General features: G+C 42.1%; 2 protein-coding genes across 4 annotated transcripts; one reads left to right on the plus strand and one right to left on the minus strand.

Annotated features, from left to right (window-relative positions):
* Positions 1-1,214: 1,214 nt before the first annotated feature.
* Positions 1,215-101,027, minus strand: LOC139464852 (integrin alpha-4-like). 3 transcript variants are annotated; one of them, XM_071246404.1, is made up of 22 exons: positions 100,428-101,027; positions 24,044-24,165; positions 22,608-22,723; positions 20,969-21,175; positions 20,139-20,187; positions 19,130-19,216; positions 18,168-18,250; positions 17,425-17,478; positions 16,520-16,657; positions 15,121-15,226; positions 12,370-12,555; positions 11,028-11,234; positions 10,191-10,363; positions 9,261-9,395; positions 8,300-8,517; positions 7,680-7,958; positions 6,680-6,854; positions 5,738-5,863; positions 4,359-4,478; positions 3,652-3,744; positions 3,115-3,234; positions 1,215-2,630 (listed from the first exon to the last, which is right to left on the minus strand). In XM_071246404.1, the coding sequence occupies exons 1-22, from the start codon at positions 100,607-100,609 to the stop codon at positions 2,370-2,372; spliced, it is 3,237 nt and encodes a 1,078-aa protein (XP_071102505.1). In that variant the 5' UTR covers positions 100,610-101,027; the 3' UTR covers positions 1,215-2,369. The 3 variants fall into 3 exon arrangements, with proteins under 3 accessions (XP_071102505.1, XP_071102507.1, XP_071102506.1); XM_071246406.1 differs by lacking the exon at positions 100,428-101,027 and adding an exon at positions 72,397-72,464; XM_071246405.1 differs by lacking the exon at positions 100,428-101,027 and adding an exon at positions 52,766-52,811.
* LOC139464272 (mitochondrial GTPase 1-like) lies at positions 24,959-26,101 on the plus strand. The gene has a single exon (XM_071245795.1). It carries the CDS (start codon positions 25,000-25,002, stop codon positions 26,014-26,016), a length of 1,017 nt encoding a protein of 338 aa, XP_071101896.1. The 5' UTR covers positions 24,959-24,999; the 3' UTR covers positions 26,017-26,101.
* Positions 101,028-134,871: the final 33,844 nt, after the last annotated feature.

Genomic DNA, 134,871 nt, shown 5'->3' on the forward strand with positions numbered 1-134,871 from the left:
TATTCAAGAATCTATTTCGACTTATCAATACTTTGGTGTTCATTTTGGCCGACTTAATCATTTCCCTGAATCAGTCCGTTATACATCCGGTTACGTTCCACAAAGAGAGTGAGTGAGTTTGGTTTAACACCTCTTTTAGCAATATTCCAGCAAATTAACGGCAGGGGACACCAGAAATGGGCTTCACACATTGTATCCATGTCGGGCCTCGAACCCGGGTCGTCGGCGTGACGAGCGAAACCTTTAACCAGGTGGTTATCCGTCTGCCCCTTGCACAAAGTGTCGGACGTCAATGTTAAGGTATGGGAGTTAAGATCGTCTTATGGTTAAGATAGTTTTGTAGAACGGACCTTAGGTTAATAATTTCAAAGTTAACTGTTTGAAATTGTTAATTTTATTCTAAAATCAGCATGCTTTTCTGCTTAATTTTGCGTAACAATTTCAATTAAGTCGAAAGCATTTGAATTACAAGATGGTCGGGGTTGTTTATCCTTAAAATCAATTCAACTCCAAAATCTAAATAGATCCGAAGGTTGTATTTTACGATAATGTTGTGACTATGTACCTGAAATAAATAATAACCTGTATATGTCTAGATAACAAACTAACCAATTAAAACAGTAGCTAAATACAATATTGACAAATAAAACAATACAATTAGATGACTGTCACAACTTTCGCACACAAAAATGTTTGAAAATAATTATTTCCGCAGTTATTCATTGTTTTCGAACTCAATACGGTGATATTTACAAGTGGTTCCGTTTTACCATGAAACCAGCTTCAGATGGACAAGTAATGGAATCCTTCATCTCTGTATGTGGTAATGTTATATATTAAGGATCCCACGTAACAACGATGGGCAGATGATTAATGGGTGGTGACGCTGGGAATTGTCGCACTGTCAGGATACCAATATTATTGAAGTACAAACATGTTTTCTGCATAAAAATGGATAATATATTCCTACGTATACACTAAATATATGTGTGAAATCTCCAAACACAAACTCTCGATATAATGAGTTTGTGAGTGAGGATTTTACGCCGCTTTTCGCAGTATCACGACGGAGACACCAGATGTCTTTCGCATATTGTACACATGAGGGGACTCGAACCCGGATACATGGCGTGACAGGCGAATGCTTTAACTGTCAGACTACTTGACTCGAATTCACAAGAATTATAAATGTTAAAAAAAATGCGATTTCACATTGCCAAAAATACACCAAAAAACGAAAACACCCTGTCAGTGCTACACGTCCCTGGGGCCGATTGATAGAAAAATAAGTCTAAAAGTGTGAGCGATAATGTTTAAGGAATACCTCCAAATGCCCTATATTCTAATGACAAGACATGGTAATTCTGCATGGCATCATCTTCCCGAGGCAAGGGAGTTGTAAAAAGTCCAGTTTCCACCCATGCCGAGCTAGGCTGGATTTCTGGGCTTGATCGTGGCTATTACAAGTTATGTCCCTTCTATGTCCCTCCTTACTGCGCGAAGTGCATCAAATCATGTGAACACCTTGATTAAAAACATGAAAAGATTTGGAAAATAACTGTTGACGCTAAGTTAACGGTACACATGCTTTGCAAATCCTGCAATTTGACCGAAATATGCAGGTAAGTTCACGAACCGGCTGTCGATTTCGTAACGCTATTTTGATCGGACTATGTATAGATCGTTAGTCCAGCCAAAAATAACTTGTTAAGATGTAATGTTTTCTTACTGTTTTGTATATAGTGAAACCGCTTTAGTCCAGACGCTACCAACGTAGAACTGTCCGGATTAAGGATGTATAAGGACACACTAACGTTCCAACAATTTTTGTCATTTCTAACAGTACTCGCCTGGGCAGGAATTTTCGGACAACTCCAAAGGACTATTCTGTTCATTTGTACATTTGTTCGAAGTGAATTAATTAATGGTCACCTCGATCTGGATAATAGTTTGTTGAATCTAAGTGAACAGGCAACAATTTCATATAGGCTCAATCTCATAAATAATTGCACTGGTGTCGCATTTTCACTTGGAACAAATACATCTGAATCAACGCGTAACCTGGTTTACTTATTTTGTGAAAGAAATCCTTCTAAAGCCACTCCAGCATTACGATTGTCAAGTCAATGGCAGAATAGTCACGTGGTTGTGACGTCATGACAAAAAAACGGACGCCATCAGGGACTCCTGCACTTTACACTTTACTCGTTCTTGTAGTCTAATTCGTTCCCGCTCTCGTCCCTTTGTGTGGAAGCGTTCAAAAGCACCATAAAGTCCTCCCCAACCGACGAACTCTTCCAAGATTGGACGGTCTCCGTTTTGCACCAGTGAGCATTTCAAGATGACGTGATGCAATCTGTTCTGGTCCCCTATGACTTCATGTTGATGGGTTCTAAGTATGTGTCATTGCTGAACGCTGGGTGTGGCGGCGGCCAATGGTTATTCAGATTATTGTTGAAATTTACATCTTCGTGCGCAGGGGTGAAATGGTTATTCGCCGGAAGTACCATGACGTCATTGACGGGGTCATGACCCGGTAGGTTAACCGTGTTCAATGCCTCTTTTTCCGATTCCGACGTCTGGATAAGTTTTTGCAACTCTTCTCGTTTCCTTCTTCGGAAAAATCCGCACTGCAAAAAAAATAGAAAAAAATCCCTAATTTCAATCATATCAACATATATTTCAAATGTGAAGTATGAAAATCAACGTGTGCCTCAACGTCACATTGCCTGTCCATGCTTGATGCGACGTAATAAGTTCACCTTCACCCGCCTCGAACGTCTGACCTGGGTGATGGGGTGGTGGTGGTGGTGGTGGTGGTGGTGTGTGTGTGTGTGTGGAGGGTGTGTGGGGTGTGTGTGTGGGGGTGTGGGGTGTGGAGGGGCATACGGCCGCAAATATTACCGTATTGCAAGGTACGTTTTCTTCAGGCTCATAGTTTTAAATAACATATGATCTGGTTTTATAACTGTAGCTGATTAAAATATCTCGATAAAATGCATGGATTCATGCAAAGTTGGAAACTGCGTTACTATTTGGATTCCCATATTGGAAAGTGACAGTCGCTAACACGTTAAATCACTCATCACTCACTCACACAAGCCCGCTACTAACCTTCCAGAGAATGATCCCCAGTAGATACAACAGAAGAAGACCGCTGACAATGCTGACGGCTAAAATCCAGATTTTGAATCCTTTTTTACCGACCCTCTCAGCGTTAATATATGTCGTTGCCTGAAAAGAAGTAATGACATAGATGGTGTCAAGGCTGATATATGAATATTTTCAGTGATAAAATATAAATTGATATAAAATCTTTCACAGGAATCAAATAACAATTATTATCGGAACACAAGACTACGCAGACGGTCCTGTTGGTAAGTTTTGTTAGTTTGTTGTTTATCGACGCACTCGGGTATATTCCAGCTATATGATGGCGGTCTGTAAATAATCGACATAATCTGGACCAGACAATCCTGTAATTGACATCATGAGCATCGATCCACGCAATTGGGGTAGGATGACATTCATCAAATAAGTCCTGACCATCCGATTCCGTTAGTCGCCTCTTAGGACATGGGTTGCCGAAGACCTATTCCAACCGGGATCTTCACAGGTTTGTAGGTAAGTAATCGTCCATGTTTTACTTACCGTAGCGTTCTTGTCCTTGCTGAGAGATATAAACTTGTCGGAATAGGGCTCGAACAGTTCAGCACTTGAGATGATGCGCAACTCCCTCTTCACCTGGAACACACATGTTATGAAGGTTTTTTTTAAAAAAAATAACTGGATTGGGATGAATGATTTCATGTTGTTTATTTGTGTTTGTAGGTTACACATATGTAAAAGTAAACTTGAATTTAATTTACCACATCACCCGTTTTGACCATGTCCCCTTGTAAGAAGAGACGACACAAGGCCATGGTATAGTTCTTGGGGCCCCTATGTACAATCTGGCACAGGCTTAATGGCATGGTGTGAGCCAAAACGTGGAACGTGGAACCGGGTGCAAAATATTTGCAAAATTTTACATTTATTTCGGTCTCTGATTACGTGATAATACATTATATTTTTCTTTAAGTCAATAAAAAACTACTTTTCATTGACATCCATCACCCATGTCATCGAGCCTGTCCACCGATGCATGAATTCAAGTCTTATGACCACCATAGGTTTGTGGAGACAGATGGCACCCGGATTCCCCAGGGGCCTCTCGACACTTTTATATAATATGGAGAGAGAGAGAGAGAGAGAGAGAGAGAGAGAGAGAGAGAGACAGAGAGAGAGAGAGAGAGAGAGAGAGAGAGAGAGAGAGAGAGAGAGAGAGATAAATGACAAAGTGCAACGTGTATATTCACCTCAAGGTCTTTCAGTATGGATACTTTGACCTTGTAGTTGATGGTGATAAAAAACTGTTCATCCACACCCAGAGACTTTATAGGGCAGGTGATGTTGATGCAACCGCTCTCTGTACACACCTGCCAAGATAAAGATTACACTAATATCATACAAGAGTGAGTATTCCAGTTATCATGGCGTGCCTGCTAAATGTGGGAGGAAAACCCGAAGTGATGCAGGTCTCCGACATTTACCACTATGGCGAAATCCGCGCACTGAAATATATTCGGAGCAAACCGGGATTCGAACCGGCAATCATAGGTTTCAGGGGTGCCTTAGGGACGTTACTCTGCACAGCGAATTGCAGCGCCTTAGACGACTGGGCCACCCGTACCCCGTATTAATACAAGAAGTAATGAATGTTGTTCAACGCAGTAAGCAACACTTCCGGGCCATGTTCTACAAAACAATCTTAACACTAAGATGATCTTAAGTCCAATACTTTAACATAAGCTCAGGACAGTCGTGGCGCTAAGATCGCATTGTGGAACGGAACACTTTTTAGTAAATAATCGAATCTGGGCCCAGTTCCACAAAGCGATCATAACCCCCATACTTCAACATTGGTCTACGGCAATGTGGCTCCAACCTGCAACTTGCTTTGTACAATGAGACCCTGTCATATTCTTGCCTCGTTTATTCAGAGGAGATTTTACATCTGGATTAGATTTTTTCAGCTACAGCTACAAAAAAAGATATCTATTCATTCAAAATAAAGCCGGAATTGTTTTTAAAGGAACACAGGTAATTTTTGTGGTAGGCAATTTCTTTTTCCCCCCAACAGTCTAACGCGTACTTATTTTTTTCAAGAAAGCTCAGGGACAATCTATTTTCTCTGGGTTTATAAGACTTGAACATAACTTGTTAGGACTGCCAAATGACCCACTATGATTGTTAAATGAGTATGGTTTTACGCCGCTTGACCAGATAATCCAGTGATTGACTTCATAAGCCTCTATCCATGCAATACGGATGGGAATGGATGTCAAGTCACCGAGCCTGACTGTCTTACGACCAGCATAAGTCGCTCTGGACCTCTGACCAGGAATCCTCACAGGGTTTGGAATAAGGCGACGTTACACCCAGCCAAACCGACTGATCAAGTATTCACAACTTTAATAATATTTGAATGTTTGACTAGTCCTAGGTATTTCAAGTATTGTTCGTTGACTAGCATTGTCTAAAGTCTGTATGTATTCAAATTGTTGGCCCTTCCAAACGTTTCCTTAAAATATCGATTTCAATCACTTGTCCCGATTTTCATTCCTAAAAACGGCTTTAATGTACTGAATGCCATCCTCGCGGCGTCCAGCTCTTGATGTCCAGTCTGTAAACTCACCAGCTCGACCGCACGGTAGCTTTCCCTCTCATTGGCTGCGAACAGCGTGGGTCCAGCTGTTGTCCTGAACCCACCGGAAGAGATGGAGGTGTAGGTCCATCTGCATCTGCTCATAGGGGGGTCCACCTGGGAAATAGGGTATGATCTGTTGAAAGGTCTGCTGATTGTATTGTGAAATCGGTGATATAAAATCCCAATCTCTCATCGCTAAAAAAGTAACGTCACTTGACAATACAATAACGTCACTATGCAATACAATGAGTTCATTTGACAATACAATAACGTCACTTTGCAATACAATGTGTCACTTGACAATAGAATAACGTCGCTTTAAATACAATAACGTCACTTGACAATACAATAACGTCATTTTGCAATACAATGAGGTCGCTTGACAATACAATAACGTCGCTTTAAATACAATAACGTCACTTGACAATACAATAAAGTCACTTGACGAATACAATGACATTTTAGAAAGCATACCTCTACGACAGCCGTCAAATAGAAAGTATGCGTTACGACAGTCGTAGCGCTCGGATCGTGGGCCACACTGTTTCTGTTTCTTTCACTCGATTATGATGGACATCCTCATCCTACCGAGGCAAGCGTGTCCACTAGCCTATATCAAAGCCCAGTTTCTACCCTAGACACATCAACATCATAATTGGCACAGGAAAGTGGGCGTGGTGCGGCAAGGGTTTAAATAAGACTTTCACAAAAAGGCTGGTGGACGCTCTTGCCTCGGGAAGGACTATCCTCCACATATTGAACAGTTCCTCCAGGATTATTAATGTGAGACGACCAATTAAAGGACCAGAAGAAAGTCACAGTGATAAGATGACTTACTCAGCGTGTACCTGACGTGCATTATCCTAATGACTATCCCTCACTCATTGTAAGAATTAGGTACACTTGTTAACGACCCCCTGCCCCACTCACCGTATGATTGACGTACGCGATGTAGGCGGACATGGGGAAGAGGATGACGATCTGTCCCCGGGGGTAGAGGCTGGGTCCGAAGTTCTTGACGCCGTACACATGCTTGACGTACTGCCATTCAGGCTCCGTGATCTTGGGGTCAAGAGAGAACAGCATCTGGGCTGGCAGGGAAGCGCTAGGAGACAGGGAGAGGGCAGGTATTGGAAGGGGCTATATCATGGCACATACCTTGAGGCGTTCACGAACACACATTTACACACATTTATCTGATATCTTACTCTTCCGCATCACGCAACCATGGCGTTCACGAACACACAATTACACACATTTATCTGATATCTTACTCTTCCGCATCACGCAACCATGGCTTTCACGAACACACAATTACACACATTTATCTGATATCTTACTCTTCCGCATCACGCAACCATGGCGTTCACGAACACACATTTACACACATTTATCTGATATCTTACTCTTCTGCATCACGCAACCATGGCGTTCACGAACACACATTTACACACATTTATCTGATATCTTACTCTTCTGCATCACGGCAACCATGGCGTTCACGAACACACATTTACACACATTTATCTGATATCTTACTCTTCTGCATCACGCAACCATGGCGTTCACGAACACACATTTATCTGATATCTTACTCTTCCTCATCACGGCAACCATGGCGTTCACGAACACACATTTACACACATTTATCTGATATCTTGACTTGCTCTCTCCCATGACGGGCACCATGAACTTCACACAATACAAACATTCACACAAACAGGTCCCCAGTATATCTAGTACGCTGATCGGAAGATCCTATGGTCGGGTTCTAACATGGCTGATTGTTCGTCATCGTATCCCAGTTGTGTGGATCGATGCTGGAGTTGCTAATCAATGGATCGTCTGGTCCAGACTCGATTATTTACAGACAGCTTTCACATAGATGGAATATAGCTGAGTGCGGTGTTAAATAAACTAACATACTCACTCTGATATCTTGACCTTGCTCTCCATCCTGACGGGGACCATGACATTGACCCGGTTGTTCTCCAAGTCCTCGTCCTCGCTGGCTGTCGTCGCAACGACGGTGAAGTTGTAGTTCTCAAGGTCGTCGTGATGGAACATAGGCGAATAGAACCTGATACTAAAGATCACCTCTTCGTTCTTCTCCAGAGGGCTCTCAATATCACACTCTATTCTAGCGGTGTCATTCACGGTATCAGCCTCGTTCTGAGAGAGGCACGTGACGCCATTCTTTCCCATTACCCTATAGCAATGACAAACCAGATGAAAACGTCCGTCATTACAATTGAACACATGCTTTGGACTTTAACGAACACTTAATACATTGTTTTTGGGCTGAGAATTTTGGAAATATTATTTTAGGTTTCGTTTTGACATAAAATAGGAATCAAACATGTCTAGTGTCTTGTGATTTCGGAAAGGAAGAAAAACCTCGATGTCAAATTACTTTGTCCTCATCACTTTTGGGAAGAGATTATGAAAAAGAAAAGAAGGCCCAATTCTCTTCCCCTCCCCTGCCCACCACACCTCACCGGATATCAAAAGGACGGCCTACTGGTTCGTGTTAACTAGACCACACCTCACCTCCTGACTCGGCTGAAGCTGATACTGTCGGGGAAGGTCAAGGTCACGACTGTGAGATACGCTGTCTCGCCGGTGTTATAGAGGTCAACCTCGATCTCAAACACGGGCGAGTCGTCCATCACCAGGTAGCGGTCGTTCTGCGAGTACCTGGCCACAGCCATCAGGTTAATGTCGGAGTTGCACACATTATTAGATCCACAGCTTCTGTCATACATCGCCTGAAACAAAAATTGGTAGGATAAATTGCAACAAGTGCCTGTTTATAATAAATAGGTGGACAGGCGCTTTTTCCAAATACCAATTGATAATGTATGTTTTGATGGAACTCCCTTCTGTTTCTGTCAACATAGAAAACTAGCCTCCTTGGTCTAGAGGTAGAGCGTCTATCGGAGAGGAAGACAAAACACGTAGAAAAATGGTACTTGTTGGTACCCTGCCTGGGGCTAAAACAGGACTGGTCGACATGGAGTCAGTGTACTGTGTCTGAGGGACCCATACTGTCCTTGTTCTGGTGAGGTGAGGTGCAATGGAGTTTAACGTCGCGTCCAAGATTATTGCACTAATATAGCGACGTGCATGCACGTGTGTGTGTGTGTGTGTGTGTGTGTGTGTGTGTGTGTGTGTGTGTGTGTGTGGCTGCTTGTACTAGTCCGGACTGATGCCGATTTATAGTGCTAGCTCACTGAGATACCATGCTGCAGTTTTAACATGAATACCTCACTCAGACACAGTAAACTGACTCCGAGCCGACCAGTCCTTGTTTTAGCCCTTTAATGCCGAGCGCCAGACATGGTAACAACAAGTACTATCTTTTAACGTCTTTTGGTATGACGCGGCTGGGGATCGAGCCCCGGACGTTCCGCTCTCCGGGCGGAGCTCTACCACTAGACCACGGAGGCGGTCTTCCTTGTTCTGGAAGCCTGTCCTTCTTGAACCTGCAACAACAACTTGTTTTGCCTACCTGTGTTTTAAATGTTTGGGGGTGATATATGTTGAGCACAGCACAAATATCACAGTGCCTGTCCACACCAGTTGTACCCGGTTTGATCACGTGATCTAGTTCCATCTGCAATGGGGTGATGACGTCACGACTTTTCTGTGAACCAACAAAATAGAAACTATTTACATCATATTTTGTCTCATACGAACTCAGATAGTCAGAGGGCAGTATTGTATGCGGGGAAACACGTCTGCTGGTGTGTCTATTTACAGCCGCAATAGCAACACGAGGGTGGCAGACCCAACCGTCCCCTGATTACCGAATACCATCTAATTTTACTCTCTGGGTCTCATTGCTCACACATGAATCCCAAAATACAACTCAACACTCTAAAGCGTTGAGAAAAGGGTGCCATTTCCAGTTCAAATGATGACTAAAATGTCATAGTCCAATCAAAATCGCGTAACGAAATCGACATCCGGTTCATAAATAATCGACATCACGGAGACTGCGTGCAGATTGTGGTCGACTGCAGGATTTGCAAAATATGTGTACCATCTGATCATCTGATCATCGACAGATATTTTTCAAATCTAGTCCTGTTTCTTTTCAAGGTGCTTAAATGATTTGATGCACTTCGCGATATAAGACCCGTTTTATTACAATATACATCTTGAGTATCGACGAGCCCGTCTGACTGGGCGCCGCCATTTTGTTTCATGCTAATGCAAGTGATATGAGAGGTGGAAAGTGGACTCCCTTACCTTGGGAAAATGATGACATGATTAATGGAAATGTTTAGGTATATTATTTGTTCAAACTGTCGAATCTGCGTACCAAACACGATCGGTTTGAGGATCGGCGCCCTGGCAAACGTGTTATGGATATTCTAGATTTACCCCTTGAAACACAAGGACCATTGTCAACAGGGTTCGGGTCTGCGAATCTTACCCGTGTGAAGATGGCAATCTCTGGCATGCAGTCCATATCGCGTCCGGCTGACAGTCTCATGGGGATCTTCATTGACACCAGTTCCTGGCTACTTCCGGGGTCCTGCAGGAACAGCCTCCTTCTGACATTGCGGTGCCTCTCCAGCGTGTCCACCTTCAGGATGACGTCGATCTCTGCAGCAGGGAGTAATGGTACAGATACAATATTTTCTCGGCCAGTGGTTCCAGACATTTGTGTTATTCTGAAAGGATGACCTGTACAATTATACGTAATTATATATATACGCTTTCAACATTTGTTCTCAGGACGATCAATAAATCAGGCAAATAATTAAACAATACTTCTTGAGGAAAATGTTTTTTTCCGGCTCACACGCACCCCTGGCCGCCACCTCTTCACTCCCCTCCCCCCCACCCCACCCCCCACCCCCCCACCCCTCTCTCTCTCTCTCTCTCCAACAACCCCACACAAACACATCTCGAGCCATCAGTGTCATCAAATGAAGTTTCGCACGAGCTGACATTTCCTAAAGTTCTGCATCACCCCCCGCAATATAAATTCTTGCGAATCTGTTCTCCGAGGATGTCTTTCACAGTGAAGATAAGATTCCTGAGGAATTCATTATTATTTCATGTTTTATCCAACTTTGTACATTGAAACTGACCCTCTAACTTGAATCAACATCATCAGTGGGTATGAGTGAGGGAGAGTGAGTGAGTGAGGCATTCCAGTTACATCACGGCATGTCAGCTTAGTGTGGGAGGAAAGCCCGAAGTGATGCAGGTCGCAGACGTTTACCAAGCATCACCAGTGTGGCAGCCTCCAGGCCATACATACCGAGTGTCTCCGGGACGTTGATGCCGTCGTACTGCGCACAGATCCGCGCCGTGATGCAGATAGCAGGTGCCCCCCTGTACAGACAGTTCGCTTGTCCATCCGGGCGGATGACACGTGGTCTGATCTCCATGGTAACCTGAAGGTTTATGACAGGCTGTGTGCGAAGAAGAACAGCACTGTCTGATGAGAAGGCTCCGATGAGAACGTCTGGAACAAAGTTATAAAATAAATAATTTAAAGATCAAACATATCTTCCATTCATAGTTAACAACAACAACAACAACAACAACAACAACAATAATAATAAAGCGCCAAATTCCACTCAAATGAATGTTAATGGCGCCACATTATTATCCGGGCCAATGGATCAGTGTGCACTCGATTTTAATTCTCAGCTCCATGTAGGGTATACAACCTGCCTGTGATATATAATCGTCAGAGCAAGGATGGTCCAGTCGTTTAAGGCGCCGCAATTCGCCGAACAGAGTTGTGTTCCGCGGCTGTATGTCTGTTACAAATAACCCTCTGATCCTGGGTTTGAATCCCAGATTCGCTCCGATATCAGTGTTCGGTTTTACAGCACCATATCCGTGATCGTGGATTTCAGCACAATCATTACTGGCTCATATCAAGCTGACACACCGTGACATAACTGTAACCTTGTTCAAAGCGGCGTGAAACTAATCTAAAACAATCTGAATAACTCCCGTGAAGATCCGGGGTAGAATAGGTCTTCATCAACACATGCTTGCCGTAAAAGGCGACTAAAGGGATCGGGTGGTCAGGCTCGCTGACTTTGTTGATACATGTCGTCGATCCCAATTGCTCGTGGATCGATGCTCATGATATTAATCACTACATTGTCTGGTCCAGACTCGATTATTTACAGACCTCCGTGACATAGCTGGAATATTGCTGAATGCGTCGTTAAACAACAAACAAACAAACAAACAAACACTCTGAATAAATACACATGGATCCGAGAATGTTCTTGGTTTCACTGACCAAGATGCTGTGACCAACATGTGTGGCGTGTTTCAAGGGAGAATTCAGTTATCAGCATACTGGTCGCGACATATATTTCCGGCGAGTGTATCAAGACATGACACAGAATTCACTGACCAAAATGTTGGTTACGACATAAATCGTTCGTTCATGAGTGAGCGTGTCTGGATTTGTGGATAGTTGGGAGCGTACGTCGGTGATTGAGTGATTGGGTGATTGAGTGAGTGAGTGAGTTAGTGTGTCTGAATGTCTGGATAGTTAGGAGCGTGCGTAGGTGGTTGGGCGTTTTGAGTGAGTGAGTGAGCGAGTGAGTGAGGGAAGAGAGAGAGAGACTGACCGACATATTGGTTCTTGTCGACGTCGACGGGTCGGGAGATGCTCCAGCCAAAGCTTGACAGTCGGGACGAGAGGTCCCTTGCGGCGACACGCTGGGAGAATTTCTTGTGTAGTCCACTCTTTGCTCCGTTGTAGATGTACACCACGCCCCTGCCGCCGTCCTCGAACGGCGCTCCCACCGCGATATCTGACACACACACACACACACACACACAAATAATAACGCTACAGTCATGATACTTGTAGAAACATGTTAATATACTTTCAAAACAAAAACATGAGTATTTAGCAAAGGAAAATATTCTCATAGTTTAAATTTTGAGTTTTAGAAACAATTCTTTTCCATTTGCTGTTCATTAGTATTTACTCATGAAAACAACATGTTGAATTTAGTAAATACCTTTGACCGAGACTGGCCACAGCATTGAGAGTTTGTGGACAAATGGTTTTCCAGAATTAAAATGGGACCTGTTTACTATAACACACCCGGAATGAACAGTCGCGGTATACAGAAAAGAAACGAAGAAAGGAACTTAGGGAAATAAATAATGTTTTGCCAAATAATATTTGACTTAACTCTGATGTGTTTGTTGGACCAAACTGATACATAAAATATATCACCGTGTAATATCTTCATTGTCAAATATGATATGCTAGTTTTAACACTACATCTGTGATAATCTAGTGGTTTTACTGTCCTTTGCCGACAGATTTTACTGTCTATATGTATTAATATATAACTTGATTTAGTCACTATATGGCTGAAATATTGCCGATGTGACTTTAAATATTAACTCACTCACTCACTCATTGTCAAATAATGCATAAGCTTTCGGGTATACATGCATGTTCGAATTCTCATGCCCCAAACATGAGTCCCGTTATTGTTGTTCCCTTATTTCCAGCCACCAGTATACTTTTCCCAGTTGCATATATACTGAGGATCAAAACAAACTGTACTCCTCGGTTGATATTATCATATGATTGAGTTTCAAATGAACATATAAATATGCGATATACACTATTAAAACACGAAGTGAACTAGCGCTTAGTCAGCACTCAAAGAATACTTCCATGGCTATACTTTTAAAAAAAAATTTGATTAAAACTAGTAAAAATAAAAAAGGTTCGCATAATATACAACAGCTGATGGGGATATTATCTTTGAAGATCAATTCGTTTACTTTTTTCGGCAAAAATGTATATTTGAAACATGGTTGGGGTGCTTTGGTGGCATAATTCATTTCTTATCACAATCTTCACTGAACCAATTTATTTGTACACAGAATTACCAAACCACTGAAAAGTGACGTGTGAAGACACTTTATGACAAGAGGGATGACTTCAACTTGCTAATAGTAAACTTCCCTTAAATATTCCAGCACATCCAGCCTTTGTCTACATGTCACAACTTTTGAGGTACAATCAAGCATGCTGTTTCGATTCATGATTTCAAAGAGCGTCATACGGCGTTTGCTTAAAAGTTGTTTGATTAAAGTGACAACAGTCCTTAGTAATTTAAGAGTTTTTTTTAAATGTGGAGAACATTTCCAAATTTGACGCATCTGTGACAAAAATAATGCCCAATGCATTTCCCTATTTTAACTTGAACCTTTTGTTCCTGTTCAGGTAGACACTTGACTTGCCTTTGCATGTGTTTGTGATGGGTGCCACCGCTCACCTTTTCGCGAACACCTATTATCATCACTTATGATATGGTCAGCATCGTACAATGGTCTGCGCTTATCGTATGGATTATTATAGAAAGGGTTTTGTGGCTTCAAAAGTTTTCAAATTTTGTTAATTTGAAGTTGTAAGGACCATGGAAAGTCGCTCGAGTCGTCCGTAGTTCAAGACAAGCGTAACAATGATATAACACAATATTGTCCTTGGAGTTACGACATAACGAATTGATGGGATTCGAGTTTGCGAGATTTCCGTTTTGATTTGTCTTCTCATTATCCTGTTCTCTTAACATTCATCGTCAATTCTTCACGGGTATATATGTATACACTATACGTCATGCCCTCACCCGTGAATACATACGGCCGCTATTAATAATCAACGAATCACACGACAGCCTGGTTCCAACGACAGGGAAATCAGCGAGCACTCGACCAATCAGCGCTCGTTTTACAAACGGTTCAGACGGGAATGGTTTTTCGATTGACATCATACTCCACACATTGCTTCAATGGTAGGGTTCGCTCAAAGTTCATGCATGGAGAAAGGTTCATTCATCTTCCTGAGGCAAGGGCGTTAACTTACTTTAAAAATCCATTTTCCACCCTTGCGGAACAAGGCTGGTATTCCGGAGTTACATTTTGGCTGGACTAACGAGTCTTTACACAGTCCTATCAAACTCGCGTGACGAACTAGACATCCGGTTCGTAAACAACATGGATTTCAACGTGCCGATTTCAGTCGACTGCAGGGTTTGCAAAACATGTTTACCGCCAACTGGGCCAACAGATATTCTGCTAACCTTTTCATATTTTTTATCAAGGTGCTCAAGTGATTTGATGCACATAGAAGGGACAGAACTCGAAATAGCCAATGGTGGCGCTACGACCGAGGATGGAAATTCCAGTCAAGTTCGGAAAGGATGGAGACTGGACTTTTACAGCCCGTTAACTCCCTTGCCTCGGGAAGATGGGCTCATTTGACTTCGACGAGTTATACATGGTTTCATTCATCAACTGCCTTAAACAGACACACGTTTCTACACTATGTTGGCAGCAGTTTGTCTCACCCTGATATCCGTCTCTGTTGACGTCTCCGATGTTACCTACAGTCGTCCCAAACCGGGAGGCGGGGGTGTTCGACCCCGACAGCTCGGCTTCCAGTTCCAGATTGAACTGTAAGACATCAAAGATGGGTTTGAATCAAAGAAGGTGGAGTGAAATGGGGTTTAACGTCGTGTTTAAGATAACTGCACTTATATAGTGACGTGCATGCACGTGTGTGTGTGTGTGTGTGTGTGTGTGTGTGTGTGTGTGGCTGCTTGTACTAGTCGAACTAATGTCGACTTTATTGTGCTAGCCCACTGAGACACCATACCGTAGTTTTAACATGAATACCCAACTCAATACTGACTCCGAGCCGACCAGTCCTTGCTTTAGCCCCTTTATACCGAGAGCCAGGTAGGGTAACAACAAGTACCATCTTTTAACGTCTTTTGGTATGCCGCGACCGGGGATCGAATCCCCGACCTTCCGCTCTCCGGCCGTTTTGAACAACATTTCAGTTGAATCAGGACACGTCAGCTTTAAGTAGGACAAAAACCAAATATATGATGAACCAGTTTTGGTGAACTTCAAATGCAGGGACATGGTGATGAGAGAATAAGGATGATTATGTGGTCATCAGTGCGAATCTGGGATTCGAACGATAAATCTAAGGGACGCAGGAAATCACGAATTGAGACGATTGCGAAAACTTGTCCACCATGTCCCAAAAAGCATTGATGAAAAAACACCACAACAATGTTTGTGTACTTGGGCTAATTTAATTTGTTTACGAACTTCCCTAGATTGTCGTCAGCCTCGGAAATGACGAAAAGAAGAGGCAGCGATCCACTGATATAATGTACCGTTATGTACTCCGTCCTGACTGCCTTACCATGCATTATAATATAAAATTCACATATTTTTCCTGGCAAAAGGGCGGTGAGGTAGCCTAGTGGGTACAGCGTTCGCTCGTCATGCCGAAGACCCTGGTTCGATTCCCGACATGGGTACAATGTGTTTCTGGTGTCCCCCCCCCCCCCCGTGATAATGCTGGAATATTGCTAAAAGCGGCGTAAATCAAAGAGACATCAAAGTCAAGATATTCTTAAGTGAGCATTTTATATACTGGATATTGATACTGTTCACAAGAAACTATGGTGTACGTACCAAAAAAAATAACAATGGAAGACTTTCAGAACAAATAATTTTCTACAATTATTTTATGATATATCATGATGACAATTCGACAAATTTTTGGTCGTGAAAGGCTTCGTGTCAACATCGCCGATAGCATCCAATAGAGAAGGGTAAGGTAGGATCATGTGATGAGTTCTTTTTCTGCATACAAATGGACTATACCTATCCTAGAACTACTTTGGATTTGAGATAACCAATCAAGATGTATTTGATGAGAACACTTACAAACTCCTTATTGATGTAGACGTAAACTTGACCTTCGTCCGTGACCTCTGAGAATAAAGGCGCGCCAACGATAAGGTCATCAAGGCCGTCGCCATTTAAATCGGCTGCGCATAAAGATGCGCCGAAGTAACTGCCAAACTGAAATAAAATAAATAATGCAAGTGTCACATTTTTGTTCCCAAACCACAATATTTATAATTCAAAATAATATGTCTGTAGGAATGCATGCTTGTCGTAAGGAGCGTCTGACGGTGTCAGGTGGCCAGGCATGATATGCTGACTTGCCATCGTCTTAATTGCACAAATCAGTGCTCATGATGTCAATCATTCGATTGTCTAGTCCAGGTTCGTTTTTATACACAGCCGTGATATAGATGGATGATTGCTGAGTGCGGCGTTAAACAACAAACAAACCAACTTGCTAGATATTTCATGATATCCGAGTTTTCGGACAAAACCAACAAAGTGGATTTTATCAAACTTAGAAATACCAACTGGCCAAAGCCCATTGCCCCATCAGTAGTCATATTTTTTATTACTTTGTTTAAGATGCTTTCAGTAGGACGGGTTGTTTAAATTAAAATACACATCCATTTTAAAAAAAAAACACGCTTTTTATAGTGATATGTCAATCGATTTTCTTAAGTAGTTGTTTTGAAATTAACAAGTCAAAGGGTAAGCTTTCCCACAAAAACCTATTTTGAATTTATTACTTTTCATTTATGAAAGCAATAAACAGACTTTCCAGAAATGTATATCTGCATCTTATTTGTTGGTCGGCGGATGCGTTAACCAAATAATTAATAAGACTCCTGATAATGGCTCCTGTTTACTCCTTTGGCTTACGTCTGACGCGGACGGCACAATTTTGTGGAGGTAAGGAAGCTTTCTGCAGCGCCACCTACCTGATGTCCCTCCAGCACCAACATCACGTCGAAGTTGTAGTCGTAGATAAACACCTGCAACACAGTGAGATATGTGTCATGTGTCTCAGAAACTCAGCCATGTATAGGAATACACAATATACAAATCCCTAGGACAACGACAGAATAAAAATATTTGTATTTGACGGCTAATTGTGTATTATTGGTACGTGACGCAAGCTTAGCGATTTTATCCAACAGGCGGCAGCCAAAAAGTGGTCCAAATCAAAACCACATCCGGATAATATGGCGGACTCTGTGGTACTTCGTTTTTCTGATCATTTGATTGACAGGAGGAAAGAGTGTTTGATTGACAATAGGTTCATTCTATGCCATCGACGTTATCTTACGTCTAATACCATCTTCTCGAGGCAAGGGAGTTCACTGACTATAAAAGTCCAGTTTCCAGGTTGCCGAACTTCACACACACACAAACACACACACACAAACACACACACACGCACGCACGAACGCACGCACGCACGTGATGGTCAATCAATATTGGTTCAGTCCATTTACATAAATAGGGATGAAACTGAATGTACACTGTAAATGTACCAACAGTAACTTCTGTAGGCAAATTGGACTGAACCCTATAACGTTATGACCGTTATCACTCATGCATATACATCGGGATCAACAGTCAGGCCAATCTATATTGAAGGTGGTTTCTTGTTCACCAGAAGCAGTTTTACAGTATAGTAGCGTAATATAACACACCTAACCTTGCCTTTGTTCTCGGCACGTGGACCCCCTGCGATGATGAAAACTGCGTCAGAGGACAAATGGGCCGTCGTTATTGCGTAACCTGAAAATACCAGTTTAAACCTGAATTAAGCAGATTTTGATGTGCAACAAGAACGACTTGGTTTGTTTCTGACTACAGATCCCGACGGTACGACACATGCGGTACATCTTAATATATTATATACCATAAACACATATCATTGGCCAAAACAAACTGTGGATATACTTGGGTCTTGGATTTCTCAAATCCTACATACCTTTAAGGACTATCCGATTTTTTCATATTGCCACAGTTAATCGGTCATGCCATTTGTCCAACACTTGCCATTTTAGTCGCCTTGTGCGAAAAACATACTTTGCTAGGGACCTATCCTAACCCGTTACCGGAGCGGTGGAGTAGCCTAGTTGTCAAAGCGTTCGCTCATCACGCCGAAGACGAAGAAGTTCGATTCCCTACATGCGTACACCTGGTTATCCCACGGGGCGCTGTCGATGTTAACTGTTCTGACGGGTAGTGACAACAACATCGGATTATGTCATATAATCAAGATTCCTGCGTCAGAAGCAGAAACCATAAAAAAATATAATGAGTCAGCTAAACTAAACTGGTTTGTTTGTTTGTTTGCTGTTTAACGCCACACTCAGCAATATTCCAGCTTTATTAAGTCGGTCTGGAAATAATCGAGTCTGGACCAGGCAATCCTGTGATTGACATCATGAGCATCGAGCAATGCAATTAGGATACGTTGACATGCATCAATCAAGTCAGCGAGCCTGACCACCCGATCCTGTTAGTCGCCTCTTACGACAAGCAAAGTCGCCTCTTACGGCAAGCATGGGTTGCCTATTCTAACCCGGATCTTCACGGGTCGCTAAACTATGGTGATGTCATTTCAACTATTACTGGACTGTGACCAAGATGCATGTAATTTATACTTACCGATGTAAGAATTATTAAATATCCTCCGAGATGGTTCGAATATCTTTGGCCTGGATTGGTGGCCACCGCTCACACGAATCACTCCACCTTAAGTAATAAAATGAGGAACACGAAAGTTACCACTTGTCTGACATAATGTGTGTGTCCTGGGCTGTATTCGTTGACCTGACCTGGTGCTCAGGACGCTCAGGAGACACATTTGGCTGGTTGGCTTGGTGTTTAACACCGCACTCAGCAATATATATTCCAGTTATATGACAGAGGCCTGTTAACAATCGACAACGAACCAGGGGTCGATAATATGAGCAACGCCCCTAGAAATCAGGTGAGGTGAAATGGGGTTTAACGTCGCGTCCAAGATTATTGCACTTATATAGCGACGTGCATGCGCATATGTGTGTGGCTGCTTGAACAAGACCGGACTGATGCCGATTTATAGTGCTAGCACACTGAGATACCATGCCGCAGTTTAACATGAATACCCCACTCAGACACAGCATAGTGACTCCGAGCCGACCAGTCCTTGTTTTAGCCCCTTAACGCCGAGCGCCAAACAGAGTGACAACAAGTACCATCTTTTAACGTCTTTTGGTATGACGCGGCCGGGGACCGAACCACGGACCTTCCGCTCTCCGGGCGGACGCTCTACCACTAGACCTCGGAGGCGGTGGTCCCCTTGCAGTCAGAGTACGATGAAACACAATTAACAAGGTCACCGACTCTGACCACACGACCAAGCATCCCGCCAAGCACGGGTTGCTGTGGACCTGTTCTAACCCGGAATCCACATTGTATTAGTGCTCAGTGGATTACTGGCTAACCTACATTGGAATCTCGTTAATCGAGACGGTTTCAGTTCACACAAAAACCAGTCCAGACTAACGATCCGTTTGCAATATGGAAGAAGCACTTGGCCAAATGATACTTATGGAATAATTTTCTTCTGAAAAATGAAGAATCTAACGAGTGTCCGGATAAAGAATGTTCCGGTGTTTAAGGGTGTAGGTACCTGTCCAGTCGTTAAGTCCTGGGGATCCCATCACTAGAAACTCCCCGTCCTGCAACATTGGAATCACTGACATGCTACAATGAATCGTCATCAAGTAGGAATAAATAAGAATGATTAAGATGCAATTGGTATGGTATACAGTTAAACCCCGTTAATCCGGACGGTACCAATCCCAATGAAATCGGCCGCATTAACAAATGTCAGGATGAACGAATCGTGAGTATTGTCCTTAGTGTCACGGTAGACGTTTCTGACAGCGATCGTCCTGACAACAGGGCTTCCGGAATAACGAGGTCCAGACTAACGGAGTTTCACTGTATGCGAGTTACGATATCTTTATATATTTTAAATAATTTTGACATGTGGAGAGTGAGTGGAGAGCCACGGATGTACTCGGAGTCAGTATCTACAATCAGTCCCCAGGGCAATACGGTGACAGACAGACAAACAGACAGACTATGGGAGCGTATTCGTGCGACAGTCTAAAAAAGTATCATCTACATAGATGATTAAACATAAATCAGACACGAATTGTGGCACGAATACGCTTCCATAACAGACAGAGTGAATCTCATTGAAATCAGATGTTTTTATGTGCTGTGTGAAGTTATGAAGAAAAAGAATTTGATCAAGAAAAAAAAGATCATTTGTTGCCAGGTTTTACCACCAAAGATTGTTAGTTGGTCATGTCGAGTGTTCTGAAAAAAGATTGATGTGAATAAAATGTTCGACTCTTCCCATCACGGACAAAGCGGCGTTGAACCAAACTTACAATACACACACTGTTTAATTCGACCAATGGTTTGAATGAATAATCAAACCGTGCTTACCTTGGAGTACTCCGCAGAAAACCCCATTGCTCCCATGCCGTACATATAATGTCCTTGCGTATGAATCTGCTTCCTGAATGACTCCAGCACAGGCCAGGAACTACTTTCGTTAAACAACAGTTGACCGGTGCCTTCGTAACACAGTCCATTCATGAACTCATGACCTTGGACAAAAAACTCCCTGTCCCTCCATCTCGGGGCGCAAACCTGCGAAAAACATAATAACAATCATGAAATAACAGTCCCACAGGTAAAGCTTCGTGACGAAATAGTGAACGTTTTTTACACGTGAGGTTCCACAAATGGTCTTTAAAGCTTAGTCACAATTATTACTGCGCTGAGCAACACTAAAATATTACCTTTTTAGCAAAAAACAGCACTTGCACTAAATAAAGTATTGAATGATGGTTAAGTCCGTTAACACTATATCGTCAGATGAGGACTCTCACCTGTCTACGAAAGTACAAACCATAAGAAATTCTTTATCTTCCTAAACAGAATAGTCATTTTTAAATAATAGTCCTTTCATTTCTTTTTCGGTAACGAACCCATCCATCAGTCAAAGTCAAAACTATATCCGTTCATTGCAAGAAATCTTTCAATCATTGGTTCCATGAGTGTAGACCACCTCCACAGGACTTTCAAACGACAGAAAGGAGCTATAGAGAAGATGTAATTTAATGAAGCTGGTGCAATGGAATAAAGGACAAAAAATGTCCACCATCACTGTCGACCATGATGCCTTAACAACCTCGAATCTTCTTGCAGATATCATCATCGAAACATTTTTTGCGTATTAAGGCTCTTGAGAATATAAATTTAAAACATTTCTGTAAAAATACAAATTAAAAAGAGCAATGATTTGAAGAGATAAGACGTCTTCGAAAGGGGGAACACGCATGTCAACTGTCAGCTTCACCAGTCAAGCAGCATCCGTAGAGAACATGCTTAAAAGCATGGTGAAAGTGCAACGACCTTTTCCAGTTTTGCACCAACTACGATTTTTATTGCCCATGACATCATTTTCACTTTGATGACATCAACTATTACGCTGTTAAGTGTAAAGGTTTGACCAGTGTCAAAATTCATAATATCGCAAAACAAAACTTCGGAACATATATTTTAGGCCTCACTACAATGTACAGAATTGTCAATTTTAATAAATGTTGGAAAAGGTATAATGTCGTGGTTGGATAATAAAATATGTCAAGAAACGTGTTGCATGAAATTCTGCGAACCACATAATTAATGAATATCATGTTTCAAAATGCTACATGTGGAAACTGGACAAGCATTACATTTTCAACATGGCAATTGAACATGGCCATGTTTAAAATCAGATCGGAATTCTTTGCGATCATTACAGAGACACCATGGGGGTCGTTCCTGAAAGTTTCAGCTTCATACGCCTTGTAGTTTCGATAATGAACAGGTCAGCGAAGGAAGGACGAACGACAGACAACGCACCCAGACATAGCTCTCTTGACTTTCTGTGAGCTAAAATAGCGATACACGGGGAAACGGAGAAACTAGTGAAATTAGTGAAATAAGTGAATCGAATGTGGTTTCTCCCAATGCTGACAGCGAGAATATATGTGACTCAGGTGGGTCGAGTGATAAAACAGTGTGAGCAGCTCACCACGACACCGTTGTCGCCGTCCATGTTGATGTCTAACGTCGCCCCAAGCCACTGCTTGTTCTTACTGTGGTGTAGCGTGACGTTCTTCCACTTGGGCACAATCTGGCGAATATTTCCTGCATAGATAGAAATGATACGAAATTTCACCCAGTTTCACTGTCAGTGATTTCATCAGGGCCTATGGAATTGTCATATGTGAAATAGATAATTTCAACCCCTTAAGTCAGGATTATCGTATATATTTCAACTTCTTTTATTTTTGCAATGCCACGTTTCGGTACAGGTACTTGTACACAGTGACTCTCTCTGTTGAATGATCCACATTGACTCTCACCTGAATCCTCACAGTGACTCTCTCTGTTGAATGATCCACAATGACTCTCACCTGAATCATCCACAGTGACTCTCTCACCAGAACCATCCACAGTGACTCTCACCTGAATCATCCACAGTGACTCTCTCAACTGAATCATACACAGTGAGACTCTCATCTGAATGATCCACATTGACTCTCATCTGAATCATCCATATTGACTCTCTCACCTGAATCATCCACAGTGACTCTCTAAACTGAATCATTCACAGTGACTCTCTCACCTGAATCTCTCTCACCTGAATCATCCACAGTGACTCTCTCACCTGAATCATCCACATTGACTCTCTCACCTGAATCATCCACATTGACTCTCTCACCTGAATCATCCACATTGACTCTCTCACCTGAATCATCCACAGTGACTCTCTCACCTGAATCATCCACATTGACTCTCTCACCTGAATCATCCACATTGACTCTCTCACCTGAATCATCCACATTGACTCTCTCACCTGAATCATCCACAGTGATTCTCTCACCTGAATCATCCACAGTGACTCTCTCACCTGAATCATCCACATTGACTCTCTCACCTGAATCATCCACATTGACTCTCTCACCTGAATCATCCACAGTGATTCTCTCACCTGAATCATCCACAGTGATTCTCTCACCTGAATCATCCACAGTGACTCTCTCACCTGAATCATCCACATTGACTCTCTCACCTGAATCATCCACAGTGACTTTCTCACCTGAATCATCCAGTGATTCTCTCACCTGAATCATCCACATTGACTCTCTCACCTGAATCATCCACATTGACTCTCTCACCTGAATCATCCACAGTGATTCTCTCACCTGAATCATCCACATTGACTCTCTCACCTGAATCATCCACAGTGACTCTCTCACCTGAATCATCCACATTGACTCTCTCACCTGAATCATCCACATTGACTTTCTCATCTGAATCATCCAGTGATTCTCTCACCTGAATCATCCACATTGACTCTCTCACCTGAATCATCCACAGTGACTCCCATCTGAATCCAGTGATTCTCTCACCTGAATCATCCACATTGACTCTCTCACCTGAATCATCCAGTGACTCTCTCACCTGAATCATCCACATTGACTCTCTCACACGAGTTGTATGCCCAGGAACACTTGTACAACACTCCCGGGCGGTCAAGTTCAGGAAGGTCTGCGTCGTCGGCTAAAGGAGCCCCAATCAACATCCTGCAACACAAACAGGACTCTGTACCCCGCTGTACTAGACACACCATGTTACACAGCCCCTTTAACTTTAGTGTTACATGTCTTCATGTAGGCCGACACAAAGCTATAACATTGTTCCGAGTGGTGTTAAACAATGTCCCCCTACAGAAGCTAATGCCAAACAAAATGTATCGTTGAAAGCTGCTTCAGTCAAGGGAAGTCTTTATTCAGTACATCGTTGAGAGCTGCATCAGTGAAGGCAAGTCTTTATTCAGTATATCGTTGAGAGTCGCTGGGGGAGTGTCGTAAAAAAATAATACACATATTTGGGGAGGGTCTTGAAAAGAATTGACATTTTCTAATAAATATAAAGTGCTTTTCTATTTTGCCTTTTTATGGAGGGTCATGAAAAAATCTACAAGGACATTGGGAGGGTCATCTAAAAGTAAGACAACCAAAGGGGAGGGTAATGTATTTGAGTACATTAATGCACCATAAATGGCGGATGCTGAGTATGGTAGATTATTTGTGTGCTGTTTGTACAGTATGATAGTAGAATGCGTTTAACGTCCTGTGTAATTCCAAGTTATGTGTTCAACATCGTAACCTGCACAATATAATTGTTAGATTATTAGTTTTGAAACTGTACATCTATCTATCTATCTATCTATCTATCTATCCTCATAAGTGTCGGCTGACATCGGTTCTTTCTTTATTTTACGTGTGCTTCAAACACTTTAGTACAAGGTACGCAACTCTTGTTATGCTATAACGAGAAGATAGAGTAAGTTCCCTTTGTTGCCACTTCCGCTTTCAGACATCAACACAAAACATGTGTTCTCATAGTATGCGTGGATGCAGACGAACCAGCTGAATCTAACGAGACGGGGCGAGAGGCAGAAAATGGCACAAGTCGCAGGGATGTTCCGGCAAGCCTTCACGTTGCCCAGTAAGGATGTGTTACGCTGGTTCCCAGGCCACATGTACAAAGGCATGGAGAGAATACAAGCCACATTGAAAGACGTGGACTGTGTTATCGAGGTGCACGACTCTCGCATACCGTTTTCAGGTCGTAACCCTCGTTTTAGAGACGTTTTAAGACTCAGACCACACGTGCTTTTATTAAACAAATTAGATCTCGCCGACCTCGACACATCTCGTCAATCTCTCGTGAAAACCCGTTTGCGTTCGGAAGGCATCGACCATGTTTATTTCACAGATCTCCGACAGTTTCAGCAGAGCAAATTTCTCAAGAGCGAAATCCTTCCCGCTATCATCAGCCTGACAGAATCCAGACCCCGTTTCAGTCGACAGGGATTGAATGAATACAGCATCATGGTGATAGGAGTGCCTAATGTTGGAAAGTCGACCTTTATAAACACTGTACGATGGGCGAACATCAAGCGGAAGGGGCGGGCCGCTGCCGTGGGCTCTGAGGCAGGAATTACCAAAAGTGTAGCCTCTAAGATCAAAGTGAATGCCGACCCTCCGGTCTACATCATAGACACGCCAGGAATATTTACACCTCAAATCCCGGATGTCGAAACTGGCATGAGACTTGCCCTTTGCGCATGTCTACCAGATTGTTTGGTTGAAGAGGAAACAATAGCTGACTACCTCTTATACAGGATGAACAAGATGCGGAATTTTGCATATACCGATGTGTTCGGGATCCCCAAAGCTACAGACAATATCCTAGATGTGCTAGCTCATATCGCCATCAAAAATAAGAAGGTTTTAAAAGTTCGTGATTTTTCTAACAATTCCTACAAATTAAGACCCGACTTCAAAGAGGCAGGCAAACTAATGATTCGTGCGTACAGAGACGGAACATTTGGCAGGACATTCCTTGATGACGATAGATTGAAATAAAGTATCCCTGAGCTAATAGTTTGTTTGGTTGTGTCTTGATCTTCTTTGGCTTACATTTGCGCATAAACAATTTCTTTCCAACAGAACAGGCGGATTCATTCACAGACGGCAAATGTCAAGCTCAAGTCTTTTTTTAATGACACCACATTGATCTGGATGTTTTGATACAGCTTGTGTAAGGAGGTGTGTTTGCTGTAGCCTGTTTCCTTCACGTTGAAGGTTTGGCATTCAACTGAAACACCTTTTCACAAATTCCTACAATGAATTTGTATACAACCTTTTTTCCCCCCAGATAGACAACACACTGGTTCGGAGAGAACTCTGTAAGAATGCGAGCTACGATTTCTGCAACTTTCTGAAGATCTTTAACATATTTAAGGTGTGGGTCTTAATTTTGCTATCTGGTCTATCTTGACTTAGTCTGAGCAGACCAGTATACTAGACAGTGGAGACTTTGTAGATGTAGACGGTGGTGAATAGAAGACAGTTGGTGAGTACTTAGTACTTACTTGAGTAGACTTAGAGATAAGTAGACATATGTTGTGGAATAGTAGATGATGGGGTTCAGTAGAATTAGACTGGAAGATCGTAGATAGATGATGGGACCAGTAGACTAGACGGTGGAGTATAGTAGGCAAGATGGGGCCTCGAAGATTTAGACTGGCGGATAGTAGATGATGGGACTAGGAGACTAGACAGTGGAGGATAGTAGACAAGATGGGGCCTCGAAGATTTATACTGGCGGATAGTAGATGATGGGACTAGGAGACTAGACAGTGGAGGATAGTAGACAAGATGGGGCCTCGAAGATTTAGACTGGCGGATGGTAGATGGTGGGACTAGGAGACTAGACAGTAGAGGATAGTAGGCAAGATGGGGCCTCGACGATTTAGACTGGCGGATAGTAGATAGATGATGGGCCTAGTAGACTAGACGGAGTCCATTTGTATAGCGCCAAACTCCACACCAGATGGTGTGCCCATGGCGCTTACATTATTACCCCAGTCAACAAATCAGTGAGCATTCTCAGCTCCCTGGGGAGTATACAACCCAAGCTGCCTGTGAGGCGCTAGAAGGCTAACAGCCACATTACCATCTCATAGTTTAAACTAATACTAGTAGACTAGGTTAGACGGATAGACGTGTTTGAGCAACCTTGTTGAAAAAAGGGACTGGTCATGTCCCTCCATGTGTGTAATACTGTGAATTAGAGAAATAATAATCCGGCTTCTAGGCTGGGGTATCTTTCGGCATCTCACAGCTGTATTGTAACATAAGCCCAAATCCTTGAACAGTTGACAGCCCTTAATGAGCGAGCAAAGCTAATACTGTACATCTGTCGGAAGTTGGGAAGTCAAATTGGTGATGATACCAAGCTCTGTGTTACGGTCAGTGGATCAAATTCATACATACGGGGGCATAAATAGCGCGTCTGACCTTTGCAAAGGTCACAACATTTACTAACAGGGTGTGGAACGGCTTTGTGGCGCGCTGTTCATGAACAGCACTCTCCACGTGGACGCTCGTTGAACGGGCACTGTATGCCACATATGCATACAGCGGCCAGGGGCAGGCTATTTATTTCTTCTAGGTCATATATTAATGTCAGCAGATTTAGACAGTAGAGCTAGGTCAGGGTCATGCAACCGATTTACATGATTAATAACGTGTGTAGCATGGCAGTCGATATCCAGAGACGTATGTGCATAGTGAATAAGATTAATGCAGTGCAAGTGTACATGTGGTTTGTTAAGCAAGCTTGGTAAAATAAGTATTGTTCTAACTTGTCCGTTCATAAACTGACCCAGCCCCTCATAAGTTTCATATTTCTTTACGAATTTTCTTTTCAACTAAAATCCCGTTTTTGCGGCTCAAGCTGATGGGCAAGTTGCCTTAAGTGTGTGAGTGAGTGACGCCGCTTTTAGCAATATTCCAGCAATATCACGGCGGAGGACACCAGAAATGCGCTTCACACATTGTACCCATGTCTGGAATCGAACCCGGGTCTTCGGCGGGACGAGCGAACGCTTTAACCATGAGGCTACCCAACCGCCCCAGTTGCCTTAAGAGGTCACATAGTTATTGGAATAAAGTTTACTTTTATAGATTTTTTTCCATACTAATTATAGTATATTAAAGTACAAATTAACCTCCCCTCTTCAATTTGAAAAAAAAGTCATGAGGCGACTAGATGGATCGGGTGGGTGGTAATCGAAACCCGGCGGCATGAACGTTGCTTTTTGTAACAGTCACTGGTTTGTCATCTTATACTTTGCCGTCTTATGTTTGACCGTTTGACGCAATGGGACGTTGTTCACAATATGAACCGACCCTTGAAGATCCGGGTCTTTAGCAACCCATGCTTGCGGTAAAAGGCAACTGTTCTTGTGGTAAGAGGCGACTTACGGTGTCGGGTGGTCAGGCTCGCTGACTTGCTTGATGCATGTCATCGTATACCAATTGTGTGGATCTATGCTCATGATGTCAATCACTGGATTGTCTGGTCCAGACACGATTATTTACAGACCGCCATCATATAGCTTATTGCTGAGTGTGGCGTTAAACAACAGACAAACACAATATGAACCTCCAGCGCCTTTGCTCCAAACTCGAATATCTACAGACCACCGTCATATCACGCTAGTTTTGAGTCGTCAAACTACAAACGCCAACAAATAAAAGCCAAGTTAGATCAAGCACATGGACACATAGGGTGGAGGAAACATCTTATTGGGGCTTTCGTTGTAAAACGCCTAATGGAAGGCGGAGTGCATTTCGGCTGCAGCATGGTCTCACACTTCATCCGCAGAGCATCACACAAATACTCATGATGAATCGTCGTATTTGCTGCAGACGTTTCAGACATACAGTCGAGCGATTGAAGGAAAGTTCGACGTTTTTCTTGTTTGCTTTTTTGTTTCACCTTCAAACGGTGATAATGGAATACACTGCGAAAGTCAGTTACATTTTAAACGTTCCGCACACAAGGGACGTGAAGCTAGAGATTACATTCCTTGATTGAAATAAGATCTTTTTTACAAGACTGTATTCAGTGAGACTGATCAGTACAGCTGAATCTTCACAGAACAGAGACTGTCAGCTGACTTGGCATGAGTCAAGTAGAACATTTCTCAGCACTCCGTACAGCAGTGTAGTTTGTGACATTTGCAACGCAAACGAGATCAGTTTTAAAGTGTCACTGTCGGATTTTTCATGTTCTGTATGTTTTGTTTGATGTTTAACGCCGCACTCAGCAATATTCCAGCTATATGACGACGGTCTGTAAATAATCGAGTCTGGACCAGACAATTCTGTGATTGACATCATGAGCATCCATCCACGCAATTGGAATACGATGACATGCATCAAGCAAGTCAGCGAGCCTGACCACCCGATCCCGTTAGTGGTCCGTATGTAATTATCATTAGCCGAAATCGGTAGGAGGCGCGGTGGTTAAAGGTTTGGCTCGTCAATTTAGATACTTGGTTCCATTCCTCACATGTGCAAAGCCCGTTTCTGTTGTGCCTAATATTGATATGGTTGGAATATTTCTCAAAGCGGCGTAATGTGCCCTATATTAATATGGTTGGAATATTTCTCAAAGCGGCGTAATGTGCCTTATATTGATATGGTTGGAATATTTCTCAAAGCGGCGTAATGTGCCCCATATTGATATGGTTGGAATATTTCTCAAAGCGGCGTAATGTGCCCTATATTGATATGGTTGGAATATTTCTCAAAGCGGCGTAATGTGCTCCATATTAATATGGTTGGAATATTTCTCAAAGCGGCGTAATGTGCTCTATATTGATATGGTTGGAATATTTCTCAAAGCGGCGTAATGTGCCCTATATTGATATGGTTGGAATATTTCTCAAAGCGGCGTAATGTGCCCTATATTGATATGGTTAGAATATTTCTCAAAGCGGCGTAATGTGCCCTATATTGATATGGTTGGAATATTTCTCAAAGCGGCGTAATGTGCCCTATATTGATATGGTTGGAATATTGCTCAAAGCGGCGTGATATGGTTGGAATATTTCGCCAAGCGACGTAATGTGCTCCATATTGATATGGTTGGAATATTTCTCAAAGCGGCGTAATGTGCCCCATATTGATATGGTTGGAATATTGCTCAAAGCGGCGTGATATGGTTGGAATATTTCGCCAAGCGACGTAATGTGCTCCATATTGATATAGTTGGAATATTTCGCAAAGCGGCGTAATGTGCTCCATATTGATATGGTTGGAATATTGCCCAAATATTGATACTTGGTTCCATTCCTCACATGTGCAAAGCCCGTTTCTGTTGTGCCTAATATTGATATGGTTGGAATATTTCTCAAAGTGGCGTAATGTGCTCCATATTAATATGGTTGGAATATATCTCAAAGCCGCGTAATGTGCCCCATATTGATATGGTTAGAATATTTCTCAAAGCGGCTTAATGTGCCCCATATTGATATGGTTGGAATATTTCTCAAAGCGGCGTAATGTGCCCCATATTAATATGGTTGGAATATTTCTCAAAGCGGCGTAATGTGCCCTATATTGATATGGTTGGAATATTTCTCAAAGCGGCGTAATGTGCTCCATATTAATATGGTTGGAATATTTCTCAAAGCGGCGTAATGTGCTCTATATTGATATGGTTGGAATATTTCTCAAAGCGGCGTAATGTGCCCTATATTGATATGGTTGGAATATTGCTCAAAGCGGCGTAATGTGCTCCATATTGATATGGTTGGAATATTTCTCAAAGCGGCGTAATGTGCCCCATTTTAATATGGTTGGAATATTTCTCAAAGCGGCGTAATGTGCTCCATATTGATATGGTTGGAATATTTCTCAAAGCGGCGTAATGTGCCCCATATTGATATGGTTGGAATATTTCTCAAAGTGGCGTTATGTGCCCTATATTAATATGGTTGGAATATTTCTCAAAGCGGCGTAATGTGCCCCATTTTAATATGGTTGGAATATTTCTCAAAGCGGCGTAATGTGCCCCATATTGATATGGTTGGAATATTTCTCAAAGCGGCGTAATGTGCCCGATATTGATATTGTTGGAATATTTCTCAAAGCGGCGTAATGTGACACATATCGATAGGGTTAAGAAGGGGTGGGGGTGTTAAGTGGGAGGGATCTAGTGGTTACAGCGTCCCTTCACCACCCCTTTAAACAAGCTTTGATCACTAAAGTATATAAGACCTTTTGTGTCCCCCTTTTTGATTGCATCGCATATTGCCCAGGGAGGCGCAAAAGGACATTTACTCTCTCAGTCGACCAAGCACTTCAATCAGGTTTATTACAATATTAACAAACATTATGAGAAATGTTTCGAATCGATTCAAACCCGTGGGGATTCCGGGTTTGAATTGGATCATCCCCTATGCGTAACCAACCAAACTACCTCCCTAAGAGTTTACCCAGGGGGATTTCTGGTAAGAATATAGGTCCCCAGCAACCTCCGCTTGTCGTAAGAGGTGAGGTGAAATGGGGTTTAACGTCGCGTCCAAGATTATTGCACATATGGCGACGTGCATGTCCGTGTGTCTGTGGCTGCTTGTACTAGTCCGGAGTGATGCCGATTTATAGTGCTAGCTCACTGAGATACCATGCCGCAGTTTAACATGAATACCCCACTCAGACACAGTATACTGACTCCGAGCCGACCAGTCCTTGTTTTAGCCCCTTAATGCCGAGCGCCAGACAGGATAACAACAAGTACCATCTTTTAACGTCTTTTGGTATGACGCGGTCGGGGATCGAACCCCCGACCTTCCGCTCTCCGGGCGGACGCTCTACCACTAGACCACGGAGGCGGTCTTGTCGTAAGAGATTAAATGGGTCGTGTGGTCAGGTTAAGTGACTTTGTTGACATCATATCCCTATGACGTGAAGCGATGATAAGGCTATCGATCACTGGATTGTCAAACACGATTATTCAGACTGCCGTATATTGCAAACAACAAAACCTTAAGATTTGCTTATCTTTGTAAGCCCTTTATAACACATATTTGGGGGATTTCCACTTTCGTATCTATAGCTTTAAATCTATGATGTACATTTTCGAATTTGTAGTTTGATAGATAAAAGAGTAAGTCTGAAGAGACTTGCGTGTCAAGTGATGTTCCGTGGTCCAAATTGATCAGACCACACCGAACAAAGCAGACAAAAAAACACCAATCCCTCTTCACGAAACAACTGTCATTAATTCGACGGTGATATTCCACACACAACGTACCATTACACAGTGAGATAGATGCGTGTTTGAAATCAAGAAACAAACCTTAGTTTTTTCCCCCAAAGCACTAAATAGTGTTTAAGCGTTCATATAATTGTGTTAAAGTACGCCATAAACGCCAGTTAGAAGGGCATAACGTGGTCGCTTTAGACAGCGTTACACTTATGCGTCGGTAGGATAAAAGACTAAACTAAGAGTTTTTTACCGCATGCGCACGAACAAGGGGATTTCATGCTTTGCAGGGATGGTTGGTTCTTTGCAGTCAGCAGTATTCCAGCTATATGACGGCCCGCCTGTAAAAAATCGAATCTAGACAAGACAATCCAGTGATTGATATTGTGAGCATTCTTCCATGTCGTCAGGGCATGATGACACGCAATCAAAAACGTCAACGAACCAGGCCACCTGATCCACTTGGTCGCCTCTTACGACCCGCATAGCTTGCTGGGGACCTAGCCCACTTCAACTCAATAACAGACAATCTACCCGAGCCTAACGCCCACTTCAACTCAATAACAGGGACTGTACGAGACTTTAAACCCACTTTAACTCAATAACAGAGAATGTACGAGACTCTGAACCCACTTTAACCCAATAACAGAAATCTACCCGAGCCTAACGCCCACTTCAACTCAATAACAGACAATCTACCCGAGCCTAACGCCCACTTTAACTCAATAACAGGGACTGTACGAGACTTTAAACCCACTTTAACTCAATAACAGAGAATGTACGAGACTCTGAACCCACTTCAACTCAATAACAGACAATCTACCCGAGCCTCACGCCCACTTTAACTCAATAACAGGGAATGTACGAGACTTTAAACCCATTTTAACTCAATAACAGACAATCTATCTGAGTCTAACGACCACTTCAACTCAATAAGAGTGTACGAGTAAAAAAAAACCTTTACTCAATAACAGAGAATGTACGAGACTCTAAACCCACTTTAACTCAATAACAGACAATCTACCCGAGCCTAACGCCCACTTAACTCAATAACAGTGTACGAGTAAAAAACCCACATTAACTCAACAGAGAATGTACCTGAGCCTAACACCCACTTTAACTCATTAACAGAGAATGTACCTGAGCCTAACGCCCACTTTAACTCATTAACAGAGAATGTACCTGAGCCTAACACCCACTTTAACTCAATAACAGAGAATGTACCTGAGCCTAACGCCCACTTTAACTCATTAACAGAGAATGTACCTGAGCCTAACACCCACTTTAACTCAATAACAGAGAATGTGCAGGACGCAATAGAATTATGCATTAAAACAGAAAATGGACATATCCTACAACCTCACGCAATATGAAATACACTTCTTGCTTTTGTTTTAACGTGATTTGTTTGTTGTTTAACGCCCCAGTCATCAATATTACAACTATATGACATCACATCATCGAGTCAGACCAGACAATCCAGTGATTGACGCCATGAGCATCGATCCATGCAATTGGGATACGATGACATCCATGAAAGTCAGCGAGCCTGACCACCGGGTCCCGTTAGTCGCTTCTTACGACAAGCAAGGGTTGTTGAAGACTATTCTAACCTAGTGTGCATATACGTGGTCACACCGAAGACCCGGGTTTGATTCCCGACATGTGTTCAATGTGTGAAACCAATTTCTGGTGTCCCCGGCCGTGATATTGCTGGAATATCGCTAAAAGCGGCGTTAAACCAAACTCACTGACTCGCATATACGTGAATCAAACAGACACAGCCACTTTAAATATCCAGGAGAGCCAAGGCCTTCAGCCGTTACACAAACAGAGCCCTTCAGTGACAGGAAGCACATACATCTGAGACGTAAACACGTCTGACGTGAGAGCACCATAATTACTTTAATCTGTCAAATTATTGCATCTGGAAAGACGTGCAGCTCTGTCAGAAAGCGTGTGTAGTTGGAAAGTTTGGGGAAATACCTCCAAAGTCACATCGTGAATCATTTCCGACTTCTTTTAATTTCAAGTTTGAATCATTTTCACCGGATAAATACCACATTGTGTCTTAGCTCTATTCAGCATTCAATAAGAGCATACATTTCTTTGAAAATATCCCCCACGTGCGGGTTTTCAGTCGTTGTCATTTCAGTGCTGGGTGACGGTTTTTCGCCCACATAATGAATGCACACTGTACCGGATAACGAGTCTCGGGGTGTCTCGTTTACAGTGTGACCAACAGACAGTCTAAAACATCGTTTTACTTTCTGGAAAGTTGCGTGACACGAATTAAACTTTGAAGCACCACTCATACTGATGGTTACAAAAAGTTTTATTACTCGGGGTGGGGGATTTGTGGGGGTTAATGGACCTGCAAGTTTTCCATCCGACAAATCAACTGAACTGATTTCTTGTATATAGTTACCCTAAACCGATCATAGTTTTATTCATATGCTTCTAGGAGTTGTCATTTAATACGTCCAGTATTGTCACAAAGTAGGATTACATCATCGCCGGCAATAATGGTAAGTAAGTCTATCTGGTGTAGTGCGTTATATAGAATGGCAGATTTGATCGATAGAAACCCTGCAAATGATTTTCAACACCAAGTCAATAAACTTCAGTCGAGAAACGTTCTAAAACAGCAGGGCAAAACACATGAAAGCGGGATAAATGGCCACTAAACTTAACATTTTCAGCATTAAGTTTTTAGGGGTTCGGAGTATGCCTCCAAACTTAACGAATTAAGCTTTTTATCCGACATCGAACTCTTAAACTGGTCCCTTAGAGAGTATATTTGGTTAGGATCTCTCAGTGTATAAGTTTCTAAAGTCTATGCGGTTTTGAAATATCTCATTTTTGTATTATTCCTAATATGTGATATTTTATATCGGGAAACACATGATCGTCATACTACCTTTATCATTTGGTGTCATTCTCAATTGATATTTAAGACGGAATTTAGGCAATATTCCATCAATATGACGGCGGTCTGTAAATAATGGAGTCTGGGCAAGACAATCTAGACTTACACAAGTCTTTTAGGCAAAAGAAATTAGTTTAAATCATAATTTCTAGATTATGTAAAGAATAAGAACACGTTGTGCCTATAATAGACTGCAGTCCTTAGATCTAGACTTGCCTGTTAGGAGGCTAGAATTACTATAAATCCATGGACGTGTCTTTCAGTACAGCCTTGAAGCAAGGCTAAAGACAATCCCGTGATCGATAATGTGAGCGCACGATCCATGACGTCAGACACAATCAACCAAGTCCCCGAGCATGACCGCCCGATCCTTTTGGCCGCCTCTAACGACAACCTCAGGCTGCCGGAGGACTATTCTAGCCCGTTTTACCCATGTCATCAGTGTGCTGTTACAAGACTACAAGTATACTGGGCGTCTGATTCTAAAACATCTATACGTGTATACGGTAACTAATAGCGCCATCATGTCAAAGATACCAGTCAAACGCGAAGACGGCGCCTCAATCATGTGGTTCCTAGCAACACTCACTGTGTCATATTTTTATATTATCTGACTGAGGCAATACAAGATAACAACATGACTGTTTATTTTTGTGAGAGAAACATTCATTTCTTAATTAAAGGTGGGACAGATTCATTGCACTAAAACTATAATAACATGTGCCAATCACTCCGCAGAGAGGAGTCTGAAAAACAAACAAAAGCAGCGATTGTATCATGGTTCGAGTCGAGATGAAAGAAACGCCCATTAAACAACACACACCGCTGTCCCGCGTAAAGTGCAGGATGGTTTATAAATATATAAAGAAACAACATCACAAATCATACAAAATGGATATTTAACTTTTCAAATAATAATTGATCAAACGCAGTATATCTAATTTTGTTAACCGGCTAACCTGTTCTAAGATTCAAAGCCTCCACAGGGGTACGTTACTGTAGAAAACAACACATCCTGGACTTTAAATATAATTAATATTTATATTATCCAACAAAACAAAAAACCTAAACTTCCTGAACTTTATATTTCGATCGACCGGAGCTGTTTTTTTGGTTAAAATTACAAACCCTAAATTCGAAAGGGTGTCGCATGACTGACTCCCCAACATCCCCGATATAAAGCGGTCAACCAATCACAGATGTGAATGTGTTTATTCGTCAGACATCCAGACAACGAAACACGTGAAATTCTTAACTACCGTTATAATCAAATATATTCTAACGCTGTAATCCGATATTTTACAGCCAAAAACCAAGACATCCTTCCTATTTCCCCCAGGGCACGTAACTGATGCAATTGCTTTAAACTTCTCGAAACAAGACTACTTTTTGACATTAATTATTCCGATAAAGTAGACAATTTGCACAGTTCGAGCTCAGTAGAAGGACATTACAGTCAAACAACAATAGTTACTGCGAGTGTTGTGGCGTGGGTGGCAGCGGGCTTGTCGATGTAAGTCATTACAAAGCTGATAAGTGATGCATGGAGGCATTACAGAGGGGGCAGTTTTCAAACCTTCTATGGTAGGAATCAAGTCTGGAATTAGGGAAAGACGCAACTTAACGGGAATTTACGTTGTAGTGTAAGTGTGTCATGACGTATGAACACTAAGAGTTAGTGAGTGAGTGAGTGAGTGAGGGACGCAACTTAACGGGAATTTACGTTGCTGTGAGTGTCATGACGTTAAAAAAATAAGAGTTAGTGAGTGAGAGTGATTGACGCAACTTAACGGGAATTTACGTTGCTGTACGTCATGACGTATGAATAATAAGAGTTAGTGAGTGAGTGAGTGACGCAACTTAACGGGAATTTCTGTTGCTGTGAGTGTCATGACGTATGGACAATAAGAGGTAGTGAGTGAGTGACGCAACTTAACGGGAATTTACGTTTCTGTACGTCATGACGTATGAATAATAAGAGTTAGTGAGTGAGTGAGTGACGCAACTTAACGGGAATTTACATTGAGGTAAGTGTCATGACGTATGGACAATAAGAGTTAGTGAGTGAGTGAGTGACGCAACTTAACGGGTATTTACGTTGCTGTACGTCATGACGTATGAATAATAAGAGTTAGTGAGTGAGTGAGTGAGTGACGCAAATTAACGGGAATTTACGTTGTTGTGTGTGTGTCATCACTTATATACAGTTAGAGTGAGTGTGTTGGATTTAACGCCGCTCTAACACAGCGTGTCAGCTTGATGTGGGAGGAAAGTCCGATGTGACGCAGGGCCCCGTTCTTCAAAGCTATCGTAGCGCAACGACAGTCGTAAGTCTTCGTTAAAGTATGGGAGTTACGATTACCTTAGAGTTATGATAGCTTTGTGGAACGAACTCCAGGTCTAACACGCTTACCACTTTGGGGAAACTCAAGAGAACGGCTATGGTGCTGACAAACCTAGGAAAACAATTAAGACGAAGCTGGATTCGAACCACAACCTTAGTCTTCCGGGGCGAATATAAGCGCCGAATATAAGCCAGCCGTTCTTCCTCATTGAGAAATTGGGGAGGTGGGGTAGCCTAGTGGTGAAAGTGTTCGCTCGTCACTCCGAAGACCGGGTTCGATTCCCACATGGGTACAATGTGTGAAGTCCGTTTCTAGTGTTCCCCGCCGTGATATTGCTGGAATATAGCTAAAACTAATACTCACTCCCTCAATTAGAAATAAGTGGTTGTCACGTTTTAGTTATAAATATGAACAGGCTTCTGATTTCATACCCGGTTGAATAACCTCCTTGTATATACATTACATAGTACAACACTGCCCAGTCAGTTGTTTGAACGCCCCTTTCAACGCTGTATCAGTACTACCAAGGCATGCACGCTTAATGTGAGTGAAAAGTCTAAATTGATTCAGATCCTTTCTTTGAACCCACGACCACTGACATGCTGACGATTCTGGCAATAGAACCCACTATCATCGGATCCTGATACGATTAAGGGACGCAACTCTGAAGTCAATTGGTAATGCGCCATTCCACTCAAGCTGATACTCATAGAGCTTCACTTCACTATTACCCCGGTCGGTCAATGGATCAGTGTCTCCGTTACAATAAGCGGGGGGTGGCACGGGTGGCCCAGTCGTCTAAGGCGCCGCGATTCGCTGTACAGAGTTGCGTCCCTTGGCCACGCCAGAAACCTATGATTGTGGCTTTCCTCCCACATTAAGCTGACACGCCGTGATATAACTGGAATACTGTTAAAAGCGACGTTAAACCCATCTCACTCACTCACTTAAGCCCCGGGTCGCTGGAATAACGCACTGTCAAGATAGGTCATCTCAAATGAGATTGCAAAAGGTCTCTGAACGTTCACGAAGTTTATTGGATCCAGTTTTAAGAAGAAGCGTGACTCAAGACGACTGACATCGTCCAACTAACCTATTTCAAGTAATTCGCTAACAAGCCTTTGTTCTCGATATACCTGAAAAAATACACCACGAAATAAAAACAACAATGTATAAAAAATTACAAACTCTAGCTTACACAAATGCCAAAGCACTACGAGAGCTTGAAAACAAAAGGTTCAAGTCTAATAGACGCTTCAAGCATGTTTTAAATGCATGTTATTATCACGTTAGGTTTTCCGACGTGAAGAAGTGCTTGTTTCGAATTCTGACATTTATCCCAAACTTAAATAAAACGCTAGTTCGAAATGTCTTGTTTTAGAATGCCAGTGGTATGGTTAAAATCGTAATGCCAAATACACAGTTTAATAACTTCCTGGTACCTCCAGGGTATACAGATACGGTATTTATTGAATATCTTGTTCTGACTATTATTACAGGAAGCCATTGCTTGATGGAGCTAACCGGAAAGTTCAAACACAAGGACATGGATATTTGAACGCGCTTAACGCACAGTATGATCCATAAAGTAAACTATGGATGACAAAATTGAATGTTTATTATCAATGTCAATAAACAGGATGTGGCAACGTTTCTAAATAACCGCACGGTCAAGGTGAAATTCCATTCACCGAGGGTACCAATAGGCTCCAGCTCGTGGGTCAAGGCCAAGGCCTATAATTTTATTATGACTATCCATGGGAATTATACTTTTTGATTGAATCGAAAATCCACGTAAAAAGAGAGGATGCACTTTGATGAAACCAACATGAAACATGAAACATGTCTGACAAACCATGAAACATAAGGGTGGGCCGGGACTACACACAAAAACCCAACCAATCACAGCTTTCGAAATTCAGTAACCGGACCGAGACTACAAATTTGTACTGGGGACAAGTAAAAGTCCAATGACAATGGTTCTCTTTGACAAGTAACATTGGAAAGCTACACTCGTCAACCAGTTCTTTTGCTACAAATTCGAGGTGAGGTGAGGTGAAATTGGGTATAACGTCACGTCCAAGATTATCGCACTTATATAGCGACGGGCATGTATGTGTGTGTGTGTTTGTGTGGCTGCTTTTACTAGTCCGGACTGATGCCGATTTATAGTGCTAGCCCACTGAGATACCATGCCGTAGTTTAACATGAATACCCCACTAAAGACACAGTATACTGACTCTGAGCCGACCAGTCCTTGTTTTAGCCCCTTAATGCCGAGCGCCAGACAGGGTAACAACAAGTACCATCTTTTCACGTCTTTTGGTATGACGCGGCCGGGGTTCGAACCCCGACCTTCCGCTGTCCGGGAGGACGCTCTACCACTAGACCACGGAGGACCACTGAATATAACCATAGTAAAGATTGTCTCTCGTTCAAGCAGGACCAGCTAGAAACTGCGAGGAGTAGTGAAATAAAGTTTCCACAGGTCCTCTTGGCTAGTTTTAAGAAAAACGACTCTCTGAGGCTCAACCAACACTTCGTCCTTTTCTGATAAGGCACATAAGGCTCCCCCACTGCCATATTATCACAAGTGAGTGAGTGAGTTGGATTTAACACCACTTTTAACAGTTTTACAGTTATATGGCGGCGTGTCAGATTAATGTAGGAGGAAAGCCGAAAGTGATGCAGGTCTCAGATGTTTACCACTTCGGTGAAACCCACGAGCACGGGCATGGTGCTGACAAACCTAGAAACATAATCGGAGCGAACCGCGATTCGAACCCACAATCATAGGTTTCTGGCGTGCCCAAGGGACGCAACTCTGCACAGCGAATCGCGGCGCCTTAGACGACTGGGTCACCCGTGCCCGCTTAACGCACGTTATCTTTGAAAAAACAGAAGAGTTCCTAAATATTCCGAATATAAGTAAAAAGACGATCAGCTACTTCCTCCTTTGGAATATTTTACTTTCTGGCACGTGAACGTATACTTATTTGTTTTTCGAGATGGTCAGTTTGCTGCACACCGTTTTGCCCAAGCAGTATTTGGAAAGCAATAATCATTATAATGGGAGAACATCCTTCAGCAGTAACGATCGAGAATAGTAACAATCTATTTGACGATGGTCTGTAAAAAGTCGAGTCTGGACCAGAAATTCCAGTGATTGATATCATGATTATGCATGAACTCTGACACGCATCAACCAAGTCAGCGAGCCTGACCACCCGATCCCGTTAGTCGCCTCTAACACGCATAATCACCACTTATGACAAGCATAGGTTGCATTATATTCTAACCCGAGTCACGGATCCAAACATAACATGCCCTTTTCTTGCATACAAGTGTACAATTCATTAGTTTTGTTTATTTAAAAACAAAATTGGGAATGTTGGAAAAATAATTAAGGTCCTAAACAATCAAATAAATTCTCATCTTCAACCAAAACCCCTCTCTTAAAATCCAATGGCTGGTCCCAAAGGAGATGCACGTATGTCATATATATGACATCATTGCGACTATTTCGTAAACAACCTTGTATGTGTGAGCCTGTTCAGGGTGGACATATTTACTCGCATGTACAGAGATGTGAAACGGAAAAGCAATCTGACAAATGCCAAATGCATACTTTCAATATTATCCACATTCAGATATATATAGAATCTCACCAGAGTGTCTTTTGATATCAAATATATCAACACGAGTTGATAAAAGTGCGAAAGCTCCGAGGCTTGACGACGATTTTTTCCACTTTTATCAACGAGTGTTGATATGTTTGATATCAAAAGACACGAGGGTGAGATGTTATTTATCATCCAACATCATTCTTCCGATATTTTCAGTTTGTAGACAGTAATAAGCAGTGTCTTATGTGTAAAAAGCACTGCTAACAGCTTCAGTAGCAGAGCCATTAGTGGTAACCAATGACGTCACAATGGTCTGCAAAGCCTTGTGATGCAATTTCATTGCAGCGATATCTACAGTGTAGATATCGCTTGATCTCAACCAAGCGATATCTCCTGTGGGAGCCAGGTTTGGATGATAAATTGCAATTCATCAGTGTCTCCCCTCCCCAAGCGAACAATGATAAACATTAACTGCACGTGCAAACCGTGCGGGTCAATTTTCACGTATAAATTGTCTGAACTGTCGCAGATAAACAATATTAGCACTGCACGTGCAAACCATGCGGGTCAATTTCCATGTGTTAATCATGTGATCTGGTCCATTGCGGGGGAGAGAGCGTGCTGACCTTGCAATGCATGTTTCCACGTATTTCCTATTTTCTCACGAGGAACATTGTACAGTTTGGTGGCGTTTCAGCTCCAGCGGAGGAAGTCTTGTATGATTCAAGTCCTGACTGGAAATATACATATCCGCCTGCTCTCGTACCGGAGATGGCAGAGAGAGGACACTTATCTCAGGAATGTTAACCATTGATACTCGTTCTATTGCTGGAACGAATGTCATATGTGTGAGAATAGAATTTAGACGAAACTATTTCTGTATATCTATGAATATATACAAGACAACTGTTGTATGAGGCAGTGCCTATCTGACCCCGAATCATTAAACATCTAAAGTGGGGTTAGTGTTAATTTGCTATTGGAGTTATATAATACCGTACTAAGATATTTTCATGATCCCGGGGCGAGGACGATATTAATAATCATCCTTGATTACCCCTCTGGGAATTCTGCACAGAACACGTCCCGAGAGTATCTCTTACAGACTCATTAGCCTCCATGGTGCAGCGGATAGACCGTCTGCCCGGAGAGCGGAAGGTCGGTGGTTCGATACCCCGACGCGTCAAACCAAAGCCGTTAAAAGATGGTACATCGTTAACACTTGTTACCCTCCCTGGTGCTTGGCATTGGGGGGCTGAAAGAAGGACTGGTCAGCTCGGGGTCAGTTTTCTGTGTCTGAGTGGGGCATGGTATCTCACTTGTGACCATCACTAAACCGGCATTAGTCCGGACTACAAGCAGCCACACACGCTGTGTAGGATCTCGAAAGCTTATTCAGGACCTATTCATAAACCCATTTCAGGATACGTTGGGGGTTAATTCGATATCTCCTGCAGTGGTATCACAGTCATATGTCTAGAAGAAAAGTTAACTACACTGGCAATAGAATTTGTTTCCGGTTTAGTTTAATGTTGATCTGCAGATAGACAATTTATCTCGTGGGAACTGTATACCTACATGACAGTCGGATCGGACTTAATTGAACCTAACTACCATTCGTGTACATCACCGTTAATACAGTATTATTCACATTAATGTGCTAAGTAGGAATATCCACTCCGATGGAACACATCTGTTGGGAAAAAGCACCCATTGTCTTTAATATATCCGCGTTTGGGGAACATTATTTACAACCTTCCGAAATGAAACCTATTATTCCATGTCGTTCGCTGTGCGAGTTTCCTTGCTAATAGTTTTGTCGGTACTAAAGCTGCCATGCTGATCTGTTTATCAAGGTACACAGGCAATGAACAAATATAGCTTGCTGCGTTAGCCTGTGACCTCATTCATCTCTCGTATCTTCTCGAATTGTATAACGAGGATCTCGTGAATGTGTGTAACCTCGGATCGGCCTGGGTTTGTTTATATGGCATTGAGAGCCGGGCTAAACACACCGAACACCGAGTTAATATATCCCAGAAGCAAATGCGCACTCAAGACTTGCCAGACTTCCCACAATGGCCACGTTGTCCCGTGAATGTATCCCCCGGGTGCTACAATCTGATCCAGAAAATAATGGCGGGTTTTCAGTACTTCAAATCACCGCAACCACCTTGCAGACCTTCAACGTCTGGGTTTTATGCCACGGAAAGGAGCGAATGAAAACGAGTATTTCTGAATGTCGTTGGTCGTTGTGTCTCGTTTTGGAGTAGAGGTAAAAAGACCTACGAACACAAATACATCTCATGACAATCTGATCATAGTCCTATGCATAGATGTGAGGAGGACATCCCATTACAGGTCACGTCAGAACGACGTTTCATCCAACAAATCAGAGCGTCGCTTTCGAGATCGCGAAAATGAAAGTCCGAATGTGGTTTACTAATCGTGCAACCTCGAAAAACACGGGGCATTCCGAAGTAAAAAAACGAACAATAGTAAAACAAACATTTGAAAGAGATGAGACTTTCCTTCACCCTCGGGGAGTACTGTTGTGCTTCCTCGGCGATCTATTTAGACATCCCTGAATCCCTGTTGTTCAACTTTATCAAAACATGTTTGAACTACTCTTGGATAGATCGATACAGCTGCTTTCTGATTCTGATGTGATGGCGGTCTGTAAACAATCGAGTCTGAACCAGACAATCCAGTGATTGCATCGTGAGCATCGATCCACGCAATTGACATGCGATGACATGTTGAACGGTGGCGCTGACGACACTGTTGAACGGTGGCGTTGGTGGTGCGTTTTTTATGGACGATTTCGGCATTTCTGGTCGTAGTAAGAATATGAATACAATAGAAAGACAGCTACAGTTCTGTCTTAACAAAATTTAAAAAAATGAGCGAAGGAAAACGGCTTCAAATCTTCTAAATCCAAAACAAGCTCTATTCACTTTTGTCGTACACATGAAACCTCACAAGGATCCATATTTATTTTTAGACGGTACCCCTATCAAAATTGTGGAGGAGGCCAAATTTCTGGGCCTCAGATTTGACCGCCATCTGACATTCTTACCACATATCAAATATCTAAAGGCAAAGTGCCCGAAGGCTCTCAACTTGTTAAAAGTCGTTTCAAATTCCGAATGGGGAAGGGATCAGACAACCCTCCTTCACTTGTACAGATCGCTAATACGCTCCACACTAGACTATGATTCCATTGCCTATGGTGGAGCCTGCAAAAGCAATTTAGAAAAATGGGACAATGTTCACAATCAAGGCCTAAGGCTGTTTTGGAACTTTTAGGACCTCTCCCGTCGACAGTATGTATGTGGAGGCTGAAGGGCCTTCACTCGAACAGCGCCGCATTAAAGTTTCTCTGCAATACATTTAATTTACTAGATTGCATTCAAGTATATCAAATCCAGCTTATGGTTGCGTGTTCCGCCTTCAGTGTGGGAACCTGTTTCGGAGTCTGTCCAACTTGATTCCTCCACTTGGTGTCAGAATTCAACCACTCATCAGCGCAGCTAAAGTTGATCTAAATATAATATCACCTTCCCTCCGATTTCTTTCTTCTCCTCCCTGGCAGATGGTAAAGCCAGAGGTGGAACTCACTCTAACCCAACTCAAAGAATCCGAAACAAATCCTTTGGTTTATCAACAAGCTTACAACCAAATTTATATGAATGGCGAACAAAATATAATTCTCACAGGTCCAATTTTACAGACGGTTTCAAGGAAGGTGGCAAAGTTGCAAGTGCCACCATCATTGTCTCCTCAAGGATCCCAGATTCTAGTTCTATCTTTACTGCTGAGGCCAAAGCTATCCTAACAGCTTTGACCTATATTCAACAAGGATACATGTAAATACCAATCTAAAAATTTCGGCGTCTTCCCCGATTCATTGTCATGCCTTCGGGCACTTAAAAGTGTCTCCTCAAATCATCCTATAATCCTAGACATTTTAGAACTTTTCAATGATCTTTCTACTGGTCAATGTGACATCGTCTTTTGCTGGTTGCCAAGTCATGTAGGCATAACAGGTAACTCAAAACCCGATGCTGCAGCTAAAGCAGCTCTTGACGAACCGTTCGTCACTACTTATCCCGCAGAGTGATCTCAAACCAACTATACTAGCCACATAAAGAAACTGTGCACTGAGAAAATATAGATATAAGGGCACACTGTCCACATATGAAATATAGGTTTGAACACAGCAATTATTGGAGACATTCAAACGCTCATGCACGTGCCATGCGATATGACGTCATTGGTGGGGGCCTATGGTCGGTCAATGTGTTACTGCACGTGCATCCTGTGCAGCTGTACACAGCATGTGCAACTCAAAATTTGCTGTCAATTTGGAAAGCATGATCTGTGGTCATTCAAAAATTCAAAACTTCTCAGGCGCAGACACAAGCATATCACAAGCAAATCATTCCAAGATTGACAGCTGCACAGCGTCATGAAGCCATTGGAATGATCCGAGCGGGAATGAGGCAACAACAGGTGGCAACAAATTTCCAATGCCATCGTAACACGATATCGGCATTGGTGAGGCGTTATCAGAACACAAATGACATTGCCGACCACCCACGTTCAGGACGTCCCCGAGTAACGACGCCAAGACAGGACAGATGGATTCGAGTTACACATCTCCGACACAGGTTCCAAACGGCAGTAACGACGTCCCAGACAATTCCTGGACTGCGCCGTATCCATCCCAACACTGTCAGGAATCGTTTACGTCAGTACGGGATTCGACCACGACGCCCTGCCATACGTCCCATCCTGACACACCGTCATCGCGTCAACCGTCTAAGATGGTGTCGAAATCATGTTCGCCAACCTCGAATATGGTGGAGAAATGTTGTCTTTACAGATGAATCGAGGTTCAACATTTCCCACAGTGACAGGCGCCAACGTGTCTACCGGCGTTTGGGAGAACGTTATGCACGCAACTGTATTGTGGAGAGGAATCGTTTTGGAGGTGGCTCTGTGATGATTTGGGGTGGGATAACAGCACGGCACCGAACCCCTTTGGTGGTTGATCAGGGCAATCTCACCGGTGTTGGCTACAGAGATCAGATTCTGAGGCCTGTGGTCATTCCTTTCCTGCAACGTCATGGCCCGGGATTGACATTTCAACAGGACAACGCTCGTCCTCACACGGCTAGGGTCGCACCATATCAATGTCATGTTACTGCCATGGCCTGCAAATTCTCCAGATCTCTCCCCAAAAGAGCATGTGTGGGATGAAATGGAGCGCCGTCTGCGTCGTCTTCCACATCCTCCAGATAACGTCCGTGACTTGGCACAGGATTTGAGGAGGATATGGCAGGCCATTCCCCAGGCCTTCCATGCCCACTTGGTGGACTCCATGCGTCGCCGATGCACTGCTGTGATTCACGCACAGGGTGGTCATAGCCGTTATTGACTTTGTGACTTTGTCGTTTGACCCCTTACTCCATTTTGATCTTCTGACGTCATCGTAACAGATGTTGTTCAGGTCCCGTTGATATTTTCTTATGGTCCGATCATTCAGCTGCTACAGCGTCTGCATCATTTTGTTCTTGCTGTGTTGTATTTCAATCCAGAATATATTTTCTCTGTGCACAGTTTCTTTATGTGGCTAGTATATTAAAAGTTATACCCGGGATCACATGCATAAGAGTTGGGACACCCAGGTAGGAAGCAGTAAACTTCACGAATTAAAACCAACAATCGGTCATACCTACTAGGGTTGTCAGTCAAGACATGACGAGGTCGTTTAACGACGATGTCGTATTGGCCACAGTCGATATTCCCATGAATATCTGCTGAAGACAGATGAGGACGAACCCCATAAGTGTATCCCTTGTGATGAAAGGTTCACCGTCAAGCATATATTGCTTGACTGTGTTGACTTTGCAATCGCAAGGGATTCACATAATCAAAGCGTAAATCTGAAAGATATCTTTTCCCGTGTCAGCGGACATCTTATTATCAGCTATTTGAAAGAAATTGGTCTGTATAATAAATTCTAAGTATGTATGTGAATAATTTAATGCTTGTTGATGATACTATTATCTCTGGCTCTGTCCAGGAGTTTAGCTTAGCGTAAAATTATTGTACCCCTGTGACGCACGTAATCCTATCATAATCGATGTATCATCAACCAGTGTTTTTAAGTCAACTCATTGCTTAGTATTTTTAATATTGGCTAGCATTGTGCACAGCCACCATTGGCTAAAGTGATGACGTAAATCCTGCTGGGGTATCATGCAGGAAGCCGAGGTACTGTAAGTTCCCATGATCCCCAGCGAGATGGCCTAGCTTTGGTGTTTTATAACTGTATACATGAGGTGAGGTGAAATGGGGTTTAACGTCGCGTCCAAGATTACTGCACTTAACTAGCGACGTACATGTACGTGTGTGTGTTTGTGTGGCTGCTTGTACTAGTCCGGACTGATGCCGATTTATAGTGCTAGCCCACTGAGATACCATGCTGCAGTTTAACATGAATACCCCACTCAGACACAGTATACTGACTCCGAGCCGACCAGTCCTTGTTTTAGCACCTTAATGCCGAGCGCCAGACAGGGTAACAACAAGTACCATCTTTTAACGTCTTTTGGTATGACGCGGTCGGGGATCTGTATACATGATATTGTTACGCTCGGGTATGTTTCATGAATTGCTTTTAAATAAAACTTTGCATAAATAACTAAATTGTGAATATATTAACTTGGTCTGGTCGCTGTATGGCAGAAATAATGCCGATGCGACGTTAAATGTTGACTCACTCACTCACTCAAGCAAGTCAGCGAGCGTGACCACCTGTGATAAAGGCGGATTGTTGCTGAGTGTGGCGAAAAACAACATTCATTCGCCCACTCTCTCATTCCTCACGCCCTTTTCTCCAACCGTCCCTCGCTCACTCATACACCTCACTTACGCCCACCTTCCCTCACTCGCTCCTTTACTCACTCCCACCCTCTCTCTTTCTCTCTCACTCCCACCCTCTCTCTTTCTCTCTCACTCCCACCCTCTCTCTTTCTCTCTCACTCCCACCCTATCTCTTTCTCCCTCACTCCCACCCTCTCTCACTGCCACTCTCTCTGAACTCCCACGCATATCCAAAAGTTCATTTAATAAATTCGACCACCTCCGTGGTCTAGTGGTAGAGCGTCTGCCCGGAGAGCGGAAGGTCCGGGTTCGATCCCTGGCCGCGTCATACCAAAATACGTCACAAGATGGTACTTGTTGATACCCTGTCTGACGATCGCCATTAAGAGGCTAAAACAAGAACTGGTCGGCTCGGAGTCAGTATACTGTGTCTGAGTGGGGTATTCATGTTAAACTGCGGCATAGCATCTCAGTGGGCTAGCACAATATAATCGCAGTAAGTCCTGACTAGTACAAGCAGCCACACACAAACACACACATGCATGTCATCGTATCCCAGTTGCGTGGATCGATGCCCATGATGTCAATCACTGGATTGTCTGGTCCAGACTCAATTATTTTCCGACAGACGTCATATAGCTGGAATATTGCTGAGCGCAAGAAACAAACAAACAAACGTCACACAGGGACAGGCAACATATTCTTCCACGAATTCCCAGGGGGGTCTACAAAGAAACCCCCTTGACACAGGACGTGGTTGCACTTCCGGTTCGACTACACGCTGTAATAAATTATTATAATGAAATAGAAGATCTTGGAAATGCGGTTCGCTAGTGGCCGAAAATCGGCCGACTTAATGGAAATAACAGATTTTGAGTGGATAACTTTCTATTTCATTTGTGTCATGCATTTGGAGGGTGGTGATTAATTCCAGGAACAGTTCCTGCGCATATTCTGTGAATTACGTCCCAAAAAAATCTCAGACAGCAATGTGTGATTTATCACGAGTCCATGTTTGGTTGCATTTTGACAACACGTTATTTGCGTTGTCTGATGTGCAAAATAATGTGATTAATGTTAAGTGTAAAACACTTTATATGTCTCAATTGAGTACACTACATATCATGAGTGCGCTATACCCGTGAAGATCCGGGTAGAATAGGTTTTCCACAACCCATGCTTGCCGTAAAAGGCGACTATGCTTGTCGTAAAAGGCGACTAACGGGATCAGGTGGTCAGGCTCGCTGATTTGGTTGATGCATGTCATCGTATCCCAAATGCGCTGGTCGATGCTCATGATATCAATCACTGGATTGTCTCGTCAAGACTCGACTATTTACACATCTCCGTCAGTGAGTTGGAATATTGTTGAGTGCGGCGTTACACAACAAACAGACAAACAATTCAAATTACGCGAGTGGAATACCTTCTATAAACCTTATCGTCAACAATACACCTCTTCACCAGTTAATGACATCACAATAGGAAAATATTCCTACATATAAAGCCAGGCATCTTGTGTGTTCATCTGCATGAACAGGACCACAAAACCTCCTGAAATAAACACGCACGTGCAGTGTTATTCCGATGCACGAGTTCTGTGTGCAAAACATGCTTAAGCCACCATTGGGAATCTCCCCAAAAGTATTTTTTGAGAATTCCTATTCTGTGAGTCTGCTAATTTCATCAAGTCCAGATTAATAGAGTCCCCTGAAAGAAAACTGGTTGCTCTTTCTGCCAATATTTGAAGAGACTGCAGATTAATTCATTTACTTACGAATGGAACCCCACTTGCCAAGGAGCTCAATCCTGAAATTAACACATGGCCATAGAGTGCCTGACTGTTGTGCTGAAATAACACTGAGTCAACGTGAAGCCCGTGTGAAATGACCTTGGTTTAATATGTCGACTTAGTTTCAGAGGCGTGTTCAGTTTGTGAATAGACAACATCAACGGCTTATTTGTTTATGTTTTAATCAATGATGTATCAAAAAGCAATCAAGTGCATAAAGGCTTCTTGGTTCGTAAAAATATTCAAGGCGTGCAAAATTTAGATAATTCTTATCAGATACATTCATCACGTGAGCTTTCAATGGAATGAAGAAATCTTTAACTTTTGATATTAAGATATTATTGACATCAAAGACATTTTATGTTACATTTTTATAAGTTCAATGAGTTTTCGTTAGATGATCATAAGACGTTACACTTGATCATGAGATCGACGGGAGCCGTGTTCGAAAGTATCATTAATGCAGTTCATGATTCAACTTCCAAACACTTATCTTCTTCAGTCTATTTAAATGACGTTGATGTTTTGATTCGAATTAAATACACCTACGGTGTTTTTGAATTTTTTTGCTGAAAGAGTTCAGTCGACTCAAAATTTCACAAATGTAAATGTAGGTCATTTGGGAATTGGCAGAAACCTTTAGACCCTCATTTTAGAAGAACTTTCTCTTTCATGTCACGTTTTCTCGATTTGAGGCTACTGATAAAATTAACTTTTTAAAAGATTTTTTATTTCGACCATGGAAAGGCATCTGCTGCAAAGTATTAACAAAAGAATATTGAGTACCTGTAAATAGTCTAACACAAATAACCGCCTCCGTGGTCTAGTGGTCCGGGGAGCGGAAGATCCGGGGTTCAATCCCTGGCCGCGTCACACCAAAAGACTTTAAAAGATGGTACTTGTTGTTACCCTGTCTGGCGCTCAGCATTAAGGGGCTAAAACAAGGACTGGTCGACTCGGAGTCAGTATTCTGTGTCGGAGTCGGGTATTCATGTTAAACTGCGGCATGGCATCTCAGTGGGCTAGCACTATAAATCGGCATCAGTCCGGACTAGTTCAAGCAACCACACACACACGTACATCCACGTCGCTATATAAGTGCAATAATCTTGGACGCAACGTTAAACCCCATTTCACCTCACCTCACCTAACACAAATTGATGTAATTTTGAGGCAAGAGTAGGTTGTACGAGTAGAGTGTCGGAGTCGATACTTGACTAAATTTATTATAATCGTTAGGTAAGTTATGTCCATAACTGTAATCGGGCCGGTGGGGTAGCTTAGTGGTTAAAGGCGGGCAGGGGTGGCCCAGTCGTCGGAGGCGCCGCGATTCGCTGTGCAGAGTTGTGTCCCGTGGGTACGCCAGAAACCTATGATTATGGGTTAAGCTGACACGCCGTGATATAACTGGAATACTGTTAAAAGCGGCGTTAAACCCACGCCGACGACCAGTGTTTGATTCCCCATGGGTACAATATGAGAAGTCCATCTCTGGTGTCCCGAGCCGCGATAGTGCTGGAATATAGATAAAAGCGGTACAAACCCTCATCACTTACTCACTAATAATTATAACCCAACATGTTTCATATTTTAAACTATTCGAATTTGCAGCTTAGTCTGAAAAGAACATGTATGGAAATGTATGGGTTTAATACACGAAGCCTCGTTAATACAGACAGTTGTGATCCCAGTGAAACCGTCCAAATTAACAAGTGTCCGGAATAACGAACCATTGCTACCGAGCGATATCTTTGAAGGAATGTAGACGCAACTAACGATAATCGTCCAGATTGCAGGGTTTCCGGACTTATTGGGGTTCAAGGTACTGCCGCCTGCAGTCTTTCACATACATTGTTTTTAATATATAGCCAAACTGCATTGGCCCGTACAACCGATAAACAAAGGTCTTGTCTTTCAGCAAACATTTGAACGTTGACAGCAAGCAACAGAAACTTGGCTTATGCACAGATTGTAAAACCATTTAATGTCTTTACAATATCCTTTTTTCTAAAAAAAACCACGTGGACACACGCATGCGAATAGATCCAGAATACATTGACATTTCTTACATTTAAAACCATAAAGATTTAAAAAAATACCCTCTTTTCGGCGGTCCGAAAATAACTCGCCTCTATCCTAAAAAACATTCTAATTGATTTCACATTGGGCGTGCGTTCTGTCTTCATTCCTAAAGACATAGGCATTGATTCCAGTGCAAGTAAGTGCCAGACTTGTTAAGCAATTTATAATAAACCGACACCTGCTGAGACACAAGCATGTGGAAATCTCGCACCGACATCTGGTCACGTGACACGTTAACAAACCGCACGCACTGAAAGCTTATCAAAAGCTACTCAGGGGAATTACAACACAAATTAAGAAACAAATACTGTAAGTATTTTTTTTATAAACTGACGAAAATAGCTGGCGTTGTAATGCTTGCATTTTCGTGGCTTACATCGTTACTCAATCAGCGAGGTTTGAATATTGGCTAACTTGGCTGATACGTCAGGTCGTATTACCTTCTGTTCGACTTTTGTATGGTATATATGGTATGGAATATAAGTTTATTTTCTTCGGTCTGAAAGGATGAGAAATGGGATCTTAACCATGAGTGAGTAGCTTTTACTTCGGTTTTAGGAATTCTGCAATCTTGTTATCGACAACGTCATGGACAGTGTACACACATAACACATGATGGAAATTGAAAACGACATCCTGCACGTCAACATCTTTCTTTGGGACATCAGTGAGAGTGAGGAAAGGAATGAGTGAGTGAGTGAGTGTGAGTGAGTGAGTGAGACAGTAAGGGTGTGAGGGAGGTGTGTGTGAGTCGGGAGGTAATGGGGGATAGTGTAGGTGATGGATGGAGTGAAGAGTGAGAGAGTATGGTTTTACGCCGCTTTTAGCAATATTCCAGCAATATCACGGCGGGGACAGCAGTAATGGGCATCATACATGTACCTATATGTGGAATCGAACCCGGGTCTTCGGCGTGACGAGCGAACGCTTTAACCACTAGGCTACCCGACCGCCCCTGTGAAGGAAAGAGGGTGTGAGAGGTGAGTGTGAGTGGAGGAAGGAATGAGAAATAACGCTACCTTCTGTAAACAGAGAATTTGAAAAAATATACCTATTCACCACTTACTGAAATTACAATAGGAAAATAGTCCAAAATATACAGATTCATTAAGCCTGGTGAAATATCCACACACGTGCAGTGTTATTCCGATGCACGAGCTCTGCGTGTAAAACATGCTACAGCCACCATTGGGAAGTTCCCAAATGAGCATTTGGGAGAATTCCCACTCTCGAGAGCCTGCTAATTTCATTAAGTCCAGGTTAATAGAGTCCCCTGGAAGAGAACTGTACACTCTCTCTGCCAATATCAGAACGACAAGAGACTGCAGTTTAATTCATTTACTTACGAATGGAACCCCACTTGCCAAGGAGCCCAATCCTGAAATTAACACATGGCCATAGAGTGCCTCTTGTGCTGAAATAACACTGAGTCAACGTGAAGCCCGTGTGAAATGACCTTGGTTTAATATGTCGACTTAGTTTCAGAAGCGTGTTCAGTTTGTGAAAAGACAATATAAACGAGTTTTAGTTTATGTTTTAATCACATTAATGATTTATGAAAAAGCAGTCAAGCGTATAAATATTTCTTGGTTCGTAAAAATTATCAAGTACTGGAAAATGTAGATAATTCTTATCAGATACATTCGCCACGTGAGGTTTCCATGCCAATTAGAAGTCTACTCTTTGGGCATTTAAACATTCTAGATATCAAGAACATTTTATGTCGGGAGCTAGTTACATTTTTTAAAGTTCAACATGTTTTCGTTAGATGAATATAAGACGCTACACCTGATCATGATAAGGTCGACGCGGTGCCATTCACGGAAGTATCATTTATGCAGTTCCTGACTCATGCTTCAACTTTTAAACACTTATCTACTTCAGATTATGTAAATGACGTTGATGTTTTAATTTGAATTAAATATGCCTTCGGTGGTTTTTAAATTATACGGTGAACGAGTTCAGTCGATACAATATTTCAAAAATTTAGGTCATTAGGGAATGGAAAGGACCTTTTTGGCACTCATTCAAACACTTCTCTTTCATGTCACGTTTTCCCTATTTCAGGCCGCTGACAAAACAACTTTTTAATCATTGGTTTTTTTTCGACCATCGACCTCAGGGTTTTGGAAAGGAATCTGCTCCAAAGTTATTGCAAAAACAGATTCAGTACCTGTAAATAGTTCAATGCAAAAAAATGAAATTCGGAGGCAAGGGTTAGCTTTATGTGAAAGGTCGTAAAAGTAAGAGTAAAAAACATACTTATAACGGGTGCTTTATGTGTAGCCGAAATGTGAAAGAGTTCGCTTGTCACGCCGACGACCCGGGTTCGATTCCGCTATTGGTAAAATACCCTGAAATCCATTTCTTGTGTCCCCGTGATAATTGTTGGAATATTGCTATAAGCGGGATAAAACCATTCCCACTCACTCATAATTGTAAAAGAAATCTGTTTCTTGTTTTTAGACTGTACGAGTTTGCAGCTTAGTCTGAAAAGAACATGTCTGGAAATGCATGGGTTGAATACACGAATACACGATTCCAGTAAAAGCCTCCGGATTAACAAGTTTCCGGAATAACGAACCATTGCTATCTTTGAATGGATGTAGCCATTACTGACGATGATCGTCCGGATTGCAGGGTTTCGGCACTAAGGAGGTTTTACTGTACTTTCTTCTGAACTGTCATTTCACATACATTGTTTTTAACATAAAGCCAAACTGCATTGGTCAGTACAGCCGATATACAAGAGTCTTCAACAGAAACTTGGCTTATGCACAGATTGTAAAACCATTTAATGTCTTTACAATATCCTTTCTAGCTTTTTCTAAAAAACAACCACGTGGACACACGCATGCGAATAGATCCAAAATACATTGACATTTCTTACATTTTAAACCATAAAGATAAAAAAAAATACCCTCTTTTCGGCGGTCCGAAAATAACTCGCCTCTACCCTAAAAAAACCAGTCTAATTGATTTCACATTGGGCGTGCGCTCTGTCTTCATTCCTAAAGACATAGGCATTGATTCCAGTGCAAGTAAGTGCCAGACTTGTTAAGCAATTTATAATAAACCGACACCTGCTGAGACACAAGCATGTGAAAATCTCGCACCGACATCTGGTCACGTGACACGTTAACAAGCCGCACGCACTGAAAGCTTATCAAAAGCTACTCAGGGGAATTACAACACAAATTAAGAAACAAATACTGTAAGTATTTTTTTTATGAACTGACGAAAATAGCTGGCGTTGAAATGCTGGCTTTCTCGTGGCATACATCGTTACTCAATCAGCGAGGTTTGAATAATGGCAAACTTACGTCAGGTCGTATTACCTAAGATACTGTTCGACTTTTGTATGGTATCGGGAATATAAGTTTATTTTCGAGGGTCTGAAAGGATGAGAAATGAGGTTTTCACTATGAGTTAGTCGCTTTTAGGAATTCTGCAATCATGTTATCGACAACGTCATGGACAGTGTACATACTTCACACATGTTGAACACGACATCCTGCACGTCAAACACCATTCTTTATCCCCGGGCGACCCATTCAGTAGACAAGAAACCTATACGGAAAGTTATGAATTTCATAATTTAACGAGTTTTCAGTGTAATGGGTCATATTCCGCCCGGGGGTATTCTGAAAACAGTGATATGTCCTGTTATACACATGTGCACGTTTAACTCCTCGTTTGAATATCACAATAAATAGGACCTTAAAAATTGGATTTGTCCCAAAATTTACAAACGTTATCAAAATGTCACCAGGCTCAACACTGTCGCCGAAACACCACAAAGCCCCAAACACAACTATTTGATACCCTTAAAAAAACCATCACCATCGAATAACCTTTTGTATCATTTTATACCTCCATCAAACGTGTGTTTGTGAGTGAGTGAGTGAGTGAGTTTGGTTTTACGCCGCTTTTAGCAATATTCCAGCAATCTCACGGCGGGGGACACCAGAAATGGGCTTCACACATTGTACCCATGTCGGGAATCGAACCCGGGTCTTCGGCGTGACGAGCGAACGCTTTAACCACTAGGCTACCCGACCGCCCCGGTATACTAGAGGTAGATCCAGGTTAGAATAGGTCTTCAGCGACCCCGGCGTGCCGTAAAAGGCGACTATATGCTTGTCGTACGGGGCGCCTGGTCAGGCTTGCTGACTTGGTTCTTTGTATCCCTATTGCGTAGAACGATGCTCATGACATCAATCATGACATCAATCATTGGATCGTCTGGTCCGGAATTGATTATTTACAGATCGCATTCACATAGCTGGAATATTGCTGAGTATGGCCTTTATCAACAAACAATTTAAGTAATCCCCATTTTTGTGTTTAGTAACGATAGTAATATGAATACCTCATAGTCCCATATCGAGTTTCTCAAGACCACTTCAGCATTAAACTTATGCAGTTTAACAGATGCGTATTCCACTCATGCTGTTTAATGCTTCAAGTACGCGTCATGAAACACATATGTCTGTGCACATGTGCATGTTCAAAGTAGTGAAGAAGCCTTGTGTTTAAAACGTCGTGAAAGGGATCGATTCCGCACGTGGTACAAGCTCATAGGAAGCAGTCTCTGTTCCTATAACAAAATATACCCGTGAAGATCCGGGGGAGAACAGGTCTTCAGCAACCCATGCTTGTCGTAAAAGGCAACCATGCTTGTCGTAAGAGCCGACTAACGGGATCGGGTAGTCAGGCTCGCTGACTTGGTAGATGCATGTCATCGTATCCCAATTGCGTGGATCGATGATCATGATGTCAACACTAGATTGTCTGTTCCAGACTCGATTATGTACAGACCGCCGTCATATAGCTGGAGTGTGGCGTTAAACAACAAACAAACAAACTAAAAAGGAAATATAAAATAACCGTGATATTTCTTACCTTGTCCCTGGTGGCCCGAATGCATACAAAAAGCCGGTGAAACAATTTCTTGGTGTTTGATTTTGTTTGCTTGGATAACGTAATTTAAAACATTATTGACACGAATAATAACAATGGAGACACAATGCCCCTGTGTAAGGTACAATACGTGTCCCTGACTGGAATCGTGGTAACAGTGGTGACATAACTCACCCCCTCGCTCTTTGTCTCTCCCTCCCTCTCTCTCTTTGTCTCTTTTAACAGTTATAAATAATATTTTTATTATAAAATATGTTTGACAAATTTGTTTTTGAATGCAATTTTATGTGCTAGGCTCAATTGTATATATACAACTTGTTCTCTTCGATATATGGCTGAAATACTGCCGATTTTAACTCTCTCTCTCTCTCTCTTTCTCTCTGTGACTCTCTCTCTATGTGACTCTCTCTCTCTCTCTCCTGACTTTTCTCTCTATTTCTCTTTCTACCCTCTCTTGCCCCCACATTCTGCCCCCCCTCCTCTCCCCCAACCTCTCTCTCTATCCCCCTCATTCACAAACAAGGTAATGTCTAAAAGGGGGATATGATCGGCGTTCTGGACCCAAGGCCCAGTCCAGATTGTAATAGTTAAAGCACTTGATTAAAGGTTGCTTGGTCTGGCAATGTGCGTGTGTCTAGTGACACACAGGTGCGGAAGAGCGGAAGATGAAACATGACGAGTCCCTCATATAACTCCGGCTGTATCCACTGTGCGCTCCTATCTTACTACCCCTTTAACGTATATGTTAACATGATTTATAGCTGGTATCTTCCATACTCATTTAATCTAATAAATTTGAGGCTGCTATGGGACGTTGAGAATATTTATTGTCAGGAATTACGATAAAGACACCCCCGCGTGCAATAAATACTGGCAGTTATCACGGATATGAGATTAAGTACATCATATGCATATTGGTTGGAATAATGATTTCTTGAAAATGTAGTTTGCATGACCAAACGGTAAAAACATAAAACGGAGTTGTAGTCATGATTTTCATGAACAGGATAGTCAGCACATACTCCTCAAATAGTGCGCCCAGAACTGAAGAGCTAAAACATGGCGAAGGGAAATGGTGAAATCAGTCAATGACGCACGTATCGACCGAAATAAAATAAATATTGTTTTTGCTTATAAAAACATGAAATTTGCCGAGACGGATCCATTTAGGGCAACTCCTCTGTAGGGATACGAACACGGTAGCTTCGTTTAATATATACATCACTCAAAAGAAGTTAAAGAGCACCGAGTTTTTCATAAGACTATCGTTAATCTGTCATGACATGTGGGTATTGCAACACACAGTCTTCCAATTGTGGGTATTTTTTATCCCCCGCCCAACAAAGTCCGTCCGTCACGTTTCGTTTCCCGAGCATAACTCAGAAACCGTTCAACATTTTTTTCATGAAACTTTGCAGGTCTGTCAAGTACATGCTGAACTGGTGCCTTGTGCTATTTAGAAATTTTTGAAATTTTTGAAATTTTAATTCTTACGTTTGCATGGCAACAAGATGGACTTGGGTTCTGTGAGGGTAGGGTTCGTTTCCGGAGCATAACTCATAAACCGTTCAATATTTTTTCATGAAACTTTGCAGGTTTGTCAGGTACATGCCGAACTGGTGCCTTTTGCTATTTAGAAATTTTAGAAAGTTTTACGTTTCCATGGCAACAAGATGGACTTAGGTTCCAAAATCTTCTTTTTTTTCAATTTCCATGACAAGTTCCGCCTCGGTTGAAAAAGGTTAGGGATTGTTTAGATTTAATTATGTCATAAATTCTGCAACAGGGGCGGGGGATATAGCCAAGTTAGTTAAGTAAATTAAACTGTTATCGTGCATCAGCAAATCACGCAACCATGCAGTCACTGACAGAACTTCGTGAACAAAACTGTTTAATGGACAATGGTGAGTCATATGAGGTTTTTGTGTCCTTAGCCTCAATGCTTAAAGGTTACAGCGTGTTACGCCTTAAAAACTAAGGTAAGTTAGTTTGAGAGGTAGGCTGGTTGAAAGCTCATTCTGTTTACCGACTTACATTCGAGAAGGTATTCTTCAGGTCACAAGAGTAAACATGATACAGTATATTTGACATTTGAGGTGTAACATTTTACAAAACAACCAATTGTTATACTGTAATAATTCAGACTGTTGCGACTTACATGTTTTTAAAGTCTCCAGAATTTAGTTTGAAAAAGGGGAGCGTGGTGAAAATAGCAACTAAATTAACTCAGTTTCCGCAGCTCCATCGAACGTTTGACAAGGCCCTTAGCCGTGAGTAGATTCATTTCTTTCGGTGGTGTTATCCTATCTCGGTTCTTGGTCTAATAGACGAATTGAGATTCAATTATCCCTGCTGCCTTTGTAATTCCGATTCCACACTTTCTAAAAACAGCGAGATGTACGAGCTGTATTTTCCACGGAGTGTGAACCCCGACCTTCCTTCAAAGACTAACACACGCATTTGTGAAATATGCGTGTGGCATCGCGTATCATTAACCTGCACGAATGCGTATTAAACCTACAAATATACCAGCTTTCTTCAGCCTTGAAAAACACGACAAATAATGTCTAACGGAACTTTAAAGCGAAACCACGCACTTCCAGACTCAGCCGCAGAGATGATACTTCAACCGCTCACATCTACATCAGCAACACAAGCCGTGCAAGTAGTGGAGGTTTTCACATAGTTGTCTGAGGACTACTCCTGCAAGGTTTGGATTTTTTTATCGAAAGAGTGAGTGAGTGGCCGAGTTTCGTTTTGCGCCGCTTTTAGCAATTTTTTCGCAATACCGCGGCGGGTAACACCAGCAATGGGCTTCACACGTTGTTCCCGGGATTCGAACCCAGGCCATCGGCGTAGAAAGCGAACGCTTTAACCACTATGCTACCCATCGCCCCCTTTTAGGGTAAGACGTACGGCGTATACTTATTGACCGACGATACTCAATGACGTCATGATATATGTCGTTTGACGAGTGAGCGAGTGAATGTTGTTCCGGTCCAGCAGCAGTATGAGGCATTATGTCGCCTGTTATCCTGTGAAGGATGGAACTAGTGATTGATATCATTCGCTCAGATCCACGTTGTACGATGGAACACGAAAACAAGTCACACATTTTTTGTAAAATCGCATTCAAATTTCTGTCGGCTTGAACAAGGATCCGCTTACCGTGGGTTCGAACCCCACATTGACCCTGATCGTTGGATTGTCTTCAAGTTTATATACCTGAAGAAATATTCAAACCAAACTCACTCACTATAACGACTATTACGCATTGGGTACTATGTGTGTTTATGACATAAATGTGTGCATTTGATCAGTGTGTGTGTCCGAGTGAGTAAGTGAGTGAGTGAGTGAGTATGGTTTTACGCGGCTTTTATCAATATTCCAGCAATATCACAGCAGGGTTGCCAGAAATGGGCTTCACACGTTGCACCCATGTGGGGAATCGAACCCGGGATTTCGGCATGACGACCGAACGCTTTAACCACTAGGCTACCCCACCGCCTCGTGTGTGTTTTTAAGCGTGCGTGTGTGTGGTTGTGATTGTGGGTGCGCGCGCGCCTCAGTGTGCGTCAATGTGTGTGTGTGTGTGTGTGTGTGTGTGTGTGTGTGTGTGTGTGTGTGTGTGTGTGTGTGTGTGTCAGTGTGTGTTTGTGCGTCAGTGTGTGTGTGTGTGTGTGTGTGTGTGTGTGTGTGTGTGTGTGTGTGTGTGTCTGGAATAGTGCGACGGTGAACAAGCAAACAAACCAAATGACACAAAAATACAATTATTGTTATGTTTCCAGAGGTTTTCACGCATTCGGAACACACAAAGGTAAACGAACAAAATATTCCTAGGATTTTTAAAACATTATTGTTTAAATTCACATAGGAAAGAGACACTGCTTCCAGTCCATCTTGACCCCTGACCTACCACTTCCGGTGAAAGACTATACTAGTCGATCTTCAGACCCCCTGACAGGTTGATTATTGCCCCTATTACCCACCTACTTCTCTGAAGGCCTGCAGAAGATAACATTTCCCAGTTGGCCTTATCTTTCTACAGGCTAAGTTCGTAAGTCATGGAGCGCGCGTGCTGGAGCGATGCGTGGCCTCTGCGTGGAGCTTTCCTCAACTCCTCACACCGCGTTATTGTATTAACTTAGAAATATTGGATTGATAAAAAGAAATTATGTTCACCGGTTTTTATTTTGTAATAGTACTCATCTTATCATTTCTCCTGTGGCTTTAAATGGTTGATAGCATCGGGAGATATTATTTTATGCGGACGTGCTAATACGCCGAGTGAGATCAGCATTGACGGCGCGTCTCCAAGGCCGTACATGTGTTGAGTGGCAACTGTAGTGGTTACAGCGCCGTCAGAGCACAAGAAAATATTGTTTGTGCATTTTCAATAAGTTAAAAGAAGTTTAATATTTCAAATATATTCTTTTGAATATATATAAAAAGAAATATGATTGCAAATGATCGATTATTACTTTTTTTATGAATATTGTTACAAAACATGCTTTAACTTTGCTTCTGGAGAGGATAAAATCTCAGGCATTGTAACACAGTTCACAGAAAGTGCAATTATTCACTGAAGACTCCAGTTAGGGTCTATCACACAGCAATGTATAGAGTTCTGAACGTCGGAGAAATGGATGATCATATATAACATATATATGTAATTATATATCCTCGTGCTGGGAATTTCAGAACACTCTACAACTATTTCGGTGGCCTTCCATTTTGATACACTGTCCCAGAAGATGTTTCCGCCATTTTATGTACACGTTCCAAGCCATTAAGCTTGGCACACATTTTGTAAATGTAAAAGCAGCTTCACAAGGTTTTATGACCTCCACGGAATATTTTCAACACGCATCTACCGTTTTGACTCGGCACCTCCAAACGGCGAACTTGAACTTTGAACTATGTGGATATAACTAGCGTTGGTAATGACAATTCAATAACCCCCCCCCCCCCCCCCCCCCCCCCCACACACACACACACACACACACAAACACACACACACACACACCCATAAAAATAAAATAAAAATGATATACATAAGCTGGGCAGCTGGACAGAGCGTCGATAGTTCGATTCCCTGGCCGCGACTTGCCAAGATCAGCTAAGTTAGTGAGTTTGATTTTACGCCGCTTTTAGCAATATTCGAGCAATATCACTGCGGGGGACACCAGAAATGGGCTTCACACACTGTACCCATGTCGGGAATCGAACCCGGGTCTTCGGCGTGACGAGCGAACACTTTAACCACTAGGCTACCCGACCGCCCCAGACCAGTTAAGAGATGGTACTTGTTGTTACCTGGTGCTCGGCATTTAGGGCATACAACAACTGGTCGGCGTGGGGAGTACCCACGGAATGTCAGAGAGCCGGCACTGTAAAACTTGCACAAGTCAAGCACAAACAGCGACACAAACGTAAACGTGACCCTGAACCCCATTTCACTTCACTTCAGATAGTTGACCTGTATGTGTTCTCCAGTCGTGTTAGCGTTTCGCACACAAAAAAATGTGGAAACGTATAGCTTAACTACGCGATTACTTCCTGGCTGCAACTTATGGTATTACAAGTATAAATATAATGCGAAAAAACAAATAACGCCATTATGCTACAACAGCTGTTGATGTTGAAGGAAATATTGGGTCAGTGAGTTCAGAAGTATGGTAGCAGTAATACTATTACGTAATATAGTTTTAAGATAGATGAGTTATTTATTGCATAATTTAGTTACTTTTATCAGTATCCTTGAATGTTGGACAAGTCAGCACATTATGTAGGTATAATGTAGAAACGTTTATGGATGAGCTACTTCGGTTATTTGACACAAGGCGGATAAACACACATTCAGTAGCACGCTTTCATCATTTTCCTGCGATTACTGGTGTATCTTTCCATCTCCATGTCATAACAGACAGATTATGTTCAATCGATTACTGGCTTATTAATAACAGCCAATGATAATTGGGGCTTGTAAGCAAATTAACTACAGATCCACTTTTACGTGTATCCTCCATCCCCCGTGATGTAGATTTCTCTTGATTTTCCGGGTTCCCGGGGTCATCGGCCAGGATCGACGACACAGAGTACCCGGATGACTTTTGATTCACTCGACTTCACTTCCTTTTCCGTCATCCGCCATTCGCAACCCCCCGCCACCCCCACCCCACCCCCCTCCTCCCCCTCACACACCTTAACTAAACATTTATACATTCGGGTATTCTAAAAGTTTCTTTTGTTTGTTTGTTGTTTGACTGATATCGTCACATCATTATACGCACTGGGGCATGAATATGATAGTTTTATTATTATAGTTTTACGCCGATTTTAGCAATAACAAGGCAGGGGACACCAGAAATGGGCTTCATGTACCCATAAGGGAAATCGAACCCGGTCCTTCAGCGTGACGAGTGAACGCTTTAACCACAAGTCTACCCCACCACCCTGCGATTAGGATACGAAGACGTGCATCAACCAAGTTACATCACCTGTTTGTCGCCTCTTACGGCAAGCATGGGATGCTGAAGTCAAATTCTAACCAGGATCCTCACGAGGCTGTACTTCATGTAATCATATACCAACACTATTTCTTCTCGTTTGGTGGTGTATTTCCAACACGGTTACTTACAGTCAGCGGAATAATTCCACTACTGTATTACACGGAGCTGCTGATGAAAGCGGTATTGTCAACACTATCAATCACGTTTGAAGGGAAGATGTAAATGTGCTGTAACGGTTAATCTTTCTTACATAGCTCAACGAAAAAACACAAGTCGGATACAGTTATAATGTATCGAAATAGTCACAAACGTCCCGCAATGGATGTGGCATCTTTTGCAATGTGTCCGGAGTGTTGTTCATGGAAGGGGAAAAGAGACGCGAATGAATCAAAGATGGCCGTCTCGGATAGCCTGTTCGTATTAAGTTGAAATGAAATGTGACTTGGATCAGAAACTCGTTGCTATTTCGGATTATATGTGTTGAAAGGACAGGGTATGATAAGGGAACATTTTGGCCAACAGCATCTGCATAATTGAACAAATAAGCAAAACTTTAAAAAAACTTCATTAAGGTTATCAGCTGTGTTCGTATTAATTAGAATTAGAGTTTGGAAATTTCAACACCTGCATGTTTTGGACCAAAATATACAGGTATGATAAAAAGGCTGATATTTTGGGTCGCAACTTGCTCCAAGTTTGATTTATCCTTATCCTACCCGCCCATACCTTTACTGCCTAAAATCCACAGATACACTGCCGGACAAAAGAATGTATTACCCCTGTGTTTAATGGTGACTAATAAAAAAACGAACAAGAAATGGTTATTCGATGGTGATGTATATGATAGCGTATCATAGTTTCGTTGACCGTTTTTTAACGTTTGTAAGTTTGGGGTCACTTCCAATTTTCGAGTGTATACTTCTTTTGCCCGGAAGTGTAGTTTTATCCAAGTTGTGATGTCAATATGACGCTGGGAAGGAATTCACATGTGTAAAGTTGAGAAACGGAGTTGAGGCAATTCTGACCCTAAAAAACAACCGCAATTTCTGACGTGGAAAAACGACCACGGTGTACGAGTGTACCGTTAACAGTGATATGCTGACATTCTCACGTTCTTATGTTTTGTAAAAAAACACCAATTTGTCATTGTAATGTCTTTTTCATTTCAGCGCATACCATAATGTTGAAGCCCATAAAGTATTTCAATGTCGCATATTCCACTTGTCGTTGCTTTTCAATTCAATGATAAGTGTCAAATATTCAAGAAAAATCGCGTTCGGAAACAATGGTCTATAAACATCATTCAACGTGTATGCCCTGTGCATACTCAAGTGGCCCTGAGGTCATTAATGCGAAGAAACCCTAACTTTGTGGGTGACTCGAGCTCGTTTACTCGTCACGACCAAGGTTCTGGGTCGATTCCTACAAGGGCTGGTGTGTGAAGGTCTGGTGTTAATTGGACGTTGCCAATACGGCGTAACACACCACTCACTCACTCATTACAAGGTCTGTTACAATAGCCCAATTCATCGGAGAATCGGTGCATTGCGATACAGTGGGCCACGGTACGATTATCGTAGTCCTGCACCATGACCGTGGAATATATTTATTTTATGAAAAAATAATAATCTAGATATGCATACAAAAGCAAGTCTAGCCAGCTCAAGCTAGCTCTATTCTGAAATCAGCATGCAGAGGGATTTTTTTTTATTTTTAGAGTCAAGAAGGATATTGTGTAATATAAGATTTCAGAGACTAAATGTTAGTCTACGATTATCGATACAAAACGGTATGCATGTAATTCGAAGACGTGTAACGTATCGTAGAAATATTACCTTCCGACACTGTGAAACCTCGTTATTCCGCACCTGTAAAACCGGATACTCTACCATCCGGGCGCTAAACGTTAGGATTATCTCTTTATGATTAATGGGACTTTCTCCATTGCAAAGATTCGTAAATCCGGATTTTTTTTAAATGGGGCAATTTGATCAGCAATACACTAGCTAAATGACGGCGGTCTGTAAATAAACGAGTCTGGACAAGACAATTCAGTGATTGACATCATGAGCATCGATTCACGCAATTGGGATACGATGACATGCATCAACCAAGTTAGCGAGACTGACCACCCGATCCAATTAGTCGCCTCTCACGACAAGCATACATGTAGTTGCCCTTTACGTCAAGCATGGGCTGCTGAAGACCTATTCTACCCCGGATCTTTACGGGTAGTTTGTTTACAAAATTTACTTCTGTCAGTTTCTTCTCAATGAGATAGTAGCGTACATAGCAAGTGTCCAACTTTTATGAATCGTATCGCAACGTTATGAACGCGTAAAATATTGCCTCGCCTCAACGTGTATCGCCACAATCTTTTTATTAATGAATTTTCGACCTGGTATTCTTACTGCAGCGGCAGGTTCTAGTTAGGAGCTCACATATACCAGTCACAAGACAACTTGCCCTTTATACAACTGAGAGTGAGTGAGTATGGTTTTACGCCGCAATATCACAGCGGGGGACACCAGAAATGGGCTTCACACATTGTACCCATGTCGGGAATCGAACCCGGGTCTTCGGAGTGACGAGCGAACGCTTTAACCACTAGGCTACCCGACCGCCCCTTATACAACTGAGAAGACTGAGTCGCTGTAGACTATGTACTCCAAAATATGCAACGCGAGAGCAACTAAAACCAAATTCGAATCCAGATCCTCAGAGAAAACAGCGTTTCTACGTTTCGCGCTTCACTGTTAAGACCTTCCCATGGAGACATTCACTGTCCTGGGAAACATAAACCTATCGACATACCAGTAGTTCGACACAAGCAGGTGCTGATACTGAACCGTAAGGCAAAGACAATAGCGTTTCATCGTCGTGATTTTCTTTGCAGTTGCTGATGTCTATCATATGCTTAAAAAGTGTGGTGATCTTTGATAGGATTCTGATATATGACTGGATCTTGTGGACCAACTCGAGGTCAGTGTCGACACCAACACCCTAATATGAACCTATCGGGTTACCAGTAGTTGGACACAAGCTGGTGAGGTGAGGTGAGGTGAGGTGAGGTGAGGTGAAGTGAGGTGAAAATGGGGCTTAACGTCGCGTCCAAGATTATTGCACTTATATAGCGACGTGCATGTACGTGTGTGTGTGTTTGTTGCTGCTTGTACTAGTCTGAAATGATGCCGATTTATAGTGCTAGCTCACTGAGATACCATGCCGCAGTTCAACATGAATACCCCACTCAGACACAGTATACTGACTCCGAGCCGACCAGTCCTTGTTTTAGCCCCTTAATGTCGAGCGCCAGACAGGGTAACAACAAGTACCATCTTTTAACGTCTTTTGGTATGACGCGGCCGGGGATCAAACCCCGGACCTTCCGCTCTCCGGGCGGACGCTCTACCAGTAGACCACGGAGGCGGTCTCGATACAAGCAGGGTATCGATACAGAAGACCATAGCATTTCATCGTCTAGAACAAAATATGGAGTTAATTGACAACGGATTAAAGAGGCTCAACTCTCTCAGATTTAATGAACGCTGTCAGTGCGTTAATGGCGTGCAAGACCTGCTCAAAACTAATGATATAAACCCACGTTATGGCCAGACCCGATGAGATGTTAGGGCAGAATAGGTCCCGTGTGTGTGCCTCGTCTCAGAGCCAACTGTTGGTTAAGTGAAATGGGGTTTAACGTCGTATTAAGGATTATTGCACTAATAAAGCGACGTACGTGCACGGTGTGTGTGTGGGTGCTCGGATAAATGCCAGTTTTATAGTGCTAGCCCGCTGATGTACCATACCGCAGTTTAACATGGGTACCCACTCAGACACAGTATACACACTCTGAGCCTGCAAGTCCTTACTTTAATGTAACAACATGTATAATATTTTAACGTCTTTAGGTATGACGCTGCCGGGAATCGAACCTCCGACCTAACGCTCTCTTGGCAGATGCTCTATCCAGAACACCACGAAGGCGGTCTAGGGGCAATTAATGCGAGGATCGGTTAGCGGCATAGAGTGACATGGCTGCTGACGTCTAATAGTGCCCCGACTACCGAATCGTTTCTTATATATCCACATTTGTCAGGCCGCCCTGATATTGTTGTATCATTGCTCACTACGGATTAAATCGATATTCTCGCAACCGACATCCATAAAAATAGTTTTCTGAAAAAGAACAAAAAAAACCTATTGCCCAATCATAGACTCAACGCCCGCGAACGCATAAAAATGTGAAAAAAATGAGAAAATGTCAGAGACAATGTCACGTAATGTCGAAAACAGTAAAATGCACCACGTTGCAGTATAACCAGACACAAGGCTGCTTATTTTAATTTACGAGATAACTTTTGACGACATGGTAAAGTAAAAAAAAGACTGCACATATATTAAGTGTTTTTTCAACAACAGTGTAAATCGGATGACATATCTAACATCTGTTCTAAGTCGTGTGTGCTGTGTTCAATACATCAAGGAACACGGATGTAAACGATTCCTGTATTCAAATCTGTTGTTTCTGCTTTGCGACACGTTGTATCTTCTCGTCAAAACATGAACAAAACTCTCAGTTGTATTTGGCAGATAGCTGGATATCTGTTTACCTGCCCAGACATTCTGTATAACGTCATGCAAATATTATCAATACAATCTACGAATATTCTTGCGGGGAAATAAATAAACAGCTTGGCAAAAAAAAGTATACACCCATGTTTGATGGTGGCTCAAAATTATACAAACAAGACACGGTTATTTGATGATTATGTGTTTTGTTTCGGTGACTGTTTTATCAAATGAAATTTTCAAATGTCTACTTCCTGTTGCGGGGCAGTTTAGCTTGAACGTCAAATTATAGCATATAAAATTAGCATGAACTTCCTGCTTCGAAAGAGTAGATTATTATATATCTATGTGTATACTTATGTCATATGTTTCGCATATTGCAAACTTAATAATACCCCACTCAACGGAATAATTTAACGTTCACATCATGCTTAGGAACTAGCATTAATATTTTTGCAAATACATTGTATTTCATAAATAAAAATTTATAAAAACATCTATGGATCGTAAACACTTTCTTATTCTCGGTATGATAGGCTTTTATTGAAGTATGCTACATCTGCGGTTAAGTTCTATCAACTTGAAATTAAAAGTTCGTCTCCAAGGTATAAATATTATATATTGGATTTTTCCCCCGACACAAGTCTAAGTTGATTTAAAACCATAACAGCAACACGCCAGTACTCGCCTCTGGACGATGGATGCCCGTAACGGGGTTATTTTCCAGGAGAAATAATAGTAAGAATGAAAGGGCACCACCTCACGCTACGAAAACACGTTAACTGATGAAAAAACGTCTTGGTGAATTTATAGTGTGTCAGTTCATCGGGAATTAGAAGTCATCGTGTTCTCGTGGGGTTATGTATGTCACGTCGAAGGATATCTAGGAGTCCATATATGGGCACAGGTGGCAAGTCGTTGATGGTAGTGGACTTCGCAGTGCAGAGTTGTGTCCCTTAAGCGTGCAAGGATACCATTAGGTCAGCCTGGTAGCCCATACATCATCGCTAACGATGGTCACTTGGCTGGTAGTTGGAGCGGGACCAAGTGAGCTCGTTTGAATTGCCATGGTTGTTTATGGTTACGAACGCCCAGCTCGACAAAGACTTGGAAGAAAGAGAGTAAACCTACTAATAATCAAAATAAAAACAAAAAATTAACACTCACCAACCTTCAAATGAGTATCCAGTAAAGCATGTGTTTAAAATGTAAACACAGAAAGATGTTCAGATCTGAACATGTTTACCAATGTGCTTAAATCCTAAACGGAATACACATTTGGCTTGTTCTATCTAAACACGTGTAGGGTCTAAACACATGGCATGAGATATCGTCTCACAGCCTAAGCACCGCCTAAACAACCCCTTAATCTAAACATGTTTAGAATTCAGTCCGTTGTACGATTTCGACAACATCATGGGCAACTCATATTTAGAGTTACGAGAGGAGCCAGATGTGTTAGTGGGGGTCTGCTTTTTCAGGAACTTCAGGGTGCGGCTGCAGTTTGTCACATGACCACGTGTCCTTCCTGGTACCCATTATACAACCGAGAACACTTAACCGCTGTAGATCTAATTGTACAACGCAAGAGCAACTTGAATATGTACGTTATTCAAACCAAGATCCCCGGAGGACGCAACGTCCCTATGTTTCGCGTGCACCACAGTCAGAATCTACCCTTGAAGACGCTGTCCAACGTCCTCGGTAATATAAACCCATCGAGATACCAGTAGTTCGACACAAGCAGGATAGCTATACTGAACCGAAGGGCCAATACCAGAGTGTTTCATCTTTCCATCGTTTAAAAGTCGTTGTTAGCGCCTTCTTTTCAGATACCAATGTCTATCATATGCATCAAAGTATGGTGATAGCGAAACGTTTAATACAAGTCTGGGTCTTCGAGACTAACTCGAGGTCAGGATCGACAGCAACAACTTAAGCTGACGTGTAGGCTCTTAAAACATACAAATTTGATTAAACAAACAACTCCATTTAACTTGAAAGGAGCCCAAGTGAGATGGGAGATTCAGAACCTGAACCAGTGGAATATCTAGACTTGCTTCGTTTCGTAATGCACTACATTAAAGGCTGGGTGGAAGGGGACATAATATGTGAGACCGACTAACCTAACCGGACTTTGTCGAGTTTGCAGGCCCGATCAATTTTAATTTTACAGGACGAGTCATCCCATGAACTACTTTATACGGTAATGTGCAATTTGTGTCACGTGACGCGGTCCTGAAGTAATCTCACTTTCATCTACATTCGCGTGCGTGGGGTAGACCTATAACGGGAGACACCAGGAGACGTCGTATTTTTCAGACAGACATAACTTTTGCTTTAGGTCCTTTTAATCTGCAGTTCGAATCGACAAACAAAATATGCTGTAATTTAGCTGTATTTTAAATTATGATTAAATATCCCTTACTTACAACATCAACATTGGCACACGAAGAGATAAGCATTAAATTAATGTTTATGTTACGACAAACTTTGCAGTTAAAGTCGTTATCAGATCCAGCAGACACACACCGTGTTATCGTGTACTCGCATGTCTGATCGCCCACGATATATATCACGTGATGTTTTATAATGTCACGTGATACATAGCGTATAGTTCCACAACGTCTGTCTCGGTCCTTATCACAGACCAACACGGAATCTGTTTGTACAGGAAATGGTTGTAACAAAGAAGCGTCTATTCTGATGAAATGCGGCATGTCTTTGAGACACAGCTGTGACACCACGATACCAAATTCTTGGAGGGAGTTATCAGGAAGTACGTCGGATGCAAAAAAACACGCCTCGCGATCGTTGTTGAAGAAACATTTCGCGTTCCAGATTCAGACCTGGTGCCAACTCTTTGAAAGTTAAAAAAACATAATCATTCCCTTTTCCCGTTCTCTCTCGAAGCAATTACAATTCCACGCGACAGTTAATCGTCCCGATATTCGTACACGCCAAGGGCAGGTAATGCAATGTCATCACACCACTATTGTTTTTGGTTGATGTTAAACGCCGCAATTAGCAATATTTCAGCTATATGAAGGCGGTGTGTATATAGTCTTGACCAGGCAATCCAGTGATTGACATCATGCATCAACCAAGTCAGTGAGCCTGACCACCCGATCCCGTTAGTCGCCTCTTACGACAAGCACAGTCGCCTTTATGGCAAGCATGTGTTGCTGAAGACCAATTCCAACCCGGATCTACACAGTGTTTCTCTATACAAGGCGGGTTACATATTAAGTCGTGCTTCAGAGCCTGGGGCACATTGCCAGATGAGGTTCCAGCCATCATAAAATGATTTGGTGTGTTAAAAATGCGGATTGCACTTGCCTTGAAAGGTGTTTTCTAGTTTACATGTTTTCACACAAATAATCCCCGCCCCCCATTTTAAGCTATGTATTAGCGGAATTATAGGACGTGTGTGATTATTTATAACACATTGTGATTTTTAGAGGAACATACCTTAAACTTCATCTGGTGTTCAGTTGGGTTAAACATGAACGTCGTCCCCATTTTTTACACTTAACAAAAATATTTCATTTGAAACAAATTCACACGTTAAAAGTCTTACACTGTTTGGAAAAATAATGGACAAATTCACTTTCGCGATGTCGATGCACAGCAAATTCAAGCATTTGTGAAGTTTTGGAATCTCTTTATCCTCAGCATTTAATCGAGGAAATGCGGTAATTACAATGATTATTTATCAATATTAAATCACTTCATATGGTCACATTTGCTTTCATTGTCTGGAAAATCCCTTTTCGACGGCATCCTAGGCTGTCATACAAATATATGAAACAAATATATCCAGTACCGCCCATCAACTCTACAATCTTTTGCATGTCTAGGTTACATTCGTCACCACTCGCCCCTTCCCGTAACCTGCAAGACGGCTTGTCCAGGAATAACACGAGTTGGTCACGAATGGTCTAGATGAAGAGAGTCTCTGGGGTGCTTTTAATTATATTTCAGAACTATAATTTAATAACTGTTTTTATCTGTAAAATATGTTCATTTCAGAGATCCGCTTGACACAATTCAGGGCAGTTTCTTGTCCAAAAGCCTCTCTAATAAAACACGCTAATGGCCACACGTTCGCCACTCTTATAGCAGAGCCTTGTCGAAGGACGAGTGGTATCAACAGAAATTGCTTTGTGGTTAAAAACATAACACAAGAGTGTTCTTTCTGACCATAGTGCGATAGGTACTATGTAAAGAAAGAAAAAAGATTGATTATTTTTAAAAGAAATAGGTAATTATAACTCTCTTTAATCTACCCCGAGCGAATTCTGTGTACATAATGGCACGACGCCAGGTGTGAAAGACAAAGTACTGATTTAACCGAGTTTCAATTACAGAGAGAAGAATGTAGTTGATGCAAAAACGGCGGTTCCATTGTTGGATCTATCTCTCTCGAGATCTCTACGACTATTTCACCCGCCACCTTGCTGTTAATTGCCAAAAGAGTTTTTCTAACGGTAAATATTCCCGAACTTAAGGGTTATCGGGAGGTTGAAGTTTGGCCTCGGCGGTAGTAATTGTTTGATGGAGGTTTCAGAGAAGCTTCCCTCGTTGTGTGTCATTTGGGGTCATGTTGCGGACCAGTTCTGTCGGAAGCAATGAATAGAATTATTCATGTGGTCCCATGTGGTGATTTTAACTTTGGTGGTATGAATAGCGAGTGACCATGCTCTGCATTGGTCCAATCACCTATCCCCGAAAAAAGCTCCCAACAGACACGTATATTGATACCATCTTAGCTTCAGAGGCCCCTGGGTGCATCGGAAATTGAAGAGTTGGAGAAACAAGTGATGAACAAACTGATGATGTATTATCATAATTAACAAGCTGATCTTTTACAAACTAAATATATATGCCTAAAGTTTTGATCTACATTGACGAAACTATACATTTGAAAACAAGTTGGGGAACAAAGACATTTCCGAAAAGTGTGCACTGTTGTTTTAAAGAAACATGATTCAGATACAAATGTGACTAAGTTCATATTAATATCAGGGGTGTAAATCAATAGTCGGATATTCTTTTTAAGTATCACATAAAACGTCTCTGCTATACACCTGCATCCGTGCATGGATGTAGCCGTTACTTCTGCCAGTCAGTATACACTGGGTCCACAGCCACCAGGCCACGGGACAAGACACCCAATGGATGCCTTCAAATTCAAATATGAACACCGGATGTAGTTGTCAGTTTCAGTAAGTAGCAACATTTCAGTTGAATAAAGTCAACATGAATAGATAATCGGGTCTTGAACAAGCTACACAACTGTCATATGAGACAAAATAATTCCCTTTTATGATGCATTTCCTAACCGATAAGTATTTACAAATTAATCCACGATTAATCACTTTATTCAAAGCGCCAGATACAGGTACGTAATGACAATGTTGCGATATGAAATTGCAGAAGACGGTTGGACTATATCCTGGACCCTAGCGAAAAAATAAAAAAGGAGTCCAACTCAAGTCTAGAATGATTTGGCAAGTCTACATTACCTCAGCTCTAGGTAAGCATTGTCCTGGGCTCCATTTGGATTTCACTTTATATTTTGTAGATAGATATTAGTAAATAAGAAAACTTATTTCTGATACTAAATGTTAGTCAACAAGACGGTATCTAGTTTATAATCAAAATACAGTTTAACTTGTCAAGAAAATTCGACCATCAAATAGTCTGTTATGTTTACACACTTAATAATTATTCACAAAAACAAACCACGATAAATATATTTGGTTCAAGAGATATATAATTGATGTATTTTGTGACACGATGGAATATTTGTCGATAATTAAATAACCGTTACCCTATCTAGAAACTTACCTCAGAATCTGATGAATCAAATAGTTAACTAATGTTTCATACCATATTAGTTGTGGAATATCACGCGAGCGTCACCGTTTCGCTCTTGGCCCCGGAAATTCAATTTTAGGTACACCTGTCAAAAACATCGTTCGCAAACCGAATCAGCGTCACGAGCATGTTAACATCGCAGACGCCTGGCTGCCTTGGGGAGGTAAAGACACGGAGTTCACATAGCTAATGTAATTAGATGAATTAATATACCTAGACGGAATTCATCAGGTTCATCGACTATTCTTGAGATCTTTAGATGTTATGTCGGTACTCTGGTCTCTCAATCCACAACATGAGAGTGCGTAACCGTTGGCGAAAGACACCACGTCGTCATTACAGGACACCGTCAAATTAGTTTGTTTGTTTGTTTTTTAACGTCGCACTCAGCAATAGTTTAGTTACAAGATTGATGTCTGTACATAATCGAGTCTGAATCAGACAATCCAGTAATTGACATCATGAGCACCGATCCACGCGAACCTGACCAACCCTCCGGGCGGACGCTCTACCAGTAGACCACGGAGGCAAGAGTGGGTTGCGGAAGATCATTCTTCACGTATGGTAAAACTAGTATTTAAACATTAAATATGGTTACAAGAAGGTTTTGTTGAAGCTGGTGATAGCTGGAAGATTGCTGAGTGCAGTTTTAAACAACAAACAAATAAAGCTGATGAGTGGGCTTACGCTGTGTTTGTTTGTTTGTTTATTTGTTGTTAAACGACACACTCACCAGTATTCCAGCTGAATGACGGCGGTCATAGACCAGACAGTCCAATGATTGACATCTTGGGCATCAACCAACGCAATTGGGATACGGTGACATTATCAACCATGTCAGCGAGCCTGACCACCCGATCAAGTTAAACACCTGTTACGTCAAGCACCGTCGGATTAACGCTATGGACTAAACAAAAGCTTAGTCTCTGAAAATATATAAATTTGCTGGAAACAAACAACTTCCTTCAACTGAAAAAGGAGCCTCAGTGAGATGGGAAAAGGCGGGGGGAACCCTAGACTTGCTTCATTTAGGACTACAGTGAGGGCTGGGCGGAAGAGGAACAAATATCGCTCAGGGACTGGAAGATAGACTAGGTGTGAACAATATTTAAATTTTAAAACGGATTGGGATCAGTTGGAAGGAAAACCCGAAGAAATTCAGGTTAACAATCAGTAATTGTAGGCAAAGGGCAATAAATGAAACACAATTTAGGTGCAAACATTACAGAATACAACATATGTTAAAGAAATAGCGGTTTTAATATAATTGCATGTCATAAAAACTCTGGCAGCATTGGCATAAAACAATAACTTGGCTGTATTGATATCTTGACAAGTTGTGTGTTAAACTTCAAAATATTTGGAAAGATGTTATATTTAGATTTCATGTAACTTTGCCTCACATGGCAAAAGCTGGACCACGTTCAATTTCTAATTACAGTAAAACCATGATACGTAGCAATTGAAGGGACCTGGACAATATCTCCAGTTGACAGGTTTTCTAGTTACCCAGAGACGACTCGAGGGCCATTATTGAATCATCAACCTCACGTTCTTTATGCATTGCTATACGCACGTACAGATATGAGACACGATAACTGAAATTATAGTCATAAGGTTTACAATCTCTACTTCAATCTAATCCTTAACAGACATTATATAAATGTATCTAGATAACAGGTTGTTCTACTGCGAGGGTTTTCGTATAAGGTATGTAATAATGATACTTATATAGTGATCTATCTGGGACCAAACAAGTATATACACATATGATGTATTCCATGTAAATGGTTTCTACCTAGCGAGATTTGACGTTACCAGACACAACCAAATCCAAACCTTAAAAATCTGTTTTGAGTTTTGTTACCCAATTCACATGGCCGTATTCATCGTACGAACGTCACATGTTATAACATTATTGCGGTCAACGAGATTCCTGCATATTGATAAGAAGCTAGACTAACATCTAGTCTCTGAAATGAACACATCTTACATAAAAAAACCGTTGTTCAGTTATCTTAATAAAAATATAATAAAAAGGAGCCCAGTGACTCTCTTCATTTTCAGATACTGCAGTGATCTAGACTTGCCAAACATTATAGACTTGCATGGGCTGTATTTGATATATATTTGTATCAGGGTCTGTAAGACAGACTAATAAGAAGCAGCCAATATTTGACACTTTTTAAAAAAAGAATATATATCACACCCGCCTTGCACCCACATATTTGTAGTGCATAACTTTACATTTAAAAAACGCTTACAGGCGAACAATTGTATTGTTTCCTAATGGTTCTATGTCACGGAGCCACCAAATTTATGCCCGTTTAAAAGTATTGGTTTTATAATAAATGACAAGAACATGAAAATGTTTCCTGAATTACAATATTATTTAAAGCTTTCGACCAAGATACAAGACAAGGTATCTGTATAGAGTAACTACTTTAACTGCAATTCCGGCATAATACCATTTATTCAAAACGGGAGAAACCTTCCCATTTATGAAACTACTATTTTTGTTTTCGATAGATTCACTGACATTTTCCATTTGCAACAGTAATCATTCAATATGTTATCTCCAGTTGTAACGGGGCGGTCGGGTAGCCTAGTGGTTAAAGCGTTGGCTCGTCACGCCGAAGACCCGGGTTCGATTCCCGACATGGGTACAATGTGTGAAGCCCATTTCTGGTGTCCCCCGCCGTGATATTGCTGGAATATTTCTAAAAGCGGCGTAAAACCTTACTCACTCACTCACTCACTCCAGTTGTAACCTGTTTACATTAGTGCCAGATAAAATAAAGTCATCAGCGTGGAAAAATATTATAACATCTGGATGTAACTGAACCCCAAAGTGACAGTTTGTTTCATTTTCACAAACTAAATCGTTAATGAAAAACTGAAATAGAAAGAGACTAAGCATACACCCTTGCCCCACTCCCATGAAACAATCAAATGTACCCAATAACCCTGCTGTGTGAGCAAACAAGCCTTTACATTCGTTACTACCCATTTTAGTACTCAAACCAGAATATCTCCCATAGAAGATGATGCTGAATTGAGTCGAGAAAAATCAATACATAAAGTTTACCAACTTTACGCGGAATGTAAAACAAAATAATTCTCAACAGTTGAATAACCTTTTCAAAACCCCGATTGACATCCAGATATTTTGTCAAGTGTTGAAGCCCAATACACTAGTCTTTTGTTTAAAATTGATGTAAAAACTTTTTTAAAGATACTCAAGAGGCTTATAACCCTTTAATTTTTAGGAAGAGAGGCGTCTTCTCCTTCTCATGCACATGGATGATTATCCCAGTGGACCAACATTCTGGCAAAAAAACGTTTTGATAAATGCTGTGTGTTTCTAGATAAGGTGTTTTAGATATTCACCAATAATGGCATCTAGGTCAGCTGATTTTGTATTATCTGTGAGTGAGTGAGTTTGGTTTTACGCCGCTTTTAGAAATATTCCAGCAATATGACGGCGGGGGACACCAGAAATGGGCTTTTTCCCCATGTCGGGATTCGAACCCGGGTCTTCGGCGTGACGAGCGAACGCTTTAACCACTAGGCTACCCGACCGCCCTGTATTATCTGTGAAGGCACTGACGTTGTCAGAACAATTGGATCTGGTGGTTGGGGAAACAATATGTCAATTGTCTGTTTTTACATTTAACTTGTAAGTACCAATACGTCCTCCACCTCACCAACATCATCCTGGGGGCAACGGGTGGCCCAGTCGTCTAAGGCGCCGCGATTCGCTATGCAGAGTTGCGTCCCCTGGACACGCCAGAAACCTATGATTGTGGGTTCGAATCCCGGTTCGCCCCAATTATGTTTCTAGGTTTGTCAGCACCATAACCGTGCTCGTGGGTTTCACCGAAGTGGTAAACGTCTGCAACCTGCATTACTTCGTGCTTTCCTCCCACATTAAGCTGACACGTCGTGATATAACTGAAATAATGTTAAAAGCGGCGTTAAACCCAACTCACACACACACACACCAACATCATCCTAAATGTTGTGTGTAGGCCTGGTGGTTAAAGCTTTGCCTCGTCACACCGAAGACACGGGTTCGATTCCCCAAATGGGTACAATGTGTGAAGCCCATTTCGGTTGTCCCTTCGCAGCAGTATTGCAAAAAGTGGCGTTAAACTATACCCACTCACAAGACTCGTGATGATTCCGGGGTAGAATAGGTCTTCAGCAACCCATGCTTGCCGTAAAAGATGACTATGCTTGTCGCAAAAGGCGACCAAAGGGATCGGGTGGTCAGGCTCGCTGACTTGGTTGATGCATGTCATCGATCCCAATTGCGTGGATCGATGAACATGACATCAATCACCGGCTTGTCTAGTCCAGACTCGAGTATTTACAGATCGCTTTCATATAGCTGGAATATTGCTGAGTGCGGCGTTAAACAACAAACCAAACCACAAGACATCTGTATCGCCATTTATTCTTTTGTCTTAATTATCGTAGCCCTGCCCTTCACCCCCAGGTCACCCTCTCTTCTCTCCCCTACCCCACGACATCCAGCCAAATGGATGTTTCGAGAAAGTCATAATTACCAGTGTTTGCAGCTGACGTATTAGCACCGTGGGTGTTCAGCCGACATGACAAATCACTATGTTTCGAATAGATAGCGAATAAACAAGGACATGTTTTCTGGCTCTGTACAAGCCTTGTAATTGATCCAGTTAATGTACAGACCTATATATTAGTGTCGGGGAGGATGTATGGTTGGGTATCTTTGTTTGAGACAGGTTTATTATTCAGTCACCGCTTAAATACATTCAACTGTTTTCTCCATCTGAGTTGAGGGTTTCTAGGGCTTCGTTCCCGCCCCAAACTGAAGTACATGTGGTGTCTCCTTATTGGCAAGTGACTTCGAAATATGCCTCTGTCCACCTTGCAGTAAAACAGGGTACCCGACAAGATGATATGGTATTGTTGACTTAACCTTCTAGCGCCTGACATGGCAGCTCGGGTTGTATACTCCCCAGGGAGCTGAGAATCAAATCAGTGTACACTGATCCCTTGACCGGGGTAATAATGCACGCGCTTTGGACATGCACCTTGTGTATGAAGTCTAGCACAATATAAGTACACGAATTATTATTATCATTGATATTGTTGAAAATCGTGTATTACGTCTTTAAATACGAAGTTTCAGGGAAAGCAACATGGCTCTATAATTGCAAGCCATTTCTTAAATCTAGTCTGGCTAAGCTAGTACACACTCACACAGCTGTGGCGTAATAAACTACTTGTCTGTGGACGGTATCTGGAGAAGGATGGATAATTCTAACCAGCCCTGAAATAAGCCATCACTCGCTTTGTCGTTTCCCGTTTACCGGCAGTGAACAGGACTACATTATCAGGACCGTCTTACGGCATCAGGAAGTTGAACGAGTGCGTTACATCTACGTTAACCTTGACCCCGGGTCAGCGGTAATTACATCAGGGTTATCAGCGGTCTCCACTCTGTCCGCCCGCTCGGGTCAGACGCTGGGGTCAGACGCGGCCCTGGCTCAACTGGTTCCACTCATTGTACACGCAGTCAGCGATACGACTTTTACAGACTGGGTCTGACGACAAGTCAAGACCGCAGAGCTTTCGACATTCACCCTAGTCCGCTAGCCAGTGACTACCAAATTGTGCAGAGGACAAGTAAAACTCCTGGACCCACTTGCACAAAGAGATCTTAGCGCTGAGGTGATCGTAACTCATACTTTAACCAAGGCTTACGATAGTCGTAGCGCTAAGAGCGCTTTGTGCAAGTGGGCCCTGGTGATAAAGTAGTCATCAAAGACTAGAATTTAGCTGACAACCACCACAACCGCTACAATCACAAACATCGTCAAAATCGCTCCAACCATCACACACCCGCGATCGGGAAATATACGTAACTGAGCACAGCATATAATATAGCTAGCTTCACGAGTAATGGAAAAGGACAATTTCACGATAAATCTTTTACTATCGACGTCATTTCTGCTCGCAACTTGATGACGTCGTAAATTGGACGATCCCATGTTTGAGGGGGTAGTGAGTTGTTTCGCTGTGTACTCTAGTACACAGTTATTGACTGATCCAAATATTATACATGTCACCATTTTCAGAAATGCTTCATGAGCAAGTTTGACAAAAAAATATATACACTCATTTACATTATGCTTATGAGAATACTGAGGAAATGCGAAACGTAATCCCCCTTTTCATAACATGGACTTGTCCGAGATTGCCCCGATCGGATTGCATTCAGGAAGTCATCATTGTTTAAATACGGGAACTATTTTTAAAGCTTAAAAAAATTAACTACATCCTTAAAGAGGCTGTAAATAATTTTGATATCGGTCGGTGTTTATCGTACAATAAAACACTGCAGTGAGAATAAACACCGAGGGTCGCAAATGATAAAACACTGCAGCGAGAATAAACCCCAAGGAGCTCTTCCCCCTCCTTGTTTATGTATTTACAGACAATAACCACAATCAGTAAAACAATACCTAAACCCCGCAAACGCGGACATCCATTGATTTATTACCACAGCAACAATCAAAATCATCATAATAACTATTCTTCATATTACTAGGGGAGTGCGGGGTGGTGAGGTGTGTGTGTGTGATGGGGGTGGGGGTGTGTGTTCTGAGACGCCACATATCGCCAGGTTCCGTCCTGCAAGGTTCGAATCCCAGATAGATCCTTGGTTTGTCAGCACCATACCCGTGCCCGTGGGTTTCACCAAAGTGGTAAACATCTGAGACCTGCATCACTAAGGGCTTTCCTCCCACATCAACCGACACGCAGATGTAACTGGAACACTGTCTAACCATACAGAATTTATTTTTCGAAAATCAGAGAACCGCAGAACTGAGATACACGTGTATTGCACATAACGTCATCTTCACCTTCACAACCACCGCCAATACTTTGCCACGCCCACACAGTCTACCATTCACTGGAACAAGTAATAGCAGCTGGCATGCAATTCATGTTATGAGGATTTCATACACTGCGGAACAGTTGGAAGGGGATCAGGGCCGGATGAAAGGATTCCATTATATTAAAGCCCCAAAAAGTATTATGTTTCTGGTCCCGCCCGCGAAATTTTCAACCCCCGCGTAGGGCTTTTCTTTCTTCAGGATTTTTAACCAAAGGCAGGTAACTCTAACCTAAGAAAACTGCACATGACGCACGATGTGCCTCTGCAGGTTGTGTGTGTGAGTGAGTGAGTGAGTGAGTATGGTTTTACGCCGCTTTTAGCAATATTCCAGCAATATGACGGCGGGGGACACCAGAAATGGGCTTTACACATTGTAGCCATGTCGGGAATCGAACCAGGGTCTTCGGCGTGACGAGCGAACGCTATAACCACTAGGCTACCGACCGCCCCTCTGTGTGTGTGTGTGTGTGTGTGTGTGTGTGTGTGTGTGTGTGTGTGTGTGTGTGAGTGAGAGAGAGAGAGAGTGGTGGTGAGATTGTGGGCCCTTCTGAGCTTGCCAAGTACAGTTCAGACATCACAAAACTTAACGTTATGAATTGTTGCGAAAAGGGCATCCCCTGGTTAGTACTAAATACAATAAAAAAAATAAATTTATTTCGGTTCGGGTCAGTCTTACAGCATCTTACAATTGATTTGTCCATCAAAAACATAAATAGAAAAATATAATTTAAAAATGCACGTAGTCGCGTAGTTTTTATTAGGCCCAAACCAAAAGACCAGAAACAATATTTTTTGTGTTTAAATGTATCAAATATAGTTCATGAACTGTTTTTTATTAAAAAAATACATTTTTTACCTTTTAAGTTGTTTTTCTAAAACTGATTCGGTGAAAAATAGCTAGTCTCAATCAAATCTCGTTGTCAAAGTGATGACGCAGGACTGTGTTTTTTTAGTGATACAGAGCTTACGGACCCAACGATCCCAATTATCTTTTTTTTAACTTTTTTGTCACAGAATGTTTTCAAGTCCTTCCGAGATTCAATGGGGACGAAAATTGGAAGTGACGGAAAAAAAATCTCTTATATATCATTAAAAAACACTTAAAGGAACTCGTTAATAGCACTTGATTCATACAAAATGCCAAGACACAAACATTTCCTTACATAGCTTCACCCCCATCGGCCTTGAGGTTTTCGAGTGGCAAATTGAAGGTAATGCCTGCTTTACGGAAACTAGACTAACACTTAGACAATGAAAACATTAAATTAAAACAATTATTATTTTTTTCTTCAAAAGTAGGGGCGGTCGGGTAGCCTAGTGGTTTAAGCGTTCGCTCGTCACGCCTAAGACCCGGGTTCGATTCCCGACATGGGTACAATGTGTGAAGCCCATTTCTGGTGTTCGAAAGTACCTTTCCTTTTCTGCTGTTTTCATATCAAACAAACTAGACTTGTTTCAGTTTGGCCTAGACTTGGCCTTTAGTATTTATTTTACCAAAAAATACAGAAATTCCACACTCATGGCGCAGGCCTATACGGAAACATGCGTCCTTTAGCGCACAAAAGTGGTCTAAGACCTGCGTCACATCTGGCTGTCCTCCTTTATCAACTGATAGGCCGTGTTATAACTGAAATACTGTTCGGCGCTAAACCAAACTCACTCACTCACTCTCCCACTTGAGGGATCTCCCTGCTTATTACTTCCTCAACAAACTCGACGACCATGTTCTTCACAGATGATTCCCCTCATGCCAAAAACTTCAGTTATAAAAAACGGAAGTAAAAAATACGTAGATCGAAACGGACAGACAAGTAAAAAAATCCTCTCTTCAAAGAACACCAAAGGCTATTCTTCCTTCTTTTTGTCTCAAATGTTTTCCTTTACCCTGTCGCCTGGTGGTAATTATTTTAAGTCAATGTTTTTTGTTTGGTTTTATAGTCTGAAAAAAGCCCCACCTTTGGGACTGGGGTGAGTACTTCCCGAATTATGTACACAGAAGCATTACATATTTCCAATAATTCGTCGGGCGGTCGGGTAGCCTAGTTGTTAAAGCGTTCGCTCGTCACGCCGAAGACCCGGGTTCGATTCCCGAGATGGGTACAATGTGTGAAGCCCATTTGTGGTGTCCCCCGCCGTGATATTGCTGGAATATTGCTAAAAGCGGCGTAAAACCATACTGACTCACTCTCACTCACTCCAATAATTCGTTATTCCGAACATTAGTATATCTGGACGATTAAAAGAGAACGCTACCGTCCTGATTGACGAGGCTCCGATGGACATGCAACATATGCGACCGCGTTAGTTAAGAGTAAAGGTGCATCTAAAAGAGGTGTGGTAATTCAATTTTGAAAATTTTGCGTCACGAATTTGTATCCTTGATGTTTGTATCATTGCTGATGCGAATATGCGAGTATGATGGGTTTGACACCGCTAGCGTGACACCCACACCTTCACATATTTTGCTAAACAAAACAAGAAACGTAATCAGGGCCAATTAGGGATTCGACTCCACTGACAAACCTTCAATTACGCAATCAACAAATACCGTTATCTCTAGACGAATTATATATGACTATATTCCTGCAGACAGACGTATGACGTTCACGCACGTGATAGCATAGCGACAGCGGTACTTAATTTCCCAGCTGGCCAATACATCCAGAAGCATTAAGCCCCGTACATAATGATAATGTCTCCCGTGGAATGCGTGGCGGTTATCTCATTCGACATTTCACATACTTACTTTCCAATGGCGTAATGGGTCGGCAAATATCACAGCTACAATCTGTATTACATTCAAGTATTAAACAGCCTACCCCTGATATTTTGGTATAATTATGAATATCGTATTACAAGTATATAATATGTGGTGTCAGATAACGGTACATTGTGACATTGTGTTTCAGCTACGTCCGTTTGAGTCGTAAAGAAATTCATTCGTGACCAACTCGTTATATTCCGGGACTAGCAGGTTACGGAAAGGGGCGAGTGGTGACGAATGAAAGAGATTGTTTCAAAACGATAAACTGGTTTTTGTGTCGGTTCGCGCAGCCCGTTTTGCGCATTTCATGGGGTAAAAATCATTACTGTACCCGTTCGTCTGCGCATGCGCAAAGTCTTTAATTACGAATGAAAGTCAACACGACGATAATTACGTCTCGAAAGTTTGTTTTGGCCGATATAAATAACAAACTGCTCTGCTAATGTCAATTTTGGCGAGTGCAATTATACTTCACAAACTTCACATAGTGAGTCATTTGTTTTCATTCAATACCGAGGACCAATGAACGCCATGTTTCGTGGCGTCCAATCGCAGCCGAGTAATGAAAACGAGTGGAACGCAGTCTTGAAAGGAGGGTAGCGGCGACTGAACCCCTCGGGGTGTCATACCACACCCGGACAGCCAGGCAAAATTTGCCTTGTGGCATAAAAAGGACACTGGAATATTTCTGACACTGGCGCAAAACAACATGCATTCGCAATGCAACAGCCAAGTTGAGATTCAGCGACATAATAGGTCTTCGTATGCTACACAGGTCGCAAAATCGGCTAAAGGGGGATCGATTCGATGGCCAGGATCTGTGACTGGTGATTGGGTGTCATCACATCCCATAGGGAACCGTGAAGCTCCGGGGTAGAATAGGTCTTCAGCAACCCATGTTTGTCGTACAAGGTGCCTATGCGTGCTGTAAAAGGCGACAAACGGGATCGGGTAGTGAGGCTCGCTGACTTGGTTTATGCATGTCATCGTATCCCAATTGCGTGGATTAATGCTCATGATGTCAATCACTGGCTTTGCTACCAGAACATCGTGATGTTGCTGTATTAATGTCGAATAAGAATATCAAAACAATTCATAAATCTGCTACGGCAGCCAATCCATTGCAAGTTGATATCGATGAAGCAGGTGTTTCTAACGAAATAGTGTTCAGCGTCTTGTGGATTTAACTGAATTATGTGAACGTATACAGATTCACAACGTAGACGTCAGAGAATAATCAGTCTGGATTATCTGCCGAAACATATTCCGTTGGGCGTAAAAGGCAAAATGGTGATGACAATTTTATGAATTGATCACTGAAAATCATTGATGACACAAGGGCCCACTTGCACAAAGCGATCTTAGTGTTACGACTATTGTAAGCCTATGTTAAAGTATGGGAGTAACGATCATCTTAGCGCTAAGATCGCTTTGTGCAAGCGGGCCCAGGACTTCGCAGAAAGGGTAATAATAAGCTACCACCTGTAATACCCGCCACTCACACAATTTTCAGAAAAAAGTTTGTTGTTTAACCCCGTGCCCAGCTATACTCCTGCCATATGACGGCGGTCTGTAAACAATCTGGACCAGACAATCCAGTGATCATCATGAGCAATGATTCACGCAGTCGGGATGCGACTCAACGCTGTCACCATAGATGGCCATCCAATTAAACACGTCTTCTAAATATATACTAGGAAGAAGAATAAGAAGATGCTTATTTCTCATGAATCACCTAGGTGACATAAAGAAGTTGACAAGACTGGGAAGAGTATATATGGATGTCAACTTCTTTAAAATGAGGAACAAAACGTTTCGGAGTATATGCTTACTCCTTCATTCATCTGATTGTCTATCAGATTGTCCATTGTCTATTGCTAATCACCTGTCAGCACCAATCATCTGTTGGCTTCCTTTGTTCGCTTGTACCCTTTGTTATTTTCCACCTTTTGTTATCTTATTAATTTTGTGGTCCTTACCTGCACATATAGATGCTCTCTGTCTCATGACATTCATTCACCTGATGAAGGACTAAACATATACTCCGAAACGTTGTTTTCCTCATTATATAGAAGTTGACATCCATATATTCTCTTCCTTATGTGTATCACTTCTAAATACCTTTCAAAGACCTAAATATATGTTGTGCTTAACTCTTTTATGAAGCGAGCGTATGCTTATCACAATGACGCCATACACGTGGTGATCGTGTACGAATTTCAACAGTCTATATGTTTTGGTAAAATGATATTTTCATAAATTTCACATTTCTTAAATTAAACTCAAACAATATGATCAGACGCTTTGATCTTCGCGCAATTTAGAATATGAATGTATCATCTAGAAGCGTTTTTGTTAAAGTGATGTTAATATGTTAACAAACGTATTCATTTGCGTCATTTTTAATAAGTTTTTGTAACTTTCTCAATGATAGCAGCTGTTTTGTCTGTGGTCGTAATACGGCCAGGTTTCTTGTTGAATACAGTGATTTCATTACAAAATGTTAACTAATCCTTGTTCGAATCTTTATGAGATACGACGGAGTGAGTCGGTGCTGTTTCACCAGTAGTGAGTGAATGAGGTTCTACGCCGCTTTTAGCAATGTTCCAGCAATATCACAGGGGACACCAGAAATACCCGATCCGATCCTCATCATATGGTCCACGAGACCTCCATGCTCCGGTTCGCCATGGGCATATTGAATGCGAACCGTTATTGATACTATTATTGTATTCATAATTTCTTTCCAGATTCCAGGGTAACGTATCATAACATCATTACATATTCCACTGCATGTGAACCAATTCTAATAACATCTCTTATTAAATCGATTCATCATACGGCAGTTCTTAACCTGTGCTATTCAAGACGTAAAAACAAGATGATATGAAATATGATGTATTTCCTCAATGAAACCATTTGGCATTAAAGGAACTATCCAATATCTCTGTACTGTATCCTCATCAGCTATAATCAATAACATATTGAAATGATTCAGACTGCGGAAATTCTTTGTAAACGAAACTCGTAATCAATTTTCTTTGTAGTAAAAATGTTTTAATATCTCTACATATTAAATTGAACGTGTATATTTTATATCGATCTTTATTTAACTTGACGCCCCATTGATTATCCACACGTTCAATCAATAAGTAACACGATGTTACAATACGCATATCCAGTATTCAGTTTTTTTCATTAAAAACAAATATCAAAAGCACGAGTCATTCTAAAACCACGGGGGCGGTCGGGTAGCCTAGTGGTTAAAGCGTTGGCTCGTCACGCCGAAGACCCGGGTTCGATTCTCCACATGGGTACAATGTGTGAAGCCCATTTCTGGTGTCCCCCGCCGTGATATTGCTGGAATATTGCTAAAAGCGGCGTAAAACCATACTCACTCTCTCTAAAACCACGTGTTCGCTAAGCATCACATCTAACGTGTAATCCCAGCTTCATCGGCTGATACATTCCACAATTAAATGTCAATGCATGCAAATTGCTTTCAATTTACAGTCCCTGTGGTGTTTCCAGGACGTAAATAGTGTCAATTTCATGTTTGAGAATGCTGACATTTTTGTTACTTGCAAATCAGTCACTTGGCACATGCAGCGGTAGATATTTCCTTCCAACTTACTGCTACAAAACACGGAATCGTGATTGATTGTGCTAGATTCGACAATTGCAAATACGGACACGATGATACATGCAAATATGATCGTTTTCTACACTAAATTACCATTTGCACGCCCAAATAATAACGTTGTAATGTGCATGTATTCAGTCTGTGTATGTTTTTGTGTCAACACGTTAAAAATATATATCATAGACAAGCACAAACAGTAAATCATGCTATTGCCCTAAACCTGTATGATTTAATATCACAAAATATGAAGAACAGGCCATATTTCATATTTGGAATCTATTATTCCACCAAGGAATGTGACATATGTCTGAAAGAGTTTATCATATTTCACATTTTTCAAAAAGTTATTTTGTCTGTTGGTATTTCGTATGTGATTAAATTCATTTTAATCTTACTTTCCGCGCAGTAAAGGCAATGTTACAAAGATTATCATAATGCTGAGGGATAAAAAGTAGTCCCTTTTTGACGTCTGACACACACGTAGTTCGTGAGAACGCACAACGCGGCAGGTAAACTCATCGTCGTGGCCAGCCACGTGAAAATCGTGCTGACAAAAAACAACACTCTGGTATAATAGACACAAAGAGAGGTATATGATTTGTTGTAGACAGAACGAACAACAGAAAACACATGAAGAGAATAGCCGACATGTACACGGCGCTTCGTAACACGCCAGGTTGTATTACTCCGCCAGGGTTATCGAGAGTTGACGTTGCCATCAACAAATTGTTGATGGCGTCTCAAATATGTGAATGAGTAGCTTGAAAATACGTTCTATTTTAGTCTAGTGCTTTGATTAACGGTGTTTGTTTGTGAACTTGTTCACTTTGAAATGGATATATTATTAAAGAAACCCCCGTATTCTTAGGCCCAGTGAGCGAGTGAAGTAAGAGATGAACCTACTGTGTTTTGAAACGTGAGGTCGTCTAACCGTAGAATCGATACCTGCTTATTTTAAATTTGGAACTGAGAATTTTGTTTAGTTGTGTGTGCAAAACTCACACCCGTCGTCGACGTCGACACGGAGGGAACTGCGCACGAAGTCACGTTGACTTTCAAGTCCCCCTCCTACCAAATCGATACGTTGGTGGTTGACGGAACTGATTATAAAATGAGTCTTTCTTTTGTGTACTATAAATCTCTGCCGCATCAACAGCTATATCAAACATCCTTTTGAGGTGGTACCATTTTCACACTACGTGCACGTGGGTGGGGTATGTCTAAAAGCTTAAGGAATTATTTTATTAACTTACATAACTGTTGGCGCCTTCCGTACCCCTGTCACTATCAAATGTGCCTTAGACATGCGTGATAATACAGAATAAAGTTTGTGACATTTATAAAACAACAGGGGCGGTCAGGTAGCCTAGTGGTTAAAACGTTCGCTCGTCACGTCGAAGACCCGGATTCGAATCCCGACATAGGGTCAATGTGTGAAGCCCATTTCTGGTGTCTCCCGCCGTGATATTGCTGGAATATCGCTAAAAGCGGCGTAAAACCTTACTCACTCACTCACTCACTATAAAACAGCAATCGTATTTCGAATTGCCTTGACTGGGAGACTTTCAAAAGTAGCAGGCTGCATTTTAATGATCTCCCGGTGAACCGTTCTCTTGATAAATACCATTGACATGATACGGGTCAGGTTATTATCTGTGACCTTTCTCGGCCAAGAATGCGCGTTAATACTGTCTGTCTGAATAAGGAGTCAGGACAGATGTTAGAGTACCGCGACCTCCGTTGATCCGAAACCCTTCGGACGTGTGCCGCCAGTACCACGACTCGCAGGACACTACTCACACTAACATATAGTCCCTGATATGAACTTATGATTACGGTGAAATACAGCATTACACAAGGAAACCAATGAGTATTAAAGGAACCTTTACGTCTCTGCATTTAGAGCTGATAAGGTGATGAGTGTTGCCTGGTGGAGCTGAGAAGGAGCGAGAGTGGACTCGGGTGAATGCTTCATAAATATACCACTCAATAATTGATAGGGGTACTGGAATATGTTTACCCTGTTACTAAACAAGAGAACAAAATATTTCTGAATTAAATAATTTTGAAATGAAATGAAACTGAACATAATTCAGTTCTACTGCAATATCAGAAATTATTTATGTGTTATCACTTCCAAACAATCAGTCTCGTTTCACGGCAATATCAAAAACTATTTATATGTTCTCACATCAAAACTATCAGTCTCGTTCCACTGCATTATCAGAAACTATTTATGTGGTATCAATTCCAAACAATCAGTCTCGTTCAGCCCCAAACTAGACTCCTTATCCTTATCAAATGTTGAGCAGTATATATAATCTGGGGTCTGTCAGAGAGACGGGACATGAGTCATGCAACAGTGACTCCACACGGTCTGTGCGCCAGACGGACATTAAGTGTTTGTGTGTTTGTTTGTTGTTTAACGCCGCACTCGGCAATATTCCAGCTATATGAAAGCGATCTGTAAATAATCGAGTCTGGACCAGACGATTCAGTGACTGATATCATCAACACCGATCCATGCAATTGGGATACGATGACATGCATCAACCAAGTGAGCGAGCCTGACCACCCGATCCCGTTAGTCGCCTCTAACGACACGCATAGTCGCCTTTTAAAGCAAGCATGGGTTGCTGAAGACCTATTCTACCCCGGATCTTCACGGGTCGCTTACTTATGTCACCAATGAGGAGCTAACACCTTCTTCTGGTACACATGTCGTAAAGAAAGGGTAAAAATAATCCGATTTTTTCAGAAGATTAAGTATGGTTTTACGCCGCTTTTATCAATGTTCCAGCAAAATCACGTCCGGGGACACCCGAAATGGGCCTCACACAATGCACCAATGAAGGGAATCGAACCCTCGACTTATGCGTGACGAGCAAACGTTTAACCTCCTGACCCAATTTTACATCACCTCACCTCAGAAGAAGATAAAATTATGGAATACTGTAAGGGACATTCTCGCGATCCCGACCTTTGGAAACGAGGTAAATATGCCCAAAACACGAGAACGCGAGATTTCGCCTAAATCTCGCGTTTTCGCGATCTCGCATTCTCGTGTTTTGGGCATATTTACCTCGTTTCCAAAGGTCGAGATCGCGAGAATGCGAGATCGCGAGAATGTCCCTTACAGTATTCCATATAAAATGGTCGTCCCTCACAACTAATTATATTTCAATTCAAACAGCAGTCATAATCAACGGTTCACGTCGTCAATGAGACAACGGGGCACCATACCGCCCTGCTATTTCACGTAAAGCCTGTGCGATGTAGCGTGTGGCACTCGCGTTCTACCCAAAATGAAACATTAACTAAACAGTACAACTCCAGTGACACATTACCACGACAATAGTCTCCAACACAAAGAAGCACTGGCCAGTGCAGCTGTGAACCAAGGGTGAGGGAAGGTGGGCGACAACGTCCCCTTGGTAACCATTCGTCGAAGTCGCGTCATGAATTTCGAGAGAGCTGTGAAAGTTAAGGTTTGATGTTTATTTATCAGAGAGGTAAACCGAACTGTCTCCTCCATAACGACCAGTTTCCCCGCTCCCCTGATAGACATACAGATCTCAATGATGGCGTGTTCGATATGAAGAATGCGCTCCTTGTGTGCCGGAGAATGAAGTGCCCGCATCCGGGCAATGACTTAAGACTTGACAATGATTAGTAGCCCAGATTGAACGCACAATCTTTGAGGACTCGCGTTCCTTAGCGACTACAGAAATACCTACACGCAACAGTCCTAGCGGTGTTACAATTAAACACTTCGTTTCAAGTCCCAAATCATATCTGATATATTTTCGACGAATCACTTATTTTATCTGCACTTAAATCCTGGATTAGCAAGTGTAGCCCATTTCCATGCAAATATGATAATCCCCCTAGACACATTCGCTACCACCGCCAGCTCGATTCGAATGATTCGGCGTTAAGAATGGCCTTTTCAAATTACACTCATAAGCGAAAGGTAAGAGGCGACTAACGGGATCAGGTCGTCAGGCTCGCTGACTTGGTTGTCAATTGCGTGGACCGATGCTCATGATATCAATCACTGGACTGTCTGGTCCAGACTCGATTATTTAGAAACCGCCGTCATATAGCTGGAATATTGCTGAGTGCGGCGTAAAACAACAAACCAACAATCTCATAAGCGAAAGAGGTATGTGCTCTTATGGTGCTAAGATGTGGAACTAGTCTGGACAAATTCTGGTTTTATAGTGCTTACCCGCAGTTTAACAGGTGAGGTGAGGTGAAATGGTGTTTAACGTCGCGTCCAAGATTATTGCACTTATATAGCGACGTGCATGCACGTGTATGAGTGTGTGTGGCTGCTTGTACTATTCCGGACTGATGCCGATTTATAGTGCTAGCTCACTGAGATACCATGCCGCAGTTTAACATGAATACCCAACTCAGACACAGTATACTGACTCCGAGCCGAGCAGTCCTTGTTTTGGCCCCTTAATGCCGAGCGCCAGACAGGGTAACAACAAGTACCACCTTTTAACGTCTTTTGGTATGACGCGGCCGGGGATCGAACCCCGGACCTTCCGCTCTCCTGGCGGACGCTCTACCATTAGACCACGGAGGCGGTCCTGCAGTTTAACAGGGATACTCCAATCAGACACAGTATACTGACGCCGAGCCGACCAGTCCTTGTCTTATCCCATTAATGCCGAACGCCAGGCCGGGTAACAACAAGTACCATCTTTTAACGTCCTTTGTTATGACGCAGCCAAGGGGTCAAACCACCGAGCTTCCGCTCTGGAATCCCGAAACGTAGTTTTATTTGGTCCAGGGTAATAACGGTAATGGACATACGAGGATGTCCACATATATCTCGCCCTCACACATCCCTTCAATGAATGAACAAAGGTAGAGCTGTCAGTTCAAAAGCTGGGATCGGCACATAGCGCTGACTCATCAGTTTTTAACTGGACGAAACTATTGTTAAAATTCATACGGTAGCTGTGTATGGAATTAGGTCAAATTGGGCCAAGGAGGGTCTTATTTCCTCCCATTTTGAAACAGTGCGGTTTTATAGCATGTATTTCATGGAAATAGCTTGAAGAAATTAGATATACCTACACGCAATAATTACACTTTATATCAATACAAAATATAGAGATAGTTAAAATAAACAATAATAGAAATCTGCTGGAGGAATATATATAATCATAGAAGAGCTGTTGGTTGAAACAGATAAAGTCATAGCCATTTCAGATGACTCGGTATCTATCAGCATACTCGAGCTTTTTCGTTTCATATTTGTATGTACAAATAAACTCTCTCTGAACATTTCGTGATTGTTTTCGTTTGTTTATACTGACATCAAATTTTTATTCCCAAAAGATATTCAGCCACATTCAATTTCTATTTATGAGTTATAATCGTGTGTCACGTGACAGTAATCTCCCTATTGCCTTGTATTAGATGTATAAGATGGTACTTGTTGTTATCCTGCCTGGTGTTCGGCATTATGGGGCTAAAAGAAGGACTCTCTCTCTCGCTCTCTCGTAAAAAAATATTGGCTTTTCCGATCAGGCCTATCAAAGACAACTAACTAACGTGTGTTCAAAACTTTAGAAATGTGTGTTATTTGTCCATGTTGCAAACTAGAATATCGACAAGCGGAAATAGGACCAGATTTTGCAAACTAAAATTATTCGCTGGGTTGACTACTGGACCAGCTGCTGATTATTCGTCGTTGTCTGAACACGTTGTCGCTTGAACTAAACCCAGCTAATAGTTTAGTGTGCAAAATAGACAAATAGCGTACACATTTCTGTTTTTGAACACACGTAAGGGTATCTGTCTTTGGTGGGAGTGCTTACTTCGTTTCCGAACCGGGGGCACGTGTGGCCCAGTCGTCTAAGGCACCGCGATTCGCTGTGCAGAGTTGCGTCCCTTGGGCACGCCAGAAACCTATGATTGTGGATTCGAATCCCGGTTCGCCCCGATTATGTTTCTAGGTTTGTCAGCACCATACCCGTGCTCGTGGGTTTCACCGAAGCGGTAAACGTCTGAAACCTGCATCACTTCGGGCTTTCCTCCCACATTGAGCTGACACGCCCTGATATAACTGGAATACTGTTAAAAACGGCGTTAAACACAACTCACTCACTCGTCTCCGAACCAAACGCGCAACTGCAGTGATGATCTTCACCGTCAGTGAATATACTGCTCCCTGAAGTCGTCGGTAACACTGCTGCAATGGCGTGTAGGAAGATTTTTTAGAGTTTATTTGCCTTGCACCACACGTTCAAAAGAGCAGGACAGTTTACATTGCGTGTAAAGAACTGTTCACACTAGACGGCAACCTTGTCTACTTGTGTGTTACAGAGCTTTGGGTCGTTCACCGTCTGAGGAAATCAGGGGGTATCTCTGGAGTGACCCCCATTTCGGTAATGACGTGTTGATATCAAATCCAGATAATGAAGAAATCGCGACCAGCTGTAGACGGCAGTTATAGTCCCATGCGAGCGGGAATGAATGTCGTGGTTTGTTTTACATACCAATGGGGAGATTACACGTCGTTATAGAATTCCCTCTATCTGGGTCGTTATGGGGGACGTTTCGAGATAGCAGGCTGAGAATCCAGCATAAATAATAATAAGAGTGAATGTTGTTTATTACCGCAGACAGTAATATTTTAGTCATACAGCGGCTTTAACATTACCTTTTGTTTGTTTGTTGTTTAACGCCGCACTCAGCAAGATTCACGCTATATGACGGCGATCTGTAAATAATCAAATCTGGACCTCATAATCCAGTGATTGATTTCATGAACATCGATCCACGCAATTGGGATCGATGACATGCATCAACCAAGTGAGCTAGCCTGACCACCCAATCCCGTTAGTCGCCTTTTACGACAAGCACAGTCGCCTCTCACGGCAAGCATGGGTTGCTGAAGGCTAATTCTACCCCGGATCTTCATTGGTCCTGAACATGACCTGATAACTAAGGACTGAAAGCATCAACATGACTACCCAATCCTCATCCGACAAGATGAGGTGAAATGGGCTTCAACGTCGCCTTCAAGATCATTGCATTATTATAGCGACGTGCGTGCACGTGTGAATGGGTGGTTCTGAGGCGACCAGTCCTAGGTTTATCGCTTTAAAGTCGCTCGCAAGGCAGGGTAACAACAAGTGCCATCTTTTAAAGTCTCTTGGCGTGACGCGTCTGGAACCACCGACCTGCCGCTTCCCGGATCTCGACAAACAGGAAATTGTTGGAGTTAATCATATCTCGGAATTTCCTCTGGGCTAGCGACATTAACCACTCTTTATATTTAGGTACACATATAGTACTAATCCTGGCGGTGTTCCCGATGAAAGGGACGGAGACACGAGGTTCGTGCACCATAAACTAAAGTCATAAACTAAACTGATATTCTGTCGTTTGTAACACATTTGAAGCCAATCTTAATTATTTTGTATTTTGTTAAAACAATAGAATTCAAATATTGATTGTAATTTAGTGCAGGATCAGTCTTCGATCTAGACACACACTCATTACACAAGTCCGGTCTTTGAAAAATCACAGCCATCTTCCTCAAAGAGATCGCGAAAAGATCACGTTCTCTTCGTTCTTATCTCGATAACTCTACAAGCAGATGCATGTCATGATTATCTTGCTGCACGTGCAATCCATGCCAAATACGACGATAACGCTGTCGCTGAATACAATGTGAATCGGTGCATAAACATTTCGTGCAATGCATTCACATTGGTGCTAAAGACTACGTGGCAGTACTGCTGCAGGCATAAATTGTCGCCTCACATAATCTTTGACGACGATACCTTTATATCTCGATAAAGTAAGGTAACTTTAGCTCTTACAAACATATCGAATTTCATGGGCATGTCGTTCTAATAAATACATAGCTTGTTCGCGCAGAAAGAGGTGGTGACCTCATAAATATAAATAAGTGGCACAGTCCAAATAGTTTCGGGGTGAGATTGGTATTGTCACCTGTAACAATATCGTGCATGTGGCTGCCTTGTGTGAATATGTCTATTGAGCACGTGGCCTTTGTACAAACCCAAACAACCTGCTGAAGCAGTAACATCACCAACATCTTCAAAACATCTGTGTTTACCAAGAAGAAGACAAATAGCTGTTGTTACCGCAACAGCTCACCCGCGAAGATCCGGGTTCGATTAGGTCTTCACCAAGCCATGCTTGTCTTAAGGGGCGACTAACGGGATCGGGTGATCAGGCTCGCTGATTTGGTTGATGCATGCCATCGTATCCCAAATGTGTAGATCGATGCTCATGATGTCAATCACTGGGTTGTTCGGTCCAGACTCGATTATTCACAAACCACCGTCACATAGCTGGAATATTGCTGAGTGCAGCGTTGAACAGCAAACAAACAAACAAACAAACAAACACAATATGACCACCAGAGTGAATTTCATATTTCCTAAACAATTCGTGATGCCAACTCGGGTGCGTTATCAATGTTCCTAGGCCTGCTGGCACAGTTATGTCCAACAAGAGCTATTTCCGGCAAAGTCTCCGCTTAACAACAAGCCTTAATCGTATAACGGCGCAAACATCTCCTTGTGCAGCTATCAATCGCCTAGACACACTAACCTAATCTGCGATACATCAACTAAAACTATTGCACGTCTCCGTAATTCGATAACCTGCTGTCTCCCGTGCAGAACGCATCAAAGATTGATTGACAACAACCCAAGCAGTTAATACAACCCATTAACCATATTCTGCTATATTTGTGTTCACCCGAACTTGCAATTTCATTTCAACTTGCATATCAAAATTATTTTCAAAGGCTTGAGAAAACGCCAGACGTCAGGCGTATCGTATACATTAAATAAGATAATTCACTACGTAACTGAATGACGGAGCCTTATAACGAGATTAACAATTCAACGTGACCATTTCAGAGGGAGAGTCTGTCAATTAAGGCTGCCACGTGATACATATGCGCACTGGTCTCTATTTGTGGTAACGTTCTACGCAGCTAACCTCGTTACTTCTCAATACCTTTGTGAAAAATATATTTTAATTCACTGAAAAACAATATTTGGATCATTCGACCTCACTGTATAGATTTTCAAAAATCGCCATTGCCCTACTTTACAAAAGAAACGGGGATCTTAAATCGAATAATATATTCGGAACACATTCAAAAGAAACATTATTTAAGAAAAATGCTTCTTAATACACGTATAGTGTACATTAGATGTCTTTTTGTGGACAAAGTCAACTATTCATTTATCTGTTTGTCAAACAAAAATACAACATTCCTGTGAGGAAGTGTTTTTTAGAAACTGACAAACTGGCGTCTTCGGAAGATAGATTGACAGGTTGACGGTTTTCACCGAGGTCTGATGGGGAAGACAGGCGGGCAGGTAGGCAGAAAGATAGACAGGGTAGATAGATGGTAGACGAACCGATTTCCCATCGGTTGGCAGCTCGGCTGACAGGTAATCAGTAAAGGCACCGGGGGCAAGAAACGTTTACGTGTATATCTAAAAGTTTCTTGGGTCTAGATAAGTATGAAATATCGCGGGCACTGTACGTTGGATGGTTCTTACATTGGCACTGGTCAGAGGTGTCGTGTTACCCTTCAAACCATCCCCTACACAAGCGGGCTTGTCGTTGTACGGCTGATGTATTGTCGATTGACCGTTATACTTTAGCATACTCGATAAATCAAAATTAATCAAATCAGCATTGTTAGATTGTTAATCTGGCTAAGTGAGCTAAATTACAACTAGTACATTGATTGGTAGGTCAGACACGACTTAGATAACTATGGACAGGTCAGACACGACCTAGTTAACTATGGACATGTCAGACACGACTTAATTAACTATAGACAGGTCAGACACGACTTAGTTAACTATGGACAGGTCAGACACGACCTAGTTAACTATGGACAGACTTATAGAAGTATGAGTTGGTCAGACACGACTTAAGTAAGTATGAGTTGGTCAGGCATGACTTGAATAAGTATGAGTTGGTCAGGCACGACTTATAGAAGTATGAGTTGGTCAGACACGACTTAAGTAAGTATGAGTTGGTCAGACATGACTTATAGAAGTATGGGTTGGTCAGACACGACTTAAGTAAGTATGAGTTGGTCAGGCACCACGTAAGTAAGTATGAGTTGGTCAGACACGACTTAAGTAAGTATGAGTTGGTCAGACACGACTAAAGTAAGTATGAGTTGGTCAGGCACGACGTAAGTAAGTATGAGTTGGTCAGACACGACTTAAGTAAGTATGAGTTGGTCAGACACTACTTTCCTAACTATGGGAGGACAGACACGACTTCGGTAAGTGTTGGTACGTCTGGAGGGACGAGTGAGTGCGCACTGTTTAAGGCCGCTTTGAACAGTATTTCATTTACACCACGTGTGCCATTAAAGCCTGAAAGGATGCAGGCCCTAGATATTTACCATTTTGGTGAAACCCACGTGCGTGGATATGGTGCTGACGTTTCAGGAATCTTAATCAGGGCGAATCTAGGCATGAATCCACGGTCGTAAATTCCAGAACGCTAAAGGGACGCAACTCAGCACATGACTATGATGGACACAGTTTGGTAAATATATAATATAGAAAATCATCAATATTTTGTATGAACATTTCTGACGAATACTGATGGCGGACCTATTTCCCAACGGCTTCCAATTTACATGTTGGCCAAGCTACCTCCATTACTATAAACATGGTAAGAAAACAGAAAATGTCCATGACTGCAAACAGTGGTCTGTCATTCAGACCCTTTTACAAATATATCCAATACAGCCCACGCAAGTCTATAATATTTGGTAAGTCTAGATTACTGGAGTTATGAAGAGAGTCTCTGGGCCCTTTTTTATTATATTTTTATTAAGATAATTTAAAAACCGTTTTTCTTTCTGTAAAATATGTTTATTTCAGAGACTTGATGTTAGTCTAGGCAAACAGCAACATGAGTAGTTAACCGTGTGTACATAGAGATGATACCAAGTGACACGGGTTTTCAACCGTGTTCCTTCAGCTAAAGAAATCTTATAGTTGGATGCAAGAATCTGATTTAATTTTGTGATAATGGGTGGATGAGATAAAAAACTCCATCTCGCCCGACCCCCCTGTAAACAAGCAGTGGAGTTATCTGCCAAGAGATAACTCAATTAGAACACACCTCCGCGACCTCTGAGAGCCGATGTGTCGTGACTGTGAAAGCAATCTCGTGTGTTTATGTTACCAGATTTCCACAAACAGGATCTTTGTGCAGGGAACAGGCGGAGCTGGTGTGATAACATATATACATATGTTTAGATATGAATCTATATTTTTAACAGTCAGATAGTATAAAGCATTATAAATTATAAACAAAGTGTTATAACACCACAGCTGTTGTACGTGATCGCTATTAATATCAAGACAAATAAAATTTCAATTAAACAAATTTACAAGAAAGGTTATCATTGGAACAAAGGGATTTTTATTTGTTTGTTTGTTTGTTATTAACGCCGAACTCAGAAACATTCCAGCCAATCTGTACATAATCGAATCTAGACCAGACAATCCAGTGATGGATATTTGGAATCCACAACCAAGTCGCCGAGCCTGACCACACGATCTATCAAGTCTCCCCACAGATAGTCGGGGACCAGTTCCAACCCGGTATCCCCCAAGGAGAAGAAAAAACAACTTGAAAACAGTGTTCGAAATATGCGCCTACCCGCAGGCGTGTGACGGGCAATTCTTGTGTCGTACCAGCAGTTTCAAAGTTGTATGGATCCTTATGACATGCAGTTAATTTACGTGTCTATGTTTTTTGTCACAATAAGATGCAGCGTTTATAAATGAGGGCCTCACGAGTCTAGCCAGGGCCTGCGGCTTCTAACGTCTGTAGGTCCCGATGTCAGCCTGGCAATTTTTTTATTTCGAATACTGTTTAAAAAAAGTTCCTGTTTATAAAAAACACGTGGAGACAAAGTGAAAGTTTTTCCACATTTGACAACAATACTCCGTCTCACTTACATACGTCAAGTTGTCACAACGAGCTGCGCGTATGTCAGGGACGTGTGCAACTACACATTCGGCGACTGAGTGATCGTCCTTTGAAGTCCCTTACGACTGTGAAACGATCAATCACGACATTGCAGATCAGCTGCATGGGCTTTTCTACTGAATAGTTTGCATTATTAATGAAACTTATGCATGCATTGTAACAGCAGAGTGTTAAACGACGACACATGAAGTGCATTAGTAAGGAAATATGCATCCTTGTCATAACTCCACCTTACCCGCATACCAAACAATCACCATGAATTATTTAGAATGAACGTCTACGTAAGCACTGATCAGCGGATTGGCTGGTTTGCTGTGTTGTGGTTCCCGAACTAGACGTATCAGTGATGGAATAAATTGATAGTTATTGTTAATTATAATTAGTGAACTTACTTCAAATTCTTAAAGCAATAGTTGACAGCCCATGGGGATCCGGGTTAGATTGAGTCCCCTGCAAACTATGCTAGTCGAAAGAAGCGTCTGAAAGGATCGGGTGGTCTGGCTAGGCGATTTGGTTGATTGAGTGTCATTGTACTCCGACGGAAAATCGTAACTCACAGTATCGATCACTGGAATTTCTGGTTTAGACTCAATTATTTACAAGCCGACGTCATACAGTTGAATGCGGCGTAAAACAACAAAGAGTTTAGACTGTTAGAGTTTTTTGCAATTTGACCTGTAACAGTATTCGGACCAGTTTTACAGAGAGAACATGGCGTTATTAAGCGCACACGTGTGGTTATACCAACACTGGTATATCATCTTTAGTATTACAGCGTTGAGTTGAAGAAAGAGTATAATCGGTTCCAGTTAACCCCAATGAACACTTATGATATGGAAGTAATGTGTTGATAAAACTTATAAAAGTTATGCATAACAATACCTGAAAATCATAATAATCATATTTCGTTATTCATTAGCATCTGAACATCATCAGTCAGTAAAAGATATATCACTGTTTTCTCCAACAGCACACACGGGATGTAATTTGCGTATGTAAACAATATCCCGGTCGAAACCGTGGCAGGTTAACTCGTTTTCTCTGTAACAATTCATTATTCATGTCTCACAGATAACCCATGAACGTCACGGAGTGAACATGTTTATCCTTCTTGAAAAAAACCCAAGAAAGAATAACAATAAACAGATACTAAGGAACATCGCCATACCACGTATGATATTGCTGTACCCAGAGTAATATAGGGAGCAAGACGGATCCCGAAAGTAAGATATAGGTTCACTTACCACATTTCTTGATATCCGTGATAGTCTAGGTACTCCGAGAGAATTGCGACTGTGTACCCGAAATACGATCCCTCAGGACCGGAAAAAAATTTCGGATCACGAGTGTCGATATTGAAGGCGTTTACGTTCGTCACAGTCACCGTCCCTAGGAACGACAGCAGAAATCCAACACAGGCACACATCGTCAGGGAACTCGTAGACGTCTTTGCATTGAAGGTTTCAAATTTGGAAAAGTTGCAAACAGTTGGTTATTGTGTGGATGTGACGCCAGTTTGTGGAATTATTTAAATCTGCGAATTAAGAATGAGCGTGCCGGGGTAATGACTGCAACCTGCAGACTTCCTCTCATAGAGTTTTCAAAACAACCAACCAGTCGACGCGATCCGAATGTGTGGTCAAGATGCTGAAACTTCGTGTTGCTATGGAATGTCACCGTTACCAAGCGACCTCGCAGCGGAAATGAAACACAGCCAAGCTAACAAACATCTACACCGCGAGATGATTCAAACTTTTCAACTTTTTACGGCGCTCCCGACATCATCCGACAAGAGCCCCTCCTGGCTTTATACTGAGATATACAACTGAATCAGCTGCGCGAGTTATCGTCTGCTACTCGCTTGAGTTCGACTGGGAGACCGCGCGCGCGAAGCGGGAAATAATTGGCTGGTGCTTCCGTCGCTTCAAATATCAAACCTATTTAGTCATCAGCATCGTTTGATTTGTCACCTTGTCGTGATAACGATACTTTATCTAAGAATATCCTGAACACTATTTCTTCTCGGCGGACAAAGGCTGAAGGTCTAGCTCTGTTGGCGAGTGTCAAACTGCAGACGACATCTGGTACAAGTGGTTACGGCCATATATTTGCATTTTCGAACCTGTTGATGAACCAACTGACTGAAAAAGAGTCAAGAAGTCTAACTTCAAGTGTTGTTACATACAAAAAGTGTCAACATGTCAAGTTAGCTTCTTGTCTGCCCAGATCGATCCATGTATAGTGACATGTGCGCGCGGTGGTAATAGTGTTCGGCGAGTCTGGCAACTCCATCGCTGTGAAACTTTTTGACAAGGAGGACGTACAAGTTTTGAAACAGAACTCAAAAACAGCCCTTTATCACGTGTAAGTGACACATGATTCAGCTTCTGCATACTCTGTGACATGGAGTCAAACTTGCGACATCCTCAAGAAAATCTAATTATTACGTTCGGAAAATTCCGATCCTCCCAACAGCCAGGAGCTAAAGAGAAGCTTATCATATACGTTGCCTTGTCATATGGTCTGCGGGTGATAGACCCTTGCCACCGCTGTTGTTATTGAGCATTCACAATCTCAGTTATCTTTGTTTTTAGAGTGTATCTTTCAGGATCAGTTTCAATTTAATTGAGACTGTCTGACGCCTGACATTTTTCTCCTTCCTTGTAAATTCAATAAATGTTTTTCAAGTCAGAAATATGATTGGGTTATATTGATGGGTCAGGGAATAGTTTGTTATTGGATTAAATTTGGAATATTGTTATCTAATTTCATTTTTAGGGGATGAGGATAAACAGAAAAAATACATTTTTTAACATCAGCGGATTTCGTGATGTGGATAATTCTAGATAAGGGTGGGTTGTGATGAAATACACGACTTGGTTTTTCAAGGCGGTTCCAACTAATGGGAGCATAGGTACAAATTTGTGAACATTTTGTCTACGACAATCACAATGTCACGTCGCATGGTACAGAGCCACGGCGTTGAGATGCATATCACAATGTCACGTCGCGTGGTACACAGTCACGGCGTTGAGATGGATGTCACAATATCCCGTCGCGTGGTACACAGTCACGGCGTTGAGATGGATGTCACAATGTCACGTCGCGTGGTACACAGTCACGTCGCGTGGTACAGAGCCACGGCGTTGAGATGGATGTCACAATGTCACGTCGCGTGGTACACAGTCACGTCGCGTGGTACACAGTCACGGCGTTGAGATGGATGTCACAATGTCACGTCGCGTGGTACACAGTCACGTCGCGTGGTACAGAGCCACGGCGTTGAGATGGATGTCACAATGTCACGTCGCGTGGTACAGAGTCACGGCGTTGAGATGGATGTCACAATGTCACGTCGCGTGGTACCAGGCCACAGCGTTGAGATGGATGTCACAATGTCACGTCGCTTGGTACAGAGCCACAGCGTTGAGATGGATGTCACAATGTCACGTCGCATGGTACAGAGCCACGGCGTTGAGATGGATGTCACAATGTCCCGTCGCGTGGTACACAGTCACGGCGTTGAGATGGACGTCACAATGTCACGTCGCGTGGTACACAGTCACGGCGTTGAGATGGATGTCACAATGTCACGTCGCGTGGTACAGAGCCACAGCGTTGAGATGGATGTCACAATGTCACGTCGCGTGGTACCAGGCCACGGCGTTGAGATGGATGTCACAATGTCACGTCGCGTGGTAGACAGTCACGGCGTTGAGATGGATGTCACAATGTCAAGTCGCTTGGTACAGAGCCACGGCGTTGAGATGGATGTCACAATGTCACGTCGCATGGTACAGAGCCACAGCGTTGAGATGGATGTCACAATGACACGTCGCGTGGTACCAGGCCACGGCGTTGAGATGGATGTCACAATGTCACGTCGCGTGGTACACAGTCACGGCGTTGAGATGGATGTCACAATGTCACGTCGCGTGGTACAGAGCCACAGCGTTGAGATGGATGTCACAATGACACGTCGCGTGGTACCAGGCCACGGCGTTGAGATGGATGTCACAATGTCGCGTCGCGTGGTACACAGTCACGGCGTTGAGATGGATGTCACAATGTCAAGTCGCTTGGTACAGAGCCACGGCGTTGAGATGGATGTCACAATGTCACGTCGCATGGTACAGAGCCACAGCGTTGAGATGGATGTCACAATGACACGTCGCGTGGTACCAGGCCACGGCGTTGAGATGGATGTCACAATGTCACGTCGCGTGGTACACAGTCACGGCGTTGAGATGGATGTCACAATGTCAAGTCGCTGGGTACAGAGCCACGGCGTTGAGATGGATGTCACAATGTCACGTCGCATGGTACAGAGCCACAGCGTTGAGACGGATGTCACAATGTCACGTCGCGTGGTACCAGGCCACGGCGTTGAGATGGATGTGCCTGTAGGATGGGAAAGCATATATGCCTATACCTACTCTAAGGAACTATCTATCTCTCATTTCTTTTCTGCATCTCTTATGCTCACAACAGTCCAGTGTAACAGTAACGTCCATTATAGCTGTGAAATAAGCGATGTCTGATTTATGCACCTTCTTGACATATGACAGCCTCTTAATTAAGAACTACTTTAAAACGATCTTAGATAACCAACTTCAACCCACATGCATTCTCGCGCTATGTCAGATGTCGGGCTCACACACACGCACACACGCACACATGGTTTTCTGACATCAGAATGAGGGACAAAAAGACAATCTCATCGAGATGCGCCCTTTTTGTATACATGAGGATGGTTCTTTTTTTTACCTGCAACTGCTCTGGAATCAATTGCACTCCGGTTTCCGGCCCTTTTTTTCAATCATTTGCACTCAACTTTCCGGCCGTTTTCAATCATTTGCACTAGGGTTTCCGACCCCTTTTAATCATTTGCATTCGGGTTTCCGGCCCTTTTTAATCATTTGTACTCGGATTTCCGACCGTCTAGAATCATTTTGCACTCAACCTTTTGCAATTGGGTTTCCGGCCCTTTTGAATTATTTGCACTTGGGTTTCCGACACTTTTGAATCAATTGCCCTCGGGTTTCTCTGTATAAACATGCTATAAACTTTGATGAAAACAGTCGTTCTCGAATATTTTATTCCCGGCCTGCTATAAAGAGGTTGCTTTTGATGAGGGCAGAGGGCCCTTCTAGCGTGTTATAAAGAGGTTGCTTTTGATGAGGGCAGAGGGCCCTTCTAGCGTGTTATAAAGGGGTCGCTTGTGCTGAGGGCAGAAGGCCCTTCCAGCGTGTTATAAAGGGGTCGCTTGTGCTGAGGGCAGAAGGCCCTTGCAGCGTGTTATAAAGTGTCGCTTGTGCTGAGGGCAGAGGGCCCTTCCAGCGTGTTATAAAGGGGTCGCGTGTGATGAGGCCCCTTGTGAAACAATCGATTTGGGTGTCCTAGTCTCCATCCTGTTTGACTGCCTGTGAAGGAGTCCCTCCTTTCAGTAGAGCGCATACCAAACAGGAGAGTGTGCCTGCATAAAAATAACTGTTCCCCGATGCTTGATTCCCCCTAGGGGAGCGACTGTTATCTGGATGAGCGTGTTTTTGACCTTGCAATCTTTTACACCGGAGCGATTGACGATCAGAGGAAGAATGCATGAGATAAACCATTCTTACATTTCCCAACCGCTCCAGTAGGATGCCGCTCAGATAGGGAGAGAGGCGGTCGGGTAGCCTAGTGGTTAAAGCGTTCGCTCGTCACGCCGAAGACCCGGGTTCGATACCCAACATGGGTACAATGTGTGAAGCCCATTTATGGAGTCCCCCGCCGTGATATTGCTGGAATATTGCTAAAAGCGTTAAACCATACTCACTCACCAACTGACGTAGGAAGAACATTTACTCCACTTCCCCGCGTTGCGTCCTACGTTACAGGGTTTACCTTCACGTTGACCTTGACCTTCAATCTGCGTTTGTCTTGAAGGGCCGTTCAATGACAGTGTCACTATCAACGGTGTTTATAAGACAATGACATATTATCATATGATGTATCATCGATTGCAGCAGGTCAGCAATGTTACAATATTAAACGAAGCAATGCCATGGTAAGTGTGTAAGTGAACGAATCAGATGTACTCTCTTTAGAAATAGATTTCTTCCAGAAATATTGTACAGTTGAATGGCGTCGTCTTCCCCATCATGTGTTCACAAGTATCACAAGGTCAATGCGGAGGCGCTGTGTGGCAGTTGTCAACGCACATGGTGGCCATACTGAACTTGTGTGCCATCAGATTCTCGGGCTTGGGACTTATGATTTAAACTGTTGATGTTATTACCGAATACCGTAGGTGCTTGGAACAAATTATGGTTACCACCGTTAATTAAAATCCTTCTTTGGACATTAATGACAAAATTACCTTCTCTGATACATTTGTCCGTTGTATATAATATATGGGATTACTTTTAAAAATGTGAAGTTTTTAATTTGACTCAGTATACGTTAAAATGTATTAATCTCCTGTTAATAGAGACGTTTGATAGCTTTATACTTAAGCAAGTTATTTAAAATGAGATCGGTAAAGTTGTAACATGTGACTTTAAAATAATTTACCTTTTATCAGTACTCTGGGCCATGTGGCCTAAATTGCGAATGAAATTTGATTGATTTTTTTCTATATTACAAGCCTTGAGCAGCTGAAATATCAGTGTCCCTTTGTCAAGTAATCAATGTGATCTCTTTTTTGAATACAAACCCTCGACAAAAAGCATAAGGCAGAGAAGGGGGATGTATGAGGGACGATTCTTCAATGGAGATGTTACTATTTGCAGCAGATACCTTTAATAGTTCCCACTCCAACTTTGAATTCAACTCTCATTTGTCACAAACTCCCATGCTGCACGAGCAGACTGCTACACTTTAATCTCTTGATTTTTTAAAACTTTTGAAACAGATATTAATTGTTATTCGGGGAGCACGCGCAAGAAACACATATCGACGATTCCTGTCAATCACGTGTCACAAGCCACCATCAGCGCCGTATCCCTTTAGAAGAAACGCGTTAAAAAAATGATTGAAAACGCGCAAGACTGACGAGCTAAACTTCTTATATTATATTTGACACTGGTGATTCTCTCTTTGAAACGCCGAAGTGACACGGTGGATTCGTATTATATTTGTATCCCATTTGCTACGACTTGGAATGTGACTGTCGTGAATTGATCCCGGCAGCTGGGCGTCAGAGGGCGCACAGTCGCAGCTGAAGGAAAGTAATTCACTGAACCTGGACATGCCTTACTGTGATTAAACACTTATAATGATGGTCATTAAATACCGGCACACGCCCCGTGTAACATAACACAGCGGGCAGTAATTACATAATTAATTAGGAACCTGTATAATTTCGAATCTGAACTAGAATTTGAAATCGACCTCTACTGTGGTTAGTTATTGGAGCATGTGTTACCGGAGCAGGTTAGTGAGGATCATCATCATCATCATCATCATCATCATCATCATCATCATCATCATCACCATCATCATCATCAGTATTACCAACATTATCATAATCACCGTCATCATCACTATCATCATCATCATCATCATCATCATCATCATCATCAGTATTACCAACATTATCATAATCACCGTCATCATCACTATCATCATCATCATTATCATTATCAACATCATCATCATCATCATCATTACCAACATCGTCATCATCACCATCATCATCATCAGTATTACCAACATTATCATAATCATCGTCATCATCACTATCATCATCATCATCATCATTATCATTATCAACATCATCACCATCACCATCACCATCATCATTACCAACATCGTCATCATCACCATCATCATCATCAGTATTACCAACAATATCATAATCACCGTCATCATCATCATCATCATCATCATCATCATCAACATCCTGGTTTCCACCAGACCTCTGATTCTTTGTTCTTGTTGTATCAGCAGACAATGTGTGTCTGTACATATTCCAGCTAAGAGTTCCGTCGAAGTTTAAAATCCTGTAAAACATATTTTGCATTAGTTTCTTATGCAGCTTCATAAACAGTTTTCCGGAGCCACGTATTTGGCTTTACTGGGCCCAACAATTCCCAAGAGGATGAGAAATAATACCCGTCCCCGATAATAATCTTGGCCACACGTGGTGGAACGTTATTTCTTGCTATTATACAACTCAACGTGTGTTAAGGATACTCTGTTGCCAAATTCAGAAAGCTAAAAAGTATTGGAAGTGTAATTTAGGTTGGTTTTAACTTGGAATTAAGTTTTAATTTTAGCAACCCATTTAAAATTACACTCATGATAGCAACTCGAACTCTCCCTTTTAGTCTCAAACAGGACACTATCCCTGTCAAAAGTTGAGTTTATTGAGTATATATATATATATATATATATCATCTATTTCTACATTTCCGATACACATTGGGTCACGGTGACCTGGATTTGATTTGACTGTTTGTGGACGTAACGGTACATGTAACGGTTTCTGTTGCCTCAGCTGTGTTCTCACCTCTACTGCAGATATCTGACAGTCAGTATTATTAGATGCTTGTTATTATTCTGCATGAGCATGACATGTTTCGAGGCAAGTGAAAGTTGTATTTGTAGTTGTTGGAGTAGCAAACGCAGAAGCAGTGAAAACTGGCGAGGACGTTGGAGAGAGGGCGCTAATGCTGCTGCTGATGATGATGAAAATTATGTTATTTGTGTAATGTTGTATTGTGATAGTACCTGTAGTCGTAGTAGTAGTTGTAAGAGGAGGAGGAGGAGATATTGTCGTAGTAGTAGCAGAAATAGTGGTAGTGGTTGCTGTCGTAGCAGTAGTGGGAGTAGTAGCAGCAGTAGCAGTAGTAGTAGTGGTGGTGGAGTAGCAGCAGCAGTAGTGGTGGTAGTAGTTGTTGGTTTGTTGTTTAACGCCACACTCAGAAATATAGTAGTGGTAGTAGAAGTAGCAGCAGCAGTAGTAGTCGTAGTAGCAGTAGTAGTGGTAGCAGCAGCCACAGAAGTAGTAGTAGTAGTGTCAGAGATAGTAGTAGCAGTAAAGTAGTGATATTAGTAGCAGTAGTAGTAGTAGTGGTGACAGTAAGAGTAGTAGTAGCAGCATCAGTAGTAGTGGTAGTATCAGCAGCATCAGCAGTGGTGGTGTTAGTAGCAGCAGCAGTAGTAGTAGTAGTAGGTAGTACAGTAGTAGCAGCAGTAGCAGCAGCAGCAGTTGTAGTAGTAGTAGTAGTAGTAGTAGTAGTAGTAGTAGTAGTAGTACTAGTAGTGGTGGCAGTAGCAGCATTAATGGTAGTCTTCCCAGCCAGGCAACTAGGTCAGCCACAGCAAGAGGTTCACTAGAGGCGATATTGTCGGTGATACTGTTAGGTATGTCATGATACTGACTCGCCTTGCTCCAAGGCTGTACTGAAAGAAAAGTCCATGGATGTGTAGTAATTCTATCCACCTAATAGGCAGGTCTAGATATGTGGACATTACAGTAAGGACTCCAGTCTGTTAAAGGGACAACTTGTTCTTATTATTTACATAATGTAGAACTTATGATATTACCCCAGAGACTTGTTCAAGTCTAGATACTGGCTTAATCTTGAGGGTACTGGATGTGTGGCCGGCAGCGGGGCCGGGGAGAACACCAGGGAAGACTGAAATAGCTCGGTACAAGTAGGTAGGGGAGAGAGAGAGAGAGAGAGAGAGAGAGAGAGAGAGAGAGAGAGAGAGAGAGAGAGAGAGAGAGAGAGAGAGAGAGAGAGAGAGAGAGAGAGAGAGAGAGAGAGAGAGAGAGAGAGTCAAGCATTGTACTAACACTGTAATCTGTAATCTCCATGTTTATGTTTAATGTAAATAATTCGCAAATTACCTTTACCGCTCAACAAGAAATTGTTCCCGAGGTTTTCGTATGCATTCGCTACACCAGCGACGAGGAGAAAATATCTCGGATTTTTTAATAACCTTTTTAAATCATACTGGGACAGAGACTGCGTGCAATGAGCTTGTACCACGTGGAGAATCGATCCCGAGCCCTACGGCGAACGTTTAAACCACTGGGCTACTCCACTACTTCGAACATGCACATGTGCACAGACATGTGTGTTTCATGACGCGTACTTGAAGCCTCAAGCAGCATGAGTGGAATACGCATCTGTTAAACTGCTTAAGGACTTGTGCTGAAGAGGTCTTCAGAAACCCGATATGGGACTGTTAGATATTTATGTTACTATCGTTACTAATGACAAAAATTGGATAACTGAAAAAAGTAAGATTATTTCTTTGTTGTTTAAGGTGGCTCCCGTCAATAGTCCAGCTAAGGACCAACTTCTAAATTCTACTAACACAAGTTATATGACGGCAGTCTGTAATTAATACTAATCCAGTTATTGACATCATGACCATCGATTTTATTGGAAACGACGACATAAAATCAACCAATTCAGAGATTGTTGGGGGGATGCTGAGAGTAGTGTCCCCTCGACGTGTTAGGATCCGGGTTCTTGATCAGCCTTGGGAAATAAACCCATCTTCATTCTAGTCGGTGCTTAGATCATTCCCTACTCTAGAATCCCCACAAGGGAAATAACGACATTAGGATATCAAGCTGGTGATTTGAGGGGCATTTACAGTTGACAGATTGGGAATTCTTAATACGTTACCACATTAAGTCAAAAAGATGGAAGGACAGTGAGGGGGGCATGGCAAAAAACCACGTTTAGGGTAATGACACCGACTGTTGGCTGTTTTCCCGTTCTTGTAACAAAGAATCAACAAATTGATTTTTGTTGTTCGCTGTTATCACAATGTTAAACTGAGCTTTAACATGCAATCTGTCATTTGTGCTGCCTTGGTCGTATTTCCTCTGGTGTAGTCCCGTGATAGGGCGATCACACGACCCGTTCTGATGTCATGACCCTTCTCACGATGCTGTCATGATTGATCAAGCAATACATACCGTATTTGACGTAATAAGCGCCCATGGCGTTATTTGCTAATATATTGGCTAGTGAACAATCCCAATTAACACCCCTTCCGATTGATCAATGTACTTATTTATTAAGCTAAATTCTGGAAAAATAAATCTGTCGTACGTAAACATTTCAAGCTGTCAGCATGAACCACGAAAATGATCTTTACACTCTATTGTTCGAATATTCTAATAAGAGCCCCCTTATTTCTAATTTTGAGAGCGTCCTGGGCTCTTATTACTTCGATACGGTAATACAAAAACTTACTATTCGCGAGTGAGTGAGTGAGGGGGGGAGGAGTGGGGGGGAGAGAGTTTGGTTAAACGCCGCTTTGAACAGTATGTGCACGTGTGTGTTTTTGTGTCTGTATTTGTTTATTTTGTATCATTTATACTTTAGTGTGCGCGAGTGAGTGTTGTTTCTCGTTACAGTCTGGATCAGACAATCCAGTGATAGATAAATATATAATGAACAACGATCCACGCCGTCGGGGTACGCCGTTACGTCGCCTCTGTAGACGTTGCAGTGGACCAATGCGAACCGTATTCTCCACGGGGACTCTGAACAGTATGTGAGTCCAGCATGTCTGTTTGATGTGGGAGGATAACCCCGGGAGATAGTGTGCCATTAACGTGAGGTTATGGCATTATGTGTGGCGTATAAAATTGCAATTAAACTATAATTAAATATGTTATAGGGTACCGTTGTCCCAGTAGTCTAAAGCTCCATAATATGCTGTCTAGAGTTGCGTTCCCTAGGCGATAATCGTGGGTTCGATTCCCAGATAGTCACTCGTGGTTAATCAGCACCATAACCGTAGTCATCATGTGTGTCATCAGTGGGGGAAATATATGTCATGCACCACACAGTGATATAGCAGTATAACAGTGTCACACTCACTCACCGTAGCAATCACAAGGCCATCAGACCGCCTCCGTGGTCTAGTGGCAGAGCGTCCGCCCGGAGAGCGGAAGATCCGGGGTTCGATCCCCGACCGCGTCCATACCAAAAGACGTTAAAAGATGGTACTTGTTGTTACCCCTGTCTGGCGCTCGCATTAAGGGGCTAAAACAAGGACTGGTCGGCTCGGAGTCAGTATACTGTGTCTGAGTGGGGTATTCATGTTAAACTGCGGCATGGTATCTCAGTGAGCTAGCACTATAAATCGGCATCAGTCCGGACTAGTTCAAGCAGCCACACACACACACACACACACACACACACACACACGTACATGCACGTCGCTATATAAGTGCAATAATCTTGGACGCGACGTTAAACCCCATTTCACCTCGACTCACCTAACACAAATAGATGTAATTTTGAAGCAAGAGTAGGTTGTACGAGTATCCACCACCCATCCACTAGCTCCCTCACCCACCCACACAATCACTTGGACATTGTCCCCCCCCCCCCCCCCCCCCCCCCCCCCGCCATTGATCAAGACTGTACCGCTCCCCACACTCACTCACCACCTACCCACTCACTCACTCACTCATCACATGTGTCAGGGTGTGCCTGATCATCACGACTTCACAGCTTCCACCACTCACTCTAAACATAACATTTGCTGTGGAAAAAATATTAATATTTGAGATAAATGACTTTGAGTATAAATTAAATAAACATAAAAAATAAAGTGAAATCAGCTGTTCTGTCGCCTATATCGAGCAGCTAGTTTCAGATTCAATTTATTTCTTCTGTAAACATCATATAAATCAAACAAATCGTAATGAAAGAGGACCCACCAAGTTTCCTTTCATAAACACAAAATGAAAACATTCTTTCGTTACAGCTGCCCAAATCTCCGCCTGTTTGTCTTCAGCAAACTATCAAAGAGGATGTTTGGAGCACTGATCTATGACGTCATCGCCTTGTGACCACGGAAGCTCCCATCTGGTTGACCTGCGCGACGTGGCTGAATACATACCACGTGACCTTACACAACACGTGCAGCACGAGGGAGCGCATATAAAGGTAAATGTTGGTGTTTTGTAAATACAGCTATCTTTTTCACTTCAGGCATCAAGACAACCTCTCAGGTGTACATAGCTTTGATTGAGGTCTGTTTTGGCGTCGTGGAGATATTTTTTTCATGTGAACATGTGCAAATGTTTCTTTAATTAGGGTTAATAGGTTTGCACGTGTTTATTGAATGCCAGGCTTGTGTTTAAAATAGTTTTTAAACGTTTAAGTATGATATTATGTTCAGTCGCAGGAACAACAGCGTCTGTTTATTTTCACCCTTGCAACAGTGATGGATACAGTCTGTTACACATATTACAATCCAGGCCGGTCTAGTTGACCGTTGGTTCTTTTCTACAGACAATAAGATGACCCGGATGTTAATTTTTGAAATGGAAATGTTCAAGAAGAGGTTCATGAAAAAGCTATGAAAAGATTTATGAAGAGGTTTATGAAAAGACTATGAAAAGGTTTATGAAAAGGTTTATGAAAAGATTATGAAAAGGTTTATGAAGAGGTTTATGAAAAGACTATGAAAAGGTTTATGGAGAGGTTTATGAAAAGACTATGAAAAGGTTTATGGAGAGGTATATGAAAAGACTATGAAAAGGTTTCTGAAGAGGTTATGAAAAGACTATGAAAAGGTTTCTGAAGAGGTTATGAAAAGACTATGAAAAGGTTTCTGAAGAGGTTTCTGAAAAGGTTTCTGAAGAGGTTTATGAAAAGACTATGAAAAGGTTTATGAAGAGGTTGATGAAAAGACTATAAAAGATTTATGAATAGGTTCATGAAAAAGTTAATAATTAGGCAAATAAAATGGTTAAGAAAAGGTTTATAAAAAGATCTAAGACACGGTTATGAATGTGAGTGAATGAGTTGGGTTTAACGCCGCTTTTAACAGTATTCCAGTTATATCGCGGCGTGTCAGCTTAATGTGGGAGGAAAGCCAGAAGTGATGCAGGTCTCAGACGTTTACCACTTCGGTGAAACCCACGAGCACGGGTATGGTGCTGACAAACCTAGAAACATAATTGGGGCGAACCGGGATTCGAACCCACAATCATAGGTTTCTGGCGTGTCCAAGGGACGCAACTCTGCACAGCGAATCGCGGCGCCTTAGACGACTGGGCCACCCGTGCCCCCACGGTTATGAAGATGTACAGGAAATGGTTATGAAAATGTTTATGGAAACTTTCAGAACAGGTTATGAAGAGATACATCAATTTGTAATGAAAAGGTTCATGGAAAGGTTAACAAATAGGTCATGAAGAAATATACAATGGAGGCCATGGTGCCCTGGCGCGCTGGGAGTCACCTCGGCAGACGCACTCGACGGCTTTTATTTCATCTCTTTTTTATCAGAATAAAACATTTTCGATTTCCTGTCAAAATGTTTACGAACGATCAACTGGTTAATGTTGCACTTTGAATTGTGCCTTGACGCACAACATTGTCTGATGTCACACAGGTATGTTTCGGGTGTGGGTCTGTGATTTGGGGAATAGTTATAGATTTTACGTCATTCTTGTTTAGATTTGGGTAGCTTGGTTTTGTCTTTTGTCTTACCTGTTTGTGTTGTACGTTACTCAGGAAGGTGTTATTTCTAATTACGTGTCTAGCGTGATACTAGCATCTGGAACTCGCGTTGATAAACAAATAACAATCGGTCTGGTGAGTAACGGTACAACTGACGCCGCCTTAAGCGGAATGTTTTATGTGTTTTGTTTGTTTGTTGTTTAACACCGCACTCAGCAATATTGCAGCTATATGACGGCGGTCTGTAAATAATCGAGTCTGGACCAGACAATCTAGTGATTGACATCATAAGCATCGATCTACGCAATTTGGATACGATGACATGCATCAACCAAGTCAGCGAGTCTGACCACCCGATCCCGTTAGTCATCTCTTACGACAAGCGTGGGAGTCTGACCACCCGATCTGAGTGCCTTGTACGACCTCAGACAACAAACTGTTTCCAGGATGACTGGGTGTTATCAGATATTATTGTTAATTACGTGTCTTTGGTTTGGTAAAATTGCAGTTCTAAAAGAACATGAGAATCAATTATCGCGGATGCCACTTCAAAGAACAAAATGGATTCACAGACAGCGAGCTGACAATTCCTACGTGCAGGTGTCATGCTATTTGATAAAGGCACTTGAAAAACATTACATACATGTTTAAACGAATTGCGTGTTGAGCTAAAATAGCAACAAAAACACGGAAGTACAATGTTTACTCGAAAACAGTGTTCGTTTTGAGAGATGTTTTTGTCAGACCAGTGCACAGTTTGGTCTTCCTTCCTTTTGGTATAACCGGATGACCATCTTTAACAGTAACACATATATGTTTTGTTATTTTGTTTATGTGTTGTTTAACGCCGCAATCAGCAATATTCTACACCGGTTCTCCACAGGTTGCTACCCTTGTTTTTACAGCTGAGAGACTTATTCGAAATGGTAAGTCCTCCTCCGTTAACATTTTGCATTGAATTGCACATAATTTGTTATACACTTTTGCAATCAAAGGAAGACAATTTCCAAATACAAGGCCAATATAATTTACACTTTATTTCAACAAAGGAAGAGAGACCCGTGACGATCCGGGGTAGAATAGGTCTTTAGCAACCCATGCTTGCCGTAAGTGGCGACTATGCTTGTGGTAAGATCGACTAACACGATCGGGTGGTCAGCCTCGCTGACTTATTTGATGCATGTCATCGTATCCAAATTGCGCGGATCTATGCTCATGATGTCAATCACTGGATCGTCTGGTCCTGAATCGATTATTGACAGACCGCCGTCATATAGCTGGGATATTGCTGAATGCGGCGTTAAACAACAAACAAACAAGCAAGGGAAGACGATTTCCAAGTATATGGCCTATTTATTATTTACACTTTCTTTCAACAAGGCAAGCAGGTTTCAAAATAAATGTCCTATATATTTACCACTGAGGAGCCAAAAGCAGGATTGTACAATTGTCACATCAACGGAAGCAGCCATTGTTCGTCAGCGCACCTCCCTCGGAAAACCCGACTTAGTGTGTCCTAGTCCAGCTCCCGCTCAATATCCACACTGTTGTAAAGCTCTTTCACTGTTTGCGTGACTTCTTCTCATAATCGGGTTTTTTTTCGACAGGATACAAATTTAATCGTCAAGATGAAGAGGGCATTTGAAGCCTAGAAAGTCAGAATCGCCCCAGCCTCTTATGCCCAATATAACATGGTTTACGCTGGAGACAGTTGAAGTACGTTATGCTTTGATAAACAGTCACGGTTCAGCATGCTGCGGGCGTCTTGGCGCGCCTAACGTGATAGATTCGTGCGATAGGAAGAAGCGGCATACAGATATTGCCAGATTGCCCATTGCCAGATTATTAATCAAAGGTTGTACTGCATCTAGAATATGCACTTCCAAACAAGCTCCCTACTATAAAAAAGATCTTGTCCCAATGCAAGGACTTGATTACTGGTACTGACGCCGCGTTAAACAATATTTCAGTCATATGTTTTTGTTTGTTTGTTGTTTAACGCCACACTCTGCAAAATTCCAGCTTTATGACGGCGGTCTGTAAATAATCAAGTCTTGACTAGGCAAGCCAGTGATTGACATCATGAGCATCGATTCGATTACATGCGTGAACCAAGTCGGATCTATCGACAAGCATGGTTTACTGGAGACCTCTTCTAACTAGGATCTTCACTGGTTGAGTCGTAGCTCTTTGTCAGCGATATCGGATGGCACGTAGGTACGATTCTGTAGACACAGCCTGACGTTGCTAAACTTTTGAATGTTTGATCGTTTGTTTTTTAATCCCAGCTATATCACGATGGGTCGTTTATTATCGATTCTGGACCAGACAACCCCAAAATTGATATAGTGAGCAACAAACCTCAGGGACTGGGTACGATGACACGCAATCATGAATGGCTGGTGTATATTTGTAAACCTAGTGAGTAGGTACGTGCGTTGATCGTACAAAAATGAGTTGTATATGTTCTTTCTCGTGCCTCCCGACGAGCGTCTATCGACACCCCAGATTTAAAACCTCCCCATCTATCCTCCTCTCCACACCTGTAATCAATGTTTAGAGGTAGAGAGGAAACGAAACACACCTGTCACGTAGTCTCAGCGCATCTCCGATTTCACGACCGCTCGGTCGAACATGTCGACAATGTGGGTTTGAAATAGACAACGTGTCTCAACATTGTTTCGTCGAGACTACACGTGCCGACATTATGGGGTGATGGTCGAGGCCGCGTTGAAATTGTTGTCAGTGATAATATTCCTGAAACAAAACACCAACAGCATCAATCCCCAACTACGATGCAGGTTTGCAATTTCCTACCAGTCGCTCATCGTACCTGCGTCTAATTAGGTGTCGGTAACTTTGAAAGCGCCGAGACCCCTACAGCACAAAGTGCAAGAACTTTTCCCACTCTAAAAAATGGACCTACGTGAATAAACATTCAAAAACATTAGTCTTTGAAAACGAGTTTAGGAATCTTAAATTCTAAGTCCTCTCACCGTTCCGAATATTTTTTCTTTCATTTATTATGCGCCGATTCAAAGCACGCGACAGGTGTTATGAAATACATGCGAGAAATGTTCATCTTATACAGCTGATTTGGAGTGTGACCGTAATTGCTTTGAGTATTTTTTTAACCTATTTGGGGAACCGGATAAAAGTGATAATTTGTACACGAAGTTTTTACGGAAGAATCTAATTATAGAATTGATTGGTGTGTTACGAACCAGCGACAAGCAACGACTGAAAATGTACACTCTTCAAAAAAGAAACGCACAGGTGGATATTTAGTAAATTTATCGTACCTAATAAAGTCGATATATTTAATTTAATATCATAGATACAAATGTGAAATTTTGGAGCTCGATAGTCACATGTTGTCGTTGTACAAAGGCATTTAAAAATGTTCATTGTCATGTCACATAAGGCCACAAGGTTGCGCTGAACTCAGTATCTCGTGTCACCGCCCCGGGCAGCAATCACGGCTCTGCATCTCCTCGGCACTGACTGGATAAGTGTACGAATTCTGTCCTGCGGAATTCTGCGCCTTTCTGCTTGTGACGCGTGGGCCAGTTGTGGGAGTGTCTGCGACGTGTTCTGACGTTAAAGTACACGTCGATCGAGTTCATTCCGAGGTGTTCGATTGGGTTGAGAACAAAACGGGCAAAACCTTTAATGTTGGCATTATGGAGGTAGTCTACCGTGACACGAGCTGTGTGCGGTGGAGCGTTGTTCTGTTGAAACAGCTCCCCCTGGCGGTCAATGATTGGAAGGAGGTGAGGTTGAAGAATTTGATTATGTAGCGATTTGCTGTCAAATTTCCCTGAACCCCAACCAAGTCAGATCTCGTGGTGTAGGATATGGCCCCCTCACACCATGGCACTACCACCACCGAAATTGTCGAATTCACGTACACAATATGGGGCAAAACGCTCACTTCGACGACGATAAACACGTGTTCTTCCATCTCGCCGGTGAAGTAGAAATCGTGATTCATCGCTAAGTCACACTCGTCTCAAGTTTCTAAAATTCAAGGCTGTAAGGTATGGCGTCAACGATAGCGTCACTGTCGATGGATCTGTTGCAAAACAGGGACGATAACTGGTCTTCTGGGTCGGATTCCAGCCTCGCGAAGATGGTTCCTGACAGTCTGGTCCGATATCCTCCTCAAACCATGGATGCGTCCTGCAGTCTCCGTAGCTGTGGCATTGCGATGACGTTGGTGGAACAGCCGAATGTAGCGATCCTGTGCAGGGGTGGTAACTCTTGGTCGGTCGGTTCTCGGACGGCCTGCAGCTGTAGAACTGAACTGTGTGTATCGGTCACAAAGGCGGCAAATGGTGCTGTGGTGGACGTTGAAGTGGCACACGTTCAGTATTAATGGACGGCCGGCCACAAACATGCTCACATACATGTGGAGGTGGGCAAGGAAATAAAATACGTGTCAAAGTAACTTATTTTTCGGCTTTCAATTAAAAGGCGGGAGGCATCACCGCCGACGTCAAACGATTAGTTGAAGTTACAGTGAAATGGAGTTTAACGTCGCGTGTAAGATCATTGCACTTTTATAGCGACGAGCATACACGTGGGTGTGTGTGGGTGTGCGTGCTAGTCAAGAGTTATGCCAGTTTTATAGTGCCAGCCCTCTTAGATACCATGCCACAGTTTTACATGGATACCCCACTCAGACACAGTATGCGGACGCTGTATCAACTACAACACGGATGAGTGGGTAAGGTTTAACGCCACATTTAACAATATTCCAAACCTACTCTGGCTGGAACACCAGAAACAGGCTTCACACATTGTACCAACTGTAAAACGAACGGGGCTTTCGGTGTAACGAGCGCACGCTTTATCCACCAGGGTACCCAAACGCCCAAAAGTCGATAAAAAACAGAACAAACTGAAATTAAAAATCAACACTGATATTCATTCGGTTCTGAAAATCATAAAATATAATTCCACAAACACCTTATTTCGGTCGTCCGTTTCACGTTTTGACATTTAAAAGATCAAAGAAATTGAACCATTGGCTGAATCGTATTGATCATTGATCCCATACAATCATAGCCACTGTGATCTTAACAGCCATATTGTACAGTGCATATAATACCGAGATGATTGCATTGTCATTATGCCATCATATATTGAAAGTCGGATTGACTTGAATGTGTAGTTTTTTTTGGTAGTTATTTAAACTCGTATTGACTAATAAACACAGATTGGCCTTAAGATCTTGTCCTGTATCAGACCCACAAACAGCACGGTACAAAACCTGAATCGTAGACTGACATCTAGTCTCTGAAATGAACATTTTACAGATACAGTAAAAGATACAGCTGTTAAATTATAGTTATAAATATATAAAAAAAAGGAGATCAGAGATTCTCTTCTTTTTCAGATACTACAGGAAGAAGATCCGTGAAAGATCCGGGGTAAAATAGATCTTCAGCAACCCATGCTTGCCGTAAAAAGGTGACTATGCTCGTTGTATGAGGCGAATAACGGGATCGAGTGGTCAGGCTCAGTGGTTGATGCATATCATCATGTCCAATTGCGTGGATCGATGCTCATGATGTCAATCACTGGATGGATTATATTATATAGCTGGAATATTGCCGAGTGCGGCGTTAAACAACAAACAAACAGACTTGACGAGTATTATGAACTTGCATGGCTGTATTGTATGTATTTGTTTCGGGGTCTGTATGACAGACTACCTGAATCCCTGCATGGACTTCATGAAGACAGGAGGTGAGTGGCCTCGACGCCAGAGGCGCGGCAGTTCGGTGTGCGGAGTTGCGTCCCTTGGGCACGCCAGATACCTTTAATCGTGGGTTCGCCCCATCGCCCCGATTATGTTTCCAGGTTTATCCAAACCATACCCATGCTCATGGGTTTCGCCAAAGTGGTCTAAGACCTGCATCACTTTGGGCTTTCCTCCTACATTAACCTGACACGCCGTGATATAACTGGAATACTGTTCAAAGCGGCGTTAGACCGAACTCACTCACTCACCTTCTATTGAGCTTACTAGACTGTTTACTTCCGTAAAGGCTACAGTCGTTTTTACAACCATTACTTAATTTGGTCGGAAGGTGGGTGTGATCACATGTTCGACAATGTTTTATTTCGTACTTGGAATATGATCGCTGAAGTCAAATCCTTGAAGCTGATTTTTTTGCATGGATGATCCCTTTCAATGTCGGAACTAAAACTGCCTTAGCTAAACTGTCCTTCCAGTCCTAATCATGACAATCACATTAAAAATGCAACTTCTTGCCACTTCTCTGAAAATGTAAGTCTCTTTTTGAAGGCATAATATTGACCTCGGAAGGCAGTTTGATTGTCGACATGTCGAAAATATCGTTTTATGGACCCCTTCTCTGTTGTTGTTTTTCAAATATACACGTGCTGACTTTTAATTTGCAATCCAAAAGTAGGAGACACAGTGAAGGTACTTTTTGGATTCCTGGAAATGTCAAAAGGTGATGAAAACTCAGAATGAGTGAATGAGTTGGGCTTAACGTCACTTTTAACATTATCTACTTTTTCACGGCGTGTCAGCTTAATGTGGGAGGAAAACTCGATTTTTTTCCGCCTTACAATTGCAAGATCTGGACATGTGAAATTATCAAGTACATAGATACGGCTAAAATGAGTGAAAATGACATATGATATCGATCACTGGATTGTCTGTACCAATTATTGTCTCGGTTGTTAACAACTCTTCGTCAAAAAGCAGGAATATAGCGTCGTTAAACAAAAAACATGTCTCACGAGCTGTGATGAAGGTCAGCCCTTTGCACATACTTTCGTTGCGTGATGTTAAGAACAGTAACCATGGAAACAATGACAAATATTTATAAAGAAACGGTGCTCAGAGTAGAGTTCGGCCTGAATGTAATTAGACCGTTCCCAGTGCTCCTCGCCGGTGAAACTGGGTCTGTCTAGGTGCATGGTGTGCTTCTTGTTCGCCAATCAAACATTGAACCAGTCACAAGAAATCTGCATAAACAACGTATTTTCATTAATCTAGGACATAGTTAGCTGAGATTGATTCCATATTCAAAATCGTGCTTCTCAATTTCTTATCCGGTAGTCCAGGAATGACACGAAAAATTACGAATCTGATTTTGAGTGTCGTTTCCCAAAGGCAATTTGTCAGAATATAGATTGCTGCCTTGTACCACATCCAGGTCAGTTGATGGGGGCAGGGGGATGTGATACTTGCATGCGCTGTCCGTGAATCTATTGAGGCTGACGTGGCAGTATTAAAAACACTTCCAAGAGACATGTTGCAGGGGATAATGAAACGCATCAGTTCCTGACTGATTCTGACAGTTGTAACCGACAACACCTCATGGACGCTGGAAGTAGAATTCTTGTAATGTCATTTTTTTTATATGTCACTACCGGTCCGTTTTGTGTGAAACAAGATAAAAACTGAATGTCCATGTAATTTGTTTTCTGGAGTCCTAATTAAAAATCACTTTCAATTAAATAAAGTACGTATTTGGAAGTGCGTGGTTCCCCATGCGGGAACGAGACAGAAGCTGTACCTCATGTGGAGTGGGGCAACATTCTACATCCACCAGTTCGAAACTACGACGAGACTTCACCACAAGCCACAGACTACGGAGAAACTTCACCATCAACCCGAGACTACGACGAGACTTCACTATCAGCGCGAGACTACGACGAGACTTCGCCACAAGCCACAGACTACGGAGAAACTTCACCATCAACCCGAGACTACGACGAGACTTCACTATCAGCGCGAGACTACGACGAGACTTCGCCACAAGCCACAGACTACGGAGAAACTTCACCATCAACCCGAGACTACGACGAGACTTCACCATCAGCCCGAGACTACGACGAGCGAGAATCCACCGTCTGCACGAGTACACGGTGAGATTTCACTATCAACCCGAGAGTGCGGCGAGACATCGACATCAACCCGAGACTACAGCAAAACTGTGAACTGAACCTACAAACATAACGACATCGGTGACTCTCGGATGAGACATTATCAAAGTGACACAGTCCCTGCCCTCCATTCAGAGACCAATAACTGAAACGTTAACATTTGTATTCGGTTTACACATAATTATTGACACATTTATTCAAACAAAGGAAGTAGATCCCAAGTAAATTGGCTATAAACTATCCCTGAAGAGTCTAAACCGTGTTTCTCAACTACAGAAGCCATCATAGTTTGCCAGCGCACCTCCCAAAGGAAACCCAACTGATGTACAGTATCGAACTGTTGCACTGCTTCCGCGACTTTGTCTCGTAATCGGACTCTAAACGACAAAATAGAAAAGTTAATTGTCACACTGAAATGTTCACCTTTGCATTTGAGACCGCCTCCGTGGTCCTGTGGTAGAGCGTCCGCCCGGAGAGCGGAAGGTCCAGGGTTCGATCCCGGGCCGCGTCATACAAAAAGACGTTAAAAGATTGTACTTGTTGTTACCCTGTCTGGCGCTCGGCATTAAGGGGCTAAAACAAGGACTGGTCGGCTCGGAGTCAGTATACTGTGTCTGAGTGGGGTATTCATGTTAAACTGCGGCATGGTATCTCAGTGAGCTAGCACTATAAATCGGCATCAGCCCGGACTAGTACAAGCAGCCACACACACACATACACATGCATGCACGTCGCTATATAAGTGCAATAATCTTGGACGCGACGTTAAACCCAATTTCACCTCACCTCACCTCACCTTTGCATTTGAAGCCGAGAGAATTCAGACAGAATCTTGACTGTCATGATAACACGATTTTCGCTTGAGACAGCCTGAGATACGTTGTATATTTTGATAAACAGACACGGTTTGACATGCTGCGGGCGTCTCAGCGCGCCTAACGTGATAGCAGAGTGCCACTCCATTATAATTGACTGTACGGCATATCAAAGCGAACACTAAATCCCAGTATGACTGCCGTAATACACTATCCTCGGGGAATAAATATTGTTCTTGCGGAAGATAAACTGCATTGAAAGGTTGGTGCATTTACATTTTGCAAAGATGAGGACAAAGACATGTTTCAGCTCCCCAAAGTGTTATGAATAAAAACTTTTAGCACCCTGGTTTTTAACCTTCACGAAAACAAACGCCAATCATCTGGTGCACAAAGACATGCATGGGGCGAACCAAGGCTGTCCCTGGCAATATATGTCAAAATGAATAATTGATCGAAAACAAAAGACGTTTTACATACATCGTTTTACTTGGTAAAAGTGTGTTTGTTGCTTTGGCCCAGAGATCTTGCGTCTTGCGTCTCTCTGTATAGAGTTTCGTCCCTTAGTCATGTTAGGATACGCTGTTTGATGAGCACCAAACCCGTATTCTTGTAAAGGTAGGTTTAGCACCTTGGTTTTCTGTCTTAGCATGTTGTCCTGTCGTGATAAAGCTGTAGTTAGGTGATGGCAGGGTTAAACACATATCACTCACTCACTCACTCACTCACTATCAGTCTGGGTGTCTTCCATTACCCAGAGTATTATGTCTGAATCTATTTTGTAAAATACTTGGACCCATTCGCAATCAGAGCCTCGTTTGAGTTTGGTTCAAATAACACGAAGCTTAAACAAGGCGTCAAATTACATCTCATGGTCGAACAAACGACACAAGATACAAGCTGTACTCGACTTGTACATTCAAACGAAATTGTATCATAGAACTGTAATATTGACGAACACGGGGTAAACGTGTCAACGGACGTATTCTCTTGTATGGACATATCGAGGAAGGATTATATCAGAACAATATCAGTCAAATAGATCTAAGACCTCGGTACGGATACACGAAGATCCGAGGATATCCCATTACAGGTCAAGTCAGAACGACCTTTCATCCGACGAATCAGAACGTCGCTTACGCCATCGCGAATCTGTTTTCTAATCATGCAACCTCGAAACGGTCAACACTGGTATTCCGAACGAAGCATCTGTATATCTCGCTTCAATGGATAGCTTAAGCATTTACAATGGAGGAAACTTTCCTTAGCCCTTTGGACGGATTGCCATACAATCTCAGCCTTTAATTAATAATTCCAAAATGTTCTTTTGTTCTGTTTTTAAAGTGTGAATCGAGAATATAGTCATAAAATATTTTTCAAAGCGTAGTCTGGAATGGAAGTCGCCATTTTGAAACTTTCTGCATAATGCTTGAGACAGATGCTTTCTGATGGCGAATGTCAACTTTATGTTGATCATCTCATTGGTCGGCCAAAGTACGCGAAAGGTCTTTCTTACATGAGCTGTGATAAGATATCCTCAGATGTTTGTGGTAGCGAGGACTAAGATCTGTTTTGTAAGATTGATATCAGAAAATCATTTTGAAACATAAAAGGTATTACATTTCACAATACATTTATAAGTATTCTAAGAAGCTCCATTGAGATTGATAGCGCCCGTAATCCTTCGATACTATCATATTAACTACACTTGGCTTCAGTCTGTCAGCTGCAGGGTGAGGGAAATAATTAAACACGACAATCCAATCATCCCACTCAACACCTTCCTGACGGGAGGAATATACACACACGTGTCAACACGTGTCAGGCGAACCGACATCGGCAAGCTCATTATCCATCACAAGTTTTTTTCTTTCTGCGGCACGAGAGGTAGAAAAGCATCAGTCACTTCGACAGATGTTTCTCACAAACATCCTTTGTAAAAGTTTATATTTAAATCGCGATATGAAATTATTTTTTTAAAACCATTAAACTTATTTTCTTTCTGTTTTTTAAAAAAGGTATTATTGTAATAATATTGTGTTTATTTTCTGTGGAGGTAAATGTAAAATACAAAGCAATTTATCTACAGTTTTTTTGAAAAAAAAGTGTTTGGATATGGATGCAAAGAGCGGGGCGGGGTATAGTCGATTCCCCACATGGGTACAATGTGTTATTATTAACATATGGTCACCATTATTGAGTTACATATACTCTGAAGCGAGTGAATGAGTGTGTAGAGGTTAATGCCGCGTATAGTATTATTCAGCATGATCAGGCAAATGGGTTTACCCATTTGAGAATAGAGCCCGTCGTGGTGCGAACCCACGAACCACTGCGCTACCCCGACTCTGCAGTGATCATAACAGTGAAATATATATCAGCGCCACATTAAATGAAATAGGATGGAAATAGGAGATTTATCCAATCACTATCTGATAACATCGGAAATCGTTTTTGGAATTCCCATATTTCATGGACCGCCTCCTCAGTCAAGTGGACAGAGCGTCCGCCCGGAGGTAAGAACGTTAAAAGACACTATTAAACCGACACAGATACACACACAGAGACCATGCAAGCATATCAATAATCTTGATGCCCTGATTGCATATCGGTTGGGTTAAAAGAGCATCACGTGTAACTATGATAGGTAGAGATAATGGGATCAGTTTCCAAAAGGTAAATAACTGCTGGTCCCTATCGGCCCAAGCAAGTGCGCCAATGCACCTTGACGTGGGTCGGGATGTCTTGCGTTTGTATCACAGTTCGCTTACTCAAATGGTCGTCATTAAAGGCTTGGTGTGGAGTTTTAATTCTGTAACTTCCGTAGCAGGACGTATCTAAAACCCATTTGTTGTCCAAATGTGCCCCGGTCTCCCCTAAGTGTACAACACTCGCGAGAGTTCAGCAAACTAGTATATTTCTTAACTAAGTGAACGATATTGATGTGGCAGTTACGTATAAGACCATAAAACCATCGCAAATCCAATTCTGAATGCTTAACTAAAAAACAAAATGGTTTAGGACTTGATCGAGGCAGAACTAACGTCGATGCCAAATACACTCTCCCCGGCGGCCCCAACGGTGTAGAGCATTAGCAAACACTTATCCATATAATAGGCTGCGACCACATATGCGAACCGTCGTTAATGCGATAATGATTTGATAAATAACTGTAATTCTACAAGACACTCTAATCACATCTTCACCATTGTTTTCAGCACGGTGACTCATGCGTCTAGATGGATGAACTGCTTGTAACTATTTAATGACATGTAAATGCCCCATTATCCAAATGTCAGGGTAGAGGCCCAGGAATTATACAGAAAGACACACTACGCTGTGCAGTTTTCAAATACCGAGCGAATCTGATGAGATAAATAGAATCATTTATCAACGACGTTACCTCCCTTTGATTGGTTGAAGATTAGAGTGACCTCCCTTTGATTGGTTCAGAACTACACCGGTTTGAATGTCAGATAGGATTGTTTGTATAATAGTAGAGTAATCATGTAATTAGTCAATTGACTTAGAATGTGTTTCAAACTTCACGCAGCTGAATGTGTTGCAGTTATTGTTTGTAACGAGGGCAAGTGGAACTTAAATCTACGATGACTCAGTTTGGCGAGACGAGGAACAAAGGGTTGAAACCGATCCTGGATCAGCGTTGTTTCACGTAATGTACATGGAATAGCATTTTGTCAGCTCATGTCTTAATCAAGGGTACATGTACTTCAACACACGGGCACTTCAAAACTTGGTGTAGTGAGTGATTAGGGTTTTACGCCGCTTTTAGACATATTCAAGCAATATCACGGCGGGGACACCAAAATTGGGCTTCACACATTGTACCCATGTGGGGTATCGAACCCGGGTCTTCGGCGTGACGAACGAACGCTTTAACCACTAGGCTACCCAACTGCCCTCAAAACGTATTGTAAACTGCCGGGCAAAAGAAAGTATAAACCAATGTTTTATGGTGGCTAAATATGAATTGGTGGCTAATTGTGTTTTGGACCTTAAGTTTGCAGTGTTTCGGCGACTGTTTTCAGCCGAGTAACGTTTTGATAATTATTCTGTTTAATCCAAATTTCAAATGTAAACTCTCTTAGCCTGGCAGTTTATATTGAGTGACACAATCGGTAGAGTTCTTTTTTATTTCAAGAGAATTGCAGACATATTATTAATATGATTCAAACGATGCTGGTGAAGAATTCAACCCCAAACACCTGTAACTGTTGTAAGATGACACATGTGCATGCATGCACAGTGGTGACATTCAAACATCATATTTATAATGTGAAATTTACACGATATATGGCTTTTCCATTAGACGAGAGGCCGGTCACGTGACCGCAATACTGATGTTCATAAGCGCATGAACGACACATTTGGACGTCCTTCCATTTTTCATTTCTCGATTTCGTAAACACTGACCTTCTCCTTTCATATCCCTGGGGAAAACGCTGGGAATTCCTTGGCTCGAATACATAAAGAAGCGTTGTAACTGATCATTAAGACACAATTTTCTTGAACTTTGTTTTTTTTACATATCTTGGAAAACGTTTCACTGCTCGTGCACGAATATCCTACCTACAACCCCATTCGTGACCAACTCGTGTTATTCCGGGACAAGCCGAATAGCGTATCGTGCCCCTCTCATGGCCATTTTTGCGACCAGGTTCCGTCTTAGCGCAAACGGGCATACCTAAAACAATTGTCAACTCGTTGCGTGATGGTTCACATATAATTCCCCGTATATTATATATATTTCAGATGCAAGTTACAGCACATCGGGATATGCGGAATTATACAGTATGATTGAACACATTTAACTGTGTCTTGGGTATAATTTAAGATGCAAGACATATATAAAATCAAAAACTATTTCCGAGGGATTCTTTGACGAAGAACTTGAAATCATACGCTCAATCTAATTGGTTTGTCGTATTTTCGCACATAACATTCATCGACAGGGGGACGAGTCTTCTTGCAGGTTACGGAAAGGGGCGATTGGTGACGAATGCCTACGACCCGTTCCAGTGAAATGCGCATCAAGCTAGCGACTCGATCTGTGCGTAGACTGGCAGTGAGAGGCAACAACATTATTCAGCAATTTATGGATTTACTTCAGTATCTGACTGCCACAGTTTTTATAATCACCTTTGAATGATTGGCCAATTGATCATGGACTAATATCTGACACATTCACACAACCACTTCCCCGTCACGTGGATCGTGTCAAACATTTTGGCGTCCTATACAAGAAGTAAATTAAGTCACTGTGACTGAAGTCTTTGATAATTTGGAAGGACATGAATACATAACACTTTTTTATGGATAGCAACGTCTCTCATTCCGTATAAAAGAAGTTACTATTCATAAAAAAGTGTCATGTATTCCTCACTGTGACTGACTTACAGATGTAGTTCTAAACAGACATTTCTCATCAAATTAGGATATTATTTTACTCTGATTCAACTATTCCTCCAAAGACGTTTCTGTAGAGCACTTTGACCATATATACACTCATGTCATCTCTCAACTATTTCCCCCAGCAATACAGCTGGTTGTTGTATGGCTGTCGGTGTAAATATGAGGTCACACATACGAAAGGAAAATGTGTAAACATCCTCCGATGTACAAAATAGGGATATAACAAATGATGAGAAGTGAGTTCATTTGAGTTTGAACCTTCATATATATAGAGCACGTTCATACAAGTTCATACACTCACTCTGTGAAGTTTGACATCGACGTAAGGTTGGCGTTGCTAGCTTCTTGACGCGGGTTTTAATATCGAACACAACTTCTTCTTTCTGGGTTATTATTAAGTGCGACTAATAACTTAAGAGAAAACACATGTGCATGTTTCATTGATGTTACAAACTAGAAATTCATGTGTCTTCTTTGCATTCGCAGGGTCCATCATGCCAAGTGAGGTGAGGTGAAATTGCGTGTAACGTCGGGTTCAAAACTATTGTAAATTTAAAGCGACGTGAATGTGTTTAAATCCCAAAACGGAATACAAATTTCGTGAGTTCTTTCTAAACATGTGTTGGGTCTAAAACATGAAGTGAGCTATCGTTTTTATCCACGTTATACCACTAGAAAGCGCTACGATTTTTATCTACAATGAAGTTATACGTATCAAGGTATGAAGGGTGTTAACGGGTCTTTTCTACATTTAGACCCTAAACACGTTTAGTTGTTAAACAATCCTAAACATGTTTCGAAACCTAAACATGTAAATATTGTGGGCCAAGGGATGTGTTTAGGTGGGTGTTAAGGATCTAAACATATTTACGGTGCAGTTCTTGCTTTATTGCCTTAATGCAGAGCGGAAGACAGGGTAACAACAAGTATTATCTTTTGGTATGGGGCGGTCTGGGAATAACACTGGATTATTTGGTCCAGACTCGAATATTTACGGAATGCAATTGCTGAGTGCGGCGTTAAACTGAAAAAAAGTAAAAGGTCTGTCGTAGTAATCAGATATACTTTCATTGGCAGCTTCCGTTTCCTGTTTGTGAGAAATATTATTAGTCATACAGCGACAACACATTCATGAACACAACACTTTGTAAACATTCACAGGACACGAACCTGCAGACTCCTGGTTTGTCGTCCTTCCCGCTACCACCTGTGTTACAGAGGCTGTTGTCACAAGCATCAATTGTCCTCGTCTCCATGCAATAACCTGGCTTGTTTTGGTTTATTTGTACATTTTTATGTCAATATTGTGCCAAGTTAGTTTACGTCCTGGTGGTATGTGTGTTATGCAAGTGCCTGTTGAATCTGATTTGCACATCAAATTCTATTTATCATGTATATATTAAACACCTTATCCATATGACCCGTGAAGATTCCGGGGTAGAATAGATCTTCAGCAACCCATTCTTGCCGTAAAAGGTGACTATGCTTGTCGTAAAAGGCGACTAATGGGATCGGGTGGTCAGGCTCGCTGACTTGGTTGCGGCATGTCATTGATCCCAATTGCGTGGATCGATGCTCATGATATTAATCACTGGATTGTCTGGTCCAGAATCGATATTTACAGACCGCCGTCATATAGCTGGAATATTGCTGAGTGCGGCGTTAAACAACAAACCAACCAACCAACCTTATCCATATGTGATCTATTGCCAAATGATATGCACTTATTTCAACATGGTTAAATTCTAAACATGTTTAGGTTATGGGATGTTGTGTTTAGGAGGTTTTAAGCCTATGAGAGAACAGCTCATTTCATGTTTAGACCCTAAACGTGTTTAGATAGATTAGTGTATTCCGTTTTGATTTTAAACACGTTCCTAAACATGTTTAGGTCCTACAGTAAACTACGGTTATAACGAACTCAAAGGGACCACTTATTTTAGTTCGTTATAACCGTAGATCGTTATAAGCATATATACAACATATATACAACAAATGGCCGGGACTAAAAAATAAGTTCGTTATATCAGTTAGTTCGTTATAAGCGTGTTCGTTATAACCGTAGTTGACTGTATATGTGTTTACATTCTCAACACATATGTTGCAGTGTGTATAATTTGCACATTCCTTATAAGAGAGGGGGCACGGGTGGCCCAGCCGTCTAAAGCGTCGCAGAGTTGCGTCCCTTAGGCAAGCCAGTTCCCCTCGATTATCTTTCTAGGTTTGTCAGCACCATACCCGTGCTCGTGGGTTTCAAGTCTGAGAACTGCATTACAAATGAAACTGACACGCCGTGATATGAATGGAATACTGTTTAAAGCGATGTTAAACCCAGTCACTCACTCGCTTATAAAGAGAACAAATCGCATTCTGTGACTAAGCTAAACACATGTATTTTAGTTCAATCTACAAACACTAATTGAGTAGCCAAAAAAAACCATTGTCAATTAAGCAAAAGAAAAAGACCCAAAGAAGACAATACGTAAGGCGAGTGCAACTTCCAGAGGATATTATCAACCCCCTGGTCATTTGTCCAAAAAATCTGACGGAGTTAATAAGACGAAATAGGGATTGTAAACATTTCTTTTAGGAAAAAGTAATCCAATCTATTACACAAAGTTAATTTTGAAGCGGACACAATACAGCAGATGTCGGGTTCTTTGGTGATTTATCACGTGACAAGAATTTCTTTCGAAAAGAATTCACTTTTAATTTTTCCACAAACTATTGATTATTAGCCTAAGTGTGGGCAGTAGTCAATTACATGTTTAGTGAAAGAAAGTTTCCTGTTGAAAGAGATGCAGTGATGTTAATTAGGCTTTTCTGATCTGTGGGGGCTCCAGAGTAGGACCTGACTACTCTCGTGTTCCTTCCCGGGAAGAATTGGTCCCCAGTACCCCTGTGTGGTTTAGCAGTAGGGATTTCAGGGCAGAATAGGTCCCCCGTACTCAATGTGTGTCTCTCCCAGTAGGGATTTCAGGGCAGAATAGGTCACCGTACTCAATGTTTGTCTCTCCCAGTAGGGATTTCAGGGCAGAATAGGTCACCGTACTCAATGTGTGTCTCTCCCAGTAGGGATTTCAGGGCAGAATAGGTCACCGTACTCAATGTGTGTATCTCCCAGTAGGGATTTCAGGGCAGAATAGGTCACCGTACTCAATGTTTGTCTCTCCCAGTAGGGATTTCAGGGCAGAATAGGTCACCGTACTCAATGTGTGTATCTCCCAGTAGGGATTTCAGGGCAGAATAGGTCACCGTACTCAATGTGTGTCTCTCCCAGTAGGGATTTCAGGGCAGAATAGGTCACCGTACTCAATGTGTGTATCTCCCAGTAGGGATTTCAGGGCAGAATAGGTCACCGTACTCAATGTGTGTCTCCAATATTCCAGCTATATGACGGCGGTCAGTAAATAATCGAGTCTTGACCAGACAATCCAGGGATTAATTTTATGGACACAAACAATCCTCGCCTTACATCGATCTACGCAATTGGGACACGATGACTTGCATCAACCAACTCAGCGAGCCTGACCACCCGTTAGTCGCCTCTTACGACAAGCATTGGTTGGTGAAGACCAAATCTAACCCCGGTCTTCATCGGTGAATTTCCATGAAAGGCATGTACTAACACCTAGACTAACACCTTGTCTCTGAAATGAACATATTTTACAGAAATTTAGAAAATATAATGAAAAGGTTCTTCATTTCCTGATACTGCAGTAACCTAGACTTGCCAAATATTATAGACTTACATGGGCTATATTGACTATATTTGTTTCAAGGTCTGTATAACAGAGTTGTATCATCCCCACAGCCAGTGCGTTCATAATGTTGAGTTCAGTCGCTTCAGCTGACTGTATCACACACAGCATGCCTGCCAGTACACTGTTTCACTTGTAATCGTTCTTCGTCATCTGTAAGGGCACAATCAGTCTCCCACACGAAAACGAAAACGTCATTGCTTAATAAGACCGCGGAGCGCCGTATCCACCAACTCACACCGAGTGATCTGACCGGCTTCAGCTGAGAATAATAGTTCTAACCATGCTGGTTTAAATATCGTTTTAGAAGTCTTTTTTGAAAATTACACTTATTCCTTGTTTAAGAGTGACAGCGTTATGCGCTCGTGTGTGACGGCTTCTCCACGTGTACTGGTGACCTGGAAAACCTATTTATTTAAACTGCGTGTCAAGGCTAGATGAAAAAAGTGAGGTTAAGGAAAATGGTGTTTCACGTCGCGTTCATGAATATTAATTTACTCTCATAAAGCGACGTGCACGTGTGTGTGTGCGCGTGCGTGCGTGCGTGCGTGCGTGTGTGTGCGTGCATGGGTGTTTGTTCTAACCCGGACTAATGTTTTTTGGTTGTGCTATCCAGTGAGATGCCATGCCGCAGTTTCACATAAAATAACATAACATAACATAACATAACATAACAGTATACTGACTTCGAGCTCACCAGACCTTGTGTTATCCCATTATAGCCAAGCGCCAGGCAGGGCAACAACAAGTACTTTCCTTTAACGTCTTTATGTATGACGCGACAGGGGACCGAACCTCCGACTTTCCGCTCTCCTGGCTGACGCTCTATCCACAACACCAAGGGGGCGGTCACAAGGTAAAACCGTATAGAACCAAATCCAGCACGGCTGTCCATCACGAACACATATTATTTGTTTGTTTGTTTGTTTGTTTGTTATTTAACGCCGCACTCAGCAATATTCCAGCTATATGACGGCGGTCTGTAAATAATCGAGTCTGGACCAGACAATCCAGTGATTAATATCATGAGTGATTGAGTGAGTATAGTTTTACGCCGCTTTTAGCAATATTCCAGCAATATCACGGCGGGGGACACCAGAAATGGGCTTCACACATTGTACCCATGTCGGGAATCGAATCTTCGGCGTAACGATCGAACGCTTTAACCACTAGGCTACCCGACCGCCCGATTAATATCATGAGCATCGATCCACCGAACACATATTAGGACACACGAGGGAACAATATGATCAATAATAATGATGATAATTTCTTGAAGTTAACGTAACAGATCAGATAGTTCGGAAAATATATTCAGTATGCCTCCTTGAGAGAAGTACTAAACATAAATAACATGTAATCTATTTGTTGTTTATCACAATATCACATTGATATGAATGATTATCTGTGAAGTGGTCCTTTACCACTTTTCCAACAGTGCATCAATGGTTGCCACAAAGGTCAAAGATCATAGTTACGTAAATGCTTAAATGTTAGTGCTGAGAAAACACTGACATATGATGCACTGCTCAATAGGGCTGAAACTGGTATCCCGTACGATTCGGATAGAGTTATCTCCCTTGGCGTACGTTAGTTACGTGACGTTACGTTTTGTGTATAATTTGTGTATATTGTGTTTATATCATGGCAAATCGTAGAGGCGGTAATTATGCAACGTCTGAAGTATTTAAATCTGTAATTTGGATTAAAACCGGTTTTACTGTAACTATTGCTCTGTTAATGTCACATTAATGTATAAATATCAGAGTGGACACAATGTATGGATAACAATACAACAATTACTGTAAAAGACAAGCTTTATAACGGTATAAGGATCTATACAGTAATTAAGTTGTCAAGTTGTTAAGTTGTTATCCTTAGATTTTGTCTACTTTGCCATGCGTCATCTTCTAAGTAATGCCTATCAAACAATGGACCGCCTCCGTGGTCTAGTGGTAGAGCGTCCGCCCGGAGAGCGGAAGGTCCGGGGTTCCATCCCCGGCCGCGTCATACCAAAATACGTTAAAAGATGGTTCTTGTTGTTACCCTGTCTGGCGCTCGGCATTAAGGGGCTTAAACAAGGAATGGTCGGCTCGGAGTCAGTATACTGTGTCTGAGTGGGGTATTCATGTTAAACTGCGGCATGGTATCTCAGTGAGCTATCACTATAAATCGGCATCAGTCCGGACTAGTACAAGCAGCCACACAAACACATACACGTACATGCACGTCGCTATATAAGTAACTAAATGTAGTTAATGCATGTGTTGATACTATGTGATTTGTTTGTTTTATTTCATCTAAAAGAAATTTTCATTGTATTTAATATGCATATTTGCAGGGTTAGAACCAACTTGCGTATGTGCAATGCACATCAAATAAAGATCCAGGTGTCAACTCACACACTTATCGGTCTCATCTCCTATTCATAACGTACGACTTGAATGTTTTCGAGGAAATTGATTTAGTTGGTTGGTTTGTTGATTTACGCCACACTCAGCAATATTCCAACTATATGACGGCGGTCTGTAAATTATCGAGTCTGGACCAGACAATCCAGTGATTGATATCATGAGCATCGATCCACGCAATTGGGATCGATGACATGTTTCAACCAAGTCAGCGAGTCTGATCACCCGATCCCGTTAGTCGCCTTTTACGACAAGCATAGTCACCTTTTACGACAAGTACAGTTGTTGAAGACCTATTCTATACAGGATCTTCACAGGTCGCGGAATTTGAAGAAACTATGTGTAGCCAATACCCTGGCCAATCCAGAATGTGCAAAATTGACCCACATCCAAACAGAACCTATCAAAACGACTGTTAGTGCTAACGTGTCTTCGTAACTTAACGAAGAAAGGTGCAATCTTGTAGGGCAGGAGTTATGTATCCCTGATTCAAGGTATTCCTGTTTTAATTCACTCTGTACCACTGTCGAAGTCAGCTTATTGAGATGTAACGAAGAAGGCTGTTTTGATGCTGGTGAGAGACCTTTGTCCCCTAGGCTTTCGATCGTTTAAGGAGAAGGTTTTAAAGAGCTCTGGAATTGGTCTTCAGCAACCCGTGCTTGTAAGAGGAGACTAACGGGATCGGGTGGTCAGGCTCGCTGACTTGATTGATGCATGTCACCGTATCCCAATTGCGTGGGTCGATGCTCATGATGTCAATCACTGGATTGTCTGGTCCGGACTCGATTATTTAAAGAAAGGAATATATCTGAGTGCGGGATTAACCAACAGACAAACAAACAACAAATATCGTAATACACAAAACTAGTTTTCAGAAGATATGTCAGATACTTTA

Source organism: Haliotis cracherodii, unplaced genomic scaffold (genome assembly GCF_022045235.1).
Source record: "Haliotis cracherodii isolate W230 unplaced genomic scaffold, xgHalCrac1.p SCAF_17, whole genome shotgun sequence".
NCBI classification, from domain to species: domain Eukaryota; kingdom Metazoa; phylum Mollusca; class Gastropoda; order Lepetellida; family Haliotidae; genus Haliotis; species Haliotis cracherodii.

What these genes read in the sequence shown, in the direction of transcription:
- LOC139464272 (XM_071245795.1), top strand. Translation starts at nt 25,000, where the DNA reads ATGCAGACGAACCAGCTGAATCTAACGAGACGGGGCGAGAGGCAGAAA.
- LOC139464852 (XM_071246404.1), bottom strand. Translation starts at nt 100,609, where the DNA reads ATGTGTGCCTGTGTTGGATTTCTGCTGTCGTTCCTAGGGACGGTGACT. An exon ending in AGTCAATGTGGATGATTCAG is followed by an intron (nt 22,724 to 24,043) that starts GTGAGAGAGTCA and finishes CTATCTATGCAG; the next exon opens with GAAATATTCGCCAGATTGTG. An exon ending in ATTTAATAATTCTTACATCG is followed by an intron (nt 18,251 to 19,129) that starts GTAAGTATAAAT and finishes TGGTATTTTCAG; the next exon opens with GTTACGCAATAACGACGGCC.